At 43.6% G+C, this 121896-nt stretch overlaps 2 protein-coding genes across 4 annotated transcripts; both read left to right on the forward strand.

The window, feature by feature from the left end:
- Positions 1-6368: 6368 nt before the first annotated feature.
- On the forward strand, positions 6369-15725 carry CCR7 (C-C motif chemokine receptor 7). Its single transcript, XM_061588958.1, has 3 exons — positions 6369-6473; positions 8011-8060; positions 12517-15725. The coding sequence occupies exons 1-3, from the start codon at positions 6464-6466 to the stop codon at positions 13603-13605; spliced, it is 1149 nt and encodes a 382-aa protein (XP_061444942.1). The 5' UTR covers positions 6369-6463; the 3' UTR covers positions 13606-15725.
- Positions 15726-45907: 30182 nt separating this feature from the next.
- TNS4 (tensin 4) lies at positions 45908-98320 on the forward strand. Of its 3 annotated transcripts, XM_061591169.1 has the most exons (13): positions 45908-46013; positions 60381-60979; positions 75460-75886; positions 76744-77159; positions 77723-77809; positions 79322-79429; positions 80548-80640; positions 82617-82694; positions 84016-84084; positions 86438-86606; positions 89088-89156; positions 92292-92318; positions 93583-98320. In XM_061591169.1, the coding sequence occupies exons 2-13, from the start codon at positions 60493-60495 to the stop codon at positions 93710-93712; spliced, it is 2160 nt and encodes a 719-aa protein (XP_061447153.1). In that variant the 5' UTR covers positions 45908-46013; positions 60381-60492; the 3' UTR covers positions 93713-98320. The 3 variants fall into 3 exon arrangements, with proteins under 3 accessions (XP_061447153.1, XP_061447154.1, XP_061447155.1); XM_061591170.1 differs by lacking the exons at positions 45908-46013; positions 60381-60979 and adding an exon at positions 73142-73311; XM_061591171.1 differs by lacking the exons at positions 45908-46013; positions 60381-60979 and adding an exon at positions 73142-73274.
- The last annotated feature ends 23576 nt before the right edge of the window (positions 98321-121896 follow it).

Consider the following 121896-nt stretch of genomic DNA (forward strand, 5'->3'; position numbering starts at 1 on the left):
CCCAGGAGAAGATTTCCTTCCCCCTGAGATTTTCAAACAATTCCCTGAGTGGTGGGCTCCCCTTCTGGCACGCCTTTTTACTAGAATCAATGACTCTGGTATGATCCCTGAAGGTTGGAAGAATAGTATAATTATCCCTATCTATAAGAAAGGGGACCCCTTAGCTCCCTCTAACTATAGGCCCATCAGTTTATTGAATGTAGTTTCAAAACTATATAGTAAATTTCTACTCAATAAACTGAATGACTGGGTAGACTCTCATCAGATTATCCACCCAGAACAAATAGGTTTCCGAAAAGGGTCTTCACCTATTGACCACTGTTTGACCCTTTACTTTTTAGCAAGACAGAGCATCGCAGGCCCAACCGAACATCTATACGCGGCTTTTGTAGATCTTGCCGCAGCCTTCGATTCGATTGACAGAAATCTATTATGGTCCAAGCTATATGATTTAAACATCGATTCGCGTTTGCTCCATCTCATCAGAGCTCTTCATACCAACACTTTTGCTCTGGTGAGAGAGGGCAGGACAGGAGCCTTATCTGACCCAATAAAGGTGGAGAAGGGTGTTAAACAAGGTTGCTTGTTGGCTCCCCTTCTCTTTAATTTATTTTTGAACAACGTCATTCCTGCTGTATCCGGCCCGCAATTTTTCCCACCGTCTGTTGGCAATAGAAAAGTATCTGTGTTACTCTATGCCGACGACATGGTTCTCCTTTCCTTAGCATCCCTAGGTCTACGGAGGTTACTTAGTAGTTTGCAAACTTATTGCACTAATGAAAAATTAAAAGTAAACTACGATAAAACAAATATCCTAGTCTTTGGAAAGCGATATAAAGGCCATCGCTGGCAGATGGCAGATATCCAGTTTGTGCAATCCCGAACATACAAATACTTGGGAATTCTGTTTTCAGATACCCTGTCCTGGAAACCTCATATACAACATATAAAAATCACGGTGGCCAAAACAATAGGAGCTATATTAAAATTCTACTGCACTTCAGGAGGTAATATGATTTTACCAATTTTGAAAATCTTCAAAGCTAAAGTGGTCCCTCAAATACTTTATGGTGTATTGGTCTGGGGATGGGAAAATAACAACATAAAGATTTTAGAATCCACTCAAAATGACTTCTTGAGGCGTATTTTGTCATTACCAAAAGGAACATCAGCTGCTATGTTGCGCTCGGAGACCGGTCTTCCAGCGATCTCCGCTCATATCCACCATGCACTTTTGAAGTTCCTTAGATCGTTTGATTCTTTTCCGGATGGAAATCTCCTAAAACTCTGCCTTCCCCACCCTTTGGCATCTAAACTGTGGTTTAGCAATCTAGGGGACCTGTTACATAATTACCATATTTCAACTCGGGAGTTCAATTCGATTTCTAACACAATCCGCCTTCAGGAAGCCATCTTTTACCATGCTCATTATGTAGACAGACTATCACTTATGAGCTCAAAGGCTGCTCCATGGTTCTGGAGATTTAAATCAGATACTGAATGTTCACTCTATCTTATATCTCCCCTTCCTCTAGCCCTAAGGCATGCCTTTACAGCCTTACGCTTTTTCTCGCTGCCTAATGCAGTTAGAGAAGGCTGGCTCTCTGATGTCCCCAATGTTCAGAGGACCTGCATATGCGGCTCCTCTGAGCCAGAAGATCTTCCCCGTATTTTATTTTCTTGCCCAATATATATTAACGCTCGACTCAGATTTCTTAGGTTTGGGCTCTTTAATGACACATTGACCCCAATAGAGGATAAAATAAAAATACTATTGTCTGACTCTAACCCTGAGGTCACTTATAATATATCGTTGTTTACTTTAGCTGCTCGGAAGTTAAGGGCTAATTTTAAAAGATTACAGCTACTTGATGACGATAACAACTGTGTAACCCTATAGTCAATTTTAATACTCTGTTTTTAAACGTTATGTCTAGTTTCAAGCTTTATTTTGATTGTACCCTACTAGTCAGCATTTTAACTCTGTATGTTGGTCAGCACTGTGTTTATACCAACATTTTATCTTGGTTTTTGTTATTTTTGTATAATGCTGTTGGCCTTTGGCCCTGGATTAAACTTACTACTACTATATATATAAATATATATATATATAAAGTGAGTGAGTGGGGGGGAGTGGAGGGGTAGAGCGAGGGAGGGAGGGAGTGAAGGGGGTGAGACAGTGGGGGCAAGCGAGCGGGGTGGGGCCATTATTATTATTATTATTATTATTATTATTATTATTATTATTATTATTATTATTGTTTATTTCTACCCCGCCTTTTGGCCAAAAGGCCCTCAAGGCGGCTTACAAAGGATTAACAAATATAAAAATACATCAATAAAAACAATACAATTTACAAAAATTAAATAACATTATTAAAAAGCAGCAATTACAACTTCCAATAAAAATACAGTAACAAATCACAAAGTGAAAATCAAAAGGGTAGCATTTTAGATAGATTAGATAGATAGATAGATAGATAGATAGATAGATAGATAGATAGATAGATAGATAGATAGATAGATAGATAGATAGATAGATAGATAGATAGATAGATAGAGGGAGGGAGGGAGGGAGGGAGGGAGTGTGCTAGAGGGGGTGGCTGAGTGAGCGCGGGCAAGAGAGTAGGGGTGGGGGTGTTAGGACCAGTGAGGGAGGGAGTGGGGATAGGGCCAGTGTGGCGGGGGGAGTGACATCTGGAGTGAGTCCAGAAATCACCCCTGAAAGCCGGAAAGGTCTGGTAACCCTCACACACACAGAGCTCCTCACCTCCATTCTGCTGCTGCCTCCTCCATCCTTGCCCTCAGGCTTTCTCCCTCCGCTCCTTTCTTCTCCACCACTGTCCATTCTTTAAGCAATTTTTTTCTCTTTCTCTCCACTTCCTCCCTCATGCCTCCTAACACAGAGCACTGTGCAGAAGCCCAGTATAAGGCACGTGTCTTTTGTCCACCAATCACAGCAGCAGAAGACTTCCCCTGCTTTCCCCCCCAGTAACGTCCAAACGTAACACCAGAAATGTTACAGTTACAGCAGAAAAGTAATGAAATTACCACTCGTTCTGTTACAAGCAAAATGTAACGAAGTTACCCACTCGTTACGCAAAAAAGTAATAAATTACAAGTAATTCGTTATGTCTAATGAGTTACTTCCAAGTTCTGCTCAAAGGCACGTTACCAAATTCTTCCAAGCTACACAGCAAGTATGTTTGCAATTGTGTTTGCATTTTGACAAATTTGTAGGGCAGTCCAATATCTCAGACAGGAGGTCAGGTCTCCTGCTCCCCTGGTGCATTCACTATAGCTGCCCAATTTCCCTGTTTTTTAAAGTTTGATAGAAATATCTGTGGGCTATAGGTACATTCTTAAACCGCAAGGTTTTTTGCCTATTAGTGAATTTTCACTCATATTTTTGTAAACATTCTTTGGTTGGAGAACTGCATTGCAAATTCAAATAAGTGTGAATTTTGAAGGATGACTGTGTTTCGGTGCTCATATTGTTCCAGAAAGTGTGAATTTGATAGATTCAGCTTTAAATGCGGACTGAATCCAATTTCTTCCCCACCCTTAAGTCACACAAGTAAAAAGCCTGAGCAGCTGAGTAGGGAGTTTAATTTCTTTCCTCTCTGCCAAAGTCACCTCTCAGAAGCTCCTATTGGTGCTCAAGGCAGGGAGAGAACTACTCTCCATTCCTTGCAGTTCTTAGACTGCTTAGGCTTTCCTGTGGCTGCTAACTACATGAAATGTGCACATTAATTGCATCCACGCAATGGACATCAGGCCTAATTTGGCCCTCAGTCCTGAAAAGATGAAGATTGGGGGGGGGGTTAAGGCAATGATATTCAACCTGTCTGGGGCAGGGAGTCACACTCTCCCTAAATCGGAGAGTATCACTTGATACTGCTTTCCAATTGGAGGTACAAGTAACTTCCAAGATATATGTAGTGCCTCAGCTGTGACTCCTCCTGGACAACGAGAAGTTTGCCACAGTTCACCTTGTAACCTTGAGATCATATTTTTATTTATTTATCATTAAATTTATGCCCCACCCTTCCTCCCACAGTAGAGGGAGGTAAGAAGTGGGATTCCCCTCAAGGATCCACACCAGGTCTAGTGCTTTCAACTTGTTTGCAAATAATCTAGAGTTAGGGATGAGCAATGAAGTGGCCAAGTCTGCACAATGCAGCATTTTAATCATTCAGGATGGTGAAAACCCAAGCAGCCTATCAAGAGCTCCTAAAGGATATTGGCAGTGACTAACCAGGATAGAGATATTGAGGGTGTGATGGGTAGCTCAATGAAAACATCTGCTCAGTGTGTGACGGCTGTGAAAAAAGCAAATGCAATGTTATTGATTATTATGCGGGCCAGTTGTCTTGCTGGTAGGTTGCATAACAACACAGGTACTGCTCTAGAGTTTGGTTTGTTTGCTCTCATGCCCTTCTGTTTGGGGATGATGAGTAAAAAAAGAGCTGTACCCCTACACCGAGTGAATGAAAAATTCCTTCCACAATCCTGCCACAAACTGAGGTCCCCAATTGGAAACAAGTCTGTTAGGGAGTCCATGAAGCCCAATGAATATAACACATTAAATGTGGGTCTACTTTGCTTTAACCAATATGGCCCACTTCACACTCTGTATGGGCTCCCCAATAGTAGGTGAAACTCCATGTCCACCATATCTTCAGATTTCATGGACTCCCTAACACACTTGTTTCCAGTTGGGGACCTCAATTTGTGGCAAGACTGTGGAAGGAACTTTTCATTCATTCACTGTAGGGGTACAACTATTCTCTACTCATCATCCCCAAATAGCAGGGCAGATGTCCTGGTTAGTCACTTCCAGTTCAGAAGCCATCAGTGTTTATGTGCAATTAGGATTTTTTTGTCCCAAGGTGTATAATTGTGCACAGTTGGAGATATCCTTTTGGAGCTCTTGATAGGATACTTGGGTTTTCACCACCCTGAATAATTAAAATGCTGCATTGTGCAAACTTGGCCATTTCATTGCCCATCCCTAATTCTAGATCATTTGCAAACAAGTGGGGAATCGCACTTCTTACCTCCCTCTACTATGAAAACTGTTGATTTCCTCCTTTAAATTGTGCTTCCTGTTGTTTAATCTGACACTAATCCATAACAGAACCTGTCCTGTTATCCTAGAAGGATTGGTGACATGTGACCCTGTCTCACTACCTCACTTAACAACCTGATAGTGGTATTCTGCAACAGCTGCCACTTCCAGACCATCTTGGAAGGTAGCCCCAAATAGAGTATATTACAATAGTCCAATTATGAAGCTGTTAGAGCATGGATTACTGAAGGCAGACTATCCCAGTCCAGGAATAGGCGAAGCTGGCCAACCTACCAGAGCTGCACATATTTATTCCTTTCTACTGAAGGCACCTTGTCCTCTATTAATAGCTCAGAATTGAGATGACCCCTCAAGCTATGCACCTGTTCATTCAGAGGGAGTGCAACCCCATCCACAACAGGCCATCTCCCTAATTTCTGGACCGGACAACCACATACTCACAGCATGCCCATCTTGTCAGGATTGAGCCTTAGTTTATTGGCCCTCAACGAGCCCATCATTGCCTGCAGAGACTGGTCTAAGCCCCTGCACAGCCTCTCCTGATTCAGATGGAATGAAGAAATAGAGCTGGGTGTCATGAGCATACTGGTGACACCCATTTCCAAATCCCTGTATGTCACCTTGGGGGGATTTCATTACCCTTTACCCTTTACCTGGTGCTGAAGAGATATCAATGAAGGCACCAGGCATCTCGCTGGGGAGCTCATTCCACAGATGGGGAGCCACAACTGAAAAGGCCCTCTCCCATGTCACCACCCTCTGATCCTCCCTCAGAGGGGGGGCCTGGAGAACGGACTCAGAAGAAGATCTAAGAAAGAAAGAAAACTAAATTTGGGGATGGGGGGAAGCTGCCTTGCCCCCCTTGCCTTCCTCTGGTGCCAACAATGTGCTTGAGGATCTTTCTAGGTGAAAAAGCAGGGCACATCTGAACATAAATATAAACTACTCCTGTTCCTCAGAGACCGCAAGAGACCATTTCTTTAGTGTACATCCTTCACAGCAGCATGACTTGCAACAATTTTGTTCTGCAGATTGTTCTTCTCAAAAGGGCAATGCTGTCCTTATCACTTGTACCAAATGCCTTCTGTCAGTACAGCAGGAAACACCTGAGGTTATAGAGACCCCTCAGCAAGGCTGTGGTCTAGGTGGCCTGGCTTTGCCATGCCCCTCCTAGGTGGAGCAGCAGCAGCTAAATCTCAGCCTCTGAGCACAACATATCATGTGCCTCATCTTTGCAGAATATGAAAGCTTATGTACGCGGCTTATAAAAGGAAGTTCCTATCAATTGCTCTTCACACAAGATCACTCTTCACAAAAGTTCCCCTTCACTAAGTATCACTTTCTGGTTTTGCAGCTGGCTAGCGAAAGGCCATGGATAGAGGTAAGTACTGTTTTTCTCCCTCCCTAACCCACTCGCTCTCCAATATTTCTTTCTGCAGGGTTTAACTTGAACCAAACCCCATCCTCTGAACATGTTTCTAATGCCAATGCTCCATCTTGGGAAGTAATTCCAGTGCCAGCAAGTTTCTGGGCATGTGCAGGGTAAAATTCCCTTCCCATTAAATAATTACAAGCCTTCTGCTCAGGCACATGTATCTGGGAATAGAGAGAGGGCTTCCAGATTGAAGAGGGTCAGATTTAATCCCCATCATCTCTCCCTTTTGGAAGGTGTGTGTGTAAATGAGCTGACTGCACTACTTATTGCCTTGCCTTACAGCTGTTTGGAGAAGCCCATGTTTCAAATTAAAAGACAGAGGAAAGGACTTCAGGGTGGTATTTATAACTGTTAATAAAAAAAACTTTACGTTCTGTTAAAAGAGAGAAACTTCATCTCACTCTCAAAGAAGAACATTGTACTTCATTTTTAAAAGAAGAGGGCGATGGGCTCAAACACCCTGGGAGCTAAGCTTTCTGTTCAAGAATGTGTGTGTGCGCATTTTTAGTTTTAATTTGTCTCCTGGGCACAATTCAAAGTGCAGTTTTGGACATATAAACCTCCTATCTTATGCTTACCAGCTTTGGTAACCATACTATAGTTGTCAGCAACTGCTGCCCCCTGTGCCAACTCTGGCCTTACAACTTCCAACCTGGAGTCAAGGGGGGCAGGGGGGAGTGGCAGCTGTGACCATAGGATCTACCAGCAGTATGCTTTGGTAATGGTGGGGGGATCATTGTCTACAACCTCTTTTCAAAGAAGCCATCCAGTAAAACTGTTTCTTGACCAGATTCTTTTAAAACTACCTGTTCACCTAGGCAGAAATAAATTCTCAGTCACAGCTAGGGATGTGGGAGAAATTGGATTCAGCTTGCGTTTAAAGCCAAGTCTTTCAAATTTGCAATTTGCGAAACAGTATAAAAGCCAAAACACAGGCATCTTTTGAAATTTGCACTTATCTGAATGTTGCAATGCAGATCTCCAAGCAAAGAATACTTACAAAAATGCATTGATACGGGGAAAGTGTGCATAAAAATGAATATATTAAGTGAAAATAACATACAAAAGGCATTATATTCAGGAAAATTACTTGCAGAAATGTGTTTATTAGGATAAATTTACACTAAAATGGAAAGGACTTTTTTTAAAAAAACCACAAATTGCTGCAGAAATGTGGAGAAGTGCATTTAAGATTTTATTAAAAATGAGAAACAGAAAAAGAGAAACTGACAGCTCCTTCCATCCCTAGACACAGCCCTACTTATTACTACTGTATTGATTTAAACATGTTACACATCACAGCCTTATTTTTGGGCATTTCAGAGTACATCTAAGTGACAAATTTGACATGATAAACTTTGCTGGAAGATGACACTCTTTCAGTTACAGGGCTGAGTGGAGCTCTGGCTTCTCTCCACGTTCTGATCAGAGTAATTGTAATTCTGTTCTGTGTAACCGTCTACAATGTTTTTCTCTCCTCTAGGTCAACAGCTGAAAGTGGTCGTCATTTTGAACTTTCCTCTCCTTTTCCAGGTATGAAGCTTATAAAAATGACTGGTGTACTTTGGTTGCTGCCCTTCTGTTTGTCATTGCTGCTGTGTGGTGTGGTGGGGGGAACATCATATACATTTAAAGCCTGCTTCTCCATGTTCCCTCCCTCCATCCTTTCTTGTCTATAACTGAAAGGAGTTGGGCAAAGGAGGGTATTGGACAAAGAGGACATTTGGCCCAGGTGTTAGTTCTGAAGGAGGGGTTGAGGAACCAGCAGCTGTCCGGAGTGGAGACAGTAAGCATATGGATGCTGGGCAATAACCATGGGGGAGAAATTTGATTCAGTTCACCTTTAAAGGTGAACCTTCCCAATTTCCACATTCCGAAACAATACGCGAACTGTTCTTCATCATTCTCACTTCTCCAAATTTTGCAGTGCACTTCTCCAGCCAAGTCATGTGCACAAAAATGCATATATAGAGGTAAAGGGTGCATAAAAATGCACATATCTGTGAAAACAACATACAAAGATGTTTTATTTTCAGGGGAAACCACTTTGCAAAAATGTGTACATTAGGCAAAATTGCACATTAGGAGAAATTTGCTCTAAAATACTAATGAATCTCCACAAGGACTTTAAAAAAAAGAAAATCACAGACTGATGTGGAAATGTGGAGAACTGAACTGTAGGACTGGAAAAATGAGAAACTGGGAGAAACCGAAATGGACAGATTTGCCCATCCCTACTGGGCAACCACCACAAAGCACATTTTACAACCAGCTCTGGCTAATCCTGGAGAAAGGCTTGTGGACTAGGGGCTGACCCTGAATATCATAGATGCTTAAGCTCCTCTTTCTTTCCCTCATTTCCCCCCTTTCTCACTCTCTCTCTCTCTCTCACACACACACACAAGGGAAAGGGTGGAGGGAATTGTGGCGGTCTGCCTCTCCTTCCTTCTCTTTGAGCGATGCTCCTTCTTCAGGTACACCCACAGGATGTGGTGGGAGCCCTCGCTCACTGGGCCCACCACAAGGCTTTCAGGAGAAACCTTATATGCCTAGGAGGTGTGTGGATGTTTTCCCTTTAAAGCTTATGTGGCCAGTTGACTCCCAACCCACTGCTGTCTTGACACTCTGCTTACCTACCATTCCTCCACCTCACCTCACTGCTGCTGCAGTCCTCTTTACCAATCTCTGTGCATGTCTCTTCCCCTCCAGCAATCACTGCTGATCAGTTCCCCCCTGTCTCTTTCACTGCCTGTCCATGCTGTTTTTGCAACAATACCCCAACTGCCGTTTCGCTTTCTTATATCCCCTGTTGTCTCTGTTGCTTTCTCCAAGCCTCCTCCCACCAGTCCTGTTCCTTCTCTATAGCCCTGGCCCCATTCTCAACCAAGCCTTTTCTCAGTCTCTAATACCTGAAGTAAACTGCCCCTTCCATTTGAATATGGGCACATTCATCATTCTGCATTGCCCCTAGCCAAATAGCATATTTGATGCATGGTTTTAATTGACTGGAGTTTCCAACATAAATGTCAACCAGACACACCAGTTTCCTTTCTGGCGTTGCAAGGGATTGTGAGGCATGAATCACAGAACACATGTTGTGGCCACTCGTGAGTGACAGAGAAGTTTGGAAAGGGACTTATTGCGGGGCGGGGGGGGGAAAGGTTATACACAATATTTTTAACCACAAGTCCCTTTTAAAGCTTTATTCTTCACTATTATCTTAAGAGAGTGGCTCAGTTCAGACGTCATGTTCAGCTTAGCTATGGTTTGGTGTGATGTCTCAACTGACAAACCATGGTTTGCAATTGGCTGGTAAACCTAAATTAGAAACCATAGTTTGAAGTGAGCATGCAAACCATGGCTTGTGCTATCATTTACCATGATGACCGAATTTATAATGCCTTAATTATAATTATTGCTCTGCTTCCAGAAGTTGCTGCACCTAGGAATGGATAAATCAATCTATTTTTTGTCCATGTCAATTTTGCATGTGTCAATTCATGAAACTATTCCACCCTGTTACCACATTAATCTGCATGAATTCTGTACAAGAATGTGTATTTAAATATTATTTCATCACATATTTAATACATATTTTATCTCGTACACATTTCTACAGGCATTTCTACAGGCATTTTATTCAGAATTAGGCTGCATACACACCATACAAACTGCAGTTTGTTAAGAGTGCTGGGAATTGTAGGTCTGTGAGGAGTAAACTACAGTTCCCAGGATTCTTTGAGGATGGGGTATTTTCTTTAAATGTGTTTTAAATGCTACTCCTCTCATAAGATGTTCTTGAGGGTGAAACAGCTGCTGCAGACATGTCCTTGTTTTTGAAAGATTTCTACCACCACCCCTCAACATTTTAAGAATTATATTTAACATTTATATAGCACTTTCTGGGTGCTTAAAATGTTTCACGCACATTATCCTTACAACAGGCCTTGGCAATAGATCAAGGTTATTAAGCCCCTACTACAGATAAAGAGCCGAGAAAGAGTGGCTCGTTTAACACCCGCACCTACTCATGATGAGCTCATGATAGGGATAAGATTTGAACCAGGAATTTCATGATTTCTAGCTCAGTCGCTAAGCCATTGCAGTGCACCAACTTCTGCAAAAAGATTAAAGTTGAGGTCCTGTACTCATTTCCCTGTTGACCTCAATGGGACTTGAAGTAGACATGTATAGGATTGTGCTCAAGGTCCAGTTAACTGTGACAGTAGCTAAGGAAATATTCTTCCCATCTCCCAATCCATTTTTATTTTGTTTTGTTTTGGCAGAGAAATTTGGTTTTAACACTTCATGTCATAGCACTCTTATTTGGGGTCAGAAACCTTAACTTAAGAAGAGAATGTCTTCTGCCTATGGCGACATCCTCAAAAAGGAATGAACCAATTGCATGTGATCCCTCATAGATCATGTGAGCCTTGGGGAAAATATTCTGATAATAATTTCCTCATTGGTATCTCACAGAGCCAAATGTGGCAATTCTGAAATGCTAACCACTGTAATGAAATATAGCTTCATCTGAAAATGGTAAGCCCTTCCTAAAGATAAGATCCCCCCCCCTGATTTTCATTAGAATTGTTCACAGAAGTTGATAACGCAGACATAATCTTGGCTTATGGAAGCCATGTGCCCCATTTTACAGAGGGCAATCCTCTGTCTGAAGGGATGGCCAGTCCAAGGCTGATTTAAAGATAAAGAAGCCTAAGAAGGGCGAGAAGGAGGGGCCTTGAAGTTGCCCATCAACAGATAGTACCCAGGCAGCAGACTCAGCAGGCGCACAGGTCACCTGGCCGCATTGTCCCCCACAATGGAGAGATGATGTAATATATTTTTATATCTTATTTCTAAATTTGCATCAATAAATACAAAGTAGCATTTTGCAGATTGTATGCACATCTGTGTCTATTTATGTCATCTGTTTTGGTGATGCATTTCCTCTTTCTTTCTTTTTTTGCATTGTGTACAGGGCCACCCTCTTTGGCCATGTAATTCCTGGAAAGCTTGGTTTCTATACATACATGCTTGCAACTAGCATTTTCTGTCAATAATGCCTTCAGTGTTGTTTACTGAAAATGTCCTTCACAAAGAAACCATCCCTGTCTTGAAAAAAAATCTTGTTCTCCAGTATCCATCACAGAAAATGGATTCAGAGGATCAAACCCGATGTAACGTTATTTACTTCTTTAGCCCTTACATAGCTAATTTGTTAAATAAATAGCCAATATGGTGGACCCCAAACCAAATCAGGAAGTTGCTGGGAGGTATAGGAGATCTTTAACACTTTGCCATCATTTCAGACTCGATCCAGATGAGGGGAGGGGACGCCTGCTATTTGAATTCAAAGAAAATCTTCCATTGGTGCAAATGGGAACTTTTCTTCAGAAATAAATAACAAGCATGGTGGACCACAGGGGGCAAATCCCACTTAACCCTCCCCTCTCCTGCCCACAGGCCCCCTCCGATCTGGTCCCCTGCTCCTGCTATTTGCTTTTTAAAAAGGCAAGTTATGCAGTTGCTAATTGTATGAATGGCTTCTCATATGGGCCCAACAGGATGAATATACAGCAGCTCAAGACTTAAAGCAGTTTAATAACCATCACCTCCTCCCAGGGAATCCTCGGAACTGTAGTTCTAGAAGGGAGGCTAAGAGCACTCTCATCAAATGATGATCTCTGGGACTCCTTGGGGGAAGGCACAATAGTTAAACTGGAATAAAACCAATATACATAGGTAGGGCACCCAAGGTATGTGCCACCTTAACTAAAGATTGTCTCCTGGGTTTTGCTCACTTAGCAAATGCTGCAGAGCAGAGCTTGGAAAAGTTACTTTTTTGAACTACAACTCCCAGCCAGCATGGCCACTGGATTGGGCTGATGGGCGTTGTAGTTCAAAAAAGTAACTTTTCCAAGCTCTGCTGCAGAGATGTTACTACCCAACATGTAAATGGTAACGGACCCTTTTTTCTGCCTTCCAGTTCGGTATGGGGCAGAATTTGACACCTGATTACATGCCCACTGTTGACTATGACAAGAACTCGACCATTGACTACAGTGACTTTGAGGAGATCTGCAAGAAGGATGAGATCCGGAGGTTCCGTGCTACTTTCTTACCCATCATTTACTCCCTTGTGTGCTTTGTGGGGCTGGCAGGCAACAGTCTGGTCGTGGTGACCTACATCTATTTCAAGAGGCTCAAGACGATGACAGACATCTACCTACTCAACCTTGCCATAGCGGACATCCTCTTCCTGCTGACTCTCCCTTTCTGGGCTGTCAGTGCAGCCAAATATTGGGTTTTCAAGGCATTTGCTTGCAAAGCCATCCACTGCATCTGCCAAATGAGTTTCTTCAGTGGCATGTTGCTGCTTCTCTCCATCAGCATCGACAGGTATTTTGCCATTGTCCAGGCCCCCTCAGCCCACCGCCTTCGGTCCCAGAGGGTGTTTGCCAGCAAGGTCACCTGCCTGTCCATTTGGATACTGGCTTTCATCCTTTCTGTCCCTGAACTGGTCCACAGGGGTGTGTACCAGTCTGAGTTCCAGGAACCACGCTGCAGCATCCTAGCGGACAACTTGCTGGCCTTCAGCACTGGCATCAGAGCCTCTCAGATGATCTTTGGCTTTTTGCTGCCTTTCTTGGTGATGACCTTCTGCTACTGGATCACCATCAGGACCTTGCTGCAAGCCCGCAGCTTTGGGAAGCACCGAGCTATCAAGGTCCTAATTACCGTAATGGTGGTCTTTGTCATCTTCCAGCTGCCTTACAACAGCGTTATGCTAGTTGAGACCATCTCAGCCTTCAACCACACCAGTGGTCAATGTGATACCATCAAGCGCCTCGATGTGGCCAATGAGGTGACATACAGCCTGGCCTGCTTCCGCTGCTGTCTCAACCCCTTCCTGTATGCCTTCATAGGGGTCAGGTTCCGCAATGATCTGCTCCGGCTTCTTAAAGACCTGGGCTGTATCAGCCAAGCGCAGCTCTGGCAATGGTCAACATACCAGGAGAGCGCAAGATGTTCTATTCCCACAGATACTGAAACCACCACCACTTTCTCCCCCTGAGGTCCTATGGGCAGGGGCGTTGGACTGTCAGTAAAATTGGTGTCACAACAATAGACTTTCATTGGCCAGCATGAGGGATTCCACTCGAAACCTCTGAATATCGCAAAGTGGGTATTTTTCTACAGTGCCAGAAGGGACCAAAAGACCATCCCATCCTCCCACTCCTCCCACAGAGCTCCCAGAGAGCTTCAGCTATGGGGCAGTATACAAATGTAATAAATAAATAAATAAACAAATCTTGGGATTACCACCTTCTGATTCCCAAACACCTGGATCAGGAAATCCCTAGGAAGTCTGCCTCCACCTAGGTCAGATAATGCCCTCTGATCCACAATCTACAGCCCCACCACCTTTCCCCCCAAAAGGTGACCACTGATGTAATATGTCTGTTTGATTGGTATAGGTAAAGGTATAGAATAGGACATTAGTTTGGTAGCAACCTTGACCAAGCTGACATGTGGGATTTTGAAACAAACCAAATGAACTTTATTATATACAAGATGTTAAATGTTATAATATAGTAATAAGATGTTATTGTCCCTATCCTACCCCACTAATCCCAAAACCTCCCCCAAAATCTAGGCCCCTCTGATGAGATGTTCCCTTCTTGATCCCTAATCCTAACCACCTCTAACTGTCAAAAGCCCAGTGGTTTTTCTTTTGGGGGGGTATACACAAAGCAGCATCTGCAACAATCCTAGAGTACAGTACAATACAGAAGTAGGCACCACTTTAGGGCCATGCACTAGGCTCGTTAGCCACTCCTCTGGTTGCCTGCATTAAGACAGCACTTCCATTGTTGCACTATCCTGGGCTTACAGGCAGCTGCACCATGAGGTCTGCACATGTGTGGCTCTCGCATTGCCAAACTAAGCATCATATTAATTGCATCAGTATCGTTCATGTGCATAGGGTTTGTTTGTTATGTAAATAGCAGCCATGGGGAAGCCTGAACAATTGAGAGAGAGAGAGAGAGAGAGAGAGAGAGAGAGAGTAGACGGGGGAATTAACTCTTTCTCTCCCTGCCATGGTCCTGACAAAAACTTCCCTCTCAATGTTTAGTCAGCATCACATTTCTTGTCATTTGAACCCATTGGTCTGAGTCATACACTCTGAAGCAAGAGGAAACACATTTGCTCCATCATCTGTGCTGGTAGGCGGCGGGGAAAACCTTAGGGCAAGTGGCCTGCTACAGTCCTCCAGGCCTTTCTATCTGGCCCTTGAAACTATGCCCCCTTTCCTCAGGCCACACCTCTCTCCCCAGGCCACACCCCAGTGGAGGATGGAGAGATGTATGAGAGAGTCTTACTGCACAAAGTAAGAGTCATATTTGTTGCTCCACCCACTTTTGCCTCTAGCCGCTCCCCACCCACCACTGGCATGTGACCCCCCAGAAGGTTAGCCATGAGGGAATGTGGCCCTCAGGCTAAAGTAGGTTCCCCATCCCCAATCTATGTGAAAGACCTTTAAATATCTGATGACTATTAGACTACCTCTTTATAGTCTCTTCTCCAGGCAAAACATGCCCACCTCCTTCAACCTGTCTTTATAGGACTCCAGGCCCTTCACCAACTTTGTCTGTGGGACAAAGCTGTGACATAAATGCACTCTGCCTCTGCTCAGGGGCCCTTTACTCTATTTTTACTTAATATAATTATTTGTTTCCTGGCAGATTACTATGAATAGGATTATCACTGTGGGTTTCCTTAGCACAATACCTGGCCAGAGTCTTGGACTTGACAAAGGAATGTTAATAGCTCATGATATTCAGGAAATAGTCTCTCAGTGGGAGCCAAATGTTAGAAGATGGCTTATTTATACAAACGGATGTTCTGAAGAGCAGAAACCCATGAGAGGTTCAGGAAGGCAGCATGTCTCCCCTACACCAAACTATGGAAGATGTAAGCAAGTTCTGTGAGAGTAAGAGAGAGAAGGATAGCAGCTGCAATTTTTGACTGGGACTGAGGCACAGAGCTATTTGTGAACTCTGGAAAGTGCTTTTTGACAGCTGCCTCTCTGGAAGCCCAATGTGGGGCAGTGGAATTTACTGTTTGTAGGCATGTTAAACTGCACCCCCACCTATACTCAATTTTTATATTTGTAAATAAAATAAAAATATTACAGAAACACCATCGGCCTGTAGTCATCTCTCCTTCCCAAGGGAACCAAAGTGAGATAAACACCACCATTGGAACTTAGGGGAGAGTCCTAGGGTGCCAACTACGGCACCATTAAGCCATGGCAGAAAAACACATCCCCACAAGTGAGTCATCCCACACCAAGGATGTTGTTCCAGGGCAAAACTTCAACTGTTCAAGTCAGGGATGGGGAATTTGTGACCCTCCATAAGTTGTTGGACTATAGTTCCCATCGCACCTGGTCATTAGCCACGCTGGCTGGGGCTGATGAGAGTTGTAGTTCAAAGGATCTTCCAGACATCCTTTTTATTATTCATTCATGTCTATTTGTGCTCACAGTGGTATCTGGACAATTATACCCGATCTCACTTTCAATAAGGTTTGTGTCTGCAAAATGTTTCGGACAGACATACTGCTTTGTTGTTTCTAATCAAGTCCATGGCCGGTAACTTCCTGCTGAAATGCTGTAACTTTTTATACCACAAATGTTTGGTGTTCTGCTTTTGTTGCTCTATAGTACAAGAGTGTCCCTCCAGACAGCAATAATGCAATAATATTGGGGAAGCATCACAGAACAACTAATGAACTGGAATGATGCATGGATGGTCCAGTACAAATCCACCAGTAATGCCCTACAGAAGGGCCCCGCTTCTCGGTACCCCACTTTTCGGCATTCGGCTAATACGGCACCAGCAGAGCAATCAGCTGGAGGGGGGGCTGGAGCTCCCTGCTCTCCAGCTGATCTCGCTGGAGGAGGGGAAGATCAGCTGTAGACAGCTACAGCTGATCTCCTCCTCTTCTGGCGTGATCAGACTCCCACGCTCGATCTGATTGCACCGGAGGAGGGGAAGATCAGCTGTAGCACTCTACAGCTGATCTTCTCGTCCTCCGGCGCGATCAGCGGGTTAGGTTCCAGACCCCTGCACTATAGCTGATCCGCTTTTCGGCAGTTTTCATTTTTCAGCGGGGGTCCGGAACCTAACCTGCGGTATGAGTGGGGCCCTACTGTATTATTATATCAATGATATGCTGCAGAACACATTCACAAAAAAATAAAAATCAGACTGGACAGCCCCTAAAACATCTGGAGGACACCAGGCTGGGGAAGGCTGCCCAGGGAGCAGGAGCGGTGTAATGATTAAGGTGTTGGATTATGACCTGGGAGACTAGGGGTTGAATCGCCACTCAGCTATGAAGCTCGCTGGGTGGCCTTGTCTCTCAACCTCACAGGGTTGTCACGAGGATAAAATGGAGAACGGGGAATCTTGTACACCACTTTGAGCTCCTTAGAGGAAAGGTGGGTCTAAATGTAAGGAATAAATAATAAAAAATAAAATGGAGTAAGCTCAATTTCAGAGCAAGCGGATGGTGGTGCAAGTCAGGTGTGAAACGCAGGCACTTGCAAATATGCAAAGTCTTTGTAGGGGCCCCAGGGGCCCCCCGGTGCCCCCCCATCAGAACAGCAATACTTGGGCTCTGTTAGCCTCCTCTCACAAGGGTGCATTCGTCATTCAAGGAAAACTGAAGTGAAACTGTTCCTGTAACTATGATAGAGATGTACAGAGAGAGACAAACATATTTATCATTTTTGCTTGTTCATGACTCCTCAGTGTGACTGAAACTGACTACAAAAACATGGTGAGGCCCTTGGAAATTTTAGGTGTTTCCACTGCAGAAATTAAAGCCTCTTGTTCTCAGAAGCAGGTTGGTGAGAAAGTGGGAAATGAGAATTGAAAGACTATGAAATAAGTAAACTACTCAAACTAAATGATATCACGTGAAAGACACTTGGCTCCAAGCCACCCCCAAGTAGAGTGGCTATTTACACATATCACTAAAGAAAGAGGGTGCAGACTTGCATGGAATTTGCATATATTAATTTGTATTCATTTATTGCATTTATATACCTCTTTTCTGCCAAGGCACTCAAGGCAGTTTACAATTTTAAAATACTAAAACATATAAATGATATATAATGTAAAGATGATCCAGGCGAGGGTGGGGACAGGATGGGACAGTTCAACTGGATCACGCCCTGATATTGTCTTCACTGGCCTCCTCGCTCTCTTCTTCCTCCTTACAGGGCAGATGGTATCAACAGACCACATAGGGTTGCCAGGCTCAGGGCCTGAGAATTATTCTGTATCTTTAAGAGAAGAGAAAATTCAGCCAAGTGCAGGTTTTCTTGCAACACTGTAATGGGAAAAACCACAAGGTGAAATTCTCCCTTCCCCCTGCACAATTTTTAAAGATACAGAAGACCTCTTGGAGGCTGGGCCTGGCAACCAAGAGGTCTTCTGTACCTTTAAAAGTTGTGCATGGGAAAGGGAGAATTTCACCTTGTGGTTTTTCCCATTAAAGTGTTGCAAGAAACCCTGCACTTGGCTGAATCTTCTCTTCAAGAATCATTCTCAGTCCCTGAGCCTGGCAACACTACCAATTATCAACACAATTGAAAAAATGATTCCCACACTGCTGCAGGAACATATGACATCATCTCTCTCTCTCCTCCCCCCAATAGCAAACTAGGAGAGTGCCAAAAGAAATGGATTGAAAACAAGGCCACTTGTCTTTTATGCTATATGTTTAATGGTGAGCAATCAGGGTTATTTTCTCTTTATTCTATTTTGTAAGGGTGGTGCAAAATAGCACAGGCCTAGGGATGGGTGAGCATTTCGATTCAGTTCACATTTCAAGCAGAATTTATCAAATTTGCAATTTCTGAAACAATATCAAAACAGAAACATAGCCAAAATTTACATTTATTAGAATTTTGGGGTGCAGTTTGCCAACTAAACAACATTTACAAAAATGCATATATTTGGGGGAAATGTGCATACAAATGAATATATGAGTGAAGATAACATGCAAAAAGGCATGAAATGATGGGAAATGGCTTGCAAACCTTTGTCAAAACTGTCTACAAACGTGTTTATTTGGAGAAATAAAATGGTGGAGAATTTTCATGAGGCTTTTTTATTAAAGCACAGACCACTGTAGAAATATAGAAAACTGAATTTAACATTGGAAAAATGAGAAACAGAGAGAACCAAAAAAGAGACAGATCTTCCCATCCCTACACATGTCCATTGGAGTTCTTTCTCACACACACTCAGAAAAACAAAGGCTGCTCTGCTCACCTTCCTTCTGGCAGTAGAGATGGGCAAGAAATTTGATTCAGTTCACATTTATTATTATTATTATTATTATTATTATTATTTGATTTATATCTCGCCCTTCCTCCCAACAGGAGCCCAGGGCGGCAAACAAAAGCACTAAAAACATTAAAACATCATAAAAACCAACTTTAAAACATTTAAAGGCTAATTTATCAAATATGCACTTTCCGAAACAATACGAGAACCGAAACACAGCCATCCTTCCAAATTTGCACTTATCCAAATGTTGCAATGCAGTTCTCCAACCAAGCAACATTTACAAAAATGCATATATTAGGGGAACAGGAGCATCAAAATGAATGTGTTCATGACAATAACGTACAAAATGATGAGAAATTACTTTAAAAAATGTGTGCGTTAGGGGAAATTTGCACTAAAATGCTGAAGAAATTTCATGAGGATTTTTTTTTAATCTCAAATTGCTGCAGAAATGTGGATAATCAAATTCAAAATTGGGAAAATTAGAAACGGAGAGCACTAAAAGTGACATATCCTTCCATCCCTATTCGGCAGGCAGGCTGGCGCTCAGAACGTGCTTGATTCCTTAGCAGCAGCTACCACTACTACTGTTGTGGATATCAGGGCTTCACATGGCCTTTGCCCTGGGAGGTAGCAGAGTGAGCACGGTGTAGGAAGAAAAGATGTGTCCAGTGTGCAAGGAAAGGAAGGAAGGAAGGAAATGTACAGATGCATATTTAGAAATAATGACTCTCATTTAAGTAGAGATAAAATACATCTTAGCAGAGCAGGAAAGATTGTGACCAGATAACCAGTACGACTACAAGCTCTACCTTCTTAGGGTTCTTTATCTTTAAAATGAATTTGGACCAGACAACCCTTCAAACAGAGAAATGTCCTCTGTACAGTACGGCACATGATTACTCTCATCACCAGGATGGCATCAAGGCAATTCAGATGTATAATGGAGACCGTTCTAGCTCTGCAACCAGGGTGGGGTGGGAAATGTGTATATATGACTGCATTGGTTTGCATTATGCTCACAAATACATTTGCAACCACTTCTTTTCTTTACATAATCTTGCTTCCATGATCTAGGTTCCCACTCAGTACCACCCCGCCTAAAAATGTAGAATGATAGAGGCCAACGGATAGAAATTATATGGAAATAGAACCGAAATGGGATTCTATGCTGGGGTAGCCAACATGGAGCTCTCTGGATGTTTTAGACTACACCTCTCATCTTTCCTGACCATTGGACATGCTGGCTGGAGCTGTAATGGAAGTTATAGTGCAAAATATCTGGAAGGCACCAAGTTCATTACGCCTGTTCTATGCTGTGGACTCGAGCTGAAAAACCATGGGTGAGAATAAAGGAGCTGTGCAGGGCGCTGTGGCATTATCCTTTGACCACTGGTAGTCCTGGTCAGCCCCTACTTGTCATTAGCCACCTCTCATTCATTACTAGGCTTTCTTCTGAAACCATAAAGATTAGAAACTTGCTTTTAAACAGTGAAATCGTAGATTCTCATGTGTCTACCCCAGTTTTGTCTATTTGCATTTCAAGCCTGCTTGTTTGTATGGAACACACACCTTGATCATCTCCCACGCTTCATGTGTAGATCATTGCAGAGTTAACGGTGGAGATAAAAGTGTTTCAACTTTTCCCACACTCACTTCCTACCAGCAGATGCTGGTGTGCAGTACAGATAACAAAACAGTAAAATACCATTGGCAAGAGAGTAGTGATGGAAGAAAACTCATAACAAACCTTACTGAACAACGCACCTGAGTTCATTCTACAGCTTCTCCATGGTTGTGGTGGCAGCAAAGACATTCTACTTTGCCTCTGCCAGCCACGCATCTACACAGAGTTGTCCAGTAGAACTATTTTGAGTTTTACATCTTAGCACTTGGGGTGTTGAGGATGATCCCTCATTGGTCCACTATGACCTGTTTGAAAGATCATTATTGATCTTGACTTGCAAACTGAATACAGTGTTGGATGATGTGACACCAGCAGCTGCTGCATGTTCTGTTTCTGCCCAGAATGTGGGCAGAATGCTTGAAAGTATAAGGCTGACTATTTGCATGCTCAACCATCTCCTTTCTGGACCGGTTAGTTAAAGCAGCCAGGCTGGGCTGCCTGATTTGAACGGACGGCTATATAATATTTTATTCAGAGAGAGAGCTTGGGCTTGTTTCCAAGGACAGAAATGAAGGAAGCAATAGTCAGTAGTGCTGGACCAAGCATCTGGAATCCTGGATGTTGCATCTGGATTTGGGGGTACAGTGAAAGAGGGGACATGACATTGCCTCTCCTTTTTCACATTTCAGCGAATGCTGAGGGTATGGTACAAAGCTCACTGCTGCTCCCCTAGCTCCTGCTGCTCGCCACTACATTTGAATCCCCAGAATGATGGGGATCAGGCCATTGGCAGTAGGCAGGGGTCTACTGTTTTCCCCAGAATACCCTGCAGCATGATGCTATCTTGTGGTGTAATGTCACTCTAAGACAGTGATTCTCAAACGGTGCGCCCAGGCACACTGGTGCGCCCTAAGAGGTGGCTAGGTGTGCCTCAAATATTATGAAAGTATATTTTAAAAATGAGAAGAAACCCATTTGTATAGGGTAAGTAATAGTTTTCTATAGTTTATTTTTATTCATAGTTTAAAATATATTGAAATATTTTTAATTTTGTACACGAAGTGCGCCAGAAAACTTTTTATATGTTTTACAGTGCGCCACAAACCAAAAAAGTTTGAGAACCACTGCTGTAAGACATTAGAGAGATTTAAATATGGTAGCCAGCAGCAGCGAAGTTCCAGGAGGATCACTGGCACATTTTGCCCCATGACTTTCAGTGTTTGCCCCTCTTCCCCAAAATAGCTGAAATGGTTTCCCATTTTCATGGTCTGTGAATGAATCTATAAAAATTGGGGTGGGGGAAGATTTTTGCTTAACCCTACAGTGAGACCATTTTTGGAAAAGTCCTCTTTAGGGCCTACTGTCTTCAATAATAATCAACTTACATCAAACATCCAGGGCCAGCCCTACCATTAGGTGAAGTGAAAAAACTGCCTTGGCAATGAAACTACCCCAGCGATTCCTCCTTGGCAATGCCCTTGAGCATGCCCCTCTGCTGGAGGATGAAGTTTTTGTGTGCCAAATGGCCTGTCCTGCACCCCCTTTACTAGCCTGTTGCCCTCAGGCTCACTATCCACTTGCCAATATTGAAGTCAGATTCCACTGCCAGCCCAGTCAGCTTCTATATATGGAATGGGAAGACACCATTCTGTCTTAAGACCGGCACTGCAAACACCCCACTTTTGGGCCAGGTGCTTGAGTGTGCAGTGGTGTCTCAGTTCCAGGCTTTTCTGGATAAGACAGATTATCTGGATCCATTTCAGTCTGACTCCCAGCCTGATTTTGTTTAGGTTTTTATATGCATTGAAATTAATTGTATTCTTATTTTTGGCTGCATGTTGCAAGCCACATTGAGCATATCTCTTGAGTGGAAAGGCAAAATAAAAATATTTCATGCATAGTTTTTGTATATCATGCTAGAGGTTTTTCAAACAGCAGAGGGCAACATAACATAACCTGACTTTCCTCAGTTTGAATCCCCTTACTTAGCCAGAGACAAATGTGTTACTGTTGTTTAAACTGTCCATAGAAATTCAGCGTTAATAAATGTTGTCTGGAAACTGGGTGATGGTTGGAGCACAACATTCTGCAATAACCTCCCTATAACAGAGTTTGAGTAAATACCCTTATTGACTTCAAAACAGAGATATAACAATTTTATGAAGGAAGCAGTTCAGTTATGCATAATAGCCTGGCTGTGAAAGATTTTATGATATGATGACACTGGAGAGAAGACAAGCAATGCAGGGCTGGCAGAGTTTTGTCAATTTAATCAAACTGAGACATGAAATTTACAATGTTTTCCTGCCTAATACCAAGAAGGTTACTCTGTTGTCGAGTTTTGTCTACAGAGCAGGAGAGCCAACTGGCAGACTAAGCTGGCCCCCAAGGCAACTTTATCTAGCCCCAGAAAACTTGCCAAGTGGGGTTGGAATTTTGCTTACAATTTTTCACTTGCATGGTACTCAGGAATGGATGCTTCTAGAAGCAAATAACAGCACCCAATTACTGCTGTCCTTCTTTAAGCTGAAAGTGGAACAGCAACTCTGCTTTCAGACTTATGGAATCCTAGTAACATTCTATAGATAACTGGGCAGTCCCCTTTTCCTCAACCCCGAATGTTGGGGAGGGGATATTTTCATTGGGAACATATTGTGGAGGGTTAAATCCTCACTCCCCCTTGCTTTACTCCTGATTGTGACCACCACCACCACCCAGCAGTGCACTATGGGGGGTTAGAGAAAATAAACACAGTTGTTCTTGTTTAAGAGAAGAGTTGATACAATTTATTCCTAGAGTGGAGAGACAGACCTCAGAGAAGGAAATTATTAGATGGCAGTCTATCCGGCAGAAAAGATATTGAATAGCTGCCTGATAGGTCATCCACACTGGGGAACTTGCGCAGCTGTTCCATTGTGTTTAAAACGTTGGATTTTCTGAGCTCTAAAAAAAAAAATAGAAGGAAACTCAACAGGGAAAACATGGGAAGGATCTGCTTTGATCCCAGTGTCATACAGATGCCCCCTAAAAAGTTGGTTGATTGATTGATAGATTGATTGAGTTTATTTACACACCGCCTTTCCACAGTGAGCTGTGCCCAAAGCATCTTACAACAAACATTCAAAATATCAAAATACAAAACATTGAAGTAGGGGAAAGAAGCCAGTTTACAAAACAACCAATGCATTCAAAAAGGACAAAAACGAACAATTGAGCAAACATTCAGTATTACAAAAGAAATAATCTAGACTTTAAAACATAAGTACAACGCAAAAAGAAAGCTAACAGACAATAGAGGTTCAGGTGCTCATCCTGCTGCACTTGAAGGAGCCTCAGCAGCCTGTCAAATACAGTTCAGAGCGGAAGGGTCCTCTCACCAGCTAGATGACTTACAGATGGCTGCCTTTTATCTCCTCCAGAAGAGACCAACAGCAGCAACAGGGAAATGCTGAGGAGGGCAGTGATGACAAGCCCCCTTTCCCAGCCTCCTGGAAAGTCCAACTGCTGGTGCAGATTATTGCTCCACAGTTCTTCATGTCCATTCTGCCGCTGCCTCTGTGTCCTCCAGCTCCTTTCTCCCTCCCTTCTTCTCCACCACCACCCCATAGTTGGCTCCATGCTGTTGTCACCACAGGGGCATCTGCAGTAGAACCATAGGAGCAGGACTTTGATGCTTGCTTTGTACTCTTTCTCCCCCACTTCCTGAAATCTCTTTGGAAGTTGGAGAAGGCTTGGCTGCTCCACAGTAAATGTCCATTGTGGAAGCAGCTCAAGAGTGCATTTCATATTAATATTGTTAAACTCTTTTCATGTCCATATAATGGCAATTATATAATATATCCTGACTCTCTTATCAGGTTATATTGTTGTGGCCCCTGAGGTAGGACTCGGACAACAGAGTGTGCAGCCTGTCAAGATAATGATGTTGGTAATGATTAATAATCATTATAATAAAAATATTGTTTTATTATGTTTATAATATTGAAAAGTTGTTTTGGCTTGCTGTTATACTTATTATGTTACTGTTTTATTATTTTTGTTATTAGGAAATCATTTAGCAATTGTTTTTGAGATGTTTTTCTGTTTACCTTGTTGTAAACTGCCTTGAGCACAATTTGTTGTAGAAAGGCAGCATACAAATAAAATGATGAATGAATGAATGACCTACAAAATAAATGTTGCCATGTATCACCAGCCCCCACTACAGGTGTGGGGAACCTTTGGCCCTCCAGCTGTTTCTGAACTACAACTCCCGCTAGCCCCACCAAACATGGCCAATGATCAGAAATGATGGGAGTTGTGGTTCAGAGACATCTGGAGGGCCAAACATTCCTCACACGCCTGCCCTAATAGGAATGCCTCTGCCCTGCTCAGAGCTTCACCCAGCTAGGACCAGAAGTCTTTTGGCACTAGACAGGCCTCATGAAAAGAGGGCTTCCTTCCCTCATGAAACCTTTCCTTGATGTGGTATACAGCAATAAAGAGCTTGGGGTTTAGGCAGGAATGGAGAACCTCTCAGACATATTTTATGGCATCATCATCTTCCTCTGATCTGGTCTTCTCACTGAACTCCCATCATCCCTGCCTGTTTGCCATGCTGGTTATCCAAAAGGCCATACGTTCCACATCCCTAGATTAGGGCTAGCTGCCAGGCACAAACCTAAACATTTTATTAGGAGGGGGGAAATTCTGGAGAATGGGGAAAGAAGAAGCCGTCCCTTTTTAAACCTTGGGGCATGCAACCCTCAGAATGTATTCCTGCCTCCAAAAAAAAACCTCACTATACGTGGTTAGGGGCTCAAGCCCCTTCTATTTCCCTTTTAATTTTTAACTGGCACCCTTTGCTTTTTGTTGCTCAACTGCCCCCCCCCATATTCTGTAGTTCCTGGAAGCTCAGTGTTCCTTGTTGAACCATGCTGAATTTTATTGAGATGTATTTCTCTTGTAATTTACAAATTAACATACTTTGGCATTTTTAGAGAGTCCTTTGGATATGAAGAAACCACTGCCATTTGGGGATGGCCCTCTTTTGCTCCCAAACAGATAAGCATGGGACCACCCAGGTTCAGCAGTGGACACAGTAACTGGGACCTGCAGTCAAATGTTGCAATGTGGAGTAATCCTGACTAGGGTTCTGGCCATTTGTCCCCACCACCACCACCCTTTGCGCTTTGCTCAATCTCAGTCCATTCTAATCTTGGCCTATGTCTTCTTGCTGGCTTAATTATCTCTCTCCCATCATTTAAGGGGAGCACCTCCCTTCCCTTTCATGGGAATGACTGGAATAAAGGCAGGAACAGCATGGGTTCCTCGTCTAAAACGTCTGGGGCATGCAGGTTTCCCATGCTCATTCACCCACTTGCATGAAGATGGGGAAAGGCCAAATGATCCTGTTCTCGTAAACACGAGCCTATCCCAGGTTTTCCCACAACATGGGGCAGCCAATGTCATGAGAAAAGCCCTACTCTGTCCCTCATGGCCAATGGGAAAGGAGAGAAGCCATCCACATTGACACGTATAGGTCAGCACTCCTGGTCCCAGCTGCTAACTGGGAGTTTCATGTGGGAGGCTCTCATGAAATTAGCTCCTTTTTCTTTGAAAATTTGAGCGGTTCTCAAAACTCTCTTTGAGAGGGGGATGGGGGATGACTTGAAAATTGCTGGGGGATCTTGGCAGACTACTTAATAAATGTTTTTGTTGTTCCACAAATCAAAGCTCATACAAACATAACTCATATTTTAAGAACCATTCTGCTTTTCTGTTGTGAAGGATGAAGAAAAATAAAGTAACAGTGCCAGCATCATAACTAAAACCAGCACTGTGTTATGAAAATCATGCCCCCCCCCCCAAGGAGGGATGGGGAAGAAATTTGATTCAGTTTGCATTTAAAGGTGAACCTACCAAATTTCCACAAGAACCACAACATAGCAACTCTCCAAAACTTCTGCTTCTCAGAATCTTGCAGTACATTTCTCCAGTCAGGTAATGTGTGCAAAAACGCATATGTGTGCGTAAAATTGCATATATTTATGAAATATATAATGCATTATATTATAGAAAACTGCTTTGCAAAAAGGTGTAGAAAAGTCAAAATTGCATACAGAAAAATTGCATATACAAATGTATATTAAGAGAAATTTGCACTAAAATGCTGCTAAATTTTCATGAGGACTCTTTTTTGAAAAAAGCAAACTGATGTGGAGAACTGAATTCTGTGTACACATCATGCATTTAAAGCACATTTAAAGCACATAAGTTCCTCCAAAGAACCCTGGGAATTGTGGTTTATCCTATCAGAGAGCTACATTTACCAGCACCATTAGCAAATTACAGTTCACAGGATACTTTGGGGAAAGTCATGTGCTTTACATGTATGATGTGTACGCAGCCTAAGATCAGAAAAATTAGAAACTGAGATAAACTGAACTGACAGATTTGCTCATACCTAGCCCTAGGCCAGGGTTTTGCTTGGTAATCTGGCCCTGGTCAAATGGCCTTAATCTCTGTTGTCAGAAAAATCGCATGCAGGGCCACATGCAGATGTTCCTGACTGTGGCACATCTTTTCCACAGAACCCCTGAATGGAGCTCACATACGACAGTTTGAGGACCTCTGCACTAGGGTTTAACATTGCTGCTTCTCCTCAAGAAAAAGAGGGAGGAGAGTCTTCTTTATGCATCATAATATTTGCAGGTGTATGACAATATTAAATTGCCAAACCACTGAGATTGTGAATTGACACACATACACATAGGGGGCAAGAAAGAGTTGATTGCTGCCACTATGTCAGTCATATTATCGTTTTACATGGTGCTTTTGGAGCAATGAAATAAAAGATACATCCTTGCCCCAAATATTTTATCTTCCTATATAATATTTTCAGCATCACGCTACATGCTTCTGCCTGTGCAGAAGCATTCACACACAGCATGACACTGCGAGGCGGTGGCAATGGCACTGCCACTTGCTCAAGGTGCCTGGCAGTGGTGGTGGTGGGTCACTCGGTGCCCAGTGGCAGCAACATTGGTGGTGCCCAAGGCACCGGGTGGTGGTGGCAGCAGTGCCCGAGGCACCCAGTGGCAGCAGCGCCCGCGGTGAACAGGTGAGCGAGGTGGAGGCAAATAAGGCGGCAAAGGCCAGCGAGGTGCCCGGTGATGGCTGGGCCAGGCCCTTGGTAGGTCAGTCAATCAGTTCAGTTAGTTGGTCAGTGGCAGGGAGGGAGAGGGATCCAGGGAGAAACCCAGAGAGAAGACCCAGGAGGAGGGAGGGAGGGAGGGAGGGAGGGAGGGAGGGGGACCCATGGAGGGAGAGAGGGCTGGTGACCTGTGGAGGGGAGGGAGGGATGGTGACCTGTGGGGGGGAGGGAGGGATGGTGATCTGTGGGAGGGGAGGGAGGGGGAGCATTGGTGATCCATGGGAGGGGAGGGAGGGGGAATGCTGGCAACATGTGGGGAAGGGAAGGAGGGAGAGTGCTGGCAACCCATGGGCGGGGGAGGGGGAGTGCTGGCAACCTGGGGGAGGGTGCACTGGTGACAGTAGGTGAGACTGGCAAGCAAAGCTAGCAGCGGCAGAGCTTCTAGTAATCCAAATTATTCCACGTGATGTACTTCAAGGGTTACCAGATGGAAATGAAGAGGAGACTCCTGTAACCGGACCAGTTCCAAAGAAGAAGGAATTTCACCTAGTAGAGCCAGTGTGGTGTAATGGTTAGAGCAGTGGTTCTCAAAATTTTCTGGCGCACTTCGTGTACAAAATTAAAAATATATTAATATATTTTAAACTATGAATAAAAATAACTTAAACTATAGAAAACTATTACCCTATACAAATGGGTTTCTTCTCATTTTTAAAATATACTTTCATAATATTTGAGGCACACCTAGCCACCTCTTAGGGCGCACCAGGGTGCCTGGGCGCACCGTTTGAGAATCACTGGGTTAGAGTGTTGGACAATGACCTGGGAGATCAGGGTGCAAATCCCTACTCAGCCATGAAGCTCAGTGACTACCTCACAGGGTTGTTGTGAAGATGAAATGAAGAGAGGGAGAACCATGTACATGACTTTGAGCTCCGTGGAGAAAGGTGGGATATAAATGTAATAAATACCTATTCTCATCAGCACCTGCCAAAATATCCTCTTCTACACAATGCTAAAAGGTGAAAGAGCTCCATCCTCTTCTCTGTATGTCGGTTCTTTCTGGTAGTAGCTTTCCAAGGTCTTTCCAGTTTTATTTTATGCAGGGATGGGGAACCTATGGCCCTTCAGATGATGTTGGACTCTAACTCCCATCAGTCCCAGCTAGCATGGCAAATGGGCAGGGATGGTGGGAGCTGGAGATCACCAACATCTGGAGGGCCACAGGTTTCCCATCCCTGTGTTAACGTGACTTGCCCTGCATTTTGGAGATGGGTGAGTAAACACATACATGCATACATACATAAAATAGGCCCCGTGCAATTTGAAGTCTTGCTATTCTATCCATACCCATGCAGCTGACTGTCACTGACCTCCATCTTGTGTAGAGCAGTGGTGACCAGAAAGTACGACACTCAGGGCCTACCGGCTGCTGAAGTACTTGCCCAAAAAAGGCTGGACTGGCTGGATTTTGGACTAGCCCAAACAATAATGCAGGGCCACTTGCTTATTCTCAAGCAAGAGTGCATAGTCAGGATTACTTACCATAGATTACTTATGCCTTAACTGTTGAGAGATCCAAAGTATTCACTCTTGCTTTGCATATTTAAAACACATGAAGGACATCAAAAGATCCCTACTGAATCTGAGCCAAGGCATATCTAGTCCACCATCCTGTTTCCCACAGTACTCAACCAGATGTCTTTAGGAAGCCCACAAACAGGACATGTGGGCCATAGGTGGCTTCCCACCTGGTATTCAGCGACATTGTTCAATGCCCTTTGATGGACCTCAGGAGGCTGGATCAGACAACACTGCTTCCTGATCTGGTCATATGCATGGAGGGCCATGAAAGCTCACCTACCTTCCCCATCCACCTGGTGCACCAGCTCTGCTCCCCATGTCCTTGGACCTCCATGGAGGACAGGGGTGGGGAACCTCAAGCCTAAGGACCAAATGCAGCTCCCCAGGCCTCTCTATCTGGCCCTTGGGACTCTTCCTGGCCATGCTCACTCTCCCCAGGCCATGCCCACTCTCCCCAGGCCACACCCCTCATCAACCCTGCTCTGCACCCTCCTGGAGTGCTTTCCCCTGCTGGAATGGCTTGAACTGTGATAATGCCTCGTCTGCTTCAAAGGAAGATGGAAAGATGTGTTTGCCTTTGGCCCCTGGAAGGTTACCCATGAAGAAATGTGGCCCTCAGGCTGAAAAGGATTTCCTCTTCTTATCTAGGATAGAGTATGGTTTTATACACAGATAAAATCCAAGGCATACACAAGCCATTTCACAACTTCAATTTCCTATATAATATCTGATGGGCCAAATTTTGAGGTTATGACCCACAGTAATACCTCAGTTAACAAACCCTCCAGGAAAGAAGCTCATTTTAACAAAGTCTTTTTTGGATGAGGGGAGGGCGCACACTCTGACTTAGTCAGACTAGGGCTCCTTGTCTGTTGGATTGCAGCGGCTGCAGGCAGCTCTCTCACGCATGGCTGGAATGGTGCTCCTTGCCAGGTGGTGCAGGCACCTCCTCAGTAAACAGTGCTTCAGTGCCCTGGAAGCACTGTTTACTGCAGATGTGTCTGCTCAAGCAGGGGAGGATGGCACAGAGAGAGAGAGAGAGAGAGAGCAAGGGGGTGGTGGCTGTCCCTTGCCTGCCTGGTCAAATGTATAGAGAGGAGAACTGTGCTCAAAGCTTTAGATTGCTATAGGAAGATGCTACATAATAAAAGAAAAAAGGCAAGGCAGCCATCCCTAGATGCATTTTGGAAGAAGCCTTCAAGTAGTCTGTATGTAAGCCTTGCCTGACCTGGTTGTTTAATTTCAGACATAGGTATTGTTAGTTCTGAATAAAAAGTTTGCTGGAAAATGTCTAACTGCTCTTCTTTTTTGTGGTGTAGGAACCTATCCCTGTTCTTTCCATGTTATTCCTACCTCTGGTACCAAAGTTTCTGTTAAAGAAGTTATGTCCAGGAACGCATGTACTTCATTAACTGAGGTATTACTGTGTAGATGTCCAAAGACATCAGAGACGGAGCCTGTGTGCTGGGTGAATGGGGAGGGCAGTCCCATTCTCTTTCTCCTCTATATGTATGGAGCAGATTGGGGAGAACTTTCAGTTGCTTTGGCCCATAGCTTCTAAAGGACCATAAGCAGATCATGCAAGATAGTACAGAATGTAGAGAGTGGTGATGGTGGTTGAAGGTTAAGCCCCATTCTATTGCAATATCCTCACTTATTAAGATGGAGCCAGTGAGCCATCCTTTATCTCTGGTGTCTTCCTTGTGAGCAATGCATCAGGAATGCAAGCCACAAAGCAGGAGACAAATTGGCCTACCGGCAATGGTGAAACAGAAGGGGAAGACAACACATGCCTCCAGGAGCCATAATGGTACAAATGCATGTGCCGTGCAACGTGTAAAGCCAAGATGAAGTGGCAGGCAAGTGCACCACCACCACCACATCATGCGCATTATATACTCATATGTAGAAGTTGCCAAAATAAAGTATTGGGCTAAACCTGATTTTCTGTTAATGGCCTTACCCCTTTTGAGTAACTACAAATCTTGCTCAAGATTTAGGAATTAACAGCATCAGTCTACTAAGCCTCACTTAGGATGGATATATTTAGACCAGGGGTGGCAGACTTCAGGCTTATCGGATCTACTTTGTTTTGAACTAGAACCCCAAGATCTACCAAGCAGAGTCAGGTCCAAAGGACATAAAGAATTAAACAAACTTGCTGCCTCTGAGTACGTTCATAGCCTAGGAATTTGTTTTCGGCCCCAGAACTGAACTCTCTCTGTCCTTTCACAGAGAAGTCCACTCCTAGTAAGCTTTTTTGTTTCATTAATCAAGATGTCTTGTGGTTAGGGATTAAAATATGTGTTAATTTAACTTTTTCACTTTCTCATTTTTCCAGTCTTAAATTCAGTTCACATTTCTGCAACAATTTGGGATTTAAAAAAAATCCTCATGAAAATTCTTCAGCATTTTAGTAAATAAACATATTTTTGTGTTACGTTTTGACTAATGTACACATTTTTGCAAGCAATTTCTCCTAATATAATGCATTGTTATTTCTCCTAATATAATTTCTCCTAATATAATGTTATTTTCATGAATATATTCGTTTTTATGCACACTTTCTCCTAATATAGACATTTTTGTAAACACTGTTTGGCTGGAGAACTGCATCGCAAAATTTGGATGTGTAAATTTCAAATGATGACTATGTTTGGGTTCTCATATTGTTTCGGAAAGTGTGAAATTTATAGATTCAGCTTTAAATCCTCCCCTCCTTACTTGTGGTTGCTATATGACTAAACAATGGGGAGTCAAAAATGATGTACTGTCTGCAAATCATCCAGAAATATACCAGCAGATCCTGATCTTTAAAAAAGCCCTGCTGGGTGAGGCCATTGGCCCATCTACTCTAGCATCCTGTCCTCACAGTGGCCAACCAGATGCCTCTAGGAAACCCACAAGCAGGACCCAAGCACATGAGCACTCTCCCCTCCTGCTGTTTGCAGCAACTGGTATCAAGAAGCATACTGCCTCCCACCATGGGGTCAGAGCATAGCCATCATGGCTAGTAGCTATTGATAGCCTTATCCTCCATGTATTTGTCTAATCCTCTTTTAAAACCATCCAAGTTGGTGACCATTACATCTTGTGCTACCCAATCCTATAGTTTAACTATGTGTTGTGTGAAGAAGTACATTCTTTTCTGCCCTGAATCTTGCAACATTCAGCTTCATTGGATGTCCATGAGGTCTAGTATTATGAGAGAGGGAGAAGAACTTTTCTCTCTCCACTTTCTCCACACCATACATAATTTTATACATCTCTATCATGTGCTTTTTTCTCTAAATTAAAAAGGCCCAAATCTACTTTCTACCTTCTGCTCACCACCATCTACTCTTCAAACTTCGGGCAGGTCTATACTACAAATCTACACTGGTTTCAAACTTGCTTAGGGAAGACCTTACTCCCAACCCAGGAATCAAGATATTATAGTACTGAGATGTGCTGCACAGGATATGCTGTCTAACATTATGCATGTCTCAATTTTTATATTGGTAATGGTTTACCATGAACAGCTGGTCTGGGTTGTTTTGCTCCATCCTGCCAACACACAGAGGAAGCAAGCTATGGTCTCTGGTTCTGTGTCATGTCCAAACCTTCACTACAGATCATGGCTTGTTGAGAGCATAATAAACCATAATCCCTGGTCTGGACATAAGACTGAGCCAGGGATTGTGGCTTGCTTCCCCTGTGCGATAGCAAGGAGGAACAAAGCAGCCAAGATAGATGCATTGTGTGAAGAGGGGGCCTGTACTCGATAGTGTCATGTTTCTAGTCCTCAAGGGTGGAAAGAAAGCACTGGAATAGCGAGGGTATATGCATGTATGTATTTGCTCAATGCTTTAGAAAAAAGAAAATACTAGGGGAAGGGACTTTCAGAAGTCAGGCACAGATAAACCTCAGCATGTACACACCTCCTTAGACCCCTTGCTGCAAGGCTCTGTCAGCTATTCTATCTCCTTGTATAATCTCCTACCTTCATGAGACTCAAAGGTGGGGCCAGACCACCTGGCAAAAGTGAAGCAGCTCATTCTAGGTTTGCACTGCACAGAAACTACGCTAAATCTCCCCTGGGGGCACCAGACAATGCACAATCCAATGTGTGATTCACCCCTTTACATAAATAAGGGGACATGCTGAGAATTGTAGCAGCAGCCTTACATGCTGTGACGCCTGCGTTTCTGAAAAAGACGTCTGCATTGCCACAGCATCCGGCACAGCAACGTAAGTAGGAAAGACTCTTTGAAAAGCCCATTCTAACATGCCATTGATTTACACATGCATGTGCTTCACTTGATATCTCACCCCTCAGTGACTCAGTGCTTGATTACTTGCAGCTGGAAGCATCAGTCACCTTCCTTGACAAAGCGTTCTGTCTGAGTTCATTTGAGGTTAACAGAGAAAGTCTGCCTATGACCATGCTAGCTGTTTCACACAAGCGCATCGTCCCCTGATGCTGCAGCGATAAGCACACAAGTATGGATTCTCCATGGAAGAAAAGGTTGGGCTTGCGTTTGGGGAAACCTGGCTTCTCTCCCTCGAGCTGATTTTGTGGTGCTTGCTGGTTCGCTGTTTCTCAGCCTCAGTTCCCCTCAGCTGGATAACAGCACTGACTTCACCCAACAGGGCCGTGGGGAAGGAAAGCAGAAATTGCAAATGAAGGCTATAATCCTCAACTAGGAAATGAGCCTCACTGAACGTAATGAGATATGGGTTTTCTCCGTTTTGTTTTGGTGGGTGTATTCTACAACATATCCTTGATGCAATAATAATACATTATTATTACTATTATTATTTATTAAATTTATATACCGCCCGACTAGCAATAGCTCTCTGGGCGGTGAACATAAAATAGCATAAAAATACAATGAATAACAAAATAATACTAAAATACAATCAACAATCCAATACAATAAACATTTTTTAAAAGTAAATCAGTGTAACTTAAAATGCTTCAGAGAATAGGAAGGTTTTGACCTGGCGCTGGAAGGAGAGCAGAGTCGGCGCCAGGCGTACTTCCTTGGGGAGACTGTTCCATAGTTCGGGGGCTACCACTGAGAAGGCCCTAGATCTTGTCATCACCCTCCGGGCCTCCCTGTGAGTTGGAACCCAGAGGAGGGCCTTCGTAGCAGAACGTAGTGCACGGGCCGGTTCATATCGGAAGAGGCGTTCCGCAAGGTATCGTGGTCCCGCACCGTATAAGGCTTTATAGGTTAATACCAACACTTTGAATCTAGCCCGGAAACATATTGGCAACCAGTGCAAGCTGGCCAGAACAGGTGTTATATGCTCGGACCGCTTGGTCCTTGTCAGCAATCTGGCCGCCGCATTTTGCACTAGTTGTAGCTTCCGAACTGTCTTCAAAGGTAGCCCTACGTAAAGCGCATTACAGTAATCCAAACATGAGGTTACCAGAGCATGTACCACTGATGTAAGGTCCTCTTTACTCAAATAGGGACGTAGCTGGGCTACCAACCGAAGTTGGTAAAACGCATTCCTAACCACCGAGGCTACTTGAGCCTCAAGTGAGAGGGAAGAGTCTAAAAAGACTCCCAGACTACGAACCCGGTCCTTTAGGGGGAGTGTAACCCTGTCCAGGATAGGGTATATATCCACCATCCGATCAGAGAACCCGTCCACCAACAGCATCTCAGTCTTGTCTGGATTGAGCTTCAGTTAACTCTCATCCAGTCCATTGTCGCGGCCAGGCAACGGTTCAGCAAATCGACAGCCTCACCTGAAGAAGATGAAAAGGAGAAGTAGAGCTGCGTGTCATCAGCATACTGATGACAACACACTCCAAAACTCCTGATGACCTCTCCCAACGGCTTCATGTAGATATTAAAAAGCAGGGGGGACAAAACTGACCCCTGCGGGACCCCATATTGGAGAGCCCGCAGTGTCAAGCAATGTTCCCCAAGCACTACCTTCTGGAGACGACCCGCCAAGTAGGAGCGGAACCACTGCCAAGCAGTACCTCCAACTCCCATTGAAATGGAAATGGACTGCCTTCAAGTTGATCCCAACTTATGGCTGGTTTTCATGGTAAGTGGTATTCAGAGGGGGTTTACCATTGCCTCCCTCTGAGGCTAGTCCTCCCCAGCTGGCTAGGGCCTGCTCAGCTTGCCACAGCTGCACAAACCAGCCCCTTCCTTGTCCACAACTGCCAGCTAGGGGGCAACTGGGCCTGGACTGTCCACGCATCATTATGCTTTACAAGTTGTTCTGCGATGCTTCCCCAGTGTTACCATATTATTGCCGTTTGGAGGGGCACTCTTGCACTATAGTGCAGCAAAAGCAGTGGGGAAGGGAGGACCCAGAACATTTGTTGTATTGCTGGAGCAAGCAGTATTGAACGCAGGATTGCAGACAACTGCCCCGATACCATGACGAGCACAAGTCAACATGAATGCACACAAAAAAAGGACTTCTGAGTAAGCAGTGCCTAGGATTGCATTGTAAAAGTGCCGCATGAAAGGTAAGCAGTGTTAAGCCTGGCGTCCTGTAAGGTAGGCCGGCATTACTATCCCCATAAGAGGGAAGAGGGGTGAGAAGGGATTGAAGGTGAATTTGGAAACAGACAATAATTTGAGGTGAAAGTGGCTTGAGAGAGGCATGTAGAGTGGACGAAAAAAGAGGGCGATATCCAATTTAGTCATACTCAGAGTCGACCCATAGTTAAGCCCAGTGATTTCAGTGAACCTACTCTTGATTACGACATAGGTGGTAAACACACACGTCAGCAGATCAAAGTGTTTCCATTAGCCACACTTGGAGGAGAAACAGGTTGATCTGCCGATCAGTTGCAAAATCTCTTAGAAGCTGAATTTTTTTTAAAAAAGAAACTCATCAAGCTATTCCAACCTGGTTTTACAGGGAAAAGGGGTGGGGTTTGAGTAGCCTGTTTTCAGAAGAGAGAGGTGGAGACACACTGGAACCGGCAGAACAGTGAGTGTGTTTCTACTATTTGTTCATTATTACCCAATGATTTTTTACAAAAAGTTAAAAATTTGATTTTTAAATTGATTTAAATCTTTTTTTTTTAAATAAAGTTTTACTTAGTCTCACTTTACCTCCTTTTTAAAAAGAAAATCTACATTTAATACCAGCAAACATGTTCTACACCAGAGAGGATAATATGTCCTGGCCTCCTTATCTGGCCCATGCAACTCTGCCCGGGGTCACAACCCCTCACTAGCCCTGCTTCGCACCCTTCTTGAGTGTTTTTGCCTGGCTGGAACATGTTCTTCAACTCTGATAATGGCTCTTGCTTGCCTGGATGGAGGATAGAGAGGTGTGCATGAGTGTAAGTAGGAACTGGCCTATGTACAAAGGTAACATTTACATTCATTGCTCTGCCTATTTTGCCTGTGGCCCTGCCCACCCCTGGCATGTGGCCCCCAGAAGGTTTCCCAGAAGAGAATGTGGCCCTCAGGCTGAAACATGTCCCCCACCCTTATTCTACACTTTATGGAATCAATGCCTTCTTTTCTATATAAAAGACAAAATCACGAGGGGACAATTTTCACTTTTGAGGTGCAACGTTACAAATATGATATAAGGGAGCCATGTTGTACAGTAGGGCCCTGCTTTACGGCGCTTTGCTTTACAGCGATTCGCTAATACAGCGGTCTCAATTAGACGCAATTAGACTAAAGCCCCACTCATACGGTGCTTGTTCCGCTTTTATGGTGGTTTTCAGGCATCGCGTGCCTTTCTATTCAATGAGTTCCACTTTACAGCGGTTTTCGCATTACAGCGGGGGTCCGGAACGTAACCCGCCGTATGAGTGGGGCCCTACTGTACTATATTTGTCACGGTTGCAGATTATGAATAGTATGACTCTATCAACTCAACAGCATGCATATTTACTTCCCCATCTCCTGGGGAAACACTGCTTTGCCCAGTCATTATGAGCCTTGCTTCTGACAACTATTGGCAGTAAGCGATTGTTTCCACATAAATGATCTTGTAAAATTATCATCCAAGTGATTTACCATTGACGGAAAAATCAGGATTCTCTGTGGCAAATGGGGACAGTTGGATTGTATGGACTCCTTGTCAACTCACTGCAGCTCTAACTCACCCCGTGAACATAATAATTCAAAGGTTGTAAAAGTTCTTGTGTTGTTATCCTAGCATAAATAGGCCCCTTAAGGATGAACTGTTTTATCAATCCTGACCCTATAATGCCAGAACAGACTATAAAATGTTGCTTTATACTCCAACTGTGCCTATTTATCAGGTACAATCTCTCTATCTGATCGATGGCCACTCCTGGTAAATCAGTGAGCCTACTGTCTTCCTGCTTTACCTTTTAGGGACATGGGGGGTGTTTTTTAAACTTGTGCTTGTATGTAGGGATGGATGAATCATCAGTTTCCGTTTCTCCCAGTTTCTCATTTTTCCATTATTGAATTCAGTTCTCCACATTTCTGCATCATTTTGAGATTTATTATTTTTTAAAAAAAATATCCTCATGAAAATTTATCAGCATTTTAGTGCAAATGTTCCCAATATACACATTTTTGTTTGCATGTTTCCCTGATGTACACATTTTTGCAAGCAATTTCCTTAATATAATGTAATAAATACATGCAATCATATGCACACTTTCCCCTACCATACGTATTATTCAGTTGGAGAACTGCATCACAAAATTCAGAGAAGTGGGCTCCTGCTGGGAGGAAGGCCGGGATATAAAGAGCCCACCACCTCCTGAGATAGTCTGTTTTGCTGTTGAACACCTCTTACCCTTAGGCAGTTTCTCCTAATCTTTCGCCAAATTCTGTTTCCCTGCAATTTCCACTGATTCTGTTCCTGCCCTCTAGCATCAAAGGGCAAGTCTGCTGCATCTTCTGCCTGACAGTCTCAGATATTTGAAGACCTATCATGTCTCCCCATTCTCTTCTCTTTTTCAAGCTAAACATACAATATACCTTTGTATGATGGTGGCAGAGCATCTGCTTTGCATGCAGGAGGTCTCAGGTTCAATCCCCAGCATCTCCAGGAATGTTCCCTGTTTGAAACCCAGGAGAACCTCTGCCAATCAGTGTAGACAATACTGACCTAGATTGACCAGTATACTCAGTATAGTATTATACTAGATGACTCAGTATAAGACACCTTTCTATGTTCCATACCCAGTTCTTTCAGCCAGGTCCATTTCTCATGCAAGTATTTGCACATATGCACACAGACACAGCCAGTTTCCTTTCCATTTCTTGCTCTCCAAACTATCAAGACAGCAATTGTTGTTAGATGTGTTTGGGTTGCAGCTTAAACATTCTATCAAATGCTCTTTTATTTATTTATTTATTTATTAAATTTATATCCTGCTCTTCCTGTCAGTAGGAGCCCAAGGAGGCAAACAAAAACACTAAAAACACTCTAAAACATCTTAAAAATAGACTTTAAAATATATTAAAACAAAGCATCTTAAAAAAAAGGTTTAGAAACATCTTAAAAAGAAATTCCAACACAGACGCAGACTGGGATAAGGTCTCAACTTAAATTAAATTAAACTAGTTGTTACAGTCAGTTACATAGGACAGAAAGAGATGAGTCCATGAATCCTCAGCAATGTATAAGGCAGGGGTGGGGAACCTCCAATTTCTGCCCATTTGGCCCCCAACGCCATTTCCTTCAAACCACATCCACTCTCCCACCAGCTGACAGCACTAGACATTAGCTAATGGACGAGAGGACAGACTTTAATCCTGTCTTGGCTACGTGATCCTGTTCTCAGCAGGGAACAAGATTGCACAGCGAAAGCAGTAGGACTTAATCCCTGCTCACCAGTTGAGTGCGGATTAAAGCCCCATGCAAAAGCACCCTTTGAAGCAGCTCACACATGCCAGCTACTTCAAAGGCACTTTTGTAAAGGCCTTAAGGCAGCTCCTGCACTCCCATTTGCTCAAATGGTAGATGAAGGGCTGTCTTAAAGTCTTTGTGAAAGCCTCCCCCCTTCCCCCATTAACTCCCCGACATTGACAAAAAGGGATGGGGGAGATTTGGAAAAGCCTTTGTGAGTCTCCTCCCTTCCTCTTTCAAGCCTTCAATGTGAGGAACTTAAAGCAGGAAGGAGGGAAAAGACTCACAAAGTCTTTTCAAAGTCCCCCTTCTCCTTCAAGTCCCTGATGTTCTTCATGGGGGACGGGGGGAGACTTGGAAACATATTTCCTTTTCTCCCTTTAGGTGGTGCAGGAAGGAAGAGAAGGAAGCCAGTGGGGTTCTTAAGCACCAGCAACAAGCATTGACTTCCTTCTTTACCTTCCAGCAGCGTAAGGGCAGGGGGTGGGGGGACAAAGGAGAGAAAGAATGTTTCTCTCTTTCATCCCTCACCTTTGCTGCCACCACTGCTGGTGGCACAGGGGAGAGTAGGAAGCCAGCACTTGCCGCTGGCTCTTGGGAACGCCCTCTCAATGGATTTTGACAGGTGGGCAGGGTCACTGCCTGTCAATAATGTGATGTCATGATGATGCAACATGATTCATATGTGGCAGCCATGCCCACTTGTCTCATTTGGCCTGTGGGGCCAAAAAGGTTCCCCACTCCTACTATAAAGCCCCATCTGTACCTTACATTTAAAGCAGTATTATTCTACTTTAAACAGTCATGGCTTCCCCCAAAGAATCCTGGGCGCTGTGGTTTGTTAAGTATGCTGAGAGTTGTTAGGAGACCACTATAGTATAGATGGGGCCTAAGTGTGTGTTTCTGAGGGGGCTTCTAGACTGCTGTTGTTTACAGGTGGGAAGCCATCACATACCAGCAAATTCAGGTGGCCCAATTAAAGTGGATTTGGAACTCCTGCACCACAAACCCACACTCACACCCCCAAATAAGAATAGTGATAGGAAAATGCACTGGAAAGTGTGGGATAAGTGAACACCTGCTTGACCCAATATAGTCTAACCTCCCCACAAACCAATCAGAATGAGACCTTATCCCAGTCTGCCTCTGTGTTGGAATTGCTTTCTAATATGTTTTTAAACTTCTTCATTTTTTTAAAGTTGTTTTTAAAGCTTTTTAAAAAATGTTGTTAAATATGTTTTGTTTTGATATATTTTAAAGTCTGTTTTAATGATGTTTTAAAGTGTTTTTAGTGCTTTTGTTTGCCACCATGGGCTCCTACTGGTTGGAAGGGTGGGTGGGAAAGAAAGAAAGAAAGAAAGAAAGAAAGAAAGAAAGAAAGAAAGAAAGAAAGAAAGAAAGAAAGAAAGAAAGAAAGAAAGAAAACTCAGCAAATAGCTGGCATTTCCTAACCTCACTACAAACCCATCAGGATGAATGCTCGGTAAACAGGTCGTCTGGATGGGACCTGAGGCTGCAATACTTGCAGTGAGGATGAGGGTACTGGAAATACACAAGCATGTCCCTATTTTCTGCCTGTGAAATTCTGGAGCTTTCAGGTTCCTCTTAAGACCTTGACTTCAGTTTCATAACTGCCTTTGCTATCGGCCTGGAATTCTGTGGAACTAGGTGTGGTAGCCATGGGGCATGGAGAATGGACAGAGCTGGAGGCAGAGGCAGCTTCCAGTAAAAGTTTATAGAATTAAGTCACAGATACCTTAAACCACAGTTGGAGATGAAAAGGAAAAGTCACAGAAGAGAAGAACTTTGAAAAATTCATTGTTTGGTTGGGGGGGGCAGCAGGAGGTGCTTGGTTAACTCTCTTGCACTGAGTCAACATATTTTACAGTCATTTCCCCCCCCCAATTAAGTGACTCACTTGGAAAACAAAAGAGAGTAGAACCTACAAGTTTCCTAGGAACAGTTTTTATTATTTTTTAATCTAAAACAGGGTTGTTAGGTCTCAGGGTTTAACTTTCTTTCAGGGGTTTAGCCTTCTTCTCAGGCTGCCCTGGGGGAAAGAGCAAAATCTCAGGTTGAAGGGTCAGGTTGTTGTGGTTTACAATTTATTTATTATTACATTTATATCCGACCTTTCATCCGAGGAGTTCAAGGTGACATATATGATTCTTTCCCCTCTCTATTTTATCTTCACAACAACCCTGTGAGGTAGGTTAGGCTGAAAGACAGTGACTGGCCCAAGATCCCCAGTTAACTTCATGACAGAGTCCTAGTCCAACACTTTTAACTACTACCACACTGGCTTAATGCCCTGCTTTTCTGTAAAACTTATACAGGTTCCAAGACATTTTGCTGCCTAAGGCAAAGGACAAGATGGTACCCCTCCCTCCATTCCACATAAGGAAGCTAAAAGGAATGGACTGGCAACTGAATCTTCATTCAAAACTAGTTATGGGAAAGCATCTTTCGCCACAGTGGAGGGGAGCAGACTAGCTGTCCTCCAACATCTTGCTGCTGCTTTCCACCCCACAATAGCTGTTACTTGAGGCAGTCACTTCACTTAGCCTCATGGTAGGGCCGGCGCTGGCAAGGCAGTCTGGCGATAATCAAGGAAACAGGCTATTGTCTGCTTAAGAGCTTTTGCCATCCTGCATCACCTTGAGCTACAAAGCACAGCCAGACTCTCCTTCAGGTTACTATGTGCCATCCTCTGTCCCCACGAGGCCCAGCCTGGTCTATAGCTCAGTTGCAGAACCCATGCTTTCTATGCAGAAAATCCCAAGTTCAGTCCCAGGTATCTCGAGGTAAAGCTTTCCTTTCCAATTTTGAATAGCTTGCAAAGACTGGAGGCAAACTGAAACAGGTTCAGAGAGGGGTGGGCAAGAAAGGTCAGACATCATATGGAAAACACATCCTGTGAGGAAAGGTTGAAGGAACTGGGTATGTTTACCCTAAGAAAAGAAGACTGAAAGGGGAACCTGTTCTCTGCTACTTCAGATAATTGAATTAATCTTATAGGAGATAATTCCAGCTGAACATTAGGAGAAACACTTTATCACTAAGGGCGCTTTCAGATGACTTGTTTATTGAACATTCATCCTGATTTGTTCTCAGGCTGATTAGATTACATTGGCTCATTCTGATTTGTTTGTGGGGAAATTAGATGACATCACTGTGTTAAATCAAGTGCAATCCAACACTTTCTGGTGCATTTCCCCTTCACTTTCCTTATTGCAAAAAGTCAAAACCTTTAGGGAAGTTTTTTTGTGTAGGAGTTCCCAACCAACTTTAATTGCACAACCTAAATTTGCTGATATGTCATTGAATTCTGCCCCAAAATAGCAACAATCTGGAAACAACCTAAGAGTAGTTTGACAATGGAACCAATTACCTTGGTCAGGGCTGGGGTGCTCTTCCTTGCTATCTGTTGGGAGATTTTTTAAAAATTAAAAGTAGCATTACTATAATACTCTTTCATTTATGTGGTATTTGCGAATATTTTAATTATAGCCAGAATTTTAGAATGTATTTTAGTATTTGTGATAACATGGCATGCACTGCAAAGCTTATAGTGCATATATCTGCTGATCCTCAAGTAACCATTTGACTTCCCCACCGTAGGTCATGCCCACTGGTGTGAAAGGGACATAGAGAGATGTCTGCATACAAAAAGTACAATACTTCCAAAAGTGTGGAAAGTCAGTTTCAATTAGGGTTGCCAGGCTCAGGGAGGCTCCAAGAGGTCTTCTGTATCTTTAAAAGTTGTGCAGGGGGAAGGAGAATTTCACCTTGTGGTTTTTCCCATTACAGTGTTGCAAGAAAACCTGCACTTGGCTGAAGTTTCTCTTCTCTTAAAGATACAGAATCATTCTCAGGCCCTGAACTTGGCAACCCTAGTTTCAATTCTGTTTATAGCTTAGAGTGGAAGACCAATGTGTAGGTAGCACTAGGAATCCACAACACTTTTCATTGGATACTGTAGTGTAGAACAGGGAAAGACAACTCATGTTCTGGAGAAAGGCAGGAGAATGTGCTTATTTGTACTTTCACTAACCCCACAGAGCAGATGACTTTTGCCTGGTTTCTTATCTCCTGTTTGAACAGCTAATATGAAAAGCAGATTGTAAAACCTTGCAATAAAGCTTCTATGTCCATAAGGTTCTGGCTTGTTTCATTACAGTGATCAGACTCTTATCTTGGATATCACACTCTGGAGCTGTGCATAATGCAAAGCACAGAGACAAGAACAAAGGGCGAACTACAGAAGGCAAGGGGAAGGACAGGAATAAGGTTCATAAATATGAGCTTAAAAGTTTCCACACTGAGCTAGGGCTGGACCTCTTGCACACGTCATGCAACCTTGCTAAGCAGCTGTAAGAAACAGTTGTCTATGCAGGGCGATGCTCAGCCTGTGCTGAGTCCCAGCTACATCAACCCTGCATTAGGCAGTTGTGCAGTGTGCACATGTTGAAGCTGTTGCAACAGCACATCCTTCACCGTTGTTTCCAGAGCAGCAAAAAAGCTATCCAAGATAACTTTGGTGAGTGCCAGTAATTTGTGCAAGAGGGAGCACATAGGTAGCTAGTGTGGATTGGGGGCCCATAGCCACTACAAGCAGAAGCTGCTGCTAAAAAGAGCAAATCCTTAAGAGGTGTTTTATGCTTTATGTTTTAGCCCAGTGGATGAAATTGCATTGTTGTAAGAAGTGAATGCCTTGGAGTCATGGAACAACAAACCCCTGATATGCTTTTTTGTTGTTGTTTATCATGTGTGTGTGTGCTTACATTTATTTATTTTTTAAATGTACATTCCCCCTAATTTTCAAAGATGCTCAAGGTATCTTACAAACCACAACACAAAAACAATAAACAATCATCATAAAATTCCTATTAAGATCACAGCTTAGAAAAAAATCACAAAAATGAATGCTTTAGCTGGTAGAATGAAGTCTACAGCTGGCATAACCAGGGCAGGCCTAATAATCAAGGGATGGATACTTCAGAGTCTGATGCAGAGGCTAAATTCTGTTGCCAATGGAAGGAAAGGGAGAGATTTCTCAGTGGGGCCTAGACGCATACAGTCCGACAAATGTAGACCAAAACTGTGCAATTTACTTCCCCAGATAAAATTAGGAATCTCATTGTGGCTTTCATGGATAGGATTTTGCATGTGTAGACCCCATTAGGATGGCATGCCACCAGCCCCACAGAAAGGGCTAGATCATCCTTGAAGCATCATCCAAATCAGCCTGAAGAAGTCATCAAGGTTCTTCTTGCTCTCCGATAAGTGAACAGGATGACGGGGGGAACAGAGAATTGCTGGCTACCAACCTGAATGGGGCAACCCTGACAGTACAAAAGTATTTGCTCACGTACAACAGACAGAATATATATACCACTAGCTGAGACTTGTGCAAGGCCTTAGAACAGGTGGGAAACTGTGCAGACTACAACTTCCATCATCCCTGACCATTTCCTACAGTATGCTTACTGCAGTGGGAAGGGGACTGATGGGAGTTGGAATCCAACAACATTGGGAGAGCCACAGGTTCCCTGCATTTGATCTAAACCATAGACTTAAACTGGCTTAAAGTCATTTCCTTTCCCAGGAAACTGTGGGAGTTGTAGTTTAATCAGTGGAACTCAGGGTCAGGCCAGGCAGGTTCTTGATTTAAGAGGGAATTGGACAAGTCCTTTGTCAGAGAGCCCCAGCAGGCTTACTTGGCTGGCAGTACTGCATGGGCAGTGCCAGGCAGCTTCATTTAGCTGCCATTTCATTTGTTACAAATTAGCCCCAGAACAACGCTACAACAATGGGGTCATGGTGGAAATTAAAATGGCCACTAGACTCAGCCCCTTGGAACTGCTTGGAACACCAAGGCAGAAGAAAATAATTAAAGGGGCCCCAGGACAGGCATCAGGGCCCTGACAGCTGCCCAAAGACACCAAGTGGTGTTGCTTAGCCGTGGGGTGGCACTAAAGGTTGTCAACAGAGAATTCTCAGTCAGCTGGATCAGAGTAAGTGTGAATCAGACCAAAGGTCCAACCACTTCCAATATCCGCCTGCCAAAGTACCAAACCAGATGTCTCTGGCAAGCCCGCTAGCGGATCCTAAACACAATAGCCTCCCTGTAACTGTTATTCAGTAGCATGCTGCCTCTAAGGGGGGGATGAGGTCCATATTGCCATAATGGCTAATAGCCATTGATAGACTTATCCTCCATTAAATTGTCTTCATCCCCTTTTAATGCCATATAAGATAAGAATATAATACACTTTTCATGTACTATTGATTATTGGGAAAGAGGTAGCAAAATATATATTTTTTAAAAAGAAAACTGAATATATATTCCAGCCACCTTTACATTCACATTATGGATATGTGAAACACACTTTTGACTGGGAGTGAACCTTTAGCCAGGGTGACTCTCACTGAGGAGAAAATGGCACTCTACACATGCTTAGAGACACTCTCCATCCAGGTACAGAGGAAGATACTTCCACACTGTGAATACGGAAACCTTATTCCAGTCAGTGGACTTCAGAGGAGATGATTCGCTGTCCCCTCGTTTACCAGAAATCCAGATAAGATTCCCCCTCCTTTTTGCAAATGCCCAGCTTCACTTCTGCTTCTTAATTTCCTCTTTGTATTATGCAGGCATGTGTCTTCCTGCTAAACTGAAGTCAAGGGTTGTGGAGGAAGCCTGCCTGGCTGGTTGCCAGCTACCACACTCAACTCCTTTGGGTTTATTTTTTATTACTCCTGGACATGAGTCGAGAGGCACACCTTAACAGAATCCAGGTGTGGCTGCCATGAGCTCACCTGGCATAGGCGGGACAGGGCTACCATTAAAGCAACAGCACCCTTAAGGCACTGAGATCTTCACACACTTTCCTTTTGCTACTCTTTGAAGGCTGAATACATCAGGAAAAAGGGCTGCAGTTTAGGTAAGGGGGATTTCTTTCTTTCTATTTCTGTTTGCCCATTTCTTTTTCTCTGTTCTTCAGGGACGGTTGCCACATTTTCCAGCATTCTGTATTAAGCTGTATAACATCTGTCTTGTTATGATATGTCATTTCTGAAGGATTGGAGTGTAAATTATCCTGTCTTTGGGAAAGAAAAATAATCTGAAACTATTTTTGTGATGACCATTATGATTTTTAAAAAAACCCAAATCCCGCTGAATCTTTTCATACCTTTCACTCTCATTCTTAATTATGTATGCAGCATGCAAAGCCTACAGACATGTATTGAAGTTGCATGGTTTGACTTTTGTACTAAGCCTTTCCTAACAATGCAGGTGCTATAGGCACAGAAGCAGGAGGGTACATGGCTTGTACCTGGTCTTTATTTGTGGAGCTACTTGATGATATGGGCTGATGGGCAGTCGGTTTTGGCTTGTGGAGGAGGAGGAGTAATTTTTATTTCTGTCAAAGACCAGCAAATATAAAACAGAAAACATCAGAAATGCAGTATACAGAAAGCTGAGGCAAAAACACTGCAGCACTGATAATAATTTATGCACACCTCAGGATAGAAAATCATAATAAAACATTAAAATAATCATATTATCATCCCTCTCCGACAAGCAATAGCTGCTGCACAGAAACTAGCCTCCTTAGTTGTGACCTGTGGGTTCTGATAAACTAGCAGATAATCTAGTTTATGAAGTAAATGTGTGGAGGCTCTTGCTTATGGCAGGACAGGATGAACCCTGATGCAAGCACTGTGCCTCCAAAACCTGGAGTACTTCCCTATTAGGGGTTTAATGCAGACTTACCATGCTTCATTCACTCAATTTTTAATGGGGCATCCACACATGATGCCATCATGCAATCACTATCATCCTGAATTTTCCCTGTGGTTCTTCCGTCTTTTCTCAGGGTTCCTCCAGACCACCTGTTCATTGAGCATTCACCCTTATTCTTGCACAAAGCTTACATGGAGATTAGACTACGTCTTTATTGAGGATTTGTTCGATTTATTTGCGGGAAGATTATGCAACAATAAGCATTCATCCTGATTTGTTTGTGCAATTACTATATGTCTTCCCATTAATAATTTGTTCATTTTACGTTTTTCAGTGCATTTCCCCATCGTTCTCCTAGCCACAAAAAGTCCATTTTTTTTAAGTAGATTTGTTTACATCAGAGTGCCATAGACCTTTAATCCATATTAATGGCGCAAACCTAAAATTACTGTTTGTATGTGCTTGAATCCCTCACACAAAATACTGATAGTCTGGAGAGGACCTCAGACTGCAGAAAGCCCCTCTTTTTGAGAAGGATGGAAAAGCAGCACTACCTCCGTAGGTGTAAAGACCCTTAGCAATTTTCCATCTTCTTAAAAGGGCAGAGTTTTCACATAGTCAGTGACATGTCAGGCAGGTGAACCTATCACATCTCAGCACACATTGACCATTACACCTTTGCAGCGGGCACTGTTTTATCACCCCGTGTGTTCATTACAAATCTATCTTTTAATTAGTACTAAAACACTTTTCCTGTTGTTTTTTTTAATATTAGTGAAATACTACTTAGGTGAAGGTGTTTTAGCACTATAAGACCATAGTGTTTTAATGCCAATTTCAGAAAAATAAAATAAAATGGGGGAGTAAAACATTTCACTCACTGCCGTTTTAGCAGCAAGCTTTATGAGGAGATTGTATTTTATATTCTATTTTATATTGTACGTCGCCCAGAGTGTCCGTTTAGTCGGACAGATGGGCGTCTGCTAAATAAAATTTTATTATTATTATGACAATGAATGAGAAGGACAGGAATAGGGTTTTCCCTATATATTTTAAATGCATTATAGTGTTTTGGTGCCATAATATTCTTTCATTTAGATGGTATTTCACTAGTATCTTAATTTTAAAAAATATTAGTCAGGAAGTGTTTTACCAGTAATTAAGTGGTTAAAAAATAAACAGAAGAATAAGATATTGCCCACCACAAAAGTTACACTGAAAGTATGCTGAGCTGCAATTGACCACTCAGTTAACTGGACCTTTCCCTTCCACACCCGCAGCATCTACTTCATGCTCACAAATGTGGATGGAACACAGTGGGATACATAGAAAAAGATCTGATAGTGTGGAAAATCAATTGCAGTTCTGCTCTTAGTTTTCAGGGGAAGTACAATGATGACGTGCTAGAAGCCACATGTCTGGAAGAAACCCCAGGCAATCAAACACCAGGAACTACATGCAATCCGCAAGAAGTGCTGGGGTGGCTCTCAGACAGGTCAGGGAAAGACACAATTGATTGTTTGCTGTGCCCATTTCCATTCTTCCAGATGCTATGATAACTTGAGGGTTCTGGAGGAATCAGGAATATTACTTTGGTTTAAAATGCACTGTGTGGGTGAGAGAAACAGCAATGGAAGTGTTGTGGGGAGGGAGCTGTTGGGAAGGGGAAAGCAGCAGTAGTTAATGTTGTGTCTCTCTGCTGTATAGAATTATGGGATTGGAAAGAGTCAAGATAATTTAGTCCTGCCCCAATGCAGTTCTTCAACCAAAAAATGCATGCAAAAATATGTATATATGCAAAAGTAAGTATATGAAAATAACATACAAAAATGCATACTGTTAGGAGAAAAAATACTTGCAAAAATGCACCTACTAGGCAATTTTGCATACAAAAATATGTATATTAGGAAAATTTGCACAAAAATGTGTACAAAGTTTCATGTAGTCTTTAAAAAAATCTACAGTTGGGGACAGCATTTGTTCAAATCTATGTGGGTGGAGGGGGGATTCGTCTCTCTCTTCCCGCTTGAAATTTGAGCTGCAAAGGCAAACAGGCCTACTTCCTTATCCTAGAATTAACACGGAAAGGAAGGCTGGATCACAGATTACATGCTCCTTAATCATCAATGGGTTCCTTTATGGCTCATCTGGATTAAGAGGGTGTGCCAGTGTGATTGTAGGATACAGTTGCCACAACCACCGCAGCTTGTTTGTTTTGACTGAAGGAACAACAAGCCATGTTATCACAGTCACACAGTCTAACATTAATATACCTCCAGGTATTGTGTACTTGGGGACCCAAAGCACTAAACTGTTTGTGTCTGTGTGTTTGTCTGTGTGTGTGCGTGCATGTGCACATAGAAAGGCCCAGGAGCATTTCTGTAGGCCTCATGACAAGACTGGCCCTACATTCAGGAGAGTGAGGCAGCCACCTCAGGCAGCTGACGGGTGTCATGAAAGGGCACCAATTTGTTAGGTTTTTATTAATCTATTCTTTTTTATATTTTTACATATAGGGAGAGAGGTGCTTGTGGTATTTTCTGCCTCAGGTACCAAAATAAAGTGGCCATCCTTGAGTACTATGCACCTTGACTTGGAGAAGTGGGTGTCATTTCATCTCAGAAAGCAAAATATTTTTGGACGGCCTTGTGTGAAGGACAAGCCCAACTATTGGGGCTGGTAGGATGGATAGATAGATAGATTATTTATCTATCCAGGCCTGCCTTTAAATTAAGAAAATGTCCAAGGTGACTCACAGTAAACATCATCCCTACCCCCCTCTATTTTTATAAAATGTCCATGCCCCTCAAATAAATCACTAAAAGCCAGATAGTTAAAAAGAGCTGATCTAGCGGAGTGGTACAAATGTGAGGTGGCAATTTTCTAGTTCGAATCTCACCTAGCTCTGAACTCACTAGGTGGCTCCATGTTAAGTCACTGTTCTCTGCACCTCAGCCACCTATCTGCAATAATACTGGCCTATCTTGCAGGGCTGTTGTAAAGCTAAGGGAAATAATGTCTGTGAAGCATACGGAGCATTTCAAAATATCCTCGAGAAATCCTCAGAGTTCATGGGATTTGGGGCATGGGCTCCCATGATCTTATCATTGCTGAACTGTTATCAGACATTTAATTCCTAAGCTTGCTTTTGGGGACATAGTCCATTACCAAAAGGTGGTGTGGTTTGTTGTATCAAATATAGCTAATAGATTGTGCAGACCAGCAAAGAGGAACTGGATCCAGCAAGCAGGCCAGGTTCTGATGTCCCCCACCCCCTGTGGGCCACTTTGACTGTCCACCTGTCAATCATCTGACATTATTATGATGGCAGGTAAAGAAACCCCTTCCAACCCTGGCAGCAAAGGAAGCATTTCCTTTGCAGTTCCTTTGAAATCAGGGTGCCAACACAATTTCCTGGGTGTAGTACACTGTATGTAGATTGGGCTCCTTACATTCCCAACCAACCCCATCTCCTGGCAAGTTATTGGCAAGAACTGCTGCTTAGGTACCCAGTATGAACAGTTATTTTGAATCCCTGGTAACAACAACATAAGTTGTTTTGAGGATGAAAATGGGGATGACTATATACACTACCTTGACCTCCTTAGACAAAAAGTGGGATATAAATGTAATAAACGTTCTTCAGAGCGCTACTTTTTGCATCATGATATGCTCTCTACTTACTTTCTTTATCTTTCCCTTATCTATCTTCTTTCAACAGTTCTTTTACAAAGTTTGTAAGATTTCTGCTGTTCTCTTGTCTGTGTTCTTCCTTTCTCTCGGCTCCCAGCTTGTGGGACATCCTTCTTTCTAGCATTTGCATCACTCCATCTCTTCCTATGTATTTAAAAGAGCACCTGCAAACTCATCCCTTTATAATTGCTTTTCCAAGTTAGGATTTTTTGGCCTCCAGCTTTCCCCCTTCCATTTGTTTCTTTTTCCTTCGCCTTATTGTCTGTCTGTATTAGTGAGCCTGCAGGCAAGGCTTGTCTCCTTTTAACTTTTGAACAATGCTTAGTAATATTATAATTCCCTCAGGGGTTCCTAATCTGAAAACTGGTAACAAGCAACCTTACTGTTCAGCACTTGCAGAGGTTCTCTGGACAAACATCTCACAACGAAGTGTTTTTGCCCCATTGTTCTTCCTCCACTTTCATTAGCATGCTCAGCTTTTTAAATTATGCACCCATCACTGGCATGGGGTAGAAAAAATTCCAGTGCTTTTTCCATGGAAAATCTTCAGTTTCACCAAGGCTACACCCAGTGGTGTAGTGGCAAATTCAGGGTAGCGTCACGCTTACTGTTGTGTCAGTTCCAGTGCGTCTCCACCCACCTTTTCTGAAAATGGGGGCAACCAATGCTAGTTAAACTCTGCCCCTTTTAACTCTAAAACCTGGTTGGATCTTTTTTTAAAAATTCAGCTTCAGACAGATTTCACAAATGATTGGTAGACCTGTTTCCCCTCTAGGTGTAGCCAATGGAAATGCTTTCCTGTAGGCTCAGGCAAAAACAGCGATTGGCCCAATGCTTTGCTGTCGGTGGTCCTGAAAGATCTGATGTCAACAGTGGGGAGTCCGGCCAAGGGCAGAGTCGCTTCAAAATGCAGCCAGAAAAACCATTCTCATTGCTTTTGAAGCAACCAGTGTGCCCGCAGCCTCAGAAGTGCAAGATCTCATCATGATAGTCGTGCCATACCCCCTGATAGCCACACCCCTTTTCCCACTTTCCCTCGTCTCCCTTGCTCTCCCTGTCATCTTGCAAGTCCACATTCCACTACAACAGATGCTCCTAGGAGCCAATCAGCATGAAAGGGGAGGCTGTGTGTTAGCTACTGAGGAGAGTCTTCTCAGTGGCTGCCTTGCCTCCTTTCACTCTGATTGGCTCCAGTCAGCATGAAAGGACAAGGACTCTTCTCAGTGGCTAATACACTCCCTTTTCATGTCAATTGGCTCATACATAGGGACTTGGCTGGGACCCTGCTCCCCAAAAAGTAATAGGTCTGCGACCTCGGACAACTACAGCCCTGGCTACACCCCTCATGTCACTGGCCTTGCCTCACACAGTCCTTGAGTGATTTTTGCCTGGCTAGAATATATTCTTGACCTCTGATAATGCCTCTTGCTTGCCTGGATGCAGGATAGAGAGGGCTGTGTGAGTGTGTGCAGAACTACTTTACTGTACAAAAATAGCATTTGTTACTCCACCCACTTTTGCCTCTGGCCCCTCCCACCGCTAGCATGTAGCCCCCCAATACATTGCCCAGAAGGGAATGTGGCACTCGGGCTGAAATAGGTTCCCTGCCCCTGCTGTACTTGCATCTTGCATTGTAGAGCATGCATTGAACAGGGCACTCAACTTGATGACCTCTAGGGTCCCTTTGTATTTTTAACACACTATGAAACTGCATAAACGTTGATTCCCCCTTCCTCCCCCACACACAGATACCTTTCAGCTGTCCTTCCTTGCCTCTGAAGAGGCGTGATCTCCCCCAGCTCTGATGAGTATCACATTCAAAATCACAATATTCCTAATTATTTCCTAATCATTAGCTCCTATTGAGGAAACAACAAAGAACCATCCTGGGCTATTAACTTGAAATCTGCCTAAGAGGAACAGTCAGAGAGGTGTCTTCTTCTGTCGCCAGGACTGGATTAAAAAAAACACACACACGACCTGTGTAGGCAGCAGGAGGTTTGGGGAAGGACCATAGCTCAGTGGCCGAGCAAGTGCTTTGTTTACAAAACGTAGCAGATTCAAACCCTGTCATCTCCACATGAAGCTGGGTAAGTCCCCTGCCTAAACCCTGCAGAACTGCTGCCAGTCCACGTAGACAATACTGAGTTAGATGGAGCAGTGGTCTGACTCTGTGTCAGGCACCTTTCCATCTTTCTAGGTTGCTTGCAACTGTGCGTGTAAAACAGTTTAAGATGGAACAAGTTTAAGAGAGGAACACATTCAAAAAGTATGAGAACCATTCTTTTCCTCACTGTGCACATCCTTACATATTTAGCACAATGTCACTAAGCCCTCTCCAAAAATGGAAACATCTATTAGGGGAGAAGGAAGTCCACTAAAATGCATTGATCTAGTTTCCTTTTGAGAGAGAGGATGACAGAAAGGAGTAGTTTGTTCATGTCCAATGGTTATCTGATTCCCAGGGCATAATGTTCTGGCTATTTTTTCAAGCCTTTAGATCTACCTCTCCCATCAGCCTTCGGGGCAGTAAGTCAGCCCTTGCTACACATGACATATGGCTGCAATTGTAGGCCTTACCTTCTCCGCCTTGACCTTGAGCTATGAACTTAGTCCGACAGTCATTTGTCTGCTTCTGAAGAACACACTTCAGTAGCTGATGAAAGCTTTATGGCAGCTTAAATAGACTTGATTAAAGTTAACCTTGTGGGTGTGCCTGAGATCAACAGGAGAAGCAGGTAAACAAAGAAATATATAGTGTGAAAGCTTGTGACAGTTGTTCTGGCCATCTGTAGTACAGAATAATGTAGTATCAGATTCAGACTTGGAACTCTCGGCTTGCTTATTGCCAATGGCTCTAATCCACAAGTCAGCACATTAGTGCACGAACTGCGCCCGTTCCTTGAGCCGTCTGATTTGGCCACGGTGACACATGCCTTAGTTACATCCCGCTTAGATTACTGTAACGCGCTCTACATGGGGCTGCCTCTGAAGACTGTTCGGAAACTTCAGTTGGTTCAACGTGCTGCAGCCAGAATGTTAACTGGGGTGGGTTACAGGGACCATACAACTCCCCTGTTAAAAAAGCTCCACTGGTTGCCAGTCTGTTTCCGAACACAAGTCAAAGTGCTGCTGCTGACCTATAAAGCCCTATACGGCTTAGGTCCAGGCTATCTATCAGACCGTATCTCCCTGTATGAACCTGCCCGGGCCCTGAGATCTTCAGGAGAGGCTCTTCTCTCAATACCCACGCCCTCTCAAGTACAACTGGTGGGGACGCATGATAGGGCCTTCTTGGTGGCTGCCCCTAGGCTTTGGAATTCCCTTCCTAGGGATGTAAGAATGACCCCCTCCTTGCAGTGCTTCCGGTGTCAAGCAAAGAACTTTCTATTCCAACAAGCCTTTGGTATTGACGGCTGCTGAAGATAGGGCTTGACGGGAACTGCATCGCTAATGCCTAATTCCTCCATTTTTAAACTGGTTTTTTTATTTTCTTTTAGCTATAAGTATGAATGGTTTTAATATTGGAATTAGTTTAATTTTATTTTAATCTAGACTCTGTATGTTTTAATTATATGTGTTTTTTATCTGGAAGCCGCCACAAGTTCCAGTTTTGGAAGGATGGCGGGGTATAAAGACAATAATAACAATAACAATAATAATAACAACAACAACATAGATCAGATTACAGTGCACAGTTATGATCACTGCAAGGCAGTGCTTGGCATGGCTACACAAGCAAAGACTTGCCGCAACACTGGACATGCTCCCTGAGCTCCCCAGTAAAGGACTGGGCAGGCACAACTACTTGCGCGGGACTTGTCTCTTGACCCGGAACTCGGCAGGCAAGTGGGCACTTCTACAGGTAGGCTGGTTAACAGGTTCAGTCTGTTTGTGCCGGCGCATCCAACAGCATGTCAGTGGCAACGGACGGAGGGACAACTCAGCCATATCACCCCCAAGCTCTGCCCCCTGGCAACCACTCCTGAGATGGAGGCAGAACAGCCACTGAAGGCAGCGTAAGGGGACAGACTGACAGCTCAGCTGTCTGCATTGCCCGACACCTCAGAGAAGGGGCAGGCAGATTGCTCCCTCCCCCTGGCATCTTCATCCATCACTCCCAGACCACTGGGCCACACACACACCCGGATCCCAGATGTCCTCCTCCAGTCCTGCCAAGAGTTCTTCATGGGACTCAAGAAGCTTGCAAAGCCTGGAGCCCAGGGCTTTGCAGATGCCATCAGTCAGCTGATTGCTGGTGACTGCAAATCCCCTTTCAGCCAAGCCCAGTCTTTAACTGCTTCACACCTAATGGCATATTGGACATCAGGTGTAGGGCAGGTGGCAGTACTTCACCGGTCAAATGGAAAGGCCTGGTGGGTCTAATTAGGTTCAGGGACAGAGGTTCCCAACCAGTGATCTATACCTCTATACCACTATTGTCCTGTCTGTGCTATGGGCACGTATATCAATGTGATTGCCAGTTTTTGTTGCTGCATCTTCTTCAGCCCTTCCAGGCTCTTTCCTTCTGTGCCTTTTAATAAAGTCCTTCTCCATTCTCAGTCCACCTTGTAAGGAACTGCAGACATTGTAGCTAACTTAGCAGTTGTCATTAAACTTGGGGCTGTACATCTATTGATTCCACTTTGCTCAAGGACTCCACATCTGTAAAAAAAAAAAATTTGTTTTCCTGCACCTTTTGTACAAGGGTGGCCTGTCCTGGCTCATTTGTGCGATTTGCAGCTGTTGGGGAAGGATATACATATATTATTTTTGCAAATATAACAGAAAAAAGAAACACCATCAACTGGCATTAATAATAAAAATAGACCATTGATCTTGCCTTAAACGTATAAATTAAGATAAGCAGTCTATATGTCCAAATAGGTATCCTAATGAGAATATAAACTTTATAAATTATGCATTCAAACATGAAAAAAGCAATGAGGTCTTCAGACCACTACCTAACTCTGGCAGTGTTAGGGCTTGATAGCTTAGCCAGTTATTTTAAGTTGCATTTTTTTCTTGAGCGTTTGCATTTTTTTAAGGCTAAATCTTTAGCTCAATTTTATGGAATTCAAATTTGGATATATACTCATTTAAACCCCCTGGAAGTTGTACAGTCTAAATCCTTTAGACCAGGGATTCCCAAACTCGTGGTCCATTAACCATCAGTGGTCTGTGAGCTTTAGTCAGGTGGTCTGTGACATGTCTGCGGTTAAAGATGGGAGATGATACATCCATCAAATTCATATTGATTTTTAATTGTATTCATATTGTCTCTTTTATTTATTGAATTATGTGGAATTCAAATGATAATGCAATAAAATACAAGAAATAGAAGCAGCAATAAGAATACAGGTAAAAAGCATACAGCATCTAGCACAGCACCTTACAATTGCTACAACAGGCAGAAAAACCATAAAGCAGTCCACTAAGCCTCAGCAATTTTCAGGTGGTTGGAGGGAGCGGAGTTTAGGAACTACTGCTTTAGACAAATTTTCTCTGTACCATGATGTGTTTCGAATGCTGCTCTATGATTCAAAGGTGATCTCCCCTCTATGTTCACAAAGGCTTGGTTCAGGACGCTGAACTATTGTATCTGGTTAAATTTAGTCCCTTCTGGCTTTCTTTGGCTGTAAACACATTAGTCACCACCAGATCGATGTGCTTCCATTAGCCACACCTGGAGGAGGAAAGGGTTGATCTGCCGATCAGTTGCAAAATCTCTTTGAACCTGATTTTTTTTAAAAAAAACACTCAAGTTGTTCCCACCAGGTTTCACAGTAAAAAGGGGTCGGGTTTGACTAGCGTCCTGTGCCGTTTTCAGAAGAGACGCACTGGAACCGGCAGAACAGTGAATGTGTTTCTACCCAGGGTGGGAGCCAAAGGGTGGCCAGGTTGGGCCCTGGCTGAGGGCCCCTGCAGCCCAGAGAGGCCCCTGAAGGGCCTCTCCTTAGGGTATGGGGGTAGCGCTCTCCTTCCACAATCCTTGGCAGGGTCGACTCCTGATCCTGCCGCAGATCACAGAGATGGAGCTCCCAGTCCTGCCCCTACAGACCTGCCGCTCCAGCTACCTCTCCTCCCTTTTTGTGAATGCCCTGCGCACTGCATGCTCAGCTGCCATCAACCCAAGATGGCAGCAGAGGCTTCTCTAAGGGGCTGAATTCTCTACCGCCATCTTGATTGATGGCAGGCATGTGCACACACACAGCATAGCGCCCATGCATGTCCTCAACAAAGATGGTGGCAGGGGTATCAGCCCCTTAGAGAAGACTCTGCCGCCACCTTGGTTGATGGCAGTGTCCTGCGCACCCAGTGTGCAGGGCATTCACAGAAAGAGGGAAGAGGTAGGTGGAGCAGTCCCGCATGGTCTGTAGGGGGGGCTGGGCAGAACTTGGAAGATTAGTTTTAAAAATGAATAAATTACTGTGTCAGCTCTACACTGCATCAGCAGTGTCAGGGGGGGCTGGAAATTCCTGGGTCTTTGGCAGGGAAGGAAAGTCCTTAGCCAGCAGTCGGGTTGTAAATCTGCCAGGCCTATCCGAAGCGTACTTGCCGAGTCAGAAGTCCAGAAGCGAGGTCAGTGGAGGTCCGGGATCAATTGCCAAGGAGGTCAGTCAAAGAGATGCTGCAGGGAAACTAGGTCTACACAAAGCCACGCCTGACGTTGCAGTCAGCAACAAGCTGCAGCCAAGGTGTGCCTTATAAAGAGCAGGATGGACAGCAGGTGTGAGCCCTCAGCATTTGGGCCTTAAGGAGACAGGCCTGCCTCTCTTCTGCCTGACCTTCTGCTGTCTACGTTCTGCAGGTGAGGGGGAAGTATCCTGTTCACTGTCTGTGTCTGGCTGCAGGGCCTCTGCTGTCCCTGGGGTGCTCTGCAGCTGAGGGGCAGAAGGAGCTGGATTCTCAGGAGGCTCCTCCGTGTCTCCTGCTGCTCCTGGGTCTGCTGCTGTTACTCCCGAGTCGTCCTCATCTGAGGAGTCCTCTGACGGGGCCATGGCATACTGTTACATGGCCATTACAATTGTTCTGAAAGGAATTGATTACTTTACTGTTACGCAAAAGTAATCACTACATGTTTTCCATCTACTTCTTCCGACATAGTGGCATCTTAATAACCACAGGATCTAAATATTCTAAAATGCAGAAGAGCTTTCTCAGTTGTGAATAACTGAATGTACTGCCTTCAGAGGGCCATTTTAAGAGAACCCCTTTCCAAATGTGGAGATGGCAGTACATAAACATTAAGTTAATCACCCTTATTATTATTATATGCCTTCAAGTCAATTTCAACTTTATTTATTTATTTCATTTATACCCCACCTTTCTTTTCATGATAGAAACCCAAGGCAGCTTACATGTGGTTCCCAGGCAGTCTCCCATCCAAGCACTGACCAGACCTGACGCTGCTTAGCTTCAGCAGAGAGCTGGCCTCATGTGCCTTCAGACCATAGCCTGGACTTAGGGTGACCCTAAATCAGCAACCTCCTATAATAATAATAATAATAATAATAATAACTCATCCAGGACATTCAGCTAATTGTTATGGCTTTTCCTTGTGGACCAAAATTAATGGGTGACAGCAAAGGCAGCAGAATTTCTAGCTGCTGCTGTTAAAATAAGGATGGTGCTCTCCACGTTTTAACCTTGTATAATTTTTAAATTTAATTTGGCCATTTTATCAGCCAAGTAATGTTTATATATGTTTGTACTTTATACACAAATTGTAATGACTGATACAAACATCTACCTACCTGCTATCTAGGGGCTTATCCAAACGGAGCGGGATAATCCACGGTTTCCATATTAGGTTTGTCATCTGATAGTCCTCACTTTGCCTTTTAGTTCGCTCTTTCCCAATTAAAAAAAAATGCTTTTTTGCACCCATAGTGGTAAGACCCCTACATTCTTTTTGCTTTTTCCAAGCTCCACCTCTAAAACCTCCCCCTATCAACCAGTTGGTCAGCAAAAAAATTACGTATGCTCCTCTCCCCCTCTGCAACGAAGCACAATATGGCTGTAAAGGAGTTCTCGCTGCCGAAGGAAAGGGAGAAGGAGGGGGGTGGTCGGTTTCAGCCTGCCTCTGGAAAGCTTTGTCAATTTTATTTTACTGGCTGGGGTTTTTGCTTCAAATCATTTCGCTGGGGGAAGGAAAGGGAGAAGGAGGGTGACACTTTTCTTGCTTTTTTGGAGAAATAAGTGCAATTGCCAGCGTGTGTATCTCCTTAAATATCCATAAAGGCAGAAATGTATACATTCGTTTAAGCGTAATATCGCAAATACAAACAAGAAAGGGGCTGCTGGTCGGTTTCATGCCTGCCTTTGGAAAGCTTTGTCAATTTCATTCACACACCCCTCCTTCTCCCTTTCTTTCCCGAATGTGCCTAAACTGCTTTAGCATAGACTCCAGCTCCTTTGTGTTTCCAAGTACAGTCTATCCCCAGCAAATCATGTTTCCTCTTTTGCTTTTGGAGAGGCATTTTTAAAAAATGTTGCGTTATATCCAGCAAAGTCCACCCACTAATTAAACCCATTGAAATCAATGAAAGTAAGTTATCATGTCTATTGATTTCAGTGGGTCTACTCACTATGCCTTAGCTGGATACAACCAGAGCTTGGGAAAGTTACTTTTTTGAACTACAATTCCCATCAGCCCCAGCCAGCATGGCCACTGGATTAGGCTGATGGGAGTTGTAGTTCAAAAAAGTCACTTTTCCAAGCTCTGGATACAACCCATTCTAACCGTGCAAGATCAGAGTCGCTGTTTTTCAGGTTTCAGCCCTCTTTCCTGGATCTCTAGAAGTGCAGAACCATAAGGAGGAAAAACAGGAGGTTTGGAGTGGTACCCTCCAAATGTTGTTGGACTGCATCTCCTATTATGTGGCTACCCTTCTCAGGGACCTCACTGATACAGTCATCTCTGTCTAGGGATTAGCAAAACTGAAATGAATTACACCTTGGTTCATTGTGAAATTAAAAATCCCCTTCATTAGAAGCCAGTGCAGAACAGGCTATGACAGACTACATTAGCTACGGTTACAGCAGACACCATGCTGGCTCTAGGATTTCGGGCAGGGGGAAGGGCTTCTAACCTGGGATACTCCAACTGAGAATTCACTTAGGCTGAATCTGATCTTCTAGGATACTCTGTGCAAAATGAAAATGGTAGTATGGTTAGTAGGGCAGTGGACCCTCTGCTGGGCAAATGCCCAACCTTACCACCCTCTGGAGCCAGTCCAAGACCACAGAGAGCCTTGCTTGAGCAAAGTGTAATGACATGTGGGGAGCCCTTTGGCATCAAACCATGGTGTGGTGATAGTGGTTTAAAATTCCTTATTTATTTCATCTGTGAACTGTGAGCCTGTACAGCCCTGACCTCCTGGCTGGCCTTCTCTCCTGCTACATCTAATTTCCCTTCTGAGAACACCTTTGCTAATTACAGTATAACATCACAAGAATTATCACCTCTCCTTTCAGCTGCATTTCTAGGCTCGCTTACCTGGCAGTAGGTCCCATTGAACTTAATGGGATGTACTTTTGAGCAGACATGCATGGAGTTGCGTTAGAAATCTGTGCATCAACGCCAAACTACATATGACATTAAATGGATGTTTGCATTTAACATACACTTTTTAATTATAGCAGCCATTGCAAGGGCTGATAATTATTGGGGTTGCAGCAACACTGATGAAAACTGCTCTAGTCTGAAGATGCTATTTGCATTGCAAGGAAATGCATTGCTGCCAGTGGCGTCTTATCCTTACAGTTAGATATATAAGCTTCCCTTTTCCCTTCCTGTGTCCTGTCACCTGCTGTGCATTACCACAGCGTTCATAACAATTTCACCTCTAATGTTCCATTTGCACAGGTTTTCTCTTTTGATGAGGCAGACTCAAGGAAAAGTTTAAAGGCTTTTGCAAAATCTTACCTGACCAAAGACGGAGAAGACAAATAATTCTTGAAGATTTCATAGCCAAAGGATGTCGAAGGTCATCCCAAATCATGTGGTACGAGTTGGACAGACAATATGTGTTTCGTCCCAGGAAGAACATGTTTGCTTGCACCCTAATGGGTGCTTGTCTTGTCGCACTTTGCCAACACAATATTTCTACTACTCAGTAGAAGGCTGGGACAGACAGACCACACTGACCCAAAGCAAAGCAGGTCTGCTGCCCAAGACAGAACTCTATGACTCTTGTAAGCCTACTGTAGAGCCCACGCCTATGACACCTCCAAATCTGGGGGATAAACGGCTGCCAGAGGAACCAACAGAACCAAGCAATGACGCCTGTCCTGCAGTGTCTCCAAATCTGGATGTATCCATTGAGAAACTGAATCGCCTGATCTTGGAAATTGACCCCACCTTCCAGCCTCTCCAACTGAAGCCAGTGCAAAGCCCGAGTCCTGTCCAAACCATTCCACAAAGCAACACAGCAGTCGTCCAAAAGCAAGAGCCAGATTCACCAGGTAAGGTGTGAAATTCACCGAGTTGCCGGGCTCAATCTGCTGAGCTAATGAGAGGGTCTTATTCTAAGGATTGAACCTTCTCCTTATTCCCCTTTGTACAGTGAACAAAGCAAACAGGTGCCTCTGTGAGTTGCTCACTCTCTCCTAATCCTTGAAAACTTCCTAAACATTTGGGAGCAATCACTAGACTATCTCCCCACACAAAAATGCCTTCCAGAAACCTGCAATTTATCACTTGCCATGTTTGTTTTTAAAAGTGTGTGTGAATAGCCCTGCATCAAATAGTCTCCTAAATGGAACATTATTTTTCCACAAAAGTGTGTATGCTATGTGTTAATAGCATCTGCCAGCCCATGAAAAGAATGGCTGGACTACCGCAGGGAGTTCACCATGGAAAACATACATGAATGCATGCTACTGGGTACAGAAATCAGCAGGCCGAGAATCTTACCTTTCTTTTTAAAGCAAGTTGCTAGCCCTTAAGGTTTTAAAAATACAGTTTTGACACATGGGAACAATGTCTTAGTGAAATCTCAGGAGCCAGAAAAGGGGTCAAGTTGGACTTGTGGTGGGTGTGAGGTAAGGCTTTGGTATGGCCTCACCCTTCTCTGGCACCTACAAGTAGAATCAACAAATACATGCAGATGAGTTTATAATAATCTATATACAGACGGCAGAATTTTTCTATTTGTGTTCAGAGTACAGCATATTCTCAGCCCCAAGTCTGCATGCTTCATTCTAAACTTGGTGCAATGCCAAAAAAGGAGAGATAGATAAGTGACGGCCATGAGCTCCTACTGGGAGGAGGGGTGGGATATAAATTTAATAAAATAAATCAATCATTATTTGTTTTATATGTTGATTTCTAATCTCTCTTCTGCCTCCATCATCCGTCAGACTCAGTATGGATCATAGCAGAGAATTAAGCTGTCCAAATAAAAATCGGGATAAATGAAAACTCCTCCTAAAAGTTCATTCCCAATTAAAAGCTTAACCCGGAGGACCCAGATAACCATCCCAAACAGGGAGTTCTTTAAAAGACTTCCAAAATGAGGTCTGGCAATTCCCCATGGGAGGCATTTCCACAGTTGCAGGTAAAATACAACCACCACCATCCCCAAAACTTATTTTCTGTGTGCTTCTCTGTTTGAGTTTTGCAGATAGGTGTTGTACTCTCATGGAATGTTCTCTGCCTATGTAAAAGATCATGACATGATATGCACCGGCGGCGGCTGGCTAGAACGTATGCAGAGTCCCAGCAGCTTACATTATCAGGGCCAGCTCCAGAGGGTGGGAAGTTTGGCCATTTGCCAGAGCCCCAAGGCCAGCAGACGGCCCACCAGGGCTGTGGAGCTGGAGTCTTGGAGTCGGAAGCAATTTTGGGTGGAGTCTGACTCCGGCTTCAAAATAAAATCAATATTTTAATATTAATTTATTAATATTAATAAATTAATATACATTTGCCATTTATGAAGGAGTCAGAGTCAGACAGTAGAAAAATAGACAAGTCGGAGTCGAAGGTTTGACGTGCCGACTCCACAGCCCTGTGGCCCACAGCCTTAAAAGTGCTGTCATTTCCATTTTGACATGAAGACCAGATGTAGCTTAAGTGAACTCGTGTTTACCTGTCCCACCTTTTCCAGATTGGAATAGGGGGCACTGAAAGTGCATGTGGGCTCCCCAAACCCTGGACACAGCATAGATTGGGGCCCTGATTGCCCTGAGGAAAGGACAAATAGAGAGGAAAGATACGGAAGTCCCAGGGTATGGTCTGAAGGTACATGAAGCCACCATCTTGCTGAACCTAAGTAGGTCTGGTTCTGATCAGTGCCAGGAAGGGAGACCACATGTATGCTGCCTTGGGTTCCTTGATTTAAAAAAAGATGGGATACAAATGTAAGGAATTTTTTTTTTTTAATGTCAAAACCAATTGATACATAAAAGTTCTGTACACTGTGCTATAATCATAAAAACGTGCAATTTTGAAGCAAGTTCTGATGAAATCCAATGAGATTTATTGTCAGCTCTTCACTGAGACAGCAGTGTTGGTGCGGGTGCAGGCAGGGCTGGAGATTCCTTGGTAATTGCCAGGCCGTAAGTCCTCAGCCGGCAGCTTGGCTATAAATCTGCCAGGCTAGCAAGGAGGAAGCAAGATAAGGGCAGAGGCTGTTCAAAGCTTACATGCCAAGCCAGAAATCCAGAAGAGACGTCGGTGAAGGTCCGGGTCTAGTTTGCCGAGAGATCAGTCCAAGTCAAGGTTCAGGGGATAGGAAGACACACAGTGGTCACGCCTGACGTTGTAGTCAGCAACAAGCTGAACCCAAGGTTTGACTTTTAAGGAGCAGGTTTGTCAGCAGGTGTGAGCCATCAGCGTTTTGGCCTTAAGGGGACAGGCCTGCCCCTCTTCTGCCTGACCTTCTGTTGTCTACGTTCTGCAGGTGAGGGGGGAGTATCCTGTTCACTGCTTGCGTCTGGCTGAAGGGCTTCAGCTGTGTCTGGGGTGCTCTGCAGCTGAGGGGGAGAAGGAGCTGGGTTCTCAGGAGTTTCCTCCATTTCGCCTTCTGGGTCTGCTGCTTCTGGGTCTGCTGCTGTTACTCCCGAGTCATCCTCGTCTGATGAGTCCTCTGACGGGGCCATGACATTTATTTCCAAGGAACTGGATCACTCTGCAAGTACAAAATGATGAAATACTGGCCACAAGAGCCAAATGGAACTTCCAAATACAGAAAAAATAAACCTCTTAATTCTAAATGCTGGAGACAACCAGGGGAAGACCATGAGCATGGTGTAGTGAATGGAGTGTCAGACTGTGACTGGGGAGACCTGGGCTCAGTTCCCCATTCAGCCATGAAGCTCACAGGCTAATCTTGGGCCAGTCACTAGTCCAGATGTTGTGGACTAATAGCCAGGGATGATGGGAGTTGTAGTCCAAAACATCTGGAGGGGACCATGTTGGCTACCCCAGATGCAATACATACTACTTAGGCGCTTCCCTCCTATTAGCATTTGGCCCCTCATACCTTTAGTCCATGCCTGGTCTGTGCTGTACTACTTTGGACTGCACATGGGGGCTTGCATTATGAAACACTCCACCACACACATGTGCACACGCATGCACCCACCCACCAACACACAAATCCCTGCAAATAGAAAACCAGGTATCTATGCATGGAGGAGTATTCAGTCAAGCATGGCTTCACTTGGAATCTGAAGTCATACAGTCCGGACTAGACTGACCACCTCATTTGTAGTTGGTGACAACTAGGCCTGTGATGCATGCATTGCCATCTTGTTTGTTCCAGCTTGTGGGTTTTTGTTTTTTTCCATCTAAGCTCCATGTGATTGTTCCCTCTAATACACCTGATTGATTTTTCTTGATGGCAATGGATTAGATGTGCCAATTAAACCCAACATCATTTTGTGTCTGTGTGCTTTGCCCATGACATGGGCTTTACTGGGGGTGCGTGCTTGTCAAGACAGGTCTGCTTACTCATTAAAAAAAAACACAGTGATGATGCCTCAGAGGGTGTTCCCTGTAATGACTGCCAAAGACAATATGGGATTAACTGTAATCTCCCCCATAGATATATCTTTGAGCTGCAGTAACCAGGCATGTCAGGAAAGTCAGAATAAATTGCTGCTTTCCATCCCACACATTGTTTTTTGTGTTGCACATACAGTAGACATTCTTTTCTAAAATGGAAACATAACTGATGATGTTTCAGCCCATATCATAAGATTTCCTGGATGATATCCCAGAATGCATTTGGCAATACTCAGGAAATGCAGCGAGCCAGAAGACATTGCATAGTTCATTATACAAAGCCCTAAATTATTTGGCGCTGGGAAATTTGATGGACCACCTCTTTCTGCATGAACCTGCCCATCAGTTCTGGCCATTTTCAAAGGAGACTCCTACTCTGCACTTTGCCACCAAGACAGGTGAAGTTGGTGGGGATGTGAGACAGGGCCTTTACGATGGTAGCACCCCAACTGTACAACTGTCTCTCAAGAGAAATTAGACTGCCTCTTTCTGTGTTTTCCTTTAAGACATTTTAGTTCTGGCAGGCTTTTAATGTAAATTATGTAGTTATGGTTTTGTTTAACTGTTTTATTTTGGCTTTGCATTCTCTTTTGAATTGTAACAATATTGTTATTGTTGTAAACCACCTTGGGACCCTTTTTAGAGCTGATAGGAAATACAGAAACGTTTTATAAATAAGGATTTAAAAGCCCTCGTCCTGGATCACACTAAAGACCCATCTAGTCCAATATCCTGTTGACAGTAGTAGCAAGCTAAATACCTCTATAAGTAGGATGGATGAATCAGCCTAATTCCATTCCATGACAATGCTGCATGTGTTCATTCATAACTTCCATTTCCATGTTAATCTCCCCCCAAAATATAATTAAAATCTGCACAAAAATGAGATTTACATTAATATTGAAATATTTTGTCACAAAATGCATATTTAAATACCTGTTTTGTCTTAATGTACACATTTCCAGCTATTATCCTGAAATGCACATATTTTAACACATTTGGGAACACTGTTTGTGCTAAGAACTGTATCAAAAATTTTGAAGAAGTCTGAAATCCAGTGGATAACTACATTCTAATCCATACATTAGTCTGGGAGTTGAGGATCAGGTAACTTTGTACCTGAATTTACCGAAATCAAATCCCCCAAGAATCCCTACCTCCAGCGTTAGATATGCAGATGGTTTCTAACTCTGACCATACAGATTGTAATAGAGATTCTTGTGGTTTAAGAATGTACCTATAGCCAACAGATGTTTCTATCAACCTTTAAGAAGCAGGGAAATTGGGCAGCTATAGTGAATGCGCCAGGGGAGCAGAAGACCTGACCTCTTCTCTGAGATAGTGTACTCCCTACAAATTTGTAAAAATTCCAACACAATGTGGGTTGGTCTTTCACAGTTCAATCCACTTTCATTGTAGCTTGGAAGAATTTGGTAACATGTGCCTCTGAGTATATGGGGAGTGGTGGCAACACCTGCAATCAGCCCAAATTACAGAAACAAGACATGTGCTGTGCTGATTTTGTTTTAGCACAGAGGAAGCAACAATATTAAGACAGCTGATATAGTTCAGATAATCATTTTAAATATGTTTCATTTACATTGAAATTTCAGTGAAATTTCCTATAATAAATTATTTTCTTTTGCTTCTGTTTCTGTGAATATGTGAAGTACAGCAACACTCTGCATAATTTACACTTAAAAGACTCCAAAAACTATTGTGGAATAATGGCACTGACTATTCTGCAGAATAGTGTCCAGTGGTCATGAGTGTCTCAGTTTGCACAAGATAAAACAGTGGAAGGTGAAATATATTCCAGCAAATTTCTAGGTGTGTTCTATGTTTTTAATTGACCATGCCCACCCTTCCTTAAGTGGAGTGGTTTAAGCATAGCAGGCTGAACACATGCATCTTGGGCAGGCCAAGTTTGTTTTTTCCAACAGCTAGAGTCATGCTTAACTAGCAACATACTGTAATCAGTCTAATTTTACATCAAACTACAGTTTCAGATTCAGTTGTTAATACACCCAAAATAGAAATAGAATATAACCTCCAATTTGAAACACAAAAGGCCGTCTTCACCATCATATAACATTGATCAATAAAAAGGCTTTGAAATTTAATAAAAATAAATTTGACACAGATTTCTCAGATGAAAAATGAGAGAAATATAATTTTCTAGGTTAGTTTCTCTACAGAAACAGTAGCAATGCAGGAAAGAAGCAAAGTAAGAAGAACAACAACAAACATACAAAAACTGTAGTTCTCTATCTTTGAAGATGTAGCCTTGATTGCAGGTGATGCCACCACTCACCATATGCTCAGAGGCACATGTTACCAAATTCTTCCCAGCTATACAGAAAGTGGATTGGATTGTGAAAGGCCAACCCAAATTGTGTTCGCATTTTTACAAATTGGTAGGGCAGTCCAATATCTCGGAGAGGAGGTCAGGTCTCCTGCTCCCCTGGTGCATTCACTATAGCTGCCCAATTTCCCTGCTTTTTAAAGTTTAATAGAAATATCTGTTGGCTATAGGTACATTCTTCAACTGCAGGGATTTTTTTTGCCTATTAGTGAATTTATCTGCTTTTTAATTGGGGAGGTAAGAAATGGGATCCTGTGCAAGTTTTCTGAGAATGGATTGATCATTTGCATGCTTATTGATTTCAGTGGGATTGTACAATCATGCTTAGGATAGGTGAAACTGACCACAGGGGGAGGAGGAGAAGGGAGGAGAGAGGGGATGGATGGAGTGGTCAGGGGAAGAGGAAGAAGGAAGAGGAGGAGGATAGGAAAAGGGAGGAGGATGGCAGGGGGAAAGACAGGTCTGATCATTTGCATGCTTATTGAGTTCAGTGGGATTAACTCTGGTGCAGTCATTCTTAGGATAGGTAAAACTGACCATGGGGATGGAGGAGAAGAGGGAGGAGAGGAAGGTACAGGAGAGGGGAGGGAGAAGGAGGAGGAATTGGAAAGAAAGGGGTAAGGAAAGGGGAGGGGAGATGATAGGAGAGAAGAGGGTAGGGTAGGTTTGATCATTTGTATGTTTCTTGAGTTCAGTGGAATTTATTGCTGTGCATTCATGCTTAGGATAGGTGAAACTGACCCGGGGGAGGGGCAGGGAAGAGGAGGGGAGGGGGGAGTTTGGGTGGGTGGACATTGGGCAAAGGAAAAGCCCTTTTCCTTTCTAAAAGGAAAACATTGTTAACAGTATCCTTATTTTTCAGGGTTTCCCTTACCTTTTTATTCTAGAGCAGTCACCTGTAGTCTCCCACAGAAATTTAAACCAAAGCTGCTCCTGGTCACACCCACACCAGATATCTATTCCACTTTAAACAATCATGGCTTCCCCCCCCCCCAAGATCCTGGGAAGGGTGCTGAGAGTTGTTAGGAGACGCCCTATTCCCTCACAGAGCTACAATCACCAGAAGAGGGGCTGACTGTTAAACCACTCTGGCAACTAGAGCTCTGTCAGGTGAATAGGAGTCCCCTAACGACTCTCAGCAACCTTCACAAACTACACTTCCCAGATTCTTTGGGGGAAGCCATTACTGTTTAAAGTAAAAAAATGTCTAGCGTGGGTGTGGCCCCCCAATTAGCCAAGCCAAACAGTTGTTAGTCTGGCTTTTAGAACACTGACAGTTGGTTCTTACTGAGCATACCTGCGCTATCATAGACTTCAATGTTAAATTTCTTAAATTAATTAAAAACCAGCCATGCATTTTTTTTTAACTTTTAAACTGCAGAAAGTGAAGGTCAGAGTATGGGGCAAGGCCAGTAATAGGATTACAGGTACTCTGTGAACCTGGCTGATTTTTAACTAATTTCAACAAATTATGAGACCACTGACAGAAAAAAGTCTAACAGGGGTCTGGATTTTTTTCCCTTTTGTTTTACACTTTGAACTCTCGATTCTCTCTGAGTGTTTTGTGTATCGCCATGAAAACTTAAAGGGTTGTTAAGCAAGCGTTTGTGAGTTCAGGACTATACATTTTGTAAGGTTTTGTTTCGAAATGATCTTATGGGAAACATCAAATGGCATGGGGGTATCTTCAGTTAAACATGGCGGAATGTACAGCCACTCTTGTGGCCATATAATTTAGGTTTTGCAATTATGAACAACTTACAGTATACATGCAGAATAGGTTTCCTTCATCCCCCCCTTTTTTGCCATCTAAGGTATCATCCATACCTACATCTTGTGGCAGTGAATTTTATAAGTTAGTTCTGCATTATGTGAAGAAACACTTCCTTTTCCGTCCTGAGTGCCAATCAACTTCACTGAGTAACTCTGACTTCTATTATTATGCAAGAGGGAGAAAAATATTTCTCTACTGACTCAGGGTGGGTGTTCTGACATGCATTCTCTTGCACCAGCCCCCTGTAGGTAGCTCTGCAAGTCTCTCATTTTAGTGGAGCATACTTCCACATAAGCACATAGAAAAATGCTAGGGCTGTGCTCCATGTTCAACCAAGCCCGAGCCAAATCAGGTCTCTTTGGAGGCTGTTGGGCTTTGGCCAAGTCAGATTCAGGTAGCCTCAGATTACTACAGGTCAGGTATGGTGGCCCAGAATGATCCAGAGCTATCGGGGTGGAGTGTGGGGGGGTGAGTGACAACATCCAACTCTGGGCACCAGCCTCTGGAAGGAGGAGGGCACAGAGCAGCTGCCAGAGACTCCCCTAACCAATATCAACCTCTTACGTGGTTCTTTGACAGTCTGCTACAACACTGTCCTCGCTTCAAAGCTGGCACGCAAAGGAAGAGGCCAGTGTTGGGCAGGCCTAAAGCCTGATCTTGACTCCACCCTGCTCAGGCTCTTGCAGGATCACTCAAGATTGCTAGTGAGAGCAAGCACGGGTAGGAGGAATCTCCCTTCCATCTGGGGGGTGTACGCCGCCCCACAAATGCACCCCATGCCGAGCGCAAAGTGGTTCTTACACGGTACTAGTTAACCTGCCTGTTCTAGTGGGGAGGAGGAGACATAGCATCTCCTCCTTTCTCCCCTAATGACCGTATTTTTAATTTTAAACAATCCTTAGCCCTACCCCCCAGAATAATTTCGGGGACAGATCCAGGGTTTGGTGGGTGGCCCCATCTTTGGGACAGGGCCGATTGGCCCTCCGTGGGCCCACAGATAAAGACCACAGGGCAGATCAGGAGGCAGCCCTAGAAAACGCTTAGAAATAAATACAGCCAAATGGGTATGTGTGATATGTCATTTCTTTGGTATCCTGTTTTGCCTTGCCCCTTCCCCTATGAATCAGAAGTTCAGGGCAGCCTAAAGCTGAGGTTCTCTTTGCAAAAGCAAATGCTGAAGATGTGTAACAAGAGCCCAGAACAAAGGCAGTGCGAAACATACAGTAACATCAGGCCCATTGCCTAAATCTTCAGAAACTACAGTGTAGTTTGCATGCCTATACCTAGCAAAATTGGTTTCTGCTTCCACTTTGGCAGGTGACCTATAATGTTCATTCCAGGTGCTTGGACCAGCCAATTGCCCATTACAGCCTCCTGGACTCAACCAATGGCAGTGTCATGCCAAAGCCTAAAGGCAAGGCAGAGACACCTTGCATAACAAGGCAGCCATGACTCACAACACCTTGTTAGATTTTGTACTTTGGCACTGCTTTCTGAGCACAAAATACAGGCATATGGCATCGTTTTACAAAGGGTGTGCCCATTTATAAACTGCTCTGTCATCATCCTGCGAAATGCATGCAAGTGGACATCGGGGAAGGATCACAAACAAACACATCTTTGTGTGGGTTGTAGGCAAATGGTGTGTTATATGCATGAGTACTTTGCAGCTGAAGAAGCAGTACCAGAGTACTATATAATGCATGAAACGGCCCTGCTGTTGTGGATGAAAAATTTTGCAAGCTGTTTAAAACCACAGGATTATTTTCCAAGCAAAGGAAGTTGCTTTATACTAAGTTAGACCTTCGGGCCATGCAGCTCGATAAATTGACTGGAAGTAGCTGCTCACAGTTTCAGACTGGAAGTCTTTCCAAGCCCTACCTGGTGATTCCAAGGATTGCATGCGAGGCTTTCTGCATGCAAAGCACGTGCTCTGCCACTGAGCTATAGTCTTTCCTTGTGCATGGATGCAGAATAAAAAAGGAAAGAAAATAGATTGACATTTCCCTTGTTCAGACTTTGTTGTAGGCCATTTGTGCTTGGAGAAAAAAGAATGATATGGAGATTTTAATAACAGAGTTATAGTGATGCGAAGTATGACTCTTGTAGTTATCAAATGTTTGAAAATAAACGTTTTCCCTCAGGTTAAATAGCTTGGTGAGTTAAAATTGGAAATTTGTGGGGAAACTGAGATGTAACTGACTTTACCTTCTATATTTGCATGGCAAGGACAAGATAGGCCTATCATGAACTCTGGAGCCAAAGGGCAGAAAGTATTTAGTTGTTAGAAAAGTAAATACTGTATGTGAAAAGTGATGTAGTGATTGAGATGATGAGCTATAAAACAGGAAATTGTGGTTCAAATTTCACTTTCGTCATGAACCTGAGTAGGTGGCCTTCAAGGCAAACTATTTGTTACACACAAGGGTGTGTAATGATTCCGCAATCTTTGTTTAAAAAAAATGAAAAGCAGCTTCAGGCCACTACAATTTTGGGGAGGAAATGGGGTGCCTAACCCTTTTCCTTCTGGCCATTCTACTGCTCAAATTCACTTCCCCAAACTGCCCCCGCCTCCAGTGGTTAGGGCCGACTCCAGGAAAACTAGTTTGGGAGAGTGAAGGGTGGTAAAGATCATTATTAGAGGAGCAAGGATTTAATCCATGGTATATAATACCTTAGTATACTGTGAGTGACAGCTGGAAGTGTGGCCAATATTTTGGGGCAGCACCTGCTGCCCTTCAGTACCCCTTAATCCAGGGGTAGGGAATCTGTGGCCCTTTGGATGTTGCTGGACTCCAACTTCCATCAGTCCAAGCCAGCATGGTTAATGGTCAGGAATAATGGGAATTGTAGTCCAGCAACACCTGGAGGGCCATAGGCTCCCCCACCCTGGTATATAACATATCAGAAAAAGGCAGTGCCATGCTGGAGCCAAACAGCACTAAGGTGTGGCCTTTGGGTTGCCTGTGATGTATTCCTTGGTGTAGCCAGATGTTTTTCATCTGGAGTCAGGTACAGGTGGGACCCATGAGGGAAGAGAGAAGCATCGCCACACCCTCTTATACAGATGCCAACAAGTAGGGGCTCAATGATGATCACTGGGATGATTCTACGTAACCCATGTTTTGGCAGGGCTGTGTGCCTTCCAAATCCAAGAGAAGGTCATTTGTACCTGGAAGAAGAAAATGCCTGGCATCAAGCACGGAAGCAATGACCTTTGATCTACATTTGTTTGTTAAAAGATATATATAGTGTTTCAGGACTATCAGTCTCACAAGATGGTGTACAAAATAATTACACAATAAACATTAAAAACCTGCAAAATCCAATTAAAATCTGCATTACACTCCTTAAAATGAGCAGTAAAACATCATTAAGACACAACAATTAATAAAAGAAGACTGAAATCAAAACAGTTGAAAAGTTCTTTTAAAGGTCACCAGTGATATGACCATAGGTAATTCCATTAATATGGGGCCACCACTGAGAAGGCTCTGTCCCTAGTACTTGTCAGCCTAACACTTCTTATTGACAGGACAGGTGGCTTGCCCTTTACCCCAGCCACTCCTGTGTAGAAATTAACGTGCAACCCTGGGTAAAGCTGCCTTCTAATGAACCAGACTATTGGCTTGTATCCAATGCTAGTCCTATTCAGAGTAGACCCACTGAAGCTGACAGACATGACTGATGTAGGCTTATTAATTTCAGTGGGCATACTCAGAGTAGGACTTAGCTGAATACAACCCACTAGATCATTATGTCTAGCCCAGTGGGGAAGGGCCATAGCTTCGTGGCTGAATGCATACTTGGCAAGCAGGAGTTCCCAGGTTCAGTTCCCGGCATCTCCACATAGATCTGGGAAAATCCTCTGCCTGTAACCCTATAAAGCTGGTGCCAGTGAGGGTGGACAGTACTGAATAAGATGGACCAGTGCTCTGACTTTGTATAAGGCTATGTTCCTTATGGCAGAAGTGTTTCCCAGCACCACTCCCTGAAATCCTTGTAACTGCAAATGCCAGGGATTGAACTTGGGCACCTTCTGCATGCAATGTGTCTTTCACAGACTTGTGACAGCTACTGTAGCTCATAGATAGACCGTAACTCATCACATATGTTTGTTGCATTTGCACACTTAATGTACATCATCTGGGAAGCAACTGCAGATTATCATTTCCAGCATGTATACACACACAATTAAGAACAACGTATATGATTGTTACATCTGTTAATTCCTGTGGAAGTACCTTCTTCTGGAAAGAATTTGAATATGCTCTGTATTTAAGTTCCTTGTAGAGTTTACTCACTTTTTGTAGACCTCAAAATGTAGGCTATTTGTTGAAGAGCAAGCAGAAGAACTGAATAGGAAAATGAAAGTAACTGCAAGAACTTTCTGAGATTGGAATCTGACTTTTGCTACAAACTGACATAGTGAAGACTTAATATTTAACCTCATCATTTCCCATCACTCCACTCCACATATGTCCAAAGTCTCACTCTTGCTGCTTTCTTTACTGCGCATATCCCAAGACTATCTCCTGGCACTGCACACAGGCTCTACGACAGAGGCCTGGTTTGGATTAGGCTCTGAAAAATCGGCAACTAAACGTTTGAGGTGTGGCTGCACAGCTGCTTCCAGTTTGGTGCTGAAGGTCCGAACTGAAAAAAGGAAGTGAGGTGTTTCTCCAATGCTGAGTCCCGAGACAAATCTAACTGCCTCTTGGAATTTGCTTTAGCAGCCAACTTTGTCTCACCCCTCTAGCATTCCACAGTTGTTGATAGTAACAGAAAGGATGATTTCCCTGTCCCCTGGGTTTGGACCGTCTCCACCAACACATCCCCCCTGCACTCAGTTTGGCATGGGTGGATGCTGTTAATGTGGAATAGATTGCAATGTGGGATAGACTGAGAAATCAAGTGCACATCCAAACTAATATTTGTTTTGTATCTGCGTTTCAGACTGATCTTAACACAAACCAATTTTAATCCCATTGTGAAAATGTTTTTTTCTTCACTGTGATCTGCAGGGCTGGCTCTGCCATCAGGTAGACTGAGGCAGCCGCCTCAGGCAGCAGATTTCAGGTGGCATGGAAGAGGAGCAAACTCTTGGTTACTAAATTTATTGTTGTATTTTTACTGCCAGGGAAGGGGTGCTTGTGGGATTTTCTGCCTCATCTGAGGCAGGGATGGGGGAGAAAGTCGATTCAGTTTAAAGGTGAACCTACCTAATTTGCATTTTCCTGAACAATATGAGAACTGAAACACCCCCATCCTTTGAAACTGGCACTTCTCCAAATTTTGAAATGCAGTTCCTCCAGCCAAGCAATGTGTACAAAAATGCATACAGTGAAGTAAAGTGTGCATAATACAGTGAAAATAACCTACAAAATGCATTACATTAAGGGAAATTGCTTTGCAAAAATCTGTACATTATGGAAAATTGCATGCAAATGTGTGTATATTGAGACATTTGCACTGAAATGCTGATGAATTTTCATTAGGACATTTTTTTAAAAAATCATAAACTGATGTGGAAATGTAGAGAATTGAACTGAAGACTGGAAAAAATGGGAAACTGAGAGAACCCAAAATTGACAGATGCCTCCATCCCTAACTTGGGTGCAGCATGGAGAGTGCCTCAAAGCAGTTTTTTTTTTTAAAGCATCATTTATAAGCTATTATAGTGTGCATTGGTTAAGAGGCTGACAGGGTGGTCACTTACACACTGACAAGAAAGAAGAAATGTACCACCAAAAAGGGACAAAAGAGGACACAGATTTGCATTTAATTTCCATGTATTGATCAATCTATGTGTGTGATTGCAAATTTAGAAACAATGCCTTTAAATAGAAGTACAGTAAATCTCACTGTAGTGGGGAAGACTGTGGCCAGGTGATCTATATGCCTGCTCAGTCTTTGCTGTCCAGGTACTCATTGTTGATGGTCCACTTCATGGTCCCCTGCAGGCCTCCCTTCTTAGGATTCTTTATCTTTAAACTGGATTTCGACTGGACAGCCCTTCAGTTAGAGAACACCTTCAGATATGTAGGACTGTCCTCTGAGGAGCCCTTCAAATAGGGACTGCCCTCAGTAAACTATTTTAGTGGCACTCTACTGACCATGCAATCCTATACATGCCTACTCAGAGGTAAGTCTTACTGAATTCATTGGGACTTACTCCATGTATAGGCTTGTGATGGAAACAAGGAAGTCCTTGCTCAGATCTTACCTCTCTGCCATCAGCTTACTAGGCGGCCTTAGAAAAATGTGAAAAGCAACTGGGCTCCTGCTGGGAGGAAGGGCGGGATATAAATAAAATAATAAATAAATAAATAAATAATAAAAACTGGAATCAATCTTAGTTAATTTAGAGTCTGCCTTATGTTTAGCCTTTACTGATGGTGAATATGTTACTATCCCTTTAAGTAGAAACCAAGTGGAACTCTGGGAAAAGGGGGGAACAGCAGTCACTATTCTCTTCATCTCTGCACCTTTCTGCAGAATGGGAATAATAATACTGGCCTGCCTTGCAGGCCAGTGGTGATTTTTTTGGAAGGGTTATTGAGATATACACACATACATATACATACATACATACAGAGAGAGAGAGATAACAAAACTAAAACCCAAAAATAATTATACATGCAAAAGCAAATTATATCATGTTCTGCTTCTTAATGGAGTGAAGCAGGTATATTGTTAAAAAAAAAAGGGTAAAAGACTAACCTTTGTTGAGCTTTATTTTGTCTTGTCTGTTGTTCTTGCTCCTGAGAGGGTTTGTTTGTTTTTTCCTCTAACAGACATAAAATACATTGAAATGTCACCTGCCAGAGCAAAGTGTCAGGAGTCTTGGCAGAACTCAGCAAGTCCTTCCAACCCTCCACTCTCCATGTCTCCCCCAAACCTTGGCCATTTGTTTTCATATGGAGGAACCCACAGACGCAACGGTGACTCCAGTGGCCACATAGCCTTCATGGGTGGCCATGATCCTGGAGGCCCCCAGCATCCCACGGGGAGGCAGTCGCCAACTTGCATCCGAGTGTCTGAGAGTATCTCCATTCCACAGGGGGATCAGAAGAACTATGGGCCAAGGTCTCGCCTGGCTTCCTCTCCAGGCTTTGAGCATTTCCTGAAGTTGTCACAGCACGGGAGGATGGGGCAGCGAGGCAGCGAGGCATCTCTGCTTTCGACAAGTCCTGGGTCAGATACCAGCTACATTCTTGGAAGGTAAAGTTGATGTTTGGGGATCTTTTATACTCAATCTAAAAGTAAACTCATTATCCAAGTTTGGATTCTTACGTAGGCAAAACAGCACCATAAAACTTGCATAAGTACAAAAAATATTAGAGAGGAAAAACCCAGCGGGGAGGGGAACCATGAACAGTCCAAAGAGGACTGCACACTATTAGTGGGCATAGAATACTAAATAGGGTGACCAGATGCAAAAGAGGACAGGGCTTCTGCACCTTTAGTTGAGTAAATAAGGGTTTTTCAATAGGTGGAGCTTGTAATGAACATCTATTAAAGGTACAGAAACCCTGTCCTTGTTTGCATGTGACCACTCTAATGCTCAGTGACTGTTCCAGGAGGAACAGGAATGGGGAGTGGGGTGCAGTATCCTGGAAAGAGACTGGCAGAAATCCTGAACAGGAACAATCCCTAGTGCAACATTTTTTTGCAGATCCCCCTTCCCTACCTGTGAATTCTGACTTCTGACGATGGAAGGGGCCATATACCTTAAGGCAGGGTAGGAAATAGGATCTGGCCAGTGGACCAGATCCTCAGTTCCCTTGCTTTCCATGGGCCACTTTGACAGGTGGATAAGGCTACCCACCTTTCAGTCATCTGACATCACCATGATGTCTGGTCACTTGGCTTCCAAGGAAAGAATTGAAAGCGCACTCTAAGTGCTTTCCCAATTCTAACTCTTTCCTTTCTTTGCAGGTGCGGTTTGAAGCCGTGCCTTCAAAGGACCTCCCCCTTTCCATCCTTGCTTGGCCCAGAAAGACTCACAGCCCCTGATTTAGTATTAATTGTTTTTTTAATCTTCCTTAATCCTTCTGCATTTCCTTTTTCTTTTGCAGCAGCTCCCAGTCGCTGTCCAATAATGAGCCTAACACTCCTCAGACTGGGTTGACGGGAAGTCCTTCCTCCATTGGATCCCTCAACGGCTCTTCCATTGGCTCCTGCAGCTCAGGTTCCCACTGCCCTGGTGTCACTTGCTCCCAGAAAGGCACTGCTTCCCTACCTCAGCTGTTCCAGAAAGGGCAGACCCAGAGCTGCTCTTCTTCACCCGTTGCAAGCTCCCCATCCCCTATCCCTATTGTGCTTATCAACGGCCGTCTAGAAGACACTGGGATTTCCCCAAAACCTTCCAGGATTCACCCAGGTTCTTTCAAACAGAAGATGCCCCCATCTAGTTCCGGCCCATTTTCAGGCACCGGCAGTTCCCACAAAACGTCTTCTGAGAGCTCCTTCTCCTCCTCTTCATCTCTGGACAGTAAGTCATCCCATCCCTATGATGAGAACCTGCATATTTGTTTCAAAATTGCATTATCCCCACTTGCAAATGGAGTGGGGAATAAATTGCTTACTGCTTCTTACTGAAGGCTCCCCTGCATCGACAGGAGTTGGGGTGAGCATAATCTGGGCAAAAATTCCCATGGGCCTGTTTGCACAGTGACCAGGGGGCAAGGCCAAATGACATGCTGTCCAGGGGAGGCACCTGTCCAGTTGGCTTATTAAGCTTTTCTGGGCAGGCTCCGACCTCTTATTTGCCAATGCTCCCATTTCCTTCCCAGTCTGAACCTTTGGAAATTTTATGTCCAAGTAATTAGAGGGAGGGAGCGGCAAAGAGACTGAATGGAAAGATAATTCCTTTCTGTTGCCCCCTTCCTGTTAGTTCCTTTCAGGTCCTGACTCAGCCCCCTTCCTGTCAGTTCCTTTCAGGTCCTGACTCAGCCACCTGTTTTTCTTGCCTAAAATTCAGGAAACTGATCTGATCATTGTAGTCACTTTTATGACATCACCTTCATTTTTTACTATATCCTTTTCTCTTTTCAGGCTATTCCAAAGAAACTCAACCAACTATGAAGTTTGTGATGGACTCTTCCAAATATTGGTTCAAGCCTTGTATCACAAGGGACCACGGTAAAATAAAGCATGTGGGCCAATGGGGGAGGTGAAGGAATAGCAGAAAGTCTCAGAACATCATAATCGTGGCCTAGTTCAGATATAACATCAAGACATGATTCTTAGGTGAATGAACTGGCATAAGCCTTGGGCTTGTGTGTTGCCTCTTCTCCTTCACGTATGAGGTTGAGGAGATTTAAAGCTTTTGTTTCAAACACAGCAAATGGTGGTTTGTTCAAACCATGGTTTCTTAACAAACCAGAACATCAAACCAGGATCAGAACTTGCTGGCTCATTATTTTTAAAAAACCATTTATATTAGGTAAGCTTGCTAGAGGGTAGGGATACCAGAGTGGTACTGGCATGGCTCTGGAGGGCACCTTGCTTGGCCCACCTTCAAACCTGGCTCCAAACAAACCATGGTTTATGTTTGTCTGAGCCCAGGCCTTTCTCTTATGGGATCAGACCAATGATACATGTAGCCTAGAACTAGATGTTGGGGGCTGGGATAAGATTCTATGCTGAATACTGATATACTAAGTGGGGACAGGGAGGATCCGTAGGAAGGACACAAGTGGGGAAATGATTCTTAACCTTTACCTTGCCTACTGCTTTCTCCTTTGCAAACCTACCACCTGTCACTTTTCCTAACTTGAATGGGAAATTGAGGGTGGGGAACGGGTTAAGCATACTCTCTTGGGCACTGCTTTTCTCAGCAAATGCTGTCTCCCACCCCTGCTTTACACATTAGAGGCAAACATAGGATTGAGAAATTCTCCTTTGCATATGACGGCCTACTGTAGCCTGCTAAGTCTGAGAGTACTTAAGGAAGAATTACACGTCATATGCAAGTACATATGTACCAGGGGTAGGGAACCTGTGGCCCTCCAGATGTTGCTGGACTACAGCTCTCATCATCCCTGACCACTGGCTGGAGCTGATGGGAGCTGGAGTCCAACAACATCTGGAGAGCCACAGGTTGGTGTAAATAAGGTCCAACCACCACTTCTAGGGGAGAGCAGTTTTGGGAGTAGGGTAATTTGCACGGTGAGGTGGTGGGAGGTCTTAATCCTTTCCCACCCATCACTTTTCCTCCTGATTCAAATTTCACCTCTGCCATGATCTCACAAGGTGGCTTTAAGCAAGCCAGATTTTCTCAGCCTCAGACTACTACCCAGTATCTGCAGTTTGGGAATAATAGTACTGACCTCCCTTACAGGGCTATGGTAGAGATTACAAGAAGGGCAGAGAACCTCAGGAAAATGTTCCCTTTGGGCCTCTCTATCTGGTCCATGGAGCTCTCCCCAGGCCACACCCCTCTCTCTCAAGGCCACACCCCTCACTGGCCATGATTTGCACTACAGGTCTTTGGCCAGGCTGCAATGTCTCCTTGAATTACATAATGCATGTGAAATGTTTTGAACACTAGAAGTAACAAACATTTTATTATTATTATTATTATTATTATTATTATTATTCCTTTATAAAACAACACCCTTCTTTGTTTGCCTATTGTGTGTTTTTAAACAGCTGTCCAGCTGCTGACTGATGAACCCCCTGGCACTTTCATCATGCGGGACAGTACATCTTACCGTGGCTCATTCGGCTTGGCCATGAAAGTCTTTGGCAGTAAAACAGGTACTGAAAATTCCCTTTGCAGAAAGGAGTTCTGCCCTGCCAAACAGATTCTATTGCAAGACCATGCAGATTTGAATCCCCCACTGTGGCAGTTGTTTCAGTGATAAATTCCCTGCCCCACATTCCCAATCTCAGTTTTGAAAAGACATAAGAAGGAAGCAGAAAACAGAAAATGAAATCAGAATATACCAGTCTTTCTCATACTTCTGGTGGCTGGGGCACACTTTTTAAAAAATTAAAATTGGAGGCACGCATCACTCTTATCACTGAAAAGATTGTTTTTAGTAGGGATGGAAAGATCTGTCCGTTTCAGTTCTCTCAGCTTCTCATTTTCCCAATCTTAAATTCAGTTCTCCACACTTCTGCAGCAATTTGCAAATTTGTTTTTTGAAAAGAAAAAAAATCCACATGAAAATTCTTCAGCATTTTAGTGTGAATTTCTCTTATTAAACTCATTTTAGTATGAAGTTTCGACTAATGTAGATGATTTTGCAAGCACTTTCTCCTAATATAGAGCATTTTTGTATGCTATTTTCAATAATATATTCATGTTTATGCACATTTTCCCCTAATACATACATTTTTGTAAAGACTGGCTGGTTGGAAAACTGCACTGCAAAATTTGAATAAGTGCAAATTTCGAAGGATGGCTGTGGTTCGGTTCTCATATTGTTTCAGAAAGTGCAAATTTGATACATTCTGCTTTAAATGCAAACTGAATCAAATTTCTCCCACATCCCTAGTTTTTATAGTGTGAAAAGGTAAAAGGTGCACATCCTCAAAGGAGCCCACTATGGTCATTTAAATACATTTAATACACTTTCTATGGTCATTTAAATACACCATACATTTAAAGCACATGGCTTTCCCCAAAGAATCCTGGGAACTTAAGGGGGCTGAGTATTGTAGTTTGATGATTGGTGAATTACAGTTCCCAGAATTCTTTTGGGAAATCCATGAGCTTGAAATGGATGGTGTAGACGTGATTAAAGAATACAATTATGCAAAGATTCAAGTCAATTTAGATTTGAATTTTGCAGAACCTCAGGGGCAAGGTGTTTTGTTTGTCAAGAGTTAAATTTCAAATTCATTTCAGCTCTAGTTGTTTTGCTTTAAAGGGGAGGATGGCAGTGATCACATCAGGCACTTCCTCATTGAGTCTTCTGCCCGAGGAGTGCATCTTAAGGGGGCTGATGAAGAGCCATATTTTGGTAAGACAATCTTCCTAGCGTGTTTCAGCTCTATATCCTAAAGTTGTGAGCTTACTGTATGGTTCAGGATTTGTTGGTAGGAAGCTGTGTGCAATGTGGGCAGTTCTGAAGTTACCATTCCATTTTACCCTTAAGAAGAGCCCTGCTAGATTAGACCAAAGGTGCATGTAGTCCAGAATTAACACTAAACAAACCATTTTGCCTGTTCCCACACTGAACTTTGTTAAATATTTGGGATGGACTGAACAAAAGTCTTAAAAGTAAGGAGGTGATTAGTTTGCATTGATGGCAGTGAGACGTGTAAACATGTGTGCCTGGAAAATCCTGGAAGGGGCAACCATAGAGATGTGGTACGATGAACTCTGGCTTCTCACAATGTCCGAAACGATAACACAAAAGGTCCAACTAGCTAGAGCACAAACCAAACAAGATAGCAAAGGCATGGGCAGAACAGCCCTGACAAAAACACATGAGTTTGTGGAATACGTGAAAGTTCCTCTCCTTTTTTTCTTGAATTGAACATCGTTTGGTACTAAAGAAACCACTTAAGTCTCAAATGTACAATTATTCTATCATTGTAGTTTGACCAATGGTGAGATTTAAGGACGCTTCTACTACTGGATACCAGCTGCTGGGAATCACAAGCGGGGAGAGTGCTGTTGCACTCCAGTTCTGCTGGTGGGCTTTCTATAGGCATCTGGTTGACCACTGTGAGAATAGGATGCTGGACTAGATGGGCCATTGGCCTGATCCAACAGGAGCTTTTCTTACGTTTTTACTACACCAGTCGTATATATATTCTAGCATCCTGTTTTTAATGGTACCAAGCCAGATGCTTTTGGGAAGCCTCCAGACTTGGTGGGAAGGTGGTGCTCTCCCCCTGTGGTTGCACCTCAGCAACTGGTTCTCAGAGAAGAATACTTCCACTACACATGGAAGTTCTGTATACTCAGTGCCAGTTCCAATATCTTGAGGGCCCTTGGGCAAGACGTCTTCCATGCCCCCCTTCGTTCAGTTTATCTCTAGCTGCTGCTTCTCCTCTTCTTTATCATATTTTGCTGTTTGCTTGCCAGGCAGAGAGCCAATGAGAAAGCAGGCAGTGGCTCCTCCTCCTCCTCAACACCACGATTGCCTGAGCCAGAGCAAGAAGTGGGTGAACAAGCAGGTTGCAAGAGTAAAGAGCAGGAGCAGGTCCAGGAGGCTCTTGCCAGTGGGGCCCATGCTGGAGTGTGGGCCCTCGGCAGATACCTCACCATGCCAGTCCTTGTCACCTGCCCTGTATATACCAATAGCGATCTTAGTTCTTTGAGTGCTAGTCCTTATGCAGATAAAACAGCACCACCCACACATGGGAGGGAGATATCAGCAGGCTTGGTTTGCAGAAATACTGTATGTATAAATATGTATATACACAGTATATGTGTGTGTATATATATATGGGAGGGAACCACAAACGGGCAGGGGGAGAACACGCAAAACAGATAAATGAGGACTGAGCATACTCATTGGGCACGGAATGCTGACTGATTGTTGGGGGGATGAAAATGGAAAAGTATGGGGAAGGGAGAATAGAATGGAATAAACAGGAAGAGGGCATGACTGGCTGACTGAGCCCTAAATGGGAGTACTTTGCACTGCAACATTTTATTGCAGGTACCACATGTCATGGCTAAAAGCTGTTGATGGACCTGTCCCTTCATGAAATTGTTTAACCCCCCCACCCCTTAAAGCCATCTGCACCAGGGACCATCACCACATCACGTGACTATGAATTCCATGTTCTCTCTCAAAGTGGTTTTCTGTTAGTTCCTTGTTGATTCTCCTGTAATGATGTCCCTAGTTTGTTAACAGACATTCACTGCAACTCTTAATCAGTGGCATATTGCAGAAAAACTGACAGTTTAGGCAGAGATGAAGGGCTTGGAGGTTTAAGGATGCTCTGTACAAACCTCTTCCTCTCTCTCTCTTTGTTACAGGTAGTCTCTCTGCGTTTGTGTATCAACACACCATCATGCCTTTAGCCCTGCCCTGCAGACTGGTTATCCCCAGCCAAGGTATGCTTAGGAACTTCAGCAAAGATTTTCTGAAATGCTGAGAGGAATGGTGTCTGCTAGACCATGAATATTCATGCTAGACACAGGACAGGGATGGGGAACCTGAGGTCCTCCAGATGTTGTGGAACTCCAGCTCTCATCATCCCCCTGACCACTAGCCATGCTGACTGGGGCTGATGCGAGTTGGAAGTTCGGCAACATTTGAACAGATTCCCCATCTAGGGAGTAAGTCCTCTTGAAGAGCGTGGGATTTACTTCTGAGTACACATGTATAGGATTTGTGCTGTTAAGTCTAGGCTGAACATAATGCTAAAGTTGTAAGACTTCACGGTTTTAGCTCCTTCTCAGGATCTCCCAGGGAAGAACTGAAATGTCAAGAGTGAAGAGCCAACTCAAGAGGCTCTTTTTGCTTTGGCTGCATTTCCCACGGGCCCCTGGACCTTGTGCACCAGAACATTGCAACGTGACACAGCAGGCTGATGATGAGAGAGGGGAGATGGGGCAGAACTCCTTTCACCCTTTTTGCCCCCACTGCCCCACCCACTGCCACCACTTTGGTTCAGTACAGATTGGCTCAGAGAATGATCCACTTTTGTACTGTTTTTTGGGGGGAAAGAACTTGGATCATTTTTGAGTTCATTCAAGGCATGCAAGGCAAAGTGGTGGTGGTGCTGCAGTGCTGACAGTAATTCAAGAGGTCAGACAAGGATGACATTTATTATTTAAATACACACTTTTAATTAAAGAAAAAATAAATGATTTTCAAATATAAAATAGCAGAGACAAAATCATAGCAGTAGCAATATTACTTTTTGCTTTTAAAACATAACCCTCACTGTTTCCATTATGTAAATATATAGAATAAATAAAATGCAATTATTGGTAAAAAAAGTATTTGTTACTTTTGTTTTAAGAAAGATTAAAATGTAGTAGGAAAAAAGTGTTCAACAGTAAAAATCAAAAGTACTACAAAACAACAAAAATAGCAAAAGGGGGGATCATTAAGCAGTACATCTGTTAGCCTAAGGCAAGAGACAGACAATGGGTGATTATCTGCCTAATTTATATGTAAATAGGAAAAAAAACACATGGAACATCATAAGCATTTTAGTTAAAAATTACTGGGTTTTTTTTATAAAATAATCAGCAAATTGGCAAGTGCGAAAGCAAACAGGAACAAAAATGGGTGGATTGAGAAGGAAAGAGGGACTCAGAATCCAAGCAGATTGGATCTAGGCAGCTAACCCCATCCCTAGTCATAACTGATGATTTGTTGTCCTCAGTATGATGTGTTTTCATAATTTGATACCCCCCCTTTCAGATTTCTTTGGAGGAGGAGAAAGTCCTGTGAGCTCAGAAGTCACTCTTCCTGTTTCAAAGAAAGCTGCTGGTGAGTAAAATAGGAGCACCAGCGTATATTCCATTAGTAAGGGTTGTCTGGCACATGGGAATTTAATGTTGTAAATGTGTACCTGTAGTTCAGTCTACATGCCTTCTGTCAAAGTCATGCTTTTGTTTTGATGATATTCCATTTTGCTTGCAAAACAGCCTCATTAGCAAATCCACCAAAGTTATTAGCCTGCAAAAAAAAATCATGAGCTTCTTTGGGCCTGGGAAGAAAAGGACAGAAAGATCTGTATCCTCCTCCAACAGCCCAATGTATTTCTATGCTGGGCTTGAAGGAAGGGAGCTTCTGTTCCAGTATGCCCATCTGTTCCAGTATGCTCTTCTCACAGTGGCCACCAGGTGCCAATGGGAAATCTGCAAGCAGAACCTGGTTTCTCTGCTGGATGCAGAGGAAGGACGAAGCTTTCCGTCCTTCCTCTGCCAGCTCACTTCTTTGCCTAAATGGAATTCCTGATCACCAGTGGCTATCAGACAAGGGCTTGAATCCAGGGTTGGCTCAAACCACAATACCTGAGTAAAATGAGATATTTCTCCTCTTCCAGCTGATAGCACATTCAATACTATAGTCATAGTGATTGCTTAATGGGATGTGCATGAGTAACTATAATGGGTAATGTGTGTGTGAGTGCGCTTATGTACAAGAGAGAGAAATGTTTGTGATCTGAGTAGGTGTAGGAATGGACGGATTAGTCTATTTCCAACTTATGTCAGTTTTGCATGTGTTCATGAATCTGTTCCATCCTGTTTCCACAGCATTCTACAAAACAAATTGTAATGCAAATTTGTATTATGTTTTAATATATTTTTCCACAAAATGCACACCTTCATACACATTTTGCTGTAAAAATATAATTTTGCATGCATTTTAACCTAAAAATTTGCATTTTTATATACATACAAGTATATGTTTAGCCCAGAAGCGTATCATAAAATTCACAAGAGTGGAAAAACCAAAATATAACTGTGTTCTGATTCACGTATTAGTCTGGGAAGGGCAAATCAGACTGGTGTGCTTTCAAACAAAATCTTATTGTCATGAGACTTAAGGCCTCAATGGGTGCTGAGGGTTTTCAGGCAGGAATTCAGCTTATGCACCACTACCCACCTCTAGCTACAGAAGGGAACAACTGGGAGACCAGTTAAGGAAGCCTCCTTGAACAGATAGGGCAGAGTAGGGTAGATGATTCTCACTGACCCAATAAAGCTTTTGGTTCAGGCTTGCTCAGTGCTACGACTGAACACAAGCTAGAGCTCATTTTAGAACCTGTACTGTGGTAGTGACAGAAGAAGAGAACATAGGAAGCTGCCTTATGCTGAGTCAGACCATTGATCCATCTAATTCATATTGTCTGCACTGACTGGCAGTGGCTCTCGAGATGTTCAGGCAGGGGTTTATATATTTTTATTTAACAAAATTTATATACCGTTTGAGTGTAATAAAACTTCTAAGTGGTTTACAAAAAATAAAACATTAAAATGATCAATAAAAAACTGTTAAACATAGATGTTGTAAAACATTCTAAAGATAATTAAAATCAACAATAGGCCAAAAAGGCATGTGTTTAATCTCAGTTTCTACGTATTTGGATAGGCTTGCCTAAACAAAAATGTTTTAAAGCAGGTGCTGAAAAGAGTACAGTGCCTGCCCAACATCAATAGGAAGGGAGTTCCAAAGGGTATTCCTAGCTCTACCTGGAGATGCCAGGGATTGAACCTGGGACATTCTGCGTGTACCTTTCAACATCATCACATCTGTGCAGTGCCATCCCCTGGAACCATTCCAAGTGGTATGGGATCTGCTTTGGGCAGAACTCAAGATGATAATAAAGAACTCCTTGGTAGCAGTCTACTGTTTGCTAAGCCCTTTTTGGATTAAAACACCTGCTTTGATGGGTCATTGCAATCCAGTGCTTTTCCTGTTGCCCTCCTCCCATCTTTCTTACAAGAGTTGGCTTGTGCGGTTTTTTAAAAACGGCAATGCAATTGAAGCACCACCTTGTCCACTGTGGACTGACAAAGTGCTATTGATGCATCTGGCTGGAGAAATAATGGCAGCTCTTCTCCAGCATGCCTTAACCGCTTACATTTTATAGTTTGGTTCTTTTTTTAAAAAAAAATGCTGTACAACTCCAGTGCAGGAATGCACACTTAGTCTTTTTTTTTTCTGAAGTGGGAAACACCAGCACAACAACCCTAGCATCTTTCCCACCTCACAGCCATTTGGGGGGGCAGAGAGTTTCGTTTCATTTTTAAATTCCTTACACAACCAGCAGAGGTTGGCAGCCACAAGATGTCACTGATTGCCTTTTTTATTTATTTTGCCTTCTGGCTTACAGTTTGCAATCTCTTGTATCTGCACTCCATGACCATGGAGACACTTACTGGCAAAGCAGCGGTTCAGAAAGCCGTGTCCGCCACTTTTGAACTGGAGATCCCACCCACCCCCACCATCATCCACTTCAAAGTTACTGAACAAGGAATCACTTTGACAGACATTCAGCGGAAGTAAGGAAACTGAACGGGGATGGACACACATACACACATTTTCTTAATGCTGCCTATTCTGGTGAAATGTTGGGGATGGAAAAGATGACAGATCTTTTGTAATTTCAGAGACAAAAGTAGAGATACTCTTGTTGTGTATTTGTAAATGGGAACGCCAGAAATTGCTGCTTATGGGCCCATGCACACTGTTGTGTGCACCCCAACCTCCAAGCAGTGACAGTCTCCAAGTGTTCCAGTGGTTACCCGGGGTTCAGTTTCCTTGGAAGGAAGGTCAGAATGGAGACTGTAGTGTCTTCAGGAATCATGGTTTTATTTACACATATATACAACCTGAGCATAAAATGGAAGGGCTCTCAGCATTAACACTCCAACGGATTAGACTAGGAAAGGCTAGCTTCTGGGCTATTGTTCTGCCTACAAGATTACCTGGATTCCTATGGCAGGACATCTGTTCTTCACCAGCTCTTTAGACAATTAAACAGCATGCCTAACAGCTCCAGTTAGGGCCATTAAATGAACAAAGAAACTGGCTTGACCAGTTTAGTAAGTTCCCTCCATTGCAGATTCCAGCCTTACAGATACAGAATTACAGGTTTGGAGGGGACCCAATTACATCATCCAGACCAACCCGCAATCCTATGACACACACTATGGCACATTACTCAAGTCTGCCTGTGGCCTGATGTGTGCTATTGTCTATTACTTTGGAATAGCCTTTCCTGCACCGGCTTCTTAAATAATTCATTGTAGTAAATTGGTAATTATTGTGGGTTACAAAGCTGGATAAGAACCTAAGAAGAGCCTACTAGATCATGCTAGTGGCCCATCTAGTCCAGCATCCTGTTCTCACAGTGGCCAACCAGTTGCCCATGGGAAGCCTGCAAGCAGGACCTGAGCTCAAGAGCACTCTTCCCTCCTGCAGTTTCCAGCAACTGGTATTCGGAAGCATACCACCTCCAACTATGGAGGCAGTGCATTAGCCATCACGGCTAGTAGATAGAATGTTTAGTTTCATAATGGATCTGTTTGTATATATTGTGGAACAGCTGCAACTCAAACAGGTTGGGGCTGCTGTCCTATTTACCCACTTACCAGGGAGGAAGCCCCATTAAACTCAGTGGAGCTTACTTCTGAGCAGACATGTATAGACTTGATTGATATTTACTGTATCTGGTCATGCAGTTATGGGAATGGCAATAGGAAAATATGGGAATGGCAAAGGGAAAATAGTGCATATTGAGCATCTTTTGTGGGCATCCCCCACAGACAAAATAGGGACAATGATTAATCGCAATGATGTGTTGGGTACAAAAGTACCAGAAAACAAGGGCTTTCTTTGGTAAACAGGCCCCCTAGGGGCTTTCTCCACAATGGGATTTGGATACAGAGCGTTGTTTTCCTACAGAGGATGTGGGGACTTGTAGTCCCAGTCCAGCCCATGGTGGGAAAATATGTCCCAGTGGGAACTGGGAGAGTCCAGAGCTGCCTTCCCCACTGCCTCTGCCTTCCCCCACCCCCATAGTAAATGGGGGTGAGGCTTGGGGAAGAGGAGGGAGCAGCAGGCACATTGTGAGTGTTTGCTTGGAATCCTCACAAAGGCTTGACACGATTTAGGACAAGCAGGGTTTTTTGACCTCTTTTTTAAACCTCATAGCATGCATATTCTCAATCCCCCTCAAACAATTACTATACGCTATTTAGGACTTGAATAGGCGATTTCCCCCCACCCCCATCATCTGCTTTTCTTTAGAAGGTGTTTTTAACTGACATTCTGTGCCTCAACTGCTCTCAACCATAGACTTAACTGATAGATGCGGGCAGTCTGCTTGGCTCCTTTAGACCAGGTGTGCAAATCCTGTGGCCCTCCAGGTGTTGCTGAACTACAACTCCCCTCTCCCTTGGCCATTGGCCATGTGTGCTAAACCTGATGGGAGTTGGACTCCAGTAATATCTGGAGGGCCAAAGGATCCCCACTAGTGCTTTAAGCCTCTCTCTCACACACACTCACTCACTCACACACACACACACACACACATATACACAGAGAGAGAGAGAGAGAGATCAGCTCCCATCAGCTTTCTGTAAGTTCGCAGGCTTTTGTTGGGCACTTTTAGGCATTTTTAATGTAATTTTAGGCTGCATACACACCATCCATTAATGCATATTTGAAGCACATGACTTCCCCCAAAGAATCCTGGGAACTCCAGCCTTAAACTACAGTTCCCTGGATATTTGGGGGGAGGGAGTGTGAATGCGCTTTAAATGTATGGTGCATACACAGCCTTATTTTACTTCACAAACTTGTCTATTTCTGCATACTTGGATGCAGAAGCCACTCCCTTATTTTTTTGCTGGGGGTGACATTTCGCTTTTATAAGAAACAATGGCTCTTATTAGTGGATCTCTTTGTTGGTGGGAATGCAAAAACAGTCTCCATCCTATGACGTTTTTACATTGTCTCTCTTCACCTCATCCCTACAGGGTTTTTTTCAGGCGGCACTATCCTTTGGCTGCCATCAGCTTTTGTGACATGGATCCTGAAAACCGAAAGTAAGTGCCCAAACTGGTCCTCAGTGCAGAATGTGCAACAGGTATTAACAGGCCATGTGCAAGAATGTTGAACTTTCCCCACTTCACATACACAGTCCATTTTCCAAGGGTATCTTATTTTAGGGGCCAATGCCATCTCTCCACGTTGATGGCCCTCTGAAGCTGAATGGCACTGCTTGCTGTATGGTCACCTCCAAATGAGGAAGCACTAGACCACAGATGGGGAGACTTCAGGCTATGGATGGGCGAGCAGTTTAATTCAGTTTGCATTCAAAGATGTTTAAATGCGCTTAATTTGCACTTTCCATTATTATTATTATTATTATTTGTTACCGGGTACCCGAAAGTCTCCAAGTAACTTACAACATTAAAAACAAAAACAATATATCATACTGTAAAAACAGAAAAATAAAACAACAATAATCCCATGCAGCCACAGGAAGCTTTGGCTACATACTAATAACAAATAACATCATCTCAGTCCATCAAATAATTGAGGAAAAGGTAAGTTTTTACCTGGTGCCAAAAAGATGTCAATGAAGGTGCCAGCCAGACCTTAATAGGGAGCGTGTTCCACAGATAGGGGATCACAGTTGAAAAGGCCCTCTCCCTTGCCACCATCCTCCCTCAGAGGGGGGACCTGGAGAAGGGCCTCAAAAGATCTAAGGGCCCGGGTAGGTTCGTATCGGGAGAGATATTCCAGAAGATATTGGGGCCATGAGCCGTAAAGAGCTATATAAGTCAAAACCAGCACTTTGAATTGGGCTCAGAAGTATACAGGCAGCCTGTGTATATGGAACAGGATTGGTGTTATATATTTTGTTCGCCTTGAGCCTATCAACAATCAGACAACCCCCCACTGAAGCTTCCAATCCATTTTCAAAGGCAGCCCCACATAAAGCACATTGCAATAATCCAAGAGGTTGCCAGGACATAGATTACTATAGCCAGATTATCCTTGTCCAGATGTTAAGAAGATGCCAACCAAAACACAGCCATTCTTCAAAATTCATAGTTCTCTGAATTTTACAATGCAGTTCTCCCAGGGGTGTAGTTGTCCAGGGTCTCAGGGACCCCTTATGTTTTGAGGAGCAGGGTCTCAGCAGGGTCCCTATGTCTCCAGCATCCTACAAGTCAATCAGCATGAAAGGGGAATGTATTAGCCGCTGAGAAGAGTCTTCCAACATGCCGCTTTGTCCTTTCCTGCTGATTGGAGCCAATCAGAGTAAAAGGAGGTGAGTCAGCCACTGAGAAGACTTTTTTCAGTAGCTAACACTCTCCCCTTTCATGCAGATTGGCTTTTAGGGATGTCTTGTTGTGGGAGGAGGCATTAACAAGGATCTCATTCTCAACCCTGCAGCAAAAAAGGGGGGAGGGGCTGTGGCTGTGACGATCATGAAGTCACCCTGCACTTCTGAATTTGCCACTAAACTACTGAGTTCTCCAGCCAAGCAGTGTGTACAAAAATGTATATACTGAGGTAAAGTGTGCATATAAATGCATATATTGTTGAAAACAGCATACAAAAATGCATTATGTTGGGGGAAATTACTTTGCAAAAATGTATATATTAGGCGAAATTGCATTCAAAAATATGTATATTAGGAGAAATTCCCACTAAAATGCTGATGAATTTTCTAGAGGTCTTTTTTTTTTTTTAAAGGAAACTGATGTGGAAGTGAGAAGCAGAGAGAAACCAAAATGGACACATTCTCCCATCCCTGCTTCAGGCTAGCTGAATTTGTTCTGTTTGTTTTACAAGAACCTGAAAATCTGCTAGCCCAAGACAGGTGCAAAAGTCATACAGTTAGAATGAAAGAACAGGGGCTGCCTCTGAGTAGATTCTGAGCCTAGAAAAAAATTTCAGTACCAGAACTTAATTGAATTCACAACCCTTTCACAAAAAAGTCTACTCTTGGATAGCTTTCTTCATTTCATTAAGTGGGAAAAGTCATTTTGTTGTTGCTGTCCATAGAGACTGTTTGCTCCAATGTCAGTAGGCCAGTGAATCCACTCCAGATTTTAGTCCAAACTTTCACGGAGCTGTCCAAGAAGCGGATTCACTGCCCCACTGACATCAGAATCACCAGTCTCAACTGGTTGCTATTGTGAAACATTGGGAACCAGAAAAACTTGCTTATCTACTGCAAATCACCCAGAGACCTACTAGTAGATCCCAATCTACTTTCTGCTCACCCCTGAGCTAGACTATTTCCTACCAACCTACCATGTTTTTATTATTGCATTTATATCCCACTTTTTCTCCAAGGAGCTCAAAGTGGCATACATGGTTCTCCCCCTTCTAATTTAATCCCCACAACAATCCTGTGAGGTAGGTTAGACTGAGAGGCAGTGACTGGCCCAAAGTCACCCAGTGTGCTTCGTGGCTGAATGGGGATTTGAACCCTGGTCTCCCAGGTCCTAGTCCAACAGTCTAGCCACTACACCACACTGTGACTGTGTCTGAAAAACACCGCATTGCAATGGTTTGGCAGCAACCCTGTCTGTGTTCTTTATGATAACTAAGTGAATCAAAAAGGGGAAGGCCCGTAGCTCAGTGGAAGAGCATCTGCTTTGTACGCAGAAGGCCCCAGGTTCATCCCCATCCCTTGGTGTCTCTAGGTAGAGCTGGAAAAGACTCCAGTCTGAAACCCTAGAGAGCTACTGCCAGTCTGTGTAGACAATACTGAGCCAGATGGGCCAATGGCCTGACTCGGTACAAGGCAGCTTCCATTGTTCCATTGTTCCTATGAATGAACGATGTAAAGGTTAGTGTGAAAGTAAGTCTATTGGGGTCTCTCAGGTTTGTGAGGAAAGTTTCAAAATAAGGCAGTATCTACTAATGAATCAAAAATCAGAGATCAGGAGATAAACACCTCTCCCTGTGCCTCTGCTTATCCCATCTTCTCTCCCCCCCCCCCCGGAGATCCACCATGCTATAGAAATAAATTTTCCAAGATGATTAAAATGCAAGATTTGCATAAAGAAGTTTATTCTAAAAGGCTTTTGATTCTTTGGCCAAAACATGAAAGACTGTTCTTGTAATATCTTTACTGTTGCATTAAGGAAGGGAGCTAATTAAATGATTTGTTGTATATGAAGTCTAATTTCCCTTCTTTTTTTCTTTTTTTAAAGGTGGCAAAAATTTTCTAAAACTTCAAGGTAAGCTATATGGATATGATGAGCAATCAAGGGCTAGACTACGATACAGGGAATTAGAGATTGGTCAGGGCAATTTTTTTCAGCCAGTGCCCAGAAAAAAGTGTTGGCAGCAGCACAATCTTATGCATGCATGTCTACTCAGAATTAAGCCCCACTGGATTCAATGGGACTTATTCCCAGGTAAGTGTACATTGGATTGCAGCCTAAAAGTCAGAAAAAGGCAACAACAGAAATTCAGCTTAAAGACACTGAGGTTGGACAAATGTCCCCAGGGTAAATCAGCACCTAAATGCAAAGTGTACTTCCAATGAGAGATGATTACCGGATGGTGCTTCTCATGCATGCAAACTGTTTTGTAGCATCCACACAATGTCACTGATATCAAAATGTCAGCCTGGATCTCCCCTCTCCTTTTAATCCAGATTTACCCTTTCTGTGAAAGATCCAGTAAGTTTTTTTAAAAATCTGAACAACCGACAGTATTTAAGTCCCTGTCTGGAAGCACCCTTTTTAGTTGAATGTAAGCCCCTTTGAATTTAATGAGATTTGCTTGCAGATCCATGTGCAGCTTGTGTCCCATTTACTATTTATATTCTTCATTAATTTTGGATTTGAATCTTAATCTGCTACACCTTGGTGTTCTAAAACAAATTATATAACAAACAGATGGGGGGAGGGAGAAATGGGGAGCATAATACAGGTGAGTCAGCTTAGGCTTTGCCTCCTGCTCATCCTTGGAGATCTCAGCTCCAAACTAGATGCTGTTTGAACAAAGGAATAAGAGAGAGAGAAAAATGGTTCTGTAGCTCTGTGCCCTCCCCTATGGCTGCCAGAAGCAGAATCCATTGTGCAAAACACACACATGGAAAATCCCTTAAATCACAGATTAACACACCACATCTGGCCCCATCTGCACTATACATTTTAAAGCACTGTTATACCACTTTAAAACAGTCATGGCTTCCCCCAAAGAACCCTGGGAATGGTAGTTTGTTAAGGGTGCTAAGAGTTGCTAGGAGACTCATTTGCCCAACTGTAGCTCTGTGAGGGGAATAGGGGTCTCCTAACAGCATCCTTAATAAACAACAGTTCCTTGAGTGCTTTGGGGGAAGCCATGACAGTTTAAAGTGGTCTAAGAGTACTTTAAATGTATAGTGCAGATGGGGCCTCTGTCTTGTACACACTTACTGAAGCCATTTCTTCATCAGTCATGAATGCAAAGTTCTTGCTGCAGGATCTGTTTCTTCTCCGTTTCTCACTACAGGATCTTTGGTGTGGTGGCCAAAAGCCCAGCAGACTCTGAGAACACTTGCCACCTCTTTGCAGAATATGATGCAGTACATCCAGCTACTCATGTTGTTGACTTTATCAAGGAACTTCTACCTACTGCTTAAGGTTGCCCAAATGCTAAGGTTCTCTCTTTCCTATCAATGCAACCACCCGTCTATACTGCCAGCGCACTGCTCCTTTACCTTTTAAAACCATCTGGACTGCATTTTGAAAAGGCTCCAGACAAACATCAGCTGTGTGTTACGAGGGCTGGATTAGAAATATGGCGAGGGGAAACGGTAGGTTATATGTCTTTGTGGGGAATGAAGCATTGTTTTGTTCTAGCTACAGAAAAGCCAACTGTGTAATTTCTGGTCTCCCATTTTCTCCTGCATACCCTTTTGACTGATTTATCAGAAACAGGTGCTTCTTCTTAATGGAAAACAATAGTCTTGTCACATGCAAGCTTGTACTCTTTTACTGTGGCAAGAGCAAGTCTTTGGGATAGGTTTGCCAACACAGATCCATGACAGCTTTGCTACAGTGATCTATGCTCTAGTCATCTCCCAATTGGACTACTGTAATGTGCTCTATGTGGGCTGTTCTTGAAGACTATCTGGAAGTTGCAATTAGAGCAGAATACAGCTACCAGTGTGTTAAGTGGTTCATCTGGTTGACCCAGCCTGTTATTGTACTGAAATTGCCAGTGGAGGGCCTTCTTGTTATCTCATTGTTAGGGAACAACCATTGTGCAAGTGACATGAGATATGGTGCCATCACAGAGAAGTCCCTGTGTATGAAACCTCAATATATGACTTTTTAAAAATAAACTCCTACAAGGTGCTGGCCTTGGCTGCTGCACAACTAAGGGCTCATCCAGACGACTGTAAAATGTGTGACATGATCGCTTTGTGTTTTCATTATTTTTTGGTCGTCCATATGACACCGCTCGCTTTTGCGCATTTTCGCACGGTTAAATCCGCTCCTGCAATACCGCAAATCATGCGGTTTGCTTTTTTAAACTGGGAATCATCCGCTGTACCTTCAGGCGCTCGGATGCAATACTGCAGACTTTACAGCTGTGGGCAGTTCTTGGGCAGTTCCCCATATCCCTTTCCTCATTCTCAGCCAATCATGTATTTCCACTGTTGCGCATGTGCGCGAATGTCCAGGGAAAACCCGGGAAAAAGGAACCTATCAGAGCAATGGTGTGGTGTTGGGGGGGGGCTGCAACTTCTACTGGACAGATGCAAAAAAGCGCATTTGCGCAGAAGCAGCAACAGCAGTTAGTTTTTAGCCAGCCTGCAAACTGGGCAGCCGCTCAGGGCGAGATCTGCAATTGTGGTTGTTTGTAAACTTTTTCAAGGGAGAAAATATTTATCTTTGCCTAACCTCCACCTCCCACCCCTCACCCCCCGCATCAAATGCCCTTCTTGAACGTATTGGTCTTTGCTTCCAGGCATCCAGAGTCGAGGGAGGGGGGGGGAGAAGAGAAATAGAGGCTTTCCTCTTGGAGTACAGACACTCATGCACCCTTTGTCAATTTCACTTTCCTGCCTGCAAGGCTACTCTCTTTGAGTCTTGTCAATTTCAGCTACAGCCTACAGGTTCTCAGCTGAGCTGAAAAGCATACAGTGGCTTTTGCGAATTATGGCAAATACAAGCAAAAACCACACAGAAATTATTGGCATATAAGTGGTTTGCTAGAGCGTCTCAGCCACCCGCAACCATAGAGAGTGGTGGTCTACCTTCCTAGACATGACACATCGTTACTTGCTGTTCTGGAGAAATAAGTGGAATTGCAATCATGTGTAGCTCCAGAAACATTAAAGATAGAAAAGCATACAGTCAGTTTTGCAAAATATCACAAATACAAACAAACAAAAATACAGGAATTATAGGCATATAAGTGGTTTGCATGTTTCTTTTATCAGAGGGAACACTGCAAAGCCTGTGCTGGTCGCTTCAGCGCAGATTGACACAGCAGCACGCGGGGCTGTTTGCCCGCATTTCCTGCCTGAGCCAGGAGCGGCCACCCGTGGGGGAGGGGCTGTTTGCTTCCTCAGGGGCAGCATTCCTGCCGCCGAGCCGCATAATGGTCCGGGCCTGAACTCGGCAGTGAATGAGCCCAAGGGCTACAGGGGGATTCGCCCGGCGATTACAAGCGCTGATCCCTTGCACTGCCCACAATCCCCCTGGATGGTCAGGGGCACCTGGAGACACCACCACCCCGGCCAGCGCTGCTCCAGAGTGGTGAGCGACAAGGAACTCCATTACAGCCACTACTACCAAACCATCAGGAAATTCAAACTTTCACGCTCGTACGTTCAAGCGCATGCACCTTGTTGTGCTTTGTTGTAAAGGGGGAGAGGAGCATACGTCATATTTTTGTGGACCAATTGGCTGATGGGGGGAGTGTTATGGGCAGAGCTGGGAAAAAGCAAGAAGAAGTACGGGCCCTCTTGCTGCGTGTGTGGGCGTAAAAAAAGCGGGTTTTTTTATTGGGAAAGAGCGAACAAACAGGCAAAGTGAGGACTGTCAGATGACGAACCGGATATGGAAAACGTGGATTATCCTGCTCTGTTTGGATGAGCCCTAAGTAGCCTAAAACAACATTAAAAATAAGCACACACATACAGAGGTAGTAGAATAATTCATTTCCCCATAAGATAGCAATTGTCATCTCTCCACTGGTAAGGGAGGTGGAGAGGGAGGCAGAGGCCACTACTCAGATCTTTGCATGTCAAACCAAGTGCAACCCCTCCCCCATTCAGCCAGCAAGCATAATCTCTCTCACTTAACCACCTCCCGGACCCTGCCCTGCCACCAACTAAGGGACAGTCACCCAAGCAAACATTTTCCCCTGAGATGCAAAAAAGATAAAATACTGCAAATGCAGCACAGTAGCCAGAGAGGGTGGTGGAGGCCACTTTGTGTGCCAAGTGCAAACACACACACATTACATCTTTCTTCTCCACAGTTCTTTATCTCCATTCTGCTGCTGCCTCCTTCTCCTTTATCCATGTTCTTGACCTCCTGATCCTTTTCCCCTCCACTCCATTCTTCACCACCACTATCCATTTTTTTAAACAATTGTTTTCTCCACTCCACCCCGTCTCACTCTCCGCCTCCTCCCCACCCTCAGAGCATGAGGGAACAGCAACACTGCACAGAAGCCCAGTTTGAGGCACATAATTTTCACCCACAAATCAGAGGAGCAGAAGACTTCCCCTGCTCCCCAACCCCCAAGTAATGCCCAAAAGTAATGCTGGAAACATTACAATTACTCCACAAAAGTAATAAAATAACTCCTAGTTCTATTACAATCAAAGACCAACCCAAATTGTGTTTGCATTTTGACAAATTTGTAGGACAGTCCAATATCTCAGAGAGGAGGTCAAGTCTCCTGCTCCCCTGGTGCATTCATTATAGCTGCTCAATTTCCCTGCTTTTTAAAGTTTGATAGAAATATCTGTGGGCTATAGGTACATTCTTAAACGGCAAGGGTTTTTGCCTATTAATGAATTACTTACAAGCTCTGTGCATCCTAAGTGTTGGCCCCTTGTAAGGTGTTGCTTTAATTAAAGGGGCCCAGCCTTCTTCTGAAGTCTCTTAAGGCAACAGGGCAGGGAAACCTCTGATCTCACTGGGTCTTCCACACTGGAGTCCTCCAAGTTTGAGGCCAACAGTGTCACATCCCTGGGCTGCAGGGATGCTGGACTCCCAGGCTTGTCTGGTAGCAGCACTTCTGGGACTGGTCCTGTGTGCCCTTCCACTTTGGAGTCCTTGACTGCATTACCTGAAGAGGAATCTGATTCCTGCTCCCTGACGTAAAGCCTTACATGACTTTGAATCTCAACACCTGAAGGAGCTCCTCTCCGTACCAGCCTGGCTGTGCCTTACAATCTGCAAAGGAAGCCCTGTTTTGTGTTCTGCTGTTGGGAGAGATCCCTTATGGAGGGACATGTGACAAGGCCCTTGCTGCAGTGGCACCTCATTTGCAGAATGCCTTCCCCTCCAAGTTATGATTTCGGCACAGATTCGTGTTTTTTTTCCATCTCAGCACCAACTCAAATCGCATCCACACAATACATTTAAAGCACATTTATACCACCTTAATAGTCATGGTTTACCCCAAAGAATCCTGGGAACTGTAGTTTATACCTCCCAAAGCTACAATTCCCAGCACCCTTAACAAACTACAGTTCCCAGGATTGTTTAGGAGGAACCATGTCTGTTTAAGTCAGCCTTTCCCAACCAGTGTGCCTCCATATGTTGTTGGACCACAACTCCCATCAGCCTCAGCCAGCATTGCCAATGGTCAGGAAAGATGGGAATTGTGGTCCAACAACATCTGGAGGCACACTGGTTGGGGAAGGCTGGTTTAAGTGGTATAACAGCGTCATAAATGCATGGTGTGGATGTGACCTTATTATCTTCTCAGGCACTTGTAGAGCATTCAGCTTTAGTTTTCTGTTAGAAGTGTGAAGCCTGCTCTGTGTTTTAAAGATTGGTGGTTTTAATCATATTTGTTCTGTTCTTTTGTTTTAATTGGATTTAGTTGTATTTATATTGTTTGAAATGGAGTATTTCTACCCTGGCCTGAGATCAGTTGATGAAGGGTGGGTTGAAAACATTTTGAATAAACACAGTAAAACTGTTGATTATTATGCCAGATGTATTGAAATAACTTTTGTACCTAGACCTTCTTGATGTATGTAATCCATTTCTCTCCTTGTTATGGTCTATAGTTAATACAATAAACTTTCATTTTGCAAGCCGTCTTTATCTTCTTACGTCTGTGGTGATACAACTGCAAAAAAAAAAGTCCATTGCTGTGTGTTGGTTTTTTAAGTGGATTTATTGCACCAAGGTGACAGATCCCTTTAATCCAGTTTAACTGCACAAAACTAAAATCTAGTATGTGCTTGAATCCCTCCCGCAAAATAGCAGTGGGAGGTGGCCAATATTACTAATTTTAAAAAAACACTGCAAACCATTCTCTTTTCATCCCTCTTCCTCCTTGCTTTATATGTGTTACTTTATATCAATACAAAAAGATCATTGGGTAGTATCTATTTATTTATTATTTGATTTATATCCCACCCTTCCTCCCAGTAGGAGCCTAGGGAGGCATCGATCCAAATATACATTCCAGACTGAGGCGCCATCTGCGCTATACATGTAAAGCAGTATCATACCATTTTAAACAGGCATGGCTTCCCACAAAGGATCCTGGGAACGGTAGTTACTTAAGCGTGCTGAGGGTTGTTAGGAGACCCCTATTCCCCTGAAGGCAGTACACACACACATACATTCCCCTCACAGAGCTACAATTTCCAGAGTTCCCTGGGAAGACGGATTGACTGCTAAACCACTCTGAGAACTGTAGCTCTGTCAGGGGAATAGGTGGTCTCCTGACAACTCTCAGCACCCTTAACAAACAAGAGTTCCCAGGATTCTCGGAGGGAAGCCCCATGAGGCCTGAATTACACACTTCCCCTGACTTTTCTAGTTACGTTATAATGTTTTTCTGTCCTTTTCATGTGTGACCAGCCCATTGAGGGCTAGCATTAGTGTTACATACAAAACTGGGGGTTTGTTATCCTATGAAAGGCTCCAAAAGAACTTTTGGAAGCAATAATGGGTGGAATATGGAAGAAAAAAATTTTTCCCTCCCATCTCAACATTTGGGGTGTATTTTAGTCTGATTCTGCTTCAGTCATGCCCAGTAAGATTGACCCAATTTGGCCTTCTTGGGCAAGCAGTGTTCTTCAGTATCCTGTCCTGCATTCAGACAATAAAAGCACTCAAATTAGACCACAGCCTCCCACTGAGAAGGCCCATAACTATTAGTCCTGAGCCGCAGGGGGTGCCAAAGAGTCAGCTTTCAGTTATATCCCACTTCTTTGCTCACCACCAGTCTAAAGTTTAGGAAGGTCTACATTGCTGGTTAGTGCAGGCCTGTTTTGATTAAAGCAAAAACATAATCACTCTTGTTAACGTTCACTTTGCTTTTTCTTTCTTTTTCCTGGCATGTTGCATGCCGAGTCTCCGAGGGAATCTGGAAAGCTTCTTATGCAATCTGTGAACAAGGCTCTGGTTTTTAATTTGCACATATTTATGACAATTGCATCTCATGAAAACACATTTATAATCGCAAAGGGGGCTATGAAGAGGTGAATGAACATTCTGGCTCCCCAGCTGTCAGCAGAATCAGCCGCTTTCTTGACGGGCTGTTTCCCTTCTCCTTTAGTTTTGGTCGTTGACTTTTTTTTAATGACTTGGATTTTGGTTTCTGTTCCTAAAATGGGACTCTGAGGCGCTATCCCAAATTTGTAAGGGGGGGGGGAAATTTGGCACTTATGTTCAGGTTTCTGCTGCAGAGGAAGAGTGTATGTGGAGATCTGGTCTGCTCTTTGTTCTGCTTAGTAACAATCACACTTGCATTCAGAACTGTAAAACAGAACTTAAAAAGAAAATGCCTCCTCAAACTATGCCCCACCTTTCATTAATAGTACTTAAATCATGGCTGGGGAAACTGTGGCCCTCCAGATGGTGTTGAACTTCATCGTTTGTGACCATTGGCTATGCTGGCTGGGGCTGATGGGAGTTGGAGTCCAGCAACATCTGGTTCCCCATCCCTGATTCAGATGCTGCTTTTACAAAATGCTCCAAAGGCTTTGCATGTCTTTTATTTGTAACTCTTACAAAAAGACCCCCAATGGTCTCTCCCTATTGCAGATGGCTTGTGGGGCAGGGAGGGATATTGTTATAAGCTCATCACCCGAGCTGAGATTTGCACCAAAGACTTCCTAGTTCACAGCTCACATTGTTCAGGGCTGGCCCAACACATTTTGCTGCCTGAGATGGACAAGATGACACTCCTGCCTCCACTCAACATACAGAAGCCAATTGGATTGGCAGTCAAATCAACACTGCATTGATGGGGAATTTGTTTTAGCCCATGAGCAACCTTCACTTCTGGGCAATCTTCTGGGGGGGCAAATGACAATGGAGGGTGGAGCCAGGAGCAAAAGTGGGCAGAGCAACCAATGAGAATTTTGTCTTTGCATAGCAGTAGTCTAGTTCCTACACGCACGCCTCTCTGTTCTCCATCCAGGAAAGCAAGAAGCATTATCAGAGTTCCAGGGAACATTCTAGCAGGCTGGGAATGAAGCAGGGCCACTGGGGCATGTGGCCTGGGAAGAGGGGAGTGGCTGGGGAGTGTCCTGAGGGCCAGATAGAGCGGTCTGGAGGGCCACATTTGGCCCAGAGCCCTGAAGTTCCCTTCAGCACTGGCACTAGGACAGCGGCCCCCACCACACCTGGTTTAGAGAGCAGAAGCGTGCCATGTGCCTCCCCCAGCTGTGACATCCAACAAAGGAGAATGTCTGGGGGCACAGCCTGACACAGTCTCCTCATTCTGACTAATGGTCGTAGGGTCAGCCCTAACACTGTTAGCCACAGGAGGGTAGTCTGCAGTGCTCAAAGGGGTCACTCCTGTCCGCCCGTTTAATAAGACCAGCTTCACAAATGGGGATGAAAAGCACCTGTTTTGCATTGCACTGGCCATTGCCACCTTTTCTATGTGGTTCCTTATATTAGTCAGCTTGTCACTTAAAAAAAAAGAATTCTTTTGCAATTATTGAAATGAGTCCATGCATTTTTTGCTATATTTACTGGACTATAAATAAAACACCAATAGTTAAAGATGTACCACCTTCCATTTCAAGATGATTGTTTGCTTTCTTTATTGCAATGGCTCCCCAGAGTTCATCTCTCCCTACCACCACCACCAAAGTTGCATATTTCTGGAGGATCACCCTTTCCAAACCAAGGCTTAAAATAGCCACATTTGGTGTTAGTCTGGCAGTTCCCATGATGTTTTTAAAGAGTCATTAAACATAATTGCATTGTGCACAATTACACAAATATAGATGATCAGGAACACCCACTTGCTGCCCAAAAGTTAATATTTATAGGTTTTTTCCTCGTTTCCTTTTTCAGAATTATTGGTTTCCAGTAGCACAAAAAAAGAAGACTTGGGCATCTGATGAAGGAACCACATGCAGCCACTACAAGTATGCACCAACATTCCCTTAAGCCACCTTTTTCAAACTGATCTGAGCATCAAATTAGCCTCCAGAAAAGGCACATTTGAGGTTAGTTTGGCAGGCCCATAATGTTCTTTAAGAGCCATTAAACATAATTACATTGTTCGCCATTTTTAACAATTAGGAACATGCACCCTGTGAGAAATTAAGACTTTTACAAAGCTAATGACAGCTAACTTGTTAGGGTGAAATCAGAAACAGCCCTGACCATAGCTCCCTTCTAGGGTTGCCAGGTGTCCGGTTTTTGCCCAGAAACTCCAGTTTTTGGAGGTCCTCTCTGGGTAAGTCACCTTAATCTCTGCATTCTTAGATTTCATAAAAAAAAAAGTTTCTAGGTGGTCTGGTTCAAAAGATATAAACCAAAATGTCACACACACACACACAACTTCTGTTAGTAGCAGCTGCTCTAATCCCTGCCCTTTCAGGTTTTTAGCCAATAAGTGAAGTCTGGGTTGTGATTGACAAGATTTGTTGACCCCCAGGTAGGGTTACCATCATTTTGTCATTTCAAAAAGAGTACATTTGGCTTCGATAAGTGAAAAGTAAGAGTATGCTGTTGCACCATCTCAAAAAGAGTACATGTACTCTTAAAAGAGTACGGTTGGTAACCCTAGGCCCAGGCAATAGCTAACCCCATTTCAGTTCAGAGAACAGTTTCCTTTTCTTGAGTGTCTCACATCTGGAAATCAGGAAATATATAGCTTTCAGCATAGGGTTGCCAGGTTCCTGGCCTGAGAATGATCCTGTATCTTTAGGAGAAGAGAAAGTCAGCCAAGTGCAGGTGTTCTTGCAACTCTGTAATGGGAAAAACCACAAGGTGGAATTCTTCCTTCCCCCTGCACAACTTTTAAAGATACAGAAGACCTCTTGGTTGCCAGATTACTTATAATTCATTACTTTTTTGACGAACGAGTGGGTAATTCCTTTACATTTTGATTGTAATAGAATAGAATGAGGAGTAATTTTATTACTTTTAAGGAGTAATTGTAATGTTTCCAGCATTACTTTTAGGCATTGCTTGGGGGGGTAGCAGGGTAAGTCTGCTGCTCCTCTGATTTGTGGACGAAAATCATGTGCCTCAAACTGGGCCTCTGTGCAGCATTACTCTTCCCTCATGCTCTGTGGGTGGGGAGGAGGCGACGAGGGAGGAGATGGAGAGTGAGATGGGTGGAGTGGAGAAAACAATTGCTCAGAATTGTCTACACTATGGTTGCCAGGTCCATGGCCTGAGACTGATCCTGTATCTTTAGGAGAAGAGAAAGTCAGCCAAGTGCAGGTGTTCTTGCAACCCTGTGACGGGAAAAACCACAGGGTGGAATTCTCCCTTCCCCCTGCACAACTTTTAAAGATACAAAAGACCTCTTGGAGGCTGGGCCTGGCAAGCAAGAGGTCTTCTGTATATTTAACAGTTGTGCAGGTGGAAGGGAGAATTCCACCTTGTGTTTTTTTCCATTACAGGGTTGCAAGAACACTTGCACTTGGCAGACTTTCTCTTCTCCTAAAGATACAGGATCAGTCTCAGGGATTGAACCTGGCAACCCTAGTCTACACTGACTGGCAGTGATTCTCCAGGGTTTCAGGCAGGTCATACCATGAGCAGTGGTGGCTGGTAGATCCATGTCAGTGGGGCAGTGGAATCCACTCCAGGTTTTAGTCCAAACTTTCAATGAGTTCCTTGGAAGTTCAGACTAAAACCCGGAGTAGATTCCAATGCCTCACTGACATAGAGCCAACAACTGCCACTGACCGTGAAATACTGGAGATTGAATCTGGGACCTTCTACATGCCAAGCAGATGCCCTACCCCTCAGCTACCTCCCTTCGATAATGAATGTGAATCACTTTGAACACCAAGGCGGGATAAGTGCTATACTATTGCTCATGCTGCCATCTGCACACTTTCTTGGGAGAAGCCCCACTAGGATGCTGTCTTATACCAAGTCAGGCACTTGTCCATCTAGCTGAGTATAGTCTATGCCAGCAATAGCCAATGTGGTGCCCTCCAGACTTTGTTGGACTCCAACTCCCATCAGTCCCAGCCAGCATGGCCAATGGCCAGGGATGATGGGAGCTGTAGACTAACAACATCTGGAGGTCACCGTGTTGGCTACCCCTGGTCTATACTGAGTGGCAGCAGCTCTTCAAGGTTTGGGGCAGGGAAATTTTCCCAGCCCTACCTGGGGATGCCAGGGATTGAACCTGGGACCTTCTGCATGGAAAACAAATGCTCTGCCACTGAGCGGCAGCCCTTCCCCAAAGGAGCTCAGGAGGGTTTGCACAGGGTCAGGCTGTATGCCTTACTAAGATAAGCCCACCTACGTCCACACACACAGGCCCAGATGTGGTGGTGCTGAACGTGCAGGAGCAGAATTTTCTTGCCAAGAGGGATTTATTTAGTGGAAAAAAGGTTTTGACATGCCAACTGGAGTCTCAGTGCCAAGTCCTGGCACGTGCAGCGATGCAGGGAAGGCTCCTTTGCCCTCGAGGTCTAACTGAAAAATGATGACAAAGGCTGTCAGGTTTGGATCATGAAGCGGAGTCCAAGGGTTTTTCAAGCTGGAATGTTTGCTCTCTGTTGCCCCCGCACTCCCCTTAATTGGTTTTTGAAAGGAAAAGAAAACAATTTAAAGATGGACTTAAGGAGGGGAGGCCACGCCAAGGGTCCCACTCCATTATCGCCTGCCGCCTAAACCCAGCTCAGGAAAAACATTTGCGAGAGGAGGAAAGACAGCGGCGAGGCTTTTAAGCAGATCCAGTTTCAAGGGGCTGCTTGTAAAAATAGATGGGCTTCTCAGTTTGCAGCTTGTATTGCTTTTTCTTTTGTCGCTGTTGTTTGCTAACACTTCTTAGAAGTTTAAAAATAAAATCCCCCTCCCACATACTTGAGTACTGTTGCTCTTGGGGGGGGGGAATGTACAAGGAACAAAGTTCCCCATGACCCAGACAGAACCAGGGAAACATCTCAAGTAACAATAATGAAGAAAGCACCTCTGAGCATCCGCAGAGTGAATTTTTCTTTCACCACTGAGTAGTCACAAATAGGAGGGATTTGGAAAAAAGGGCTTCCAAGGAAGAAAATGCAACAACCAGGAAAATGTTCACTGCACCTCTCTTCCAGTTTTTACTTTGAATGCTAGTGGTTTTCTCTTCTTCCTTTGGCCATCTTGTTACGGGGGTGTGGGGGGCAGAAAAATGGGAAATGATTGCAATGTGGTGGCTTAGCAACCATACTGTAATGAAATGGGGGGTTGCACTAAATGAGTCTCAGGATCCCCCAGATTCCCTTGTGTTGGGAGGATGGGCTTTTGTATAACTTAAGAGATGTCCTAGTACAGGTGATGTGTTGCCGCAAAAACTAACTAGGTGGAGATCCTTCTGGAAAAGGGCATGTCTCTCTACCACTCCCTTTGCCCTAGATGGAGATGATGATGTCATCAAGGTGTCTGTGAAAGAAAAGAACAGACCAGCAATTCTGGAACTTTGAAACAGACACATACACAGAGCCCTGATTTGCTCTGTGAGGATCCAGTGCTGTAGCATCAGGGACTCCTTTAGAAACCTACTGGGGCAGTAGGATCTGTTGGAGTGTTAATGCTGTCAACCTCCCACGTTATGCTTAGCCTTTATAGATGTGTAAACAAAACCTGACACCACAGAAATACCGGAAGTCTTGAGTGACCATAATCCAAGGAAGCCACCTGCTCAAAGATTGGGATGCATGTAACAACAGCATCCCTTGCTCAAGTTGTCCTAGGAGAGCTTTTAGTTACTCCCCCCCGCTTGTTCCAAGACCCAGCAAAATAGCCAAGGAGAACAAAGCTTGCTGTTTGGCTACACAGCATCTTGTCCTAGCCTGAGCAGAGGTCTAGAAAAGGGCTACCAACTGGCCTACCTTTTCCTGGCCCAACTAGACAAACAGTGCAACCATCAGTCTGGGGATTAGAAAATCCAATTCAGTCCAGATTTTGTCAGACCCAGCAGGTTCTGTCCTGGCCTCCACCTCTGATCCTCCAGTTTCTTCAGATGCTACTCCAAGCCATTAAGCTCTAGCACTGAACTTGCTGCTGCTCTTGCCCTGGTTCCAACTTTTGGCGCTGCCAAGAGGGACAGCATTTCGAAATCCAAAAATGAACAACTAGTGCCACGTCCAGGTCTGGGGATTCTCTTGAGCAGGTCACCACTACTTTCACACTGCCTTTCACGTTCACTTGCCTGCCTCTTCTTCTGAGTCCAGTCCAATCCAATCAGCTGCCAGACGGTGGGCACCCAGTGTACGTAAACATTGCAGTGAAAATAACATACAAAAATGAATCATATGACAAAAAAACTGCTTGCCAAACTTGTACATTAGTCAACACCGCCCACACTTGTTTATTAGGAGAAATTTGCACAAAAATGCTGGAGAATTTTCCTGAGGATTTTAAAAAAATTGCAAATTGCTGCAGAAATGTGGAGAACTGAATTTAAGACTGGAAAAACGAGAAACTGAGAGAACTGAAATGGACATATCTTTCCATCCCTACCCTTCACCCCAAGAATTTTTGCATTTGAAGGGCTCTGTAAACCTTTTCTGTCTACTTTCTTTAATGTTCTACTAATGCACAACAGTTGAAAACTTTACTCCTGGCCCAAATGCATTGCAAAAGGATTCGGGGAGAGGAGAGGAAAGAAAAGTTATAATTCTATTCACTCCAGCCTTGCTCAAATTGTTTACAGGATCTTGGGTCACAGCTTGTTCCCCTCCTGTCTCCAAAAATGTATTTGGGAAAGAACAGGCTGTTAACTACGAACAGCAAACGCTGAAGCCTCACGCATTGTGTTGGGCACCCTGAGAGGAAATGTTTGTTTTGGAAGGATTCAAGGCCCAGTGGGGACCAGAAGCCATACTATAGTGCCCGGGGTAGTATCTCTGATATTGTCCCTGACTCAGCTATGGAACCATGGAGTGCCCATGCAAGACAGACTACACCTTTGTTCCATACAATTAACCAACGAGATTTAACTCCATGCAGAGAATATAAAGAGGCATTGAAAGAGTGGAGGCGGGTTGGGGGGTGGGATCTACCCTTTAGCCAGTCTTTAGCAAGAGTGTTGCTATGCTGACCAACTAATACTTAAAAGCTTACATTCAGAGAGTGAGAGAGACAAGGCTGGTCCTTTAGGGCAAATGGGGCATTGCCCCACAAACCTTGGTGGAGCCCCCACATGCCTGCCTTCTTACTTACATCCAGCCCAAGGGGTGGTACTGGCTTGTCAGCTTCCTCTTCCTTAGTCTCAGCATTGCCATTACAGAATTTAGTAGCGAGGACGATGGGGGGGGGAACTAGCATTAGTTGGCTCTGCCTGCCGTTGGCTCATGGCTCCACCTACTGTTGGCCCCCTGCCTCTGGCCCTATCAGTTCCAATGGACACCACTGCGCGCACACACATTGACCCCATTTCAAAACAACAGCAGTTTGTTCCCAGCGCTAAAGTACTACCATCTTACAATACAAAAAATCAAGCCATCCAATTGGCAATCGGTGCAAGTCAAGGGAGAGGAACCAGTCCAGCTGTTGCTGGATGACAAGTCCCATTATCCCTAGCCATTGTCCATGCTAGCTGGGGCTGATGGGAGTTAGCGTCCAACAACATCTGGAAGGCCACAACTACCTCATCTCTGGTATAGGTTCAGGACTGACAAGAGGGAGCACTTCTTCACTCAACACATAATTACGGAATTCGTTGCCATAAGAGATGTGACAACATCTCTGGCATAATATTGTTCTGATTCTTCATGAGAAGGAGGAAGAGAGGTAGAGTTCAATAAAACAGGCGCTCTCTCCTCTGGCAGAGGATCTTCAATTTCTATTTCAACATGGCTGCTGGTCTTTCTACCAGAGATGCTACAAGGATGGGGAAGTTATGGCCCTATAGAGGCTGTTGGACTCCAACTCCCATCAGGAACAGGGCCAATAGTCAGGGAGGATTATCCCTGAACTATTGGCCATGTTGGCTGGGGCTGATGGGAACCAGAGTCCAACCCCATCTGGAGGGCACCATATTGGCTGCCTCTGGTATGCACTATTTCATTTCTGTCCATTGTATCTTGCCATTTCCCTAAAATATTGAGAATACACAGTTCCCAGGGCTGTTGAGGCTACCATTTCCCAATCTTTTCCTTCAAGAGGCTAAGGTTTCTGCTTCTTTTGATTCCTGTGCTGAAGTCAGCTATCCTTGCCCTTGCAGGTCTATGATATGGCAAGATGCAACTTGGATCCTATATTTTATTTAGTCTACCCTTCATTTATTTCAAGGGATTTTTACCCTGCTTCTCAGCCACAACAACAACAAAAAGCTTCCTGCATGGCAATGCAAACAAAACAGTCTCTGCCCTCAGGCTACCAATCTAATAAGACACAGCTCCAAAGGAAAATGGACTTGGAGGGAGGAGGAAATAAACTCAGGCACATGTTCTTAGGGACAAGGTCTGCTAATGCCTAGCTGGAATAGAAACAGTTCAAAGAGAGGGGGAGCCCAAAGCTGCTGGTCCCTCCACTGCAGTGGTGGAGTGCCCCTACTTCACTTCTCTTCCCCCAGCTGCTGCAGCCTAATGGATTGGCTATTGCCAGGTGAGAGTTGAAGAAGGGAGGAGCCTGCCTTCTCAGCAGAGCTGATGTATGGAGGCCCTGATCTCTTCTCTTCCTCCCTTTACTGTAGCCTGATGGAATATTAGTATTTCTCTATCAGATTGTTCCTTTTATTGAGCATCAAGAATAAAAAGATACCAGTGAGATATAATAAGGAACCATCACACACACACACACATACACATCCCAAGAAAGATCACATCCAATAATTCTGGGGTGGCTGATCCCTGCTGTTCTTGCCTGCTGCCAACATGATGTGCAGCATTGACAAGTGGAGATGGCAAGGCTGTGATGTGTTCATCTCATTGCTCAAGTAAGTCCTTCCCACGACAGACTTCACCCACCTGGAGATCATTCCAGTAAAAGAGACATCCATGTGAACCATTTTAAATTCCTAACATCTGCAGGAAATATCCAGTTACTAATGCTTTGCTTATTACGGATGGCTGTGGTTATAATTCCTCTTTTGGATGGTCAAAGATTTTTCTGTGAGAAGGAAATTTATTATTGTCATCATCACCACCACCATCAAAATAATACTAATAATATCATCATCATAATCTCTCTCCCCTTTTTCATATTTTTTTTCTGGACTTGTTCCATTCAAAATAAAAATGCCAGAGACATGGATTGGCAAGAATTTCTAAGGCTGGATTTTGCATTCCTGGCACCTATTTCTCACTCTTGGCTTTAACTGTTTCCTCTCTACTCCAACAATCATTTTCTTTTTCCCAAGCTAAATAGGTTCATGAGAATCCCCTGCCACCTCCTGTTCATAGGATGTTCATAAAATGTTTATAGAATTGTTTTCAAATGCTATTAAGTTCTCTCTGTGCCATGCATAGGGCATGATGAAAATATATTATTTAACTGTATATAAAAGACAGGACTGGAGCCCAGAATGTTCATGGTCCTGTCCCAAGGTTTTGGGGAGGAAATTAACAGCATAAATTTAACCATGTCTATTCAGAAGTAAATCCTACTGAATTCAATGGGGTTTACTCCCAGGTAAATGGGATTAGGATTGCAACCTAATTTACAAAAGAAAGTGATTAGAAACAGGATTTCTGCCTTTGCTTCCTAGAAAGATGGTTGGGAAAATAACAAGATTTTAAATTAAAACTTTAGCATTTGGTCCTTTATATACATAGCCTCAGTTATCTTCACAACAACCCTATAAAGTAAGCCTCTGTTGTTATCTCCAGATTACAAATGTCATATTCCAACTATGAGATTGCACCCTTGAAATGTGAACTGTCCCTCATCACATTCTTGGGAGGTAACAGGAGAATCTGAGTAGAGACAAATGGATAGATGGAAGGAAATGGATTAAGTATGGCCCAAGGAAGTGAGCATCCCTCTGACTGTGGGTCATCACCATTGCAAAGCACAGATAAAGCAGCTCTTAACTACAGATCTCTAGAAAATGAACCCTGATTTCCAATGGGATGAAAAGCATACAGGTCTAGGAACATTTAGCCTTCATGAGGGTGTGATTGTGCTGTTTGGTGCCTACACACAGGTAGGAACGTTCCACCCTACATGATGGGGAGTGGCTGTGTGGCCATGGTAATCAGATCCATGTGACTCTGTATGGGCCATCTTTGCTTTGGATAACATGAAAGCAAAAAATGCAGCATGGAAACAGCTGGATTGCTGTGTTGCAGGAGCTTACCGTAGTTTGTTTCTTCTTTACTCTCCAATGCTGCCCTTTTTCTTCTTGTGCTTGTCATGTATACAATCCGAAAGAACCAAAGGAAGAGCAAACTGAAGCGGTTTTTAAGACTGCTTCCAGAGTGGTGCTATTTTGAGTGTGGGATTCAGTCAACTACTGACAAATGTAGACTGCATAATTAAAGTGGCTTTGGCACTCTTGCACAACAAACTTGTTTCCAAAATAAATAAATAAATCACTTTTTGTGGTAAGGGAAGTGACAAGGAAAATGCACTGGAAAGCGCGGAATGAAAATTGTTTGACGCAATGATTTATAGCTTCATGCAAACAAATCAGAACGAATGCTCAATAAGCAGGAGGTGTCATGTACCCTCCACACAAACTTTGTGAACTCAGAACGAATGCTCACTAAACAGTGGATACTGTGTAACCTCCATGCAAACACAAATTAGGATAAATGCTCATCAAATAGGTTGTCTAAGCCCTCAAAAGTAATGCAGATTTCAGAAGAGAGTGAGGGGGCAAAGAAGTTAACAGTCCAGTCCAATGCATGTGTATTCAGAACGCCCCACTCAGTTCAGTGGAGCTTACTCCCAAGTAAGTAGGCATAAGATTGCAGCCTACAAGATTCTGAGCAAGATTTAAAGGCCCACTCCAGGACACGCTCAAGATTAAATGGGGGGGGAGGGGGAACACAACTCCCAATGTATACTAAGAGTATCTGTGGTACATTTAAAATCTGATTACTATAGCAATGCAGGTCAAAAAGACTCTTTTTGAAAGAGGGTGCACATTGAAGGAGCACACATAATATACAGTCACATTTAATTGTTTATTAGGAGCATATGATCCTGTTGCCCCTGTTTTCTGCTACCTGTAGCTGGGAAATCATTGTTCTCATTTTGTGTTTGAGAGAATTTGGGGGTGCCAATGCCTATAATGAATTGCTAGAGTCATTGTGTGGATATAGTGTCAGGGGTTTCCGGGTAGAGTCAGGGTAGAGTTCTTGTACAGAATAAAGTTCCTGTCTAGCTTTGTGACAAGATGTGTCCTCCTTTAAGCCTTCCATGTCAGTTGCCGTTATTCCTCTCTCCTGAATTTCCAGTAAGTAAATCTGTCAGTGAGGAATGGCTGCCCCTTGGCTCTATTTTTAGACCAGCCTGCATCCTTGCAGGCACCAGGGTAGGATACAGGAGAAGTGAATAAAACTAAGAAGGTCAGAAAGAACTTTTTTTTTGTTCTAGCAAGCCTACCCAGGCATGTTATTTTAGCAAGTATAAAAATGTTTTAAAATCACTGATTTTATTTTGTTTTAAAATGATGTAACCTGTTATTAATGTTTGTTTTTTATTGATATTCTAAATGACTATTTTAGACTATCTTGCAAACCGCTTAGAGATCTTTTGTCCCAGTGAGCAGTACACAAATTTTGTTATAAAAAAACCACAGTAAAATAAAACAACAGTGCAATGCATGTTGTAAATACATGCACATGGGGTTAGGGTTCATCCCTTCCTAGGTCACATCCACCACTATACATTTAAAGCACATGGCTACCCATTAGGGTTGCCAGGTTCTTGGCCTGAGACTGATCCTGTATCTTTAGGAGAAGAGAAAGTCAGCCAAGTGCAGGTGTTCTTGCAACTCTGTAATGAGAAAAACCACAAGGTGGAATTCTCCCTCCCTCCTCCACAACTTTTAAAGACACAGAAGACCTCTTGGTTGTCAGTCCCGGCCTCCAACAGGTCTTCTGTATCTTTAAAAGTTGTGGAGGGGGGAGGGAGAATTCCACCTTGTGTTTTTTCCCATTACAGAGTTGCAAGAACACCTGCACTTGGCTGACCTTCTCTTCTCCTAAAGATACAGGATCAGTCTCAGGCCATGGACCTGGCAACCCTACTACCCATATGCTTTAAATGCATAGTGTGGATGTTACCTTGAAATCTCAGATGAGCAGCAAGGGAGCAGAGCCCTCCAGCAGCTCTCTACGCTGATCCTGAGGTGCCATTGGATCAGGGCTTCACTGACCCAGGACTGGAAGTACACCAAACAAGCTACCTGAGTTCCTGGCTGACTCTCAGACTTCTACCCCACCCTCCACTCCTTACCCCTCATCTTCCCCAAGGCCACAGAACAGAGCAGTTTGCAGGAGTCAGGCCAGAACATCACGGCCACCATCAAAACACCTGACTAGCAGCTTGCGATGCTACTCGGGAGGACAGGGAAGCACATCAAAACACCTGCTTGGATCAGGGCCTGTCTGACAGCCAGGAAGGGATGGAGCCTCCAGGGGCCTGAGGACTTTTTGTAACATATTCACATCCTAGCGATGTTCTACTCACGTGGAGGACATCTCATAGCCTTGTGGACAGTGTTGTCTCCACCCCTTTCCCCACTCTTCATTGGTTCACACACACACAAACACACACACTTCTCCTGACAGTTTGAAGCAGTGCCATTTTAACCATTTGTTTTATGTGGGCTTTTTACAGTTTTTGAAGCAATATGCCATTGCAAAATGTTTTGTTTTTCGTTAAGAATGCACACAGCACAGGGCAAGAGGACTACAACTAAGCTTACTCCTCAGGAAACAGGGTTACAGATCAGGCTGTCCCATGGGTTTCGACTAAGAATGCCTGATCTCTGGAGGTTATGTCCCTTCCTTTTATATTCAGTCCTGCCTTGAATGCCTCCTCACCCCACCCGAGAAAACCTGAAGCAGTCTTTCCCACCCCCCAATACACCCACCAGTGTTATGGCTAAACAACAGCACTGTTGAAGACCTTATATAGGAAGATAATCTTACTCGGCCACGAGTGATTGCCAATGACATTGGCCTTATGGTTACTTGAAGGTTGTAGTCGGGGGGGGGGGGTTGAATGTTCCAATAAGATGCAAAACTTTAGAGCATTGCAGTATAAACTTAATATAAACTGACTCTAGTAGGTGGCAGTAGCAGATCTGGATGCACTGCAAATACTTCCTCCCAACCATAGTAACAACTTTCTATTATGAACTAGAAGGTAGCCACACAATAGCTCCCATAGCTACTTTCTGTACCTTCAGTCAAGGGAAATGCAAGAAAGATCTTAGATTAGATACTAACATGGCTCACAAAAAGCTTCTCTCCAAGATACTTTGCTGACTAACAGATCTTTGTTCTTATAGAACTGGTTACACAAAACCACTCATGTTCTTAAAACAACCTGCACACACACGCATAAAAATGGATTTTTATCTTAATAAGCCTCCTGCCCCAGGGCTGCACCCTTGTGCTCCCAGTGCCACTCGCTGACCACAGTGAACCAACTGGCTGTTACTTTTCTTATTCATATATTGTTTGATTGCTATCCCGCCCTTCCTCCCAGCAGGAGCCCAGGGCCACAAACAAAAGCACTAAAAACACTTTAAAACATCATAAAAACAGACATTAAAATACATTAAAACAAAACAACTTTAAAAACATTTTTAAAAAAGTTTTGAAGACTTTTTTTAAAAAAAGTTTAAAAAACATATTTTTTAAAAAAAAAGGTTAAAAAACATATTTTTTTTAAAAAAAGGTTAAAAAACATATTTTTTTTAAAAAAAGGTTAAAAACAGATATTTTTTTAAAAGGTTAAAAAACATTGTCTTTTTTTAAGGTTTAAAAGCATATTAAAAAGCAATTCCAACACAGAAGCAGACTGGGATAAGGTCTCAATTTAAAAGGCTTGTTGAAAGAGGAAGTTGACTTGTTGAGGGTAGACTGGGAAGGAGCCGTAAGAGCCCCTAGTTTGTTGGTTAACATATTACCACCATTATAACTGAGTATATAGTGCATCTCCATCCAGCATGCAAATCAGGGTCCTTCACAGTAATGCATATTGGGTTTCCTAAATCAGAGTTCACTACCAGCCTCCACCACTGGGTGGCTTCTGAATTTCTCCACATTAAACACAAAGAGACTTACTTCTGAGTAGACATGTATACCTTTGTACTGTAAGTTAATAATACAGATAATTCTTAAGGAGTCCCTGGCCTTTTGTTCCTGCAAAGCAGAAAACATGCCTAAGGCTCTGCAAAATATTCACTTTTGCCTTGGGGTGGGGGGAATTCTTTAATATTCATCCACACTTATTGCGTCTAGAAGGTATTTACAGAAAATACCTTCTAGACACTACTTGGTCTCATGTGAAACCCGCACAAGAAAGATGCATCCTGGTTGCTAGATAAAAAAATTAAGAAGGGGAAACTATGGGGATTTCAAGGAAAAAAGACAAGCAAGAAAAATGCATTAAAAGTATTTTAGGACCCTGAGATTTCTTTTGCCTGGTGTCCAAACAACTCATTTATCAATCATGCTCTGACTTCACACATTGGCTAATAAAGCAAACAGGCAGAAGCAGCCAGGCTGGCTCATTTCACAGAAATGGCTTAAAGGGTTCCTGCACATTTTGCTCCGTACCTTTCTTTCTAGGAGGGTTAGAGGCTTACTGTGTATCTGTGTGAAAGCTCAGATTCTGTGTACTTGCGGGGGGTGCCACTGGAAGGCTGGATGAGTCAGTGACCCTGTCGTGGCTTAGTGGCCTAATTTATGGTCAGTGGCACTTTCCTCCCCCCTAGAAATGCTTGCCAGCGGGGGTGATGTGTGGATGGTTCAATGATACTTGGGCAGCCCCTTATTAGTGATTTAAACTCAGCATTGGGAAATCCCGGTAATGAACTCCTGGGGTTGATATGAATGCACCCATAAGGCCCTTGAGGAGGAGGAGGAGGAGGAGGAGAAAAGAGGTGAATGGCCTGGACAGTCTCCTGAGCCTCTTGAACTATGTAGGCGAAAGGGGACCTTTCTCATTTGTTTTGGCTCTCCTTGTTTCTCATCCTGCTATAGCCCTCCCCCTTTGCTACTGTTGGCGCTCACATCATTAGTGGCCCCCGGTCCCATGTAGTTCCTTGCACCCCCTCCCCTTCTGTTTTCTTAGTAATATCTGATCTGGGGGAATTTTCTGAGTGCTTCTTACACAGGCCATTATGAAAACACAGACCCATGTTCCCTGCTGAAGCCATTGTGTTCACAGCCTCATGCTTAATGAGCCAGGAAAGCCAAACAAAGTGCCCCCAATGAAGATCGATGGGAGCTTGGTGAAGGCGAGGAGTCCTGCAGCCTATGGTATAAGGGGGGGCATCCTGGGCTGAAGTCCAGTGATGTCATGGAGGGGCTATGACCCTATTAACTTTACGCAGGAACATTTGCGCCCCTCCAGATGTCCTTATTGCATCTTCATGATTGCTCATTATGGTAATGGGGCAGTTATGCACGATGCCACCATATAATCTTTGCACCTGTCAAAGTTTTGGAACTGCTTTGTTTCCAGTCAGTGCATGTACTGTGGCTTGGTGCTGAATTCCCATAACTTTTCATACTATGTATAATTTTTTTTTGCGGGGAAGGGGTCCTGCTTTTGTTGTGCTGTAGTGCCAGGGTGTTCGTCCAGACGGCAATAATACAATAACATTGGGGAAACATCGCAGAACAACGAATAAAGCTGAATGATAGTCCAGTATAAATCCCCCACTAATGCACTATTACTGCATCAGTTACAGAATTACAGAATACACACACACAACCACCACTGGGGGTGTGTGTTAGTCTTTTTCTAGAATATCCGGCCTACAAAAAGAAATGGAGGAGCAAGAGCAGATAACTGGCCATGCAAGGCTGGGATATGACAACTCAGCTAAAACTCCTTTTCCCTCACCCCACCCCGCAATAAGAATGGCAAACATTTTAGTACAACTGATACCTTTCTGTTCTTTAATGACAACCCAAATCTGGCACCTGAGGACCTGATCCTGATTTGGGTGAGGGGTGGGCAGGAGGAATTTAACCTTTCCTTCTCCACAATGTTTTTTGGATGAAAATTGACAGCAGCTCTACTTCCTGAAGCTGCCATTTGCTCCAAGAGGAAGAAACTACCCTTCTGGGGCAAACAGCAGCTTCGTGAAGGGATTTTTTCATGAGAAAACAGGGGGGGGTGGAGGGTTAAATGTTCCTCCATCCTGTACCAATTCGGATCAGGGAGACCCATGGATAGTATTTCTTTTACAAAATTAAAGATATGTGAATTCTATTACGCATTTAACATATAATCTAGTTTGCCCCATAGAGATAATGGATTCAGGGACCATGCTTCCATATCTAACCTTCTGTTTCTTTGACCAGATAAAGAAATGCAGAAATTTAGCTCTTTCTTTGTTACAACAGTATCACTTATACTGTTAAGCTGTGATCTTTTCTTCAGCTTTTTGTTTGCTAGTAGCCAGGGATGACTGCTGCTGAATGGACAAAAAGGACTGGATATATTTTCTTGAATGACCAATTTACCTGCGGGGTCTACAACCACTGCTGTGCAGTATGTGTGCAAGAAAGAGGAATGAGGAAGAGAACATAGTTGGAGAACATGAGAAGAGCCCTGCTGGATCAGGTCAGTCTAGTATCCTGTTCTCACAGTGGCCCACCAGATGCCTGTAGGAAGCCCAAAAGCAGGACCCACATGTAACAACACTCTTCCCACTTGTGATTCCCAGCAACTGGCATTTCGAGGCTTACTGCCTCCAACAGTGACGAAAATATACAGCTGTCGTGGCTTGTAGCCACTGAAAGCCTTATCCTCCATGAATTCGTCTAATCCTTTTCAAAGCCATCCGGGTTGATAGCCGTCACTACTTCTTATGTGAGTGAATTCCAGAGTTTAACTATGCACTGTGTGGAAAAGTTGATTTTTTTTTAATAGCTGCCCAGAATCTTCCAACATTCATCTTAACTGGATGTTGGCAAGGTCTAGCGTTGCGGGAGAGGGAGAAAAAATTTCTCTGTTCAGTTTCTCCACACCATGCATATTTTTATACACCTCTAATGTTGCCTCTTACTCGCCTTTTATCTAAACTGCAAAGCTCCAAATGCTGCAACCTTTCCTCTTAGGGGAGTTGCTCCATCTCAATGATCATTTTGGTTGCCCTTTTCTGAATCTTTACCAGCTCTACAATATCCTTTTTGAGATGAGGTGACCAGAACTGTACAGTATATTCCAAGTATGGTCACACCACAGATATGTATCATAGAATTATAGCAGTAGCCCCATTATTTTCAGTCCCTTTCCTAATGATCCCTAGTATAGAATTTGCCTTTTTCACAGTTGCTGTTCCCTGTTTTGAAATTGGAGATAGAGAGGGTCAGGCACAGAGCTGGGTGTTTTAGCTCGAGCTGACTACAACTGAAGCATCCTTGGAGTGCAGGTGCTTTCTGTAGGAACCTTGCTGTCTGCTGTAGGATTGCCTATTTATTTCCTTTGCAAATATTACAAAGACATAACTAATAGCTGTGTTTTGCTTGTATCTAGTTTTTAAGGAAATTTTGTTGAATATTGTATTTTTATTGTTGTTATGTAAACGGTTTGTTTGTTAAATTTAAATTGTTTGTTTGTTAAATTTATATCCTGCCCTTCCTCCCAGTAGGAGAGATTCCTAAGAGCCAAGGTGGTTTTAAAACAGAGTGAATAGATACCTAATTTTTAATATACCAGCCTCAATGTCTTGATTTGGGTGGAGGGATGGCTTGGATCAACTGTGGACTTTGCATTCTGCCCATGAAGATACTTTGCACCATTCCACAGTTCCATTTCAATCCATTCATATCTGTTTATGAGTTTGTGGGCTGGGAAATTCTTTTTATACTGGCTACAGTCAGAAGACCCTGTGAGGGCTGTGATGAAACCTTCTTTCACTTTAAGAATACAGCCCCCCCCCCATATGTCTTTTTTATTGTGCATTCATGATTATTGTGCTCAGGATGGTATCAGAATGGTTATTGTCAATCCTGCTTTCCAGTACCGTTTGTGCCTGCAAAAGATTTGGGGCAGACATACTGCTTTGTTTCCAGTCAGTACATGTCCCATAGTTTGCTGCAAAAATCTTCTCATACTATCTAATTTATTTATTTATTTGTCTTGGTTTTGTTGTGCTATAGTGCAAGAGTACCCCTCCTGATGGCAATGATGCAGTAACATTAGAGAAGCATCACAGAGCAATTCATAAAGCGTAATGGTAACAGAATCATAGAATAACACCGCTGAGAAGGGCCTATAAGGCCATTGAGTCCACCCTGCTCACTGCAGGAATCCAACTTAAGGCATACCAGATAGGTAATGTGTGGGCAGTCCAGTATAAATGCACTATTACAGTGGTTCCCGACCCTTTTCCCCGGTGGACCACTTGAAAATTGCTGAGGGTCTTGACAGACCACTTAATGATTTTTCTGCCTGTGCTGTATGATTTTTATTTGTGTTTTTATAGACACGCTGCAGACCACCTGGATGATGCTAGCAGATCACTGGTCATGCACGGAACCCCTGCACTATTACATCAATGACACATTGCAGAACACACCCACAAAAAAACCCACCAGTCTGGAGGGGTCAATGTCTGTTGCAAACTCCTCTTCTATGATGGCAGATCGAGCAATGGGTACATGCCTAGAAATCCTAGGGTTGTATCCAATACTAGTGCTACTCAGAGTAGACCCACTGAAATGAATGGACCTAAGTTAGCCATGATCATTAATTTCAAGGGGTCTACTCTGACTAGGACTAGGGTTGGCGACAACCCCCAGCTAGCATAACCAGCTGGTGATGCAAATCCTGGTGATGTCTTGTCTTGTACTTTAAGCAGGACAGGCGTAACCTGTGCGTTCAGGCCAGCCTCTTTCTGAGTCACTGGACACACCATAATGGGAGATGCGGATGGGCCGGAAGTTTGGTTTGATTTCCATTTTAAGAGGAACCTGCCTAATCCATACTTCCCAAACCAATGCACAAACTGAAACGTAGCTATCCTTTCTCCAAATTTGTGGCATAGCTCTCCAACCAAATAAGATGTACACACATTCCTACACTGAGGGAAAGCATGCATGAACATGTATATATTTATGAACACAAGCAGAATGCATTAAATTGGGGGGAATTGCTTGCAAAAATGTGTCTAGTAGGCAAAATGGGATGCAAAAAATTGCATGTTAGAAGAAATGTGCACTAAAATGCTGATGAATATTCATGAGTTGTTGTTTTTAAAAAAAACCAATCACAAAGCAATGCAGAAATGTGGAGAACAAAACTTGACTGGAAAAATTAGGAATGGAGAAAAACTGAAATTGACAGATTTGTCCATCCCTCGTCTTTGATTACCATGCTGCAGCTGTGTGGGCATGTGCCTGGCGCGGAATAAAGTGATCCACACACAGATGGCCTCTGAGGGCTGGTGCAGATGGCACCACGTATCTGGCTCCAGAATTGACTTGTTCATCCAGAAGGCTCTCCTCGTAACAGGCCACAAAGCTCGGAGGTATTCAATGTCTCCTGTGTTTCTGCATTTTTGCATCATGCGTTTGTGCAAGAATAATGCACTGCTGCTTTATTTCCACATGTGTGGAGTTCAAGTTGTCTTTGCTGATTTAAGAAGAACCTCTTCCATATTGAGTCCATTGTTTCAAAAAGCCATCCGTATTTAAAAGGCAGGGAATCCAAATGCCATTGCCAACCTACTGAGTGGGTTTTCTCTTTTGTAAGCTGAGTTGCTGCTTCAGGAGAGGCATCACTCCATCACACAGATCTGAAAGGTAAAGCCTGCCCTTCTTTGGATATTATAACTGGACAAGTTGGTACAGGGCCAAAGGTATGATTTTGACCAATAAAAGTTGTCTCTCCTACATTCAAAATACTCATGTAAGACGGAAGCCTGTAGGTTTCAAAACATGCAAGCTCAGTCATGCTGGGCAAAAACTACAATCTTGTTTTTGTAGACACATTCTGGAAATCTACAATTTCCAAAAGCTTTTCTCTGAAATACTTTTGATCGAGTGCAGCCTTTTGAGACTTTATAGAATTTTAGAATCTTTAAAAAAGCAGAATGAGTTGACAACACTTAGTTCTGACGCTAAATTATTTTCCTTTAATGGGAAAAAATCTGTCCAGCTTAGCATTTTTTCTAAAATGCTGAAATGGCTTCACCTTTTGCTAGTCTCAAGTGTTTCGTCACCTGCTCTTTTACTAATCAGGACTGAAATGCAGGACATATTCTATAGCCCTGTGATCTGCTACTGTTTTGTGATATCTTCCAAGCCACTACTGTGTGTATTATGTACACTGCCTGCCACTGTGATAGGCAAGGCTGTGACTGTGGCTCAGTGGCAGAGCATCTGTTTTGCATGCAGAAGATCTCAGGTTCAATCCCCTGCATCTCCAGGTAGCACTTGGAAAGGTCTCTTGTCTGAAACCCTGGAGCTGTCAGTCACGGCAGACAATAATGGGAGAGATGGACCAATGGTGTGACTTGGTATAAGGCAGCTTCTTACGTTCATTTGTTTTATCTGTGATTCTGTGAGCATAGCAGAAGTTCAGCATATGGTGCTGGATGCAGAATTTATCTTCCTGATAAGCTTTTTTTCCTTTCTTTTTTCAAAGTGAATTTCTAGGCATTATTGTGGTTAACCATATGGCTTCAACGTGTGTGGAGGAGGACTGGCAAGACCTTAGAAGCCAATGAGCTTGTTGAATGAGATTTACAGTGGTCAGGAGGGTGGGGCCTCAATTCCTTGCAAAGCACCTTGGAGCATTTCAAGATGAACAAAGGCAAACTCCATTATGTGTAAGAATAACAAGGCAAACAAAGCCAGCAAAATAAGAGGAATTATGCACGTTTGCAGTGCTCACAGATTCTGGCTGCTCTTTGTGCAGAATATTTGTTACTTATTTAGTATGTAGCCATGCTATGCAGGCCTGATTCTATAGTTTTAGCTTGTCAATGGCAGGATGTGTTGTCGAGTGCACTTCTATGCCTTTGGAAATGGGATAATCTGAAAACAGTGCAGCAGCAAACCATCCCAATAAGGCCCTCTTCTGCTCTGGTTTGTGATAAAGGTGCAACACAAAGCAAATTCTCAGTTCTTTAGGGGATATATCAGGAAGGGAGCTTTGGTCTAGTGTTGTATTACTTAGGACAGGTGTAGGGAACCTATGGCCCTCCAGATGTTGCTGAACAACACCTCCCATCATCCCTGGCCATCGACCACACTTGCTGGAGAGTTGTCATTCAGCAATAACTGGAAAGCAAAAGGTTCTCCATGCCTGACTTAAGAGAAATTAGACAACTGGATGAGTCTCTTCACATGCACAAATTACACTTTACCATGCCTGCAATGAACTGACTTCCAATAAATCTGTATCTATACTGAATGTTTGGGACTGAAGTTTTTCTAATAGAAATTTGCACTTTCAAAGGGATGCATAGAAATGTTGTTGAATTGGTAGATAAATCCACACATATCTCCTTTGAACGATAACATGACATTTAATTTGAAACTCTTAGTGATTCATGCTCTCATCTAGGTTTTCAACTCTTTTTGTTTGAATATCACATCGTCCTGCAAGCCAGTCTGGTATTACATAGCAAACAGGATGATAGAACGTAATGCCATTTGAAGTTGTGACTCACTGTGAATAAAGGGGGGGGGTTGATCTGCACAGCCGATCAGATACCATATAGCCCAGGAGTAGACAATATTGTACCTTCCAGTTGAAGTTGTTGGACTGCAACTTCCATCATCCCAGACAGCATGTTCAATGGTCAGAGATGATGGGAGCTGCAGTTCAATGACAGTCTGGAGGGCACCATGTTGGCTACCCCCTAGCCTATGGGAATGGCTTTTATGTAGTGCCAGATGATGAGAGAGACACCATCGTGAGTATACAGGATGCCTTAGGTTGGATCAAATGATTGATCCATCTAGCCAACTGTTGCCTAATCCAGTGCTTTTCAATCTGCTCTGGGAAACTTTGGTTCTTCAACAAGTAGACCAGT

The sequence above is a fragment of the Rhineura floridana genome, chromosome 11 (genome assembly GCF_030035675.1).
Source record: "Rhineura floridana isolate rRhiFlo1 chromosome 11, rRhiFlo1.hap2, whole genome shotgun sequence".
NCBI lineage: Eukaryota > Metazoa > Chordata > Lepidosauria > Squamata > Rhineuridae > Rhineura > Rhineura floridana.

Coding starts and splice junctions, on each gene's coding strand:
- TNS4 (XM_061591169.1), top strand. CDS start 60,493: ATGTCGAAGGTCATCCCAAATCATGTGGTACGAGTTGGACAGACAATA. Junction 60,980..75,459: donor GCAAGAGCCAGATTCACCAG/GTAAGGTGTGAA, acceptor TTCCTCTAACAG/ACATAAAATACATTGAAATG. Junction 84,085..86,437: donor TGTTTCAAAGAAAGCTGCTG/GTGAGTAAAATA, acceptor TCTGGCTTACAG/TTTGCAATCTCTTGTATCTG.
- CCR7 (XM_061588958.1), top strand. Junction 8,061..12,516: donor ACTTTCCTCTCCTTTTCCAG/GTATGAAGCTTA, acceptor TCTGCCTTCCAG/TTCGGTATGGGGCAGAATTT.